This window comes from Lygodium microphyllum, chromosome 2 (genome assembly GCF_053477565.2).
Source record: "Lygodium microphyllum isolate KBCC chromosome 2, Lygodium_microphyllum_v1.1.10, whole genome shotgun sequence".
In the NCBI taxonomy this organism is placed as follows: Eukaryota; Viridiplantae; Streptophyta; class Polypodiopsida; order Schizaeales; family Lygodiaceae; genus Lygodium; species Lygodium microphyllum.
Window position 1 is genome coordinate 152,960,315 of NC_141136.1, and position 144,179 is coordinate 153,104,493.

Here is a 144,179-nt window from a genome sequence, read left to right on the forward strand (position 1 = left end):
TGATGCCTTCCATTGCGATCTGCTCTTCAGTGGTATCAACAAAGCGGCCTACATGGTTTGGTGGTTATGATTTATATTCAAGGAAATATTTTCACTGGAGGGACGCAAGAGATGTCTTGGCTATGGTACTTCAAAACATCAAACCTTCTAGGTGTGGAGAAACCAAATTAATTGGTGATGAGGGCGGCCTCTCTTCAATGATATTGGATGTGCGCTTGCTCTTCTGTTTTCTTTTTATAGTAACTGCACTACTAGTATTAATTTCCTATGAACCCATCATAGTCTCTTCATTAAGAGACAACAAAGTGCAATATACTCCTAAGAATGCAACTCATTTCACTTACCATGCCTCTGGATCCTTGTGTCTCTTGTGTTTGTTTTTTCCTTAAGTATTTTTGGCACAAAATTTTCTCATTGGAGGGGTATTCACCTTCTGGATAGTCAAGGAAAATAGGGCATCTTTGATATACCTCCTCGTCCCACTCTTGCTCTATCAGGTAATCCTCATACATGCAATGATCATCCTGCACATTTGCCCAGTCCTCACACTCTCCTAGCAGAGTTTGTATAGCCCTCCTCTCCATCTACATGTACATGAACCTGACTTGCAAAGTCACCATTACAAATCTTGAATGGATTGGCAAGATAGCAGCGCAAACATGCTATTAAAGAAGGACATTGTGAACTACCTGTGTAGAAGCCTCCATGTTGCCAACTTCGTTGACTTTTGTGACTCTATATCTTCATCTAGCTTGAAATCATGGAAGACAGTGCAAAACATTTGCTCTCTATGTTTTCCCTTTATCTCCTAGGTGTATTGGAAGAACAAATCGTGTTCCACTTGAATGTTATAGTAGTCCTCCTAACTGAAAAGCAATCTCTTTCCGCCATCTTGCAACATGGCCCAAAAGGTCTCTTGTCTTACCCAACTTCGAAACGGTGCATTTCCATGTGCTCAAATCAAAGATATGTCATTTAATACCATTTTGTCAAACTTATGATGCACATAATTTAGATGAACAAGAATAACCTACATTTAGGCATGCCCATCAACGTTTGAATTTTCCTGTCAAAACTCTCCATGGCCTTCAATATCCTTACTCGATCTAGCTTGTTTAGCTTTGAGGATGTCAATGTGTGTACTCTCTCCTCGTTCAATACACCCCGTATCTTAGAGCCCCACTCCAAGCATGAGATAATTCTGCATTGACAAAAACGTTGTTACTTTGGACCAATGTAGTATGAGTACATATAGATGGCAAGTACAAAGAGGTAGCAACTTACCGATACCACTTCTCTCTGAGGTTGGGTCGGTTTCTATTCAATCGGTCACACTACCATATCATACTCGTCCTGCACTTGGTAATTAGGAACAACATCATTACATTAGGAAAAAATGCATTATGAAAAACATTGTTAAGATAGCTTGAAGAACTACCTACCTTCCATATAACGTGGGCTAATGCAATCAATCGTGCCTTGTACCATGCAGGAATGGGCGCTGGGGCTTTCTATGCACTTGCACCCATGCCTTTGCCTCATCAGTTAGCTTGTCAAAAATAGTTGTGTGGTCAGCTTGCCCTAGCATCCTTGCTTCACAAACAAGGTTTGGATACGAGGTATGGACAACCCCCTTTTATGCAAGCCTGTGTACATTCTATATTAGGATCTTATGAATATGGTCCATTGCATACTTGTTTGTACAAGAAATAGCTGACAAAATCTCCCCCTCTGCTACACTTTTTACTTCCACAAGGCGACAATCAACGCACACATGTTGCCTCGTGTTATCTGGAAAGGCTATTGCAAATAGTCAAATATGTTAAGGATGATGTAAGAAACAAAGACATTGCAGAATGTTAAGGTCCTATGGTTTAGGGCCACTCACATGTGCATATCTCATTCATCCATGCTATGGGCCGATGGTTACCATCCCAAATATAAAACATGCAATTTGACAAAAAGACCCAATCGGTGCCACTGATTTCTACCTTGAAGTCCTCATGCTTCTTTAGCCAATGGGGGTCCCACTCAATTCTAATCATATCATCAACCTCCTTGCATTGGTGTCTTGGAGTCTCTAATGGCACTATGAATATACCCATCCCTCTAACATACCCATTGCTAAAAAAGGTTTCCAAGAGTTGCTTGTACCTCGATGTGACTTGTCTAATTGTAGGCATGGAAACCAAATGACATAATGGGATGGGTGGCAAAGGGGTGGATGTCTATATCTGAATGACACGATGAAGTAATTAATGTCCAATCAACGTAAAGAAATAAAAACCATAATCTAAATCATGTTGCCATCTCTTACAAGCACTCACCATTAACGTTTCCAACTGGTCTTCTATGCATGCTTACACAATATGTTTATCACGACTGACTGTGAGAGTGGTCTCGCCAATCGTTTCACCGACATCTGTCATGCGCTTCTTTTCAGTTCTTTGTGTTTGATTCTTATTGGGTTGATACAGCCATGCCCTTACTGTGCACTAACCGACTCGATGCTTTGATGGTCGTTGCTTTGCTCATCGTCAATCTCACTCTCCAATAGTATGAGCTTTCTCTTGCCCTTCCCTACCTGCATCTTTGAAGCGTGCCCACCTTTTCTTGATGTCACTCCTTCCCCACATGCAATTGCAACGGTTGCTTGTAGCTCGGCAAAAGTTAATGATTGTGTTTGTGTTACTCTTCCTCTCGCTCTTGGAGGGCGACTCCCCCCTTGTGATTGCATGTTGCCAGTGACAATAGCTTGTCCTCCTATTGTAGATCATAGTGGAAAGTCAGAGTCCTCGGGAGACTCGTCCGGGGTCATCACTCTCTTTCCTGCAAACAATGATCTGAAATACGATAAGAGGGGGAGATAGAGCAATCGTAACAAAAATCAAGAGAGGAGTTGCTTACAGTATGTTTAATTGGCCATTGCACATATGTGTTTTCCTCAATGTCAATTCAATATTGCCTTTGCCATGGGCCTTCACACCCCTCTGATGCACAATGGTGATAAAAACTCCCACTAGTCCAGAGAGTAAGCTTAGTGAGGGGAACGCTTGTCAAATTAAACCGTCTGCAATCCTTTTATCACCCTCGTAAAGGGTGACATAATTTTGTCTTTTGAAATCAAAGTTAGCCATGATAGAGGGGCTTAGGGTTACTTATATTGCTTAAAATTAACTATTAAGTATTTAATTAATTATTAACCAAATTCACTTACTAATCAATATATTGATTAATGAAGTAACTAATAAAAATTAAGTAATAGCTTTTTTGAACAAGTAACTTTAATAACTTTTTAAATTTAATTATTTAATAAGTAAGTAATTAATTAATAAAATAATTAACTAGTAAATTAATAACCTATTAATAATTAATTATCTAATTAAAAGCCAAGTAACTAATTAAGTAACCATTTAACCAATTAAAAATTTTAGTATTAACTAATAAATAATATTATATTTTATATTAGTTACTTAGTTAAATAATTAATTAATTAAAATTAATCATTAATAAATAAATAATGTATATATTAACTATTAATTAATTACTTAGTCAATAAAATTATATATTGATTGATTAGTTGAAATTAATAACTAATAATTAATAATTGATTATTAATTAATTAATTTAAAAGTACTTAAATATATTTAATTCATTATAAATTAGTTTTTAATAACCAATAAATATCTTTTATTCAAGTAGTAATTGCTAATGGTAATATTATGTATTTATTTTATTTTAAAATATTAAATAATTTTATCACATAGTTATTTAGTAATTAAAACTATTTATTACTCAATTAATTAATATTAATATTAATTAATTTTTTTATTGATTTAGTATAAATCAAATAATATTTAACAATATGCTATTCGTTCATTCATTGATTAGATAATTAGTGTATCAATCAAATTATATAACTTAAATTATTAATTAATTTCTTAATTGATAATAGTTAGCTTGTTTTTTAATTCATGTATCTCAACTAGCTTATTGATCAATTAGTTATTATAGTAATCAATTAGTATGAAGTAGACCATTGGTATATTAATAATACTTAACTTATTTATTAATTTATATATTAGTATTAATCATTTCATATAAATCAATGTATTGTATTAGTAATACTAATTAATCACTTAATGTAATTGTACATTAATACGTTAGTTGTATAGGATTTTTTTTGCAAGGAATGAAGAGAGAGTGCAAGTGCATGTGGATTAGGATCGTTCTGCCCACCAAGAAAGGGTTGCCGGCGTGCATGCATCTATCTTGGTTATTTGGGTTTAGGGTCCATGGTATGAGAGAGAGAGTGCATGTGGGCAAGGATGACTAATGAGAGAGAGTGCATGTGGATTGGGATCATTTTGTCGCCAAAGAAGGGGTCATTGTGACGACCGAATATTTGGTGTAAAAAAATATGACTAGCACCCCCCCTCCCTCCCCTTCTCACATCTCTCTCTTCATATGGCACATGTCTCTCTCTCTCTCTCTCTCTCTCTCTCTCTCTCTCTCTCTCTCTCTCTCTCTCTCTCTCTCTCTCTCTCTCTCTCTCTCTCTCTCTCTCTCTCTCTCTCTCTCTCTCTCTCTCTCTCTCTCTCTCTCTCTCTCTCTCTCTCTCTCTCTTGTATATGACATATACCCCCACACTAAGTCTTTCAATGACACCCATATCTAACATGAGTATTCGTACATGTGTAAATAGCTTTGGAGATGGATCCAACATCTAGTGCTACACCAAATACTGAGGTCCTCATATATGTATCGTCCCTCTCTGCCAAACCTATTATGCACTACACAAGTAGTCGATTCCTAATGTTGAAGAAGGAAGACATTTGCAATGGCAATGGCTACTGTGTTCTTGCTACACCCATGCAAATTGCCAAATATAAAGCATGCCGGTCCATTGTAACAATGACCATGAGGCTGTCTAGGTATATGTTCTGGATACCTTGGTCTTGCAAGACTATCTTATCAAACAAGGAAATGGGCCTACATTGCACCCTTCCCCCATCTTAGACCTCACCCAGAGCCCTTGTATCGTTGAGAAAACAAACAATCACCGTGGAAGCCTCACCACCCCCCTTGGACATTGAGAAAAACAAAACCATCCCTATCATGCTTGATGTGGAAGAGGAGGGGATGCGACAATCCTCTTATGCTGTAAGTGTGGTTTAGTACATAATGTTTTTAGGGGGCCGACACCGTGTCTTATGTCATTTTCTTTAGAATACAAGCATTATAGAGAGAGTAGAGGAGATCCTAGTTTTCTATGATGGCAACGTGGCATGCAAGCTTCCACCAATAACAAACAATATCCATCCAATGGAGGGTATGGAGCAAAAGTACGATGGCCATTGCTAGACAAAGCCCACGTCAACATCAATGGCATTCCTTAGTACTGTTTGCCAAAGCAAATGTATCAAAGAGACAGATTGTCCCAATAGAGATTGTACTGGCATGTCGTTTTTTAGCTCCCTAAATAAGGTGGCATGGACAGGTGCAAGATTCTTCATTCACTCCACTATCATTAAAGTGATTGCAGAGTCGCATGACATGGTTCTAGTACCGTATTGCAAGTAAATCGCACTAATCAAGTCCAAATACATGCCATGTGGGTAAACTCAGTACCACCATACCGACTGTTGGAATGTCACTTGCTGTTGGTCTCAATAGCCTTGGATGCTTCTATTGTAAGAACCCCCCATCCTACTCTCCAAGTGCGAGTGTGTAGTGTATTATGTGATGTTAACAAGGCCAATGTCAAGACTATTTATTCATCAAGACACACATAACCGTGAGATGCAAAGAGGCATATGTAGAGCTAATGTCAAAGAGGTGCGAAAGACCATAGAGAAAATGGTAAGAGACTTTAGTGAATATCGACCTTGATACCTGCAAATGACTGTGGCTAGAAGGCTACTGATGGGTGCCTTGGTTCGTGAGCAAGATGTCCCCATGTCCGACACTAAACTCTTGACGATACTCGAGGAACTCCAATCACTCATTCAGAGGAACATGTAGCATATTATTCCATTCACAACACATTTCAAAATATCTTTAAAGAGCCATGCATATAAAGATCAATATTTTGTGCATGTAAGTTCAAACACATGGTCCGTGCAGCACGCGCTAAGAGTGATCAGGGAATGGAATCTCATCTCTAAAGTTAAAGCAATATTGTGCATACAGATTTTTCCATGGTAGCCTATTTCCTAGGCAAGTTGTTGACAATGATAGTAGGTGCTTTATATTCAAAATGTCAACAACAGGGCCAATTTCAAGGGTTGACTTAGTGAATCGTATGCAAAGGAATGGCACTGGGGACCTACGCAATCGCTGGATATGCTTTGACCACATGCATCGCATTAATGATTGGACTACCATGGCAGCACATATGTATGACCCAAGGTAGTTTCTCTTACTTGATTCTACTGTTACAACATAAACTTAAGTAACATAATTCTCCTTACTCTCCCATTCCTTTCTTGTGTTTTTGTAGTGTACAAGAGTTGATGAATCTGGAAATATATGAGATGAAGGAAGAGGATACATATGCACAAGCTCTTTTTTGGACAAAGATGAATGAGGTGATGAATAAGTGTGGACACCGTCCTATTCATATGTTGAAGCTCCTGATTTGGGGTTTAAATCTATTTTTTCTCCATTTGGTGTTGAAAATAAGGAGCTTTATAAGGTGGTGAAGTAACAATGGTGGCTTTGACATATTGTAGTTAGTTTCCATTAAAGCTACTTTAACTTTATAGTTCATAGTTTAGTAGTTAGGTACAGTTGTTTGACATAAGCAATAGAAGTTTAAACTAAAAAAGCATATGCAAAAGTGTACATTTGGATCAAATTGGTGGCATCATGGTATAGCCAAGCTCAAATTAGCTATTTACTAAGGAAATTATGTTTTTGTAAAAACCTATGTGGATTCTAGTTGCTTGATAAGTTTTGGCATATTGTAGTTAGTTTCCATAAAGGCTACTTTAACTTTATAGTTCATAGTTTGTGCTGATTTTTGAGGATTCATGGAAAACAAGGTAGGTACCAATTGGAGGGCCATCCGCACAGTGTTCAATGGTGGTCTGGACAACGTAATGCAAGGAAGGGAGATATCTTACTTATTTCATTGGGAACAAAGTCTCCGAATACACACATCACAGTATGCGCATAAGAGTTTTCAAGATGAGCATAACCGCTTGTGCCACATGTGGAGGTGTGCAATCATGGAAGATGATGCAACAATGCAATATCGATTCATTCGGGCTTGGTGGGCCTCAAGGAAAGTTGCAGATTGCAATATATCAGCAGTAAATTGTTGGCTTAGTTGGTGGCATATCATATATCCACATTGGAGGCGGCACTTTGTCGAGGTAAGACTAGTTCGTAATAGTAGGATGTAACATGTGGTGCATTTGTTTTCTCATGCTCGATAGCTTCTCGTGCTGTATTTTTGTCCAAGTGGTGAAGGACATTGCTCATATGCCAACCACGAACTTGGCAGAGCCAATGCATACAAGTTGGTTGGCAGGGGAGGGACTAAAGGGATCTATTAGGTTGTACGATGCATGTATCATTGATTTGGCCAACACTCTACTACAAAGCACAAAACAACATGCATTCATTGGTGGAAAGTTCCATGGTGCAAGACCCAGTGCAAAGAAGCTTTTGAGTCAACTACAACAAGGAATTAGCCCCACACCTCAAGCAATGGTAAGGATGGTTGAGGAGGTGGCAAGAGAAATTGAATTGCATAAACGTCTCAATTTTTTAGGGGACAATGTGACTGTAGTAAGAAAGTGCAAGGTTGATGGGAAAGTAGGGCCCGAGAAAGCCAACACCTCTCACAAGCTTGAGTATGTGACCGAAAACATACCTAGAAGAAAGGGTACAAGAAAACTAAACTTTGAGGACCCTTTGCCTTCCGACCAATCAAGGGTAGTATCACCAAATTGTTTGGAGAAAATGGTGGTGGAGATAGTCCTTCATGACACTGTTTGAGCTATAAGAAGGATTCCAGCTTGCAGCTGTGTACAATGTCAAGGATGATTGGGAGCTAGAGAGGGAAAATGCAAAAAACCTATAAAAAATATGTCACATGGGATGCTTGCACCTTCATTTGGGGGACATCATGGAGTGATCTAGCTCAAGAGGAGAAGCTAGCAATCAACATGGAATGCGGTGCCAGCTCATGTGGTTTTGTAATGATAGTATGGACCATACATGGAACATTTGTTCTTCCATTCAACACGCATCGCCCAAGGTTCCACAAGTATGGCTAGTGGCACAAGGTACTAATTTGACCGCAAAAGAAATTCACATATTGGAGAGTGGTGGGTTTGTTTTACAAAAGGTGGCACAAGAGGCAAATGTTAATGAGGGGTCATGTAGATATTGAAGAGGTGTTTCACAGGCTACATGGAAAAGGATAGACTCAACATTGTCTCTTGATGCAACTGTGAAGGGCCACAAAGTGGTGAAGGCCTTGAAGCATGAGGTTTTCAAACTAGAGACAACTAAAGTGTCATGCATGAGTGTTATGATGTGCACATTGCAAAGGATTCAACATGTAATTGCCAAGATTTCATGGACTGTGCCGCAGAAGGAAAAGCGTATTTGGTATGCAAGTATCTATACTATGTGTACCTCTGACTGTTTGGGATGAATGCAAATGCCAATATGTTTATACACCAACCCACACTCACTGAAGAAAACTTACACATTGTATTTGGAAGCAAAAGAACTTTTCCAACACCACCTATATAGTGACCAGCAATTCAATGCTAACACTACCTCTCAGCACAACTGCATTTTATTTTGTTGAGAAGTCATTGTTATACAATCCATTTGGATAGCAAGCCTTTGCTGGACTTGCCTCTCTTAATTTCACAAGAAAAAGCATGTTTCCCAGAGTTAACACAATATAAATGTACATTTGGATTGCTTGTTGGGGAGAGGAGGGGGAGGGAGAGAGAGGGGGAGGGGAGGGAGCTATCAATGCATTGAAATTGAAGTTATAAAAACATCTAGTGGCTACACAAGCATTCACATTGTGTGTGTGTGTGTGTGTGGCCATAGTTGATTCAAATCTAGAGGAATGTAATAAAGTTATCAAAATATGTTCAGTGGGCATGTACAATGTGATTGAAGGCTTCAAAGAAGACGTGTTCCAAAGCAGGTGAAGGACCAGAAGTGCATGTGCAGACCAAGTATAAAATTGTCACTAAAAAGATAAAACTTTTTGCTCAACCTCTACCTTCTAATAGTAAAGAGAAAAATGAATCAAGCCTCTCAACAACCAAACCTATGAGATCCATAAAATTTGGACAGACATTTACACTAGATACTTTAAAGGAATTGAAGATTGGATGTGAGGGATTTCTTACACCAGAGGAGAAAAATTGCTTCCAAGAGATGCTATCAAAACATGGTAAGACCTTTGCTTTTCAATCGCATGAAATTGGATGTATGGATCCTAGTGTTGTTGCTCCAATGGTTATTTTCACTGTGCCTCATGTGCCTTGGAACTTGAGACCTATTCATATTCCTAAGGCTCACTTACCAAAGTTGATTGAGTTATTGAATGAAAATATCAAGATAGATATTTTGGAGCCCTCTTGGGCTCCATATTCAAACAGGTGGTTCACCGTGCCAAAGAAGAATGGAGCTTTGAGGTTTATACAGGATATGCAACTAATGAACAAAGTGACTATCAGGAATGTTGGTATAGGTCCAATTGTGGATGACTTTGCAGAAATTTTGTAGGAAGGGTGTTTTATTCTATGGGAGATCTCTACTCTGGATATGATCAATTTCAATTGGATGTGGATAGTAAGGATTTAACAACTATAAGGACACCATTGGGTTTAGTACAGATGTGTACCTTACCTCAAGGAGCAACCAACTCAGTTGTACATATGATGAATGGGATGAACAAAGTCCTTCATGACTTCATACCATAGGATGTGCCTATAAAAGGGTGCGAAGAAGGGGTCAAGGATGAGACAATGGATTTGAGAGGGTGTCACCAGTCTATTGTAGATCATATTTTTGATTGTGAGAAGATCTTATCTAGGTTAGAAGAGGTAAATCTTCCTCTTTCTAGGCCAAAGTCAGTTTTTGGAGTCAAGGAAGTTTAGATTATGGGACATATGTGTGGGCCTTATGATTGGAGGCCTTCTCTAATAAAGGTTAAATCCATTCAAAAAATGAAGGAGACTTGTACTTCCATAACTGAGGTGAGACAATTCTTGGGTGCATGTGTTTTCTATCTTATTTGGATTATACACTTTGTGAAAGGTGAGAAGGATCAAAGCTTGCTTGGAAGAGCTATGGCGGGAGAGCAAGAGAGAGAGAGACCAAATGGAAACTCCAACAGTCACAATGTGTGACCGGGCCTTCCTTTATTCAAACTATCACGAAAAGAATAAAGAATAAAGTGATGGTGACAGGCGCCCACCACCTATAGTGTGCAATGGTGGGTACTGTCAGTGTAGTAATACATGGGCGGCTAAGCAAAGGCGCCTTTACCCCCAACAACCTCCCATTTAAAGGCGAATCTGCCCTAGTGAGGAGTGAAAAGAAAAAAAAAGACAGTACAATGTACACATGTAAAATAGGATGAGGAAAAACATCATCTCATCCATCGCCCATCAATCTCCTTAGGAAGGCAAAGTGCTTAGTAGTGAGACTTTTCATGAGTAAATTTGCAAGATTTTTGTCAGTGAAGATCTTGACAAGATCAACAGACTTGTCCTCCATGACCCCACGTATGAAGTGATATCTTAGCTCAATGTGTTTCGTCTTCACATGGAAGACCAGGTTCTTAGCTAACTGAATAGCACTCATAGAATCCAAATGCAGCGTATGTATAGTATCAATCCCAAGGTCATGAACCAAACGGCCCAACCATATGGCCTCCTTGTAAGCCTTAGTGGTTGCAACATACTCGGCCTCAGTGGTAGAGAGAGTCGTACACTTTTGAACCATGGAAATCTGTAGAGGCGATAAACCACCAAGACCCACGAACCGCTTATTGTTTCAAGTGTTCCAAGCCGAGCATTAATGGCTACCTTTCATATAGCCAATGCGCTATCTATCTCTACAGGTGTAGTGAGCTTACCACCATGCCCGATTGAGTTGCCTCCTCTCCCGAGCACTCTCATAACTCCATGCTCCAAGCTCCATTGCCATGAGCAAGAGAAGAGAAGAGAAAAAGAGGGGAGAAGATGGAGAGCTTCTCCACCATGGTTCCTCATCCTCACACACTCACTCCCTCACACTCTCCCACCCTCTCTCAAGCAAGCAAGAAAAAGAAGAAGAAGAAGAAGAAGAGAGCTACTTTTGGCACACACAAGAATGAGCTTCTCATTCAATTTTCAACTTTATATACAAAACCCTAAATCCCTTTTGGGCGGTCATCCCCTTATCCCCTTTTTTACATGGCCGGCCATGGCCTAGGCCCTTTTTTCCATTATCCTCCTATCTTCCTAGGTTCCTTCCTACCGCCCGTCTACCTTTACAATTTGCACGGGAGCCTGGTGCTCTTAAAATAAATCATCGTGCACCTTGCGCTCTTTTACAAAAGTATTGACATGTGCTTTTTCTTGTGCACCTTTCTCCTTGATTTAGAACTTTTATGCACTTCTTGTGTTTCTAGATTCTTCTTGCACGCCTTCGTCTTCCGTTTCACTTTACCTTGGCCATGTCTTCCTTTTTAGATAAATCTAGTTTTTCCACCTTGTTTGTTTGAGGGTTAACAATATCCAATAGACAACAACTCCAACATAGGTAAATACATAGCCAGAAGTGGACTTCTTACTATCTGCATGTCCTGCATAATCGGAGTGTATGTACCCCACAACTCCAATATCATGGCTGCCATAGCAAATACATATATTTGTTGTGCCCTTTAGGTATCTCATGATACCCTTCACAGCATCCCAATTCTTCTTGCCAGGTGTAGCCATATAGCGTGCCACAACACCAACTGCAAAGGTAATATCTGGACGAGTGGCTATCATAGCATACATCAAACTGCCCACAGCTGATGCAGAAGGGATCTTGGCCATCTCGGCCCTTTGCTCATCTGTGTGTGAACAATCGGTGTGTGAGACCTTCACATAAGAAGGTAATGGACAGCCAGGCTTCATGTCCTGCATTCAAAAACGCTTAAGGACCTTATGAATGTACTCCATCTGTGAGAGGTAGAGTAGTCCTCCCTGATGCCTATCACACTCAATGCGCATACAAAGAATGTGAGAGGCTTGTCCCAAACCCTTCATCTCAAAGCTCTTCTTCAACTAATTTAAGAGCATCTAGCTTATCATGAGCTTTCCCTACTATCAGCATATCATCCACATAAAGTACCAAAATAAGCAATGAGCCATCACAGGCTTTCTTCATGTAAAGACACGGATCCATAGCACTTCTGCTTTAGCCCTGTGACTACATAAAGGCTCAAACTTATGATACCACTCCCTAGGTGTCTACTTCAAGCCATAAAGACTTTTCTTCAACTTGCACACTAGGTGCTCCCTACCAGGTTCTACAAAGCCCTTAGGCTTCTTTATGTAAATCTCATCATGCAAATCCCCATACAAGAATGCAATCTTGACATCCATCTGATACATGTCCAAGTCAAGCTGCATGACTAAGGCCAAAACCAAGCATAGGGTGGCCATCTTGACCACAAGAGAAAAGACTTCATCAAAGTCAACCCCATGCTTCTGTTTAAAACCCTTAGCAACAAGTTTTGCCTTATAAGCTGGTGTGGGGTGTCCGAGGGTACTTTTTAGCTTGTACACCCATTTGCATGGCAGAGTCTTCTTGTCAGTAGGCAAGGAAACCAAATCCCAAGTCATATTCTTATGCAATGAGTCTATCTCAGACTACATAGCCCTCTCCCAGGAGTGACTGTCACCCATGTGCATAGCTTCATCATAGGTAAGAGGCTTTCCTACATCTATAACCAAGACACAATGCATCGAGGGTTCAAATTGATCAGGTGGACGTCTAGCTCTAGTAGACCATCTCACTGCAGGCTTTGCTACATGTCTAACATCCTGTCCAACACATGGCCATGTGTACCAACTACTGCTGCATGCTATCCAATTGGTGGTGCAGGAGCACGTGGCTCCTCCTAGAATATAACCCTGTGTATCTCTACCACCTTCTTAGGCTGCCTATGCATCTTGTCTTCATGGAAGACTACATTATGGCTACAAATGACTTTTCGCACCTGCGGATCCCAAAGGTGGTAACCCATCTCTCCTGCATCTCCATAGCCAAGGAAAATGCATTTGACAATTTTAGAATCCAGCTTAGTACGCTTGTCCTTGGGCACATGGAAGAATGCCTCATATCCAAAGACACGTAGATGAACATAAGACGGAGGTTTCCTAGTACATATCTCTTCTGCAACCTCAAAATCCAAACCACTAGAAGGTGATCTATTTATGACATGCACATCTGTACTGATTGCCTCAGTCCAAAAGCTCTGTGGTAGGCTTACAGGGCTAAAAATACTGCGTACATGCTCCTAGATGGTTCTATTCATCCGCTTAGCCAAACCATTCTGGGGTGGGGTATAGGGGGCAATCAACTAATGCTTAATACCCCTCTTGTCACATAGCTGCTCAAAGGCACATGACACATATTCTCCCCCATTGTCATTCCTAAGGCATTTCAGCCTATGCCCAGTCTGGTTCTCAACCAATGCAAGCCATCTTTGAAACACAGCCAAGACATCAGACTTAAGCTTAATGGGGTAAGCCCAGACTTTACACGAAAAATTGTCAACGAACGTCACAAAATACTTTGCACCACCCATATACTGACAGGGCATGGGTCCATAGATATCCGAATGTACCAATACTAGGGGCTCACTCACGCGTATCCTACCAGACTTCTTATGTGTATTCCTAGTTTGTCTGCCATAAAGACAATGCTCACATGAATCAAAACATGCATAGTCAAGCGGCAGTAAGTACTGCAAACCAAAAAGCATTTTCATTCCCTTTGAGGACATATGGCCCAAACGGGCATGCTAAAGAGATACATGTGGATGGAACTCACTGACAAAACATGGTCAACAGAGGACCCATCAACTACAAGAGGATAGAGGCTGCCAGCCTTGGCACCTCTAGCAAACACAAGTCTGCCACGTGTGATCTTTTAGGCAAAATCCCCAAATGAAACATGAAACCCAGCATCATCAAGCTACCCTGCAGACATAAGACTACGTGTAAGCATAGGTACATGATGTACATCCTATAAAAAAAAAGTAATGCTAGTAGAGAACTGCAGTCGTACATCCCCAATGCCAACAATAGCAAGTGACTTGTCATCATCCAAGCAAACTGAACCAAAGACAGTGCGGTAGGAATAAAACCACTCATGACAGGGTGTAACATAAAATGAAGCACCAGAATCCAAAAGCTAGCACTACGCATACATAGAGTGAACCTCAGTCAACAGCATAGCATCACAAGAACTAGTTACAAATATGTACTCCCCATTGGAGTCATCAGTCTGCATGACATTTATCTCCTCGAATTTCACACTTCATTTCGCAAGCATAATGCTGCAATCAGAGGACTTTTCCTGTACTTTGTCTTTTCCCTTCTCTTTGCGCTTCTCATTGCGCAACTCATGATATTATGGGCGTATATGACCCTTCTTGCTGCAATGATGACATGTCATATTAGCATTTCTCCCATGAGATTTGCTGCCCAACTTACCACGCAACTTAGACCTAGACTTCTACGAGTCTCTGTCACATCCATACCCACGGTCATTCTTTCCATTACCATCTCTGCCTTTAACAGTCAAAGCATGCAACACACAAGAGGCATCCAAGTTCTTACGGTTGATCTCTTCCTACAAAAGAGCACTCTTTTCATCATGCAAGTTCAAAATAGTAGCAAGAGCACATAAGGCAGTGTAGAATACATCCCATGACTCACTCAAAGTCCCAAGCAAAAACAATGGAGTAACCTCATCATTAAAGGTAATGCCCTGCAAAGTCAAGTTCTTGAGAATAGCATGGAACTGGCTCAAATGAGTAGACATTTTCATATTCTCCTTCATGCGCAACTCCATAAGTTTTTTCAACCAATACATATGACTTGCTGGGCTTTTCTTGTCATAGAGGTTCTTAATTTTATCCCAAAGCTGCCAAGCACTCTGTGCTTCCTCAACCACATTGTAATGTATCTATTCAGTGAGAGACAAGATGGGACTTGCATAACTCATCAAGCTCATCCCATTCGTCATCATTCATAGTTTCAAGCTACTCACCATACATCCTTAGTGGCTTTATCTGCAATTTTTGCACCAATACCTACCAAACTTGGTTTTTTCAATAGGCATAATTCGTAACATCAAGCTTAATGATGTTGAAGATAGCACTATCAATGGAAGAAGATGCCATACTGCAGTCCAAAATGGTGCAGAAAACTCAAAACTGCTTGCTATAAACTGCTGTAAATATCCAAAATATCACCAAAACCAAGGCAAAATGACCACGAACTAAGAGCTAATGATGCTGCCCACCAAGTACCATCAAAAGTATATAAAAGCAGGATGATTCAGCATGAAAATTTCACATCAGTCCATACATAAATGCTTGCTATAATAAATTACAGCCAAGTACAATGAGAGCAAATTGTAGGCAAAATGAATGCACCAAGTCAACCATTGACTGTCAAAGCATAACCAACATCAAGCGGGCACAAATCAGCATGTGACAGTCATACGGACATCGAGCAAACACCCAAGCATGTCAAATGAATCCATCAGTAAGTTGGCACACCCCCTTTATGATAGGGCAAAGTGTACACAACACTGGCAAGACTTGACACAAATAGGTGTATGCTCAGGAAGTGCAATGCCTAAATCAGCCCAAGTACATATGTGAGGACCATGGCATATCAACCATGCAACATCCAAGTGAAGATCCTAGTCTCAAGTTTCCAAATGCTCAAGTAGCACAAACCACCTGCTCAATGTTTGTCAAGCGTATCAAGATGCTCCCGCTAGCACAAAAGCCGTAGATAGCAAGCAAAGAATCTCAACAAGGGCATATGATAGCACCAGTGCCAGAAGATCCAAGATCAATCATCAATAAGACCTGATGAGCACATAGGCCTTGTAGCATCCGTACATAGCATCCATAGACATCAAGTACATCCTTTGGCAAGCCAAGATATAGCCAAAGTAAGCTCCGGGTAATCAAATGTCAAGCCAAAGCAAGGCTCAGTAGCATCCAACTCCAAACAATGTAACAGGCATAAAGTAGTGGCATAGGCCAAGCATGTCAAGACCGATCAAACATAAGCAAAGTACATGCCATATCTACATTAAAGATGAAGGTGCAAATGGTATGCGAAGTGAGCTCAAGCTCAACCAATGATTTGAGAGCAAATCCAAGCTCTATGTCAATTCCCGAGAGTCATTGCACCAATGTATATATCCAAGACATAGCCGAATCCAACATGCATATCCAAACATAAGCAAATAAGCTTGAGCCTTGAATATTCCAGTAGCAAATAAATGTCAAAAACTGAGTAAACAATGGCTCAATCCAAGCTCAAAACCATGCACAAACCACATGCATACTTTCCCATATGTATAGGCACCAACTGGGAATAATCGAGCATCAAATGACTATGTAGCATGAGCATAAAGTGTAATGACAGAGGGCTACCCTGTTTTGGGCTGCCTGTGGACTGTGTAAAATAGTCAATGACTGAGCAAATTCAGCCCTAACAGCATCTCATATCATAGGCATACATTCCCCTAGAATTCGGGACCAACCGAGCAACCAATGTCAATGCTAACCAAGCATAAACATAAAGTGCTGATGTAACATTGTTTGTGACTGCCTGTGGACTATGGAAAATAGTCTTGGACCGAGGTAAATCAGTCCACAAATCAATGCCAATGATAACCACTAATGTGAGCATCAAGGGGGTATTCCCAAGTGTCAAATGAAGCATTTTCAAGCTGCCAATAAGTGCCAAGGGAGGACTGAAGGCAAAAAATGAATTTTTTGCAAGTCTTCAAGCTAGCCCAAATTGATCTGGGGCCTATGGATGGGCTAGGCAAAGTCAAGGCAAGGTTGGGGGAGTAGTCAAGGACCCTTGGAGCTCCCTCTTGAAGGGCAAAAGTCACCAGTAGAGAGTAGGCATCACAAGAAGCAAGAGGACATGGCTGCCCTACTTCACAAAACCTATGGACTGAAGTAAAATAACAAAAGAGAGCTCCAATACCTCTGAAGGAATGCCTTGAGGGTGCCCAAATGGGTTGAGTAGGTGCTTGGGAAGCCAAGGAGTGACGGGAGCGAGAGAGAGTCGCTATGGCTGCCGTGAAGGAGACCCAATGAGTGTAAGTAATTGATAGGAAGCTAAAGGAGTCACAAACCAAGTCAAAATACTTGAGCAACCATGCTCTGATACCAGTTGAAAGGTAAGAAGGATTGAAGCTTGCTTGGAAGAGCTATGGCAGGAGAGCAAGAGCAAGAAAGAGAGAGAGACCAAATGGGAACTCCAACAGTCACAATGTGTGACTGGTCCTTTCTTTATTCAAACTATCACTAAAAGAATAAAGAGTAAAGTAACGGTGATGGGCGTCCGCCACCTGTAGTGTGCAGAGGCAGGTATTGTCAATGTAGTAATACACGGATAACTATGCAAAGGCGCCTTTACCCCCAACACTTTGCACATGTAGCAAATGCACTCTATCAATTGTTGATGAAAAGTCAAAAGTTTCATTGGCATGAATCACATACAAAGGCAATGAGGCAATTGAAGCATCTATTGTTATCTACACCCACATTAAGGAAAGTAAATTATGAGTGTGAAAGGCCTATCATTGTTACAATGAATACTAGTCCAATAGGAATTGGGTGGGCTATTGGACAAGATGATGAAAAGGGAAATAGATATGATGTGCTGTTTGGAGCCAACATCTTAAGTCCTCAACAATGTAATTATCTACAGGTTAAGAGGGAATTATGGGGAGTGGACATTGCATTGATTCTGATAAAGAATACTTTATTGGTGCATCAATGGTTATCGAGATAGATTGTCTACCTTTGCTTGGGATGATCAGTAGTTGCTCAACTCCAAATATTGCTTTGTGTGCAATAGATTGCTTATATCAAGTCCTTGAACCTAGAGTTTTAGCATATTATAGGTAAAGATAATACAATTCTTTACAAATATATTATTGAGAGCCAGGTATGAGGATGAAGAAGACATGGTTGTTGAAGGAGACGATGTCGATACAAATTTCTACTCCACTTCTTATGTTCAACAATATCATTATTGTTGTGCATCTTCTCGTCGATCATTTTCAAAAGACATGTATAATGGTGAGTGGTTGCATATTGGCCACTACTTGAGCACTTTGACTAAATAGGAGGGATGGACTCATCAGGAGTTCAAGAGAATGTAAATAAAAACGTATGGATATTTCTTGAAGAATGGCCATCTATGGAAGCATCCAAAGCAAAGAAACATGACTCCACAGAGGGTAATATGTGATAAGGAGACTCTCAACAACAAATTATCAAAGAGTTTCATGAGTCTATGGGTTGGTCATTGAGGCGTGTGGACCACTTTTACGAAGATTAAAGAAAGATATTAGTGGAAAGGTATGTATAAAGATATGTTGTAGTTTGTAGAGACTTGTGCTACTTGCCAAAAGTATTCCAATGTGCGATATCATGATGGTCTACATCCTACCTATCTGTTAGTCATGCATTACAAATGGGTGGTTGACTCGGTGATTATGTCTATGGGACTTTGGCAAATGCGATACATTGTACTTGCCAGGGGAGATCTAACAAATCAAGTGGAAGGTTAGGCATTAAGAACAAAGGCTACAAGTGTGGTATGTATGGAAGATGCTATTTGCCACTATGGTTGTGTTGGAAATATAACTGCAAATCGAGGAGAGTTGGATGTAGAAGAAGCTAGGGAATTTTTCTTAAGGTTGGGCAAAAAGCTTGCTTTCACTTTGGCATAAAACCATAAAGGCAATGGCAAAAGTGAACATGGACACCTGCTATCATCAAAGCTTTAACTGAGGCATGCAGAGGTAAGATTCGAGAGTGGCCAAGGCTACTTCCATAAGCTTTAGGGTTGATCACACTACATATAGTATAGTGGTTGGATATATACATGATGTTGCTAAGTTGATGTATGGCCAAAAGCCTGTTATGCCTATTGAGGATGTTATTACAACTTGGAGTGTGCTACCTTGGGAGAATGATATGAACAAGGAGGACCTTCTTGATTTTGCAGATTCGATAGCTAGAAAGGAGACCTGAAGACATCAAGATTGTAACCATGTGTCTAAAAGATGCTAGGTTGAAGAATAAAGATAGGTTTGGTGAGAAACAATGCTTCATCCAAAACCCATTGAGAAAGGAGATTGGGTGTTAGCCTATGATAATAGTCTTGACACTCAATGTAGTACACTCAAATGGTTTCTAAGAGATGGTTTGGTCCTTATATTGTGAAGCATGTACATGATAAGGCAACATATTCTTTGTGTGAGCTAGATGGTACAAATTTGAAGATTCCTATTGCAGAAAAGAGGATCAAGAGTTTTAAGTGATGGAATGTAAGTGAACCAATTGAAGAACATATGCAAGATGAATAATAGATTTATGTTGATCAAGAGGATGATGAAGATGTAGGGATGGAAGATGAGCATATATGAACTAGATGAATATTAACTTTGTGGCACATACTGGAGGATGTGCAGGTTCAAAGGGGGTGGATGTCGTGCTGCTACGCAATCAGTGCAAAAAACCCTCAAGTGCATTATCATCCAGCTTTCTTATTAATCTAGAGAGTCAATGTCATATTAGTCACTAGTGTTAGTATCCATAGTATGGATGGTTTGAAATTACTGGATTTTTGGACAATTTTGCTCTATTTTTTTGTAAATATATTTAAAAAGTGTAGAAAACTTCTAGAATAGGGTATCATGCAAAAAAGTAAGTTTCTTTTTAGTTAGCTTTGGAGATCTTACGCAAAAAGCAAGGGCTCCCAAATTCACCTGTACACGATCGCAGCTTTTAGGTAGCAAACAACACTCCAGACAGGGAAGAGGGAGAAGGAGTGATCCAAGAGAATTTTGAGCAGGTGTCCTAGGGTTTTATCCCTCCTTTCCGAGCCAACAAAACTATCGGATGTGTTGTATGAGTAGCAAAGTAGAAGCTAGTGTTTGGTGTGAGTTTTTGGATATAACAGGGTGAAATAGGACACAATGAATGGGAAACTCATTGTAAACAAGTTTTCTTAATCAAGGATTGGTTTGGGAAACTTTGAGCCTCTGATCTCTTGCATGCGTGTTGTTTCATCTCTTGTTGGTCTCTACTCTATGTAATCTCTATCATCATCTTTGTTCTCATACAAGAATCTACCTAATCTCTTACTACTGTTAATCCTCGCTTAAGAATCTCTCTAACTTCATATATATCTATCCATCCATTACTACTCTTATTCACTCCCACAGCCAGAGACCCAATGTCTTCCCGGTATACACATAGATTATCTTGACAAAGTTTTTCCTCATCTTGTTGTACTTATGTACATTTGTATTTTGTTACGTTTTTCTTATTCTCTCCTCACTAGGGGCACATTCACCTTTAAGTGGGAGGTTGTTGGGGATAAAGGTGCTTGTGCCTAGTTGCCCATATATTACTACACTAACAATACCTGCACACATGTACTTTGAAGGTGGTGGACGTCCATCACTCTCACTTCATTCTTTATTCATTTAGTGATATTTGAATAAAGGGAAGACCAGTCACACATTATGATTGTTGGAGTTCCCACATATTGTGTCTTTCTCTCTCTTGCTCTTGCTCCTTCCACCATAGCTCTTGCTTTGCTTGCATGCTTCCATTTTGAGCTCTATAAAAATTTTTAATAGTATCAAACTGCATTGTCAAAGTAATTTTTTTACTTATTACATGTTTCACAATATTGAAAAGCCAACATAAGAAGATAATTTATCTCATTAACTTAGATGCGTGTGCATGTTATAATGGCATTGTGCTCCTTAGTAATCACGGAGCTTCTTTAATGAAGCCGCATGCACATTGATGAAGCCACGCTACAAATGTGGTTGCATCTAATTTAGTGTATGGGTCATTCAATAAATGTTGAAAGGATAATTAACCATATCAAGGTCATGGGTGTAGAAAGCTTGGGCCTATCCATGCCTAGAACATTTGCTTGAATATTACTTGCTAGGCTCTTAATAAGTATGTTCAAGCAACATATTTGCATCAAGAAATAGACTTTTCATTACTTTGTGTGGTAAGCTTGCTTGAAAATGGAAAGTAAAACTACAAATATGCATGCCATTGTAAGTTCTAGCACACATGTTTGTCTTGCTCTTTATAGATTGGCATATAACACAACATCACAGGTCTTAGGAGATTTGCATGGGTGTGTAATGAGCATTGCTTGTGGTATAGTGATAGACTTTTGCAAGGCTATCCTCACATCAGGCTTAAGAGATGCATATATTACGAGGCCATCTCAATCTTAGTTTGAGGAGTTAGCTAGAGAATTTGAGGCCTTGAGAGGTATCACTTATGTCATAGGAGGAGTTGATGGCTTATTTTTTCCTATCATTGCCCAAAAGGAAAACCATGAGGGTTACTTTAAATGTAAATGGTTCCAATCAATTATGTTGCAATTAACAATTTAGCAAATTGTTTTATATGGAACTATGATATAGGATGAGTTGGGTCAATCCATGACTCCTTAAACTTCACTAGAAGTGAAATAGGTCAAAGATGTGCCAAGAACGAGTTGGACAACTATTGTTTGGGAGGAGATTGTGCTCACTTAGCTCAATCATACATGTTGGTGCTATTCAAAGGATGCAAAGAAGGATTATCACACATGAAGTGTCATTAGAATTTTATACAATCTAGCACAAGAATGCTAGTGGAGCGAGCTTTTGGTATGTTGAAGGGAAGGTTTCACATATTATTGAAAAGATATGACATGGATCTACATCATGTGTTGGATCTCAATATCTTGTGTTACATAATATTTGCATATACCATGGTAACTCTTTTGACATGGAATGGGTATGTGAGACTGAGGCAAGCTTGCAAGCTGGTAGCTCAATGGAAGAGGATCAAAGAACATCAACAAACTCAATGGTTAATATACAAGTGGTTCATCCTATCCAAGCAAAACATATAATGGACTGAGCACAAAGAGGTGATGAAGGTGGTGGTGGAGCTTGAAGGATGGATTTTAGGCCCCGGAACATGCCTAAAAATAGGAGAAAAATATGGAAATGCGGGGGAAAATGCTCAACCACGAAGGCGGCAGCTCGAGCAAGCACGATTTTAAGCTTCAAGTACTTGACGGGCGCCCGTACGACACTCCGAGAATTTTCATAATTTTTCCGTACGCCCATGCCAGTCAGTGAAGCTGCAGGCCTGTCCGGAATGTTGAGACGAGCTCACAGAAATTTTCAGAATGCAGTTCGGAGTTCGCACGCGAGAGTTGGCCCGAAACCGGCCGGGGTGCCCAAGAGGGGGCCCAAAATTGAAATTTTAAAAGGTGCAAGTGGGGGGGGGTGACCTTTGGCACCCCCCCACAAAAAAAACGTGGATATGGAGGGGGGGCGGCGGCTGAAAACAGCCGCCGAAAAAACCGCGACCCCCCCCCCCCCCCCAATCGATTGCAGGGCTTACACATAAGCCATAGCTACAAGCCTCCAGGCCGGATCAAGATATCATGCCGATCAAATCGCCGGTCTCCGCTCCCGCAATGGTGGACTGGTTGAAGAGAGAGAAAATCAGTCTTTCTCTCTCCTCTCTCTCTCTCCTCTTGGCCCCCGTTCGTGCTTGAAGGAATAGGATGGAGATGGACGGCCGGATGGATGCCGATTCTTGACGGGATGAAAGAGCAATGCAAAACCGTTGTAGATTGCTGATTCCAAGCAGAATTCATGGCTGGAAATCAATCGTGGGACGTGCCAAATTTAATGAAAAAACCCGCAAGACACGGTAATAATTGTTTTTACAAAGAAAATGGTCTTTTGATGCAAATTTGGTTGATAAAAATGTGTTCATATGGATTGAGTTTTGAGTATGTCGTGCTTTGAGTTCTAGCTGTTCATCATTTAAAAATCTGGAAAACATGTGTGGGATAGCAGAAAATAGGGAACCGAGACACGAAAAACCATAAAAATGAAGGAAAACAAGGGTTTTGGGCATATAAATGGGAAAACCGTCGATACACATCAACTAATCTTTCAATTTTGTTGCAAATGAACTAAGGGCCACAGCCCACAAACTGGTTTTCATTTTCAGCAATTTAAAAAAATACAAGAAAATGGGGAAAAATGATAAAAACACCATGAAAAATAGGGGAAAAATACCTTTGGGGCTACGAAAAATACAGAAAAATAGGATTTATGTTTGTTGATGTATAGCAAGGCTGGGGCATGAAGTTATGCTTCAGTTCAGCCTTGTTTATATGTTTTAGTGTGTGTTTCCTTCCTTTCTCCACATAAAATGACAAGGACACCCTAAAAGAAATGAATGCAGTGATGCCCTATCAACGGGGAAGGGTAGAGTTGTGGAAAAAATGGTTAAATGCCGCTGAGCATGAGGAATAATTTGCTGATTTTATATGCATTGCATCTAGGACGGAATAATAATGATAAAAATTAAAACCTAGTAGCACGAAGATCACTTCGGTGCTAGGTGTTGCAGCGAAGCACAAAGCGGTTAGAAAGAAAAGCATGAAAGAGATGTTTTGCACTTGCACGCTGGTGGTTTTTAAAATGTTTGAGCACTAGGCATCCACCTCTTTGCATGATCATTTAGAGGAAATTAAAAGTATCAGAGTTAGCTCCTGGATATGCATAGCAATTGTTTTCAGTAGGCTTGTGACCCACCGTTGAGAGTGTGAGGTTCCTATGCTGTAGGCTAGTCGTGGGATCAAAAAGGGGAAATCAAGTGAGGGAATGGTACATTCCTGGATACGTTTATTTGGTACCTTGAGCGACGTTTGTGCGAAATGTTTAAATGTTGAGCGACGCATCGAGGGGCCAATCCCCAAGGTGTAGGAGAGTCACAAAGGGTTGACGGCATTCAGCCGTAGGAGGAACCCCATGTGTATGTGATTCGAGCCTTTTGGCTATGTGAAAGGGACTCCCTCTGAGGAGCAATATTGGGTTAGGATTAGTTGGACTACAACGTATTACAAATGCAATGTTTAGGGAGGCAGAGATTTTGATAGACGCTCCTGGCCGCGAGGCCGAGGGGTTGTCTTGTGCATAGTGACGAGGTCCGGTTAGTGCATGAGCCAGTGCCGGCCCGTTTTTAGGTCCATCAGTGGTGCGTCTGCCGGGAGCTGCTTAAAAGTGGCGGTTCTCGAATCCTGGTTTTCTAGGGACCAACTAGCAGTTTATGCCAAAGGATACTGAGATCGATCCGTTATTTATTGATAAGCATCGTCTAGCAGAAATCCAAAAGCAGGAAAGAGACGAGAGAGCTAGGCGACGTGCTGAAATCTTTAGGAGATATTCCCCTAAGCGTAGCGGTGCTGAACCCTTACGAGGGAGTGGATCTAGTGGTCTTAGGACCCCAAGCAATAAGTTAGGAGAAGGTGGAAGCTCTAGTGCTCCCCTTCCTGCCATAAGCCAATCCACGTCAATTGCGGGAGGTGTAACCCCACCGTTCCCTATTCCTAGTGCAAATCCAATCCCCGTCATGGCGCAGCCTATTGCAATTCCAGCAGGAACGACGGATTTGCCGGCTCTAGGTTACCCACTACCCATTTTTAATGGGTTAGTTGAGGAAGATGCGGAACTCCACATTAGGGAGTTTCAAAAGTTGATGTTTAACTGTCGCATTCAAGAAGAAGGACATTTAATGATGTTCTTCAACATGACTCTCAAAGGAAGAGCCGCTATATGGTATCATGGTTTAGAAGCCGGAACCATATTGAACATTGATGCATTTTATGGAGCTTTTCGAAGGGAGTTTGCCCCTGAAAGGGGTGGGCAATATTGGTTGCGTGTACTCAACGTGACCCGCCAAGATCCACACGAGGATATTCGTGCTTATGCGAAGAAGATAAAAGAGGTCTTCCGTAAGTTGGACACCTCTATCCCTATCCCCGCAGCTGCCCAATTGCAATATTTCCTACATGGTTTGGACTTTAATATCCAATTGCAGTTGAGTAGTGTCCCCTTGGGGGATATAGATACTGCCATTACACGAGCACAAGAGGTGGAATCCCGACTACAAGCAGCCTATGCTTCTCGAGGCAATTCGAATATGGGTTTAGTATTGGGAAACAATATGGCAATAGCCAATGGCAGTAGTGGCCAAGGGATAGCGATGGCTAACCCTAATGGGAGAGGGAACATGATGCAGAATGTCCCTTTATTACCAGCTCCCCCTAGCATGTCGATGCCTACGGGCAGTCAAATGGCTCCAAATGGTGGAGGCCAGGCGGTCAATTCTAATACCATGCCTGTGACTCAACAGCCTGTGCCTAATCGAATTGTTAGGCCGATGGAACGACATGGTAATGACCAAGGCTATGAGTCGAGTTCTTCCAATGTTCTTGGCGAGGTTAAGGACATGATGAAGCATTATACCGACATGATTACGGAGCAGTATCGACAAATAGCCGTTGATGTCAACTTCCTTAAAAAACAACAAAATTTAATAGGAAGAAGATACCCAGAGGAGGGTGCACCTTCGAGGTTTAGTTGCAAATGGTGTGGTGGGCAGCACTATCCAAGAAATTGCCCAAATGTTAAGTGCGACATTTGTGGAAAATCTGGCCATTTAGCAGCTACTTGCTGGAGTAAGATTAGTTCCCTCCAGCGAGGAAGTCGGCAACCAGGGCCTGTCAATCATCGTGCCCAAGGAAATGACTCCCAGCCAGAAAATGGGCCTAAACAAATACTTCAACGACCAAAGACTACGGTGGAAGAACTACCAAGTGGTAGTGGGGTTAGTTTGATTGAGGCTGTACGCGTTAATGATGCTGAAACCTCTAATCTACGAGCTGTCCTTACAAGAGGTAAAAAGGGTAGAGAAGCCGACATGGATAAGCCTGTCGACGGAAACCCTAAACAAGGCGACAAAGGAACGCAAGTTTTGGATCCTGCCCTAGAAGGGGGACCTTTGAAGCCCGTAGAGAGTAAAGCCGATAAGGAACCACCAAAGAAGAAGGTGAAAGTTAAGAAAGAGGCAATAAAGCCAGTGCAGCGACCTAAAGAGCGGATGGTTTGGCGTGAAAAGCGAGCTCTATCGAACTATCATGAATTCGATTTGGCGAGCTCTCTTTGCGAAGTCAAGCCGGATGTGAATCTTTTACAGCTTATTAAGCTTTCCCCAGGAGTACGCAAGGAATTTAGAAAGATTCTACGTACTGGGTATATTGTAGAACCTTTGGGTATTGCGCGAGTTGGTGATGACTGGTTCGAGCATGCTGAGAAGCATTGCCCAAGGGTTGCAGCCTATGTCGATGGGATATTAGTAGATTATGCCATTGTCGACACGGGATCATCTGTTAACATTATGAGTTCTGAACTGATGGAAAGGTTGGGTCTTGCGATTCAGAAAGATACTTCCACAATTCTCAGAATGGCAGATGACAGTTTGAGACAGCCGGAAGGCTGCATTACTAAGGTCCATGTCACTGTTGTAAATGTAGAATGCATGTTGGACTTTAGGGTGATTCGTTTTGCAGGGCGGCCAAGTTACCAAGTATTACTTGGACGACCTTGGATCTTGCAAGCGGATTGCCAAGTGGATATACCCGCCGGTCGATTGATATTCGGCAGAGGTGCCCAGTGTGTGGTGGTTGATGCTTATCCTGAGTCCCCGCAGAGTGAAAGAGCTCCTCTATCTTCTACAGAATTGGAGACATTAGAAGATTTATCTGGCAGTGAGACATCATCGAGTGATGAGTCCAAAGAGGGATCCACCACGGAGGACATCTATCAGATCACTTTGAACGAGTCGATAGAGGCCCAAGATCGTATAAGAGATGCAGATGTTACCGAGCTAGACCTTGGTACGCTTGATGATTCGCGGCCAATCAAATTAGGCTCTATGCTCAGCTCAGCAGAAAGGGAGGACTATGTGGCCTTGATCCAGGAATTCCGTGATATCTTTGCCTGGAGTTATGATGAGTTGAGAGGCATCCCTCCCAGTCTTGCTATTCATACAATTCCGTTGAAAGAGGGCAGTCGTCCTGTACGGCAGAAAGTAAGGCGTATGCCTTTCGAATTGAGGGACGGGCTGTTTGAGGAGTTAGAGAAGCTTCGAAAAGCGGGTCTGATTTTTCCTGTGCAACACACGGAATGGTGTTCGCCAATTGTGATTAGAAAGAAGAAGAATAATCAAATCCGTTTATGTGTAGATTTTAGGGAGCTGAATAAGCAGACAGTTAAGGACTACTACCCGTTGCCATTTATTGACCAGATTTTGGATCAATTAGCGGGTAGGGAGATATATTCGTTTATGGATTGCTTTGCAGGATACAACCAAATGGCAATTGCAGAAGAGGACAAGTTGAAAACAACTTTTATCACTGTATTTGGCACTTTTGCTTACCACGTGATGGCTTTTGGTTTATGCAATGCGCCTGGTTCGTGGCAACGAACAGCTGATAAGACATTCGGTGACATATCCCCTGAAGAGTTGAGGGTGTTTATTGATGACTTAGGGGCTGCCACCGTGAGAGAAAGGCAGTTGATCATTTTGAGAAAATGCTTTGAGCGCTGTAGACAATTTTGCATCGCCCTAAACCCACGGAAGTGTGCTTTTGGAGTACCTTATGGGCTATTGCTGGGTCATGTGGTCAGTTCGGTAGGAATTGCGACAGACCCCGAAAAGGTCAAAGTTATAATTGCCATGGGTCCACCACGCACTCCGAAAGAAGTTCATAGCTTTCTGTCTTCGGTTGGTTACTACCGTAGATTCATTAACGCCTTAGCAGAAAGAACGTTGCCACTTACAAATTTATTGTCCTTTAGCTGTTCGTTTGTATGGAGTGACCCTTGTAAGGTAGCATTCGAGGATGTGAAACAAGAGCTAGCAAGAGCGCCCGTTTTAAAAGCACCTAAAAGAGGTGAGGTGTTCTATATATTTTCAGCAGCCACCATGTATAGTATCAGCTGCTGTTTAGCCCAAATTTGGGAAGAGAAGTGGTACCACCCGATTGCTTTTGCTAGTCGGAAGCTGGGGGTATCCGAAATCAATTACACCTACATGGAGAAGCTGTGTCTAGCGATGGTCTTTGGGACCAAGAAATTCAGGCATTATATTCTCTATGAGAAAGTCGTGCTTTATACGAAGGCGGAGGGACTTCGATTGTTGCTGAATAAGCTACAGCCGCCTGATCGTCTGGCGAAGTGGTTGATCACTTTGCAGGAATTTGATTATGAAATCAAGAGTAAGCCGCCAAGGTTGCAAGGCATCGTGGAATGTCTAGTGGACTTTGGGGAGCCGAAAGAATCTGTGGCTGAAGGTAGTGACATGGAGATGATATTTAAAATAGATACGGCATCTATTCCCTCCTGGTATGCTGCAATAACGCATTATTTATCAACGGGAGAGGCGGGATCCGAACTATCTAAGGCTGAGAAAAGGAAAATTAAGCAGCAAGCGTTAAAGTTTGCCTTGATCGCAGGTACATTATATCGGCAAGGGGTTGATGACATCTATCGCCGATGTGTGATGCCTGACGAGGTGCCATTCATTTTGGAAGAGTGCCATGATTCTGCTTGCGGTGGCCATTTTGCTGGACGGCTTACAGCACAAAAGGCTTTAAGAGCAGGTTATTGGTGGCCTGCCATCTTCCAGGATGCGTTTGCGTATGTTAAGCGATGCGATATTTGCCAACGACATGATAGTCGAGAGAATAGGAAACGACCACTCACCCCTATTATGGCGATACTTCCATTTGAGAAGTGGGGAATAGACTTTGTGGGTCCTATTACTCCGTCATCGACTACGCAAAAGAGGTACATCATTGTAGCAACTGACTACTTCACAAAGTGGTCAGAAGCACGTGCAACAAGGAAAGATGATGCTAAAGAAACTGCTAGTTTCCTTTTAGAGCAAATAATATACCGGTTTGGTCCACCGAAAGAATTAGTGTCGGACCGCGGAACCCATTTCCTGAATAAGGTGATCAAAGGTTTGACAGAGTTGTGGAACATCAAGCATAACAAGACAACCCCATATAATCCGCAAGCCAATGGGCAAGTCGAAAGCACCAACAAGCAGCTTGTAGGCATCCTGTCCAAAATTGTGTCGGAAAAGAAACGGGATTGGGATAAAAAGTTATACGTGGCAGTGTGGGCCTATAATACGACCTTCAAACGAGCCACTGGCCATACCCCGTTCAAGTTAGTATATGGGGAGGAGTGTGTCTTGCCTTTAGAAATTGAGCTGCCGACTATTCGGTTTGCCATCAATCATTCTTTGAGCGATGAAGACGCTCTTTTTGAGCGCTTGACGACACTGGCACATTTAGATGAGCTTAAGTTGCAGAGCTTATTGCACCAAGAAGTGGCGAAGCGCCGAATGAAGAAGCTACATGACCTTAAAGCCAAGAAGTACACCTTCAAGAAAGGACAGCTTGTTCTGTATTATGACGCACGACGTGAATTATTCCCAGGCAAGCTAGAACCCAAATGGGATGGGCCCTATAAGATCGTTAGGATAGGAAAGAATAAATCTACAGTGTTGTTAGCTGACCTTGAGGGGATAGAATTTAAAAATAAGGTTAATCTTAATAAGATTAAACCTTATTACTTCTGATTGTACTAATGCTATGACTGCTTTGCAGGTCTAGGCAAGATTGATCAAACATCTGCAAGGAAATCGTGATAGAGTTTGATGGGTCGTCTGATCCCTTATTTAGAACACCCATATTTGGAACAGAGGTATCATCACGGAAAGCTCATTTGGTGGAACAAAGGATACAAGGTGATTGAGCAAGAAGGCGGGACATTTATTTGGGAAATCAAGGTCTTCTGCCATCACTGCCTACGAATTTTGACGAGTATCCCTGTTGAATTCAATGATGATGGAGGGATGGAGCCTACAGTCCACCCGTTGAATATGCTGAATTTCGATTACCATAATTACGCGTAGAGTCCAGGATGGCAGGATATGTAAACCCTTTATGGACGTACACCTTGTACTTTGATGGGGCGTCCAGGGGTGCATGCAAAAAAGGAAGTGTAGGAGTTGTCATCCGAGACCCCCGACGACGCATTGTCATGAAGTTAGCTGCTTATCTCAGGGCGAATTTCACTAATAATATGGCCGAATACAAAGCCCTGATCATGGGTTTGAATATTGCAAAAAAGGGTGGTATCCGCCAGTTGTTGGTAAAAGGGGACTCTCAGTTGGTTTTAAATCAACTCAATGGGACGTACATGGTACGGAACCCGATCCTTTGTATGTACCATCATACTGCCATAGCCCTGCTAGACGAATTCGATAGAGTGTCTTTTCAGCTGATTCCACGGAATTGGAATCAGTTTGCCGATTCATTGGCTAATCTTGCGTATGAAGAGGACCTCTTCTTTAATTGTGGCCCTTGTCCCGATATATCTATTGATGGTGAGACAGGACCTGGTCGTTTGTGGGGTATGCTTTCTGAACATGCCCTCTTTGGCAGACGATGGTTGATTTGGGTGATGCAGAGGGTAAGCGAGACTCATCTCCCTTTATTATCTGGGACCCATAGACTGATTCGACGACATGTGATGCGAACACCTCTTGCGATATACGCAGGAGGGATAGGTCATAATTTAATGCACCTAGTTTAGGGCTATGCGCCTTTGTTCCCCTGGGAATAGTATGCTTTGATGTCTATCATGGTTGTTTCCAGGAGGATGTTATGCATAGTATTGTTTGATTTCATTAGGCCAAGAGGGCCGATTCAGTTTTGTAGCAAAGTCATGTCTGATTTCATTAGGCCAAGAGGGCCATTTCCCTGTCTAGTGCGGGTGCGTTTAATTGGGTTTTTGTTTTAGTGTTGTGCTGGACAGGTTTTGCGGATTGTGGAATTTTGTGGAGCCTGGAGGAGCCTTTGCTGCGATGGAAGCTTCTTTTTGGGCCAATCCAGGTGATATTTCTCCTTTACGAGTACCTTTCTTTCCTGTTATATGTGTATTTGTACTTGTTGAGGGGATACTTTTTGTTGGGGACCGGTAACCAAGGCATGAAGTCCCAGGTTTAGGCTACGTATGTTTGAGGGAGGTCGGAGTAGCCATTGCCTCCTGTAAAGACATTGTTAGACATTGAAAGACCTGTTTTAGAAGGCAGCCCTAGTGGCTCTATTCTGCTAGCCTGCTAGGCAGCCGTTCTAGGAGTTCTTGTTAGTAGTGAGGCAGTTAGAGAAGCCTGCTAGAAGATAATAATAATGATGTCAAGAAATCCTGAACATCCTAAAAGATGAATATAAATGCGAAGGTGTGTAAAAAGGGGTTCTAACCCCTCTCTAAGAAATGAAAAGAAAAGAAATGAAAATATATAAGCAGTTGATCATTGCCTTGCGAAGGCCTGGTAGGTTCCTGGGGACGAGTCAGACCCGGGGCCGATACCTTGTCTTCCTAGGGGTGGCTTCTTGCTGGAAAAAATAATATCAAAACCAGGAAGGTTGGAGCGAAAATAAAAGTGAGCGTTAGAAAAGGATTCAGTGTCGCCTTGCGAGGGCTTGGTAGGTTCTTGGGTGCCGAGACAGGTCCTGAGGCCGATGCCCTGTTCTCCTTGGGTCACTACGCTCAGCTCCCTCCTTTTTACATGCCCAAGTATGTTCATCTCATAAAAACCCTAAAAGAAGAAATTGACTGAAAGAAAATATCCTTTGCTCAGGCTATAGGAGTCCTCGCCTTGTAGGAGCTCCTAGTTGTGTTGTCTTTAGTGGGTCAGTAGTTCAGACTACCATTTAGGGCAACCTCTTTGACAGTTCTTTTTAGTTTGGCTGTGTTGGAGCAGCTGGTTAGTGATTCACTTCGGATCTTCTGTTAAATGATGCTAGGCCTACTCCTTGTGGATGTCATGCCTTGGTTCTGTCTAGGGGTAGGGGGAGCATTGTGCTGAGTTTTATGATGATAATTGTTTTGTGTCAGTTTGATGCTTCTTTGGTTGTTTATGCGCAGATATGTTCGTGGGTTCGACGGACTGAGTCGTCCTATCCCGTGGTCGCCAATGAAGGATGGATTTTAGGCCCCGGAACATGCCTAAAAATAGGAGAAAAATATGAAAATGCGGGGGAAAATGCTCAACCACGAAGGCGGCAGCTCGAGCAAGCACGATTTTAAGCGTCAAGTACTTGACGGGCGCCCGTACGACACTCCGAGAATTTTCATAATTTTTCCGTACGCCCATGCCAGTCAGTGAAGCTGCAGGCCTGTCCGGAATGTTGAGACGAGCTCACAGAAATTTTCAGAACGCAGTTCGGAGTTCGCACGCGAGAGTTGGCCCGAAACCGGCCGGGGTGCCCAAGAGGGGGCCCAAAATTGAAATTTTAAAAGGTGCAAGTGGGGGGGGGGTGACCTTTGGCACCCCCCCACAAAAAAAACGTGGATATGGAGGGGGGGCGGCAGCTGAAAACAGCCGCCGAAAAAAACGCGACCCCCCCCCCCCCCCCCAATCGATTGCAGGGCTTACACATAAGCCATAGCTACAAGCCTCCAGGCCGGATCAAGATATCATGCCGATCAAATCGCCGGTCTCCGCTCCCGCAATGGTGGACTGGTTGAAGAGAGAGAAAATCAGTCTTTCTCTCTCCTCTCTCTCTCTCCTCTTGGCCCCCGTTCGTGCTTGAAGGAATAGGATGGAGATGGACGGCCGGATGGATGCCGATTCTTGACGGGATGAAAGAGCAATGCAAAACCGTTGTAGATTGCTGATTCCAAGCAGAATTCATGGCTGGAAATCAATCGTGGGACGTGCCAAATTTAATGAAAAAACCCGCAAGACACGGTAATAATTGTTTTTACAAAGAAAATGGTCTTTTGATGCAAATTTGGTTGATAAAAATGTGTTCATATGGATTGAGTTTTGAGTATGTCGTGCTTTGAGTTGGTTTCTAGCTGTTCATCATTTAAAAATCTGGAAAACATGTGTGGGATAGCAGAAAATAGGGAACCGAGACACGAAAAACCATAAAAATGAAGGAAAACAAGGGTTTTGGGCATATAAATGGGAAAACCGTCGATACACATCAACTAATCTTTCAATTTTGTTGCAAATGAACTAAGGGCCACAGCCCACAAACTGGTTTTCATTTTCAGCAATTTAAAAAAATACAAGAAAATGGGGAAAAATGATAAAAACACCATGAAAAATAGGGGAAAAATACCTTTGGGGCTACGAAAAATACAGAAAAATAGGATTTATGTTTGTTGATGTATAGCAAGGCTGGGGCATGAAGTTATGCTTCAGTTCAGCCTTGTTTATATGTTTTAGTGTGTGTTTCCTTCCTTTCTCCACATAAAATGACAAGGACACCCTAAAAGAAATGAATGCAGTGATGCCCTATCAACGGGGAAGGGTAGAGTTGTGGAAAAAATGGTTAAATGCCGCTGAGCATGAGGAATAATTTGCTGATTTTATATGCATTGCATCTAGGACGGAATAATAATGATAAAAATTAAAACCTAGTAGCACGAAGATCACTTCGGTGCTAGGTGTTGCAGCGAAGCACAAAGCGGTTAGAAAGAAAAGCATGAAAGAGATGTTTTGCACTTGCACGCTGGTGGTTTTTAAAATGTTTGAGCACTAGGCATCCACCTCTTTGCATGATCATTTAGAGGAAATTAAAAGTATCAGAGTTAGCTCCTGGATATGCATAGCAATTGTTTTCAGTAGGCCTGTGACCCACCGTTGAGAGTGTGAGGTTCCTATGCTGTAGGCTAGTCGTGGGATCAAAAAGGGGAAATCAAGTAAGGACAATGGTACATTCCTGGATACGTTTATTTGGTACCTTGAGTGACGTTTGTGCGAAATGTTTAAATGTTGAGCGACGCATCGAGGGGCCAATCCCCGAGGTGTAGGAGAGTCGCAGAGGGTTGACGGCATTCAGCCGTAGGAGGAACCCCATGTGTATGTGATTCGAGCCTTTTGGCTATGTGAAAGGGACTCCCTCTGAGGAGCAATATTGGGTTAGGATTAGTTGGACTACAACGTATTACAAATGCAATGTTTAGGGAGGCAGAGATTTTGATAGACGCTCCTGGCCGCGAGGCCGAGGGGTTGTCTTGTGCATAGTGACGAGGTCCGGTTAGTGCATGAGCCAGTGCCGGCCCGTTTTTAGGTCCATCAGTTAGGCCCCGGAACATGCCTAAAAATAGGAGAAAAATATGGAAATGTGGGGGAAAATGCTCAACCACGAAGGCGGCAGCTCGAGCAAGCACGATTTTAAGCGTCAAGTACTTGACGGGCGCCCGTACGACACTCCGAGAATTTTCATAATTTTTCCGTACGCCCATGCCAGTCAGTGAAGCTGCAGGCCTGTCCGGAATGTTGAGACGAGCTCACAGAAATTTTCAGAACGCAGTTCGGAGTTCGCACGCGAGAGTTGGCCCGAAACCGGCCGGGGTGCCCAAGAGGGGGCCCAAAATTGAAATTTTAAAAGGTGCAAGTGGGGGGGGGTGACCTTTGGCACCCCCCCACAAAAAAAACGTGGATATGGAGGGGGGGCGGCGGCTGAAAACAGCCGCCGAAAAAAACGCGACCCCCCCCCCCCCCCCCCCAATCGATTGCAGGGCTTACACATAAGCCATAGCTACAAGCCTCCAGGCCGGATCAAGATATCATGCCGATCAAATCGCCGGTCTCCGCTCCCGCAATGGTGGACTGGTTGAAGAGAGAGAAAATCAGTCTTTCTCTCTCCTCTCTCTCTCTCCTCTTGGCCCCCGTTCGTGCTTGAAGGAATAGGATGGAGATGGACGGCCGGATGGATGCCGATTCTTGACGGGATGAAAGAGCAATGCAAAACCGTTGTAGATTGCTGATTCCAAGCAGAATTCATGGCTGGAAATCAATCGTGGGACGTGCCAAATTTAATGAAAAAACCCGCAAGACACGGTAATAATTGTTTTTACAAAGAAAATGGTCTTTTGATGCAAATTTGGTTGATAAAAATGTGTTCATATGGATTGAGTTTTGAGTATGTCGTGCTTTGAGTTGGTTTCTAGCTGTTCATCATTTAAAAATTTGGAAAACATGTGTGGGATAGCAGAAAATAGGGAACCGAGACACGAAAAACCATAAAAATGAAGGAAAACAAGGGTTTTGGGCATATAAATGGGAAAACCGTCGATACACATCAACTAATCTTTCAATTTTGTTGCAAATGAACTAAGGGCCACAGCCCACAAACTGGTTTTCATTTTCAGCAATTTAAAAAAATACAAGAAAATGGGGAAAAATGATAAAAACACCATGAAAAATAGGGGAAAAATACCTTTGGGGCTACGAAAAATACAGAAAAATAGGATTTATGTTTGTTGATGTATAGCAAGGCTGGGGCATGAAGTTATGCTTCAGTTCAGCCTTGTTTATATGTTTTAGTGTGTGTTTCCTTCCTTTCTCCACATAAAATGACAAGGACACCCTAAAAGAAATGAATGCAGTGATGCCCTATCAACGGGGAAGGGTAGAGTTGTGGAAAAAATGGTTAAATGCCGCTGAGCATGAGGAATAATTTGCTGATTTTATATGCATTGCATCTAGGACGGAATAATAATGATAAAAATTAAAACCTAGTAGCACGAAGATCACTTCGGTGCTAGGTGTTGCAGCGAAGCACAAAGCGGTTAGAAAGAAAAGCATGAAAGAGATGTTTTGCACTTGCACGCTGGTGGTTTTTAAAATGTTTGAGCACTAGGCATCCACCTCTTTGCATGATCATTTAGAGGAAATTAAAAGTATCAGAGTTAGCTCCTGGATATGCATAGCAATTGTTTTCAGTAGGCCTGTGACCCACCGTTGAGAGTGTGAGGTTCCTATGCTGTAGGCTAGTCGTGGGATCAAAAAGGGGAAATCAAGTAAGGACAATGGTACATTCCTGGATACGTTTATTTGGTACCTTGAGTGATGTTTGTGCGAAATGTTTAAATGTTGAGCGACGCATCGAGGGGCCAATCCCCGAGGTGTAGGAGAGTCGCAGAGGGTTGACGGCATTCAGCCGTAGGAGGAACCCCATGTGTATGTGATTCGAGCCTTTTGGCTATGTGAAAGGGACTCCCTCTGAGGAGCAATATTGGGTTAGGATTAGTTGGACTACAACGTATTACAAACGCAATGTTTAGGGAGGCAGAGATTTTGATAGACGCTCCTGGCCGCGAGGCCGAGGGGTTGTCTTGCGCATAGTGATGAGGTCCGGCTAGTGTATGAGCCAGTGCCGGCCCGTTTTTAGGTCCATCAGAGCTGTACCAAATGACATTGGCTTTGGAGCAAATTGGTGCAACAACATTGTAAGATCAATGTATAGAGAATATGCAAGGAAAAAATCACAAGTATTTGGTGATAACATTTTGGAAACGGAGACATCACGATCTTCCACCTAAAAGAAAATGCATTACTTCGTGTATCTTTCCAATATGGTTTTTGATAGGCTGATGTACCCTCTCTTTTTTGATTAGTGTTATGATTAATCTTGCTTTTCAACCATCTTTGTAGTTTGAAATTTAACATGCGACTTAATCTTACTTTTTCAATTCTTCACAAATGGCACACTCTTGTCAAATAAAAAACCTTATTTCTTGAATCCTTCATCGCCATTGTGTGAATATAAGGGCAACTGAACGTTAAAAAAAGTCTCTTCCGCCTATGTCGAGTTAACTTAAGGCCGGCAGGAAAGATACTTTTGGATCATAGCCACCTAGAAATGCATTCCCCAACCATTAAATTTCGTTGCCATCGTGTGAACCCATCCTAAGTGAATTAGCCAGCTAGCTGGCGCTGTTTAAGGGGCGAGCACGCTTAGAGAAGAGCGCCACGCGGCGCCACCTCATTCACTCCACTTTTATGGACTAACAGCCTCTCCCGCAGCAATGCTCATGCGTTCTCCACCTGTTCAGTTGTGAACGATCAACGTAGTAGGGCGGGATTTCATATATTTTGTGGACTGACAGCCTCTACTGCGGCAATGCTCAACCTTTTCAGTTGTGAACGATCAACGTACTAGGGCGGCATTTCACACATTTTGTGATGGGTCGAGCGAGGACCAGCAGGCCTCCTGCTCGAACTCGGAAGGGGCGCCAGACTCAGCAGGAGCAGGAGCAAGCACAAGCCCAAGCCCAAGCAGCGATTCCATCACTGCAAGAAACACAAGCCACTTCATCGCAGCAGGAAACTCTACAAGCCCAAGAGGAAAGCCAAGCACAGCCAGTTCAAGAAGACACGCGAGTCGAACAAACCCCAAACAAGAAGACTGATGGATATGGTCTTCGCATGCAAGGAGACAGGCCAGGCCATTGTTCCAGCGTCCCACACAACGATGGTGATCGTCGAAGTGATGATGATGGTAATGACAAAAACGACGTTGGTAATGATGACGATTCTGAAGAGCAGCAGGAAGAGTCTATGCTTCAAACTGAGTATGAGAAGCAAAGAGAGCTTAGGATTAGAGAGAATCAGGCCAAGCTTGCCGCACTGTGCCTTCCATCTCTCGCCTCTTCTTTCCACAAGCCGGAGCTTGCTCAGAATGTCTCTAAAACACAGCGGGCGAACAGAATAAAGCAGTCCATAACTGAGAAAGTGGACGAGGATGATGATGATGATTACAGGCCAACTGACAGTAGTGGTGAGTCTGACATGTATGCCTCTGAGGAGGAGACATATCCCAATAATACTCAAGAGGTGATTTTTAACACTTTCTGTACAGGGGTCCTGAAATTCTCACAATCTTTATTTTGCTTTATCCAAGCACCATTTTGCAGCAAGGTTTTCATCCTAATCATAAGTTGGCTTATTAAAATGTTCCAATTTATGGAAATGTTGAGACTAGTGCTTATTTGACATCAAATCTCTTGATAAATATGTTGTTCTTTGTTTATCAGATCTACAAAAAGCATCGTGTTTCTATCAACATACAAGTATTAATGTAGAATACCCGACCCTTGGCTACAATGTCGTGATCACCTTTGGTAGTCAACACAATCCTATCAACATATCAGTATTAATGTAAGGTTACTCAATCCTTTGTAAGGTAAGCTGGTTACCTTTGCTAGTAGTTGATGGGATCCTAGCTTTCAATCCTAAGTAGCATTGTTTGTGTTCAAACATTGGGGATCCTTGGTTGTATCACATAGCAAAATGTGACATCCTCACTAGTCTCTACCCACGAGGATCTAACTTCTTGTTGGTTGGGTTCAATTAGGCTTGAGGTTATCTAGTCTCATGGAACATTGTACCCTTAGTGCCAATGGGTGTTCATACAAGATGATTGATTTTGCACTTGGTTCATAGAGAGCATGACAAGAGGGATAAAAGTCTCCCTCCTTGACTACTACTAGGCACGACCTTCCCTAGACTAAATTTGATCAAGCTTCTAGAGGCATTGCCCTAATTGTTTACTAGAAGCTACTCGATTTATTAGGTCCATCAATCTGTAGTAGAACCACAATTGTTGGGGTTGCAACCACCCACTTTTCACCCAATGCACCTAGCACAACTTTGGCTCTCTTAACATGACATTCTACCTTATTGTGAAACTTCAAAGGTGGCTTTCTTGATTAGCCCATTATACAAGGCTCATTACACGTTGCTTAGGGACAACATAAAGATAATTAGACATCTTTTTCAAGGAGCTTCTTTTTACTTACATTTGATTCCTTTATTTATATGCTCTTGATTGAGTTTAGAAACTATGCCTTTAAGTCACTGTGGAGTCTCGGAGTCTAGTCCACCTACGTCTAGAATTTGGTCTTCCAATGCTCTATGGCGTCAAGCACATGATGGTTCTAATCCCTATCCTTGGACCCTCTGCAGGGCACCATATCACTTGGAGGCTCCTTGTTTGGGGCATAAGGGACCAAATGCAATGCCATGTTGGCCTATTCATTTTTTGATCTTCCACCTATTCATTTTTTGATCTTCCACCATCTTTTCAAGTAGCTTTTATCATTTTTTTGCCTCCATGGCTAGTATGGCTAGTCGGTCTAGGGAGGTCCAACTACTCTAAACAACTCTATTTTTTTACTTAGCAATTTAAGCGCGATGCCAGCTTATTGGAATTCTTCTTAAAACTCCACAATATCAAGGTGCCAAATGACTATGTGCAATGCATCTCAAATAGTTCTTTTTGAAATGTGGATCTCATCATCTACTCTAGGTATGCTCATTATCCCCTTTGTTGACTTCTTTACTCCCTCTTATCTACATTTGAACTCCTAATGGAACAAATGCCTTTGCCCAACACTTATTGTCTCTTTCATCCTCCCTTATCCACTTCCTAAGGTCTATGCATGTATTATTCTATGATAGACAACATGTATACTCATTTCACTATAGTCTTTGTACAATTCATGCATTTTTTAGATTATACATGTGCCACTTTGCACTAGACAATGTATGCACTATTTAGACTATGTATGTAACATTAGGCTATACATGTATCATTAGACTATGCATGCATCATTTCCTTTAACTACTCATATTCGTTCCTATCATTTCAGATAATTTTCAAGTTGTGTCGAGCGTTGCTTATGAGTCTTGGGGGCCATTCTTCATGTATTTGTAAAGAAATGCCCTGACACAAAAACTAATGAAATGAATGAATTTGGATAGAATACAATACTGGACAGTGTCATAGACGGGCAATCGGATGCTGGAAATCTGCAAATGCAAGCAACGATGGTGATGTGGCAGCAGTATGGACCTTGTAGACAGCAAAACACAGGTTTGTGGTTGATGAGTAGGTAGGGCAGAGCAGGCTGCAGCAAAACATAGTAGTTTGGTGGTTGTGGATAGCTGGGCGGCAGTAGGGATAGGCTGTATTGCAACTCCACAAGGTGGAAAAATTGTAAACGAAGATATCTCAAACCACGTGAACAATTAGTCCAATGTGACATGCTAGGTGTAGTGGAATATTGATAAGCAAGCGTTAACTCTCAAACGAACAAGGTGGAAAATCCAGAAAATCTAAAGCAGAAGACAAGGCCAAGGCAAAAGCGGAATGGAGGATGAAGGTACGCCAAGAAAAATTGGGAAATACAAGAAGTGTGAAAAAGCCCTAAATCAATAAAGGAGCAGCACATAAGGAAAAGCACAAGTGAAAACTTTTGTAAAAGAGCGCAAGGTGTACTATGATTTATTTTAAGAGCGTCGGGCTTTGATCCGTGCAAATTGTAAAGGTAGATGGGCGGTAGGAAGGAAGCTAGGAAGATAAGAGAACAATGGGAAAAAGGGCCTAGGCCACGGCCGACCATGTAAAGAAGGGAATAAGGGGATGACTGTTCAAAAGGGATTTAGGGTTTTGTATATAAAGTTCAAAAAGTGAATGAAAGCTCATTCTTTGGTGTATGGTAAAGTGGACTCTTCTTTTTCTCTTCTTCTCTTCTCTTCTCTTGCTTGCTTGTGAGTGCTTGAGGAAGGGAGTGTGAGTGAGTGAGGGAGTGAGTGTGTGAGGGTGAGGAATCTTGGAGGTGAAGCCCTCCTCCATCTCCTCTCTTATTTTCTTCTTCTCTCTCGTCTCGTGCGTGGCTATGGAGGATGGAGCTTGAAGATGGAGGATTGAGGATGCTTGAGCTTGCATCAAGAATCGTGGAGTTATCGGAGTGCTTGAGAGAGGAGGCAACTCAATCGGGCATCAAGATAAGTTCACTACAATCGTAGAAAGGTATGGCACATTGGCTATGTGAGAGGTAGCCATTAGTGCTCGCTTGAAATGCTTGAACAATAAGCGGTCCATGGGTCTTGGCGGTTGAGCTTGTGCTTGCCTTTACATTTTGGTTTCGTTGTTGGGACAAACGTATTTAAGCTTGAGCGCTTGTGCGCTTCAAATCGAGCATCGAAGTAAGGGTTTTATCCCCAAACCGAAGCTTGAGATAGATAGGAAGTTTTGGGCTTTAATCCATGCTACAAGTAAGTATTTCTGGTTTTTGATGATTACTCTCAGCACCTTGCCCTCATTGTCATCTGGGATTAGTTGGGTAGGCAGGACCTTGATCACTACATCCAGGAGAAATCGATTCAGTACTTTGCTTTTGATTTTTGTCGCATTTGGAGTAGGATAGGAAGGAGAAATCAGAGTGGAAAGCTTGAAGTTCATTGCTATAAAACAATCCTAAACAGGGTAATAACAGGGAAAAAGGGGAAAAGAAGAGGGCTCAGCTGTCTTGGAGTTGTAGGTGGAGTGATTGGATGGACAGAGGTGCTGACCAGCTAGGGTTTAAGGTCCTAGGTGACTAGGGAAAACCTCATTTACAGTTCTAGCTTTGTGTGTGTGTGTGTGAGAGAGAGAGAGAGAGCTTGCATTGGTAGCTAGATCTTATCCGACACTCCTGTCAGAGTGCAGCGGTGCGGAAGCGTAGGACTGAGAGTGAGAGAACGCAGAGAGAGAAGGGAGAGAAAGAGACAGTGTACACTGAAGATCTGCTGTATAAAGAATGCTGAATACAAAGATATACACGGGCGCAGTGCGCTGGACTGCGTGTCTCCACCTCGACGATGCGACCTGCTGTCCACCTCGAAGTCTGTTGCAGTCTGCACTGTCTGCTGTCTGAAATCTGCGAACAGAGACAGAGATCTGCACGGCACCGGTCTGTAATCTGCGACAGAGAATGAATGCCAGACTGCTGAAAACGTCAGCAATAAATAGGCGAAAATCTGCCTAGGATGGGGCGCCAAAATAAGGCGCAGCCTGATAAAAATCAGCTGCAGGCAGTCGGACTGCCACGTGGCAGTCCGACTGCACAGTCCGACTGTGCAGCTGGACTGTGCAGCTGCTGCTTGCTGCTGCCTGCCTGAAAACAGGCTATGATCTCTGACACCCCCTCTCAGAGCCTGGACAGGGCAGAAGCCTGAGGGATCTGGAATGTTGCCGAAGTAGAGCCTGAGGAAGCGCCTTCGTAAACAAATCCGCAAGATTATCCTCCGTCTTGCAATACTCCACAGTGATGGTCTCATCTAGAAGCTTTTCTCGGATGAAGTGGTACTGGATCTCAATGTGCTTCGTCCGGGCATGAAAAACAGGATTCCTCGCCAAGGCAATGCAACTCTCATTGTCACATCGCAGCAATGTAGGACGAGTCTGGGGGCACCCAAGCTCCTCCAACAGTCTCCGAAGCCACACAACCTCGCATGTGGTGGAAGATGCGGCCCGATACTCCGCCTCAGTAGACGAAAGGGCTACCGTGGGCTGCTTCTTGCTACTCCATGAAATAACTCCTGCACCCAAAGTAAAGCAGTAACCTGTTGTAGACCGCCTGTGGTCCACGTCACCGGCCCAATCCGAGTCGCTCCAACCTGCAAGTACAAGATCTGACCCATCTGTCCCTGCGGGGTAATGAATCCCCAAATCAGACGTCCCCCTTAGATACCGAAGTATCCTCTGAGCAGCCTGCCAATGCACCGTCTTAGGTTCACTCATGAACCCTGCCAAGAGCCCAACAGCAAAACATAGATCAACCCTGGTGTTGAGAAGCCAAATCAAAGACCCTATCAACTGTCGATAACGGGAAGCTTCCGCCAAAGGAGAAGCTGAGTGGGAAGTGGCCTTCCAGTTCGGATCCATAGGAGTAGAAAGGGCCCGACAATCTTCCATCTCAAAAGACACCAAGAGCTCCTGAACATATCTCTGTTGGGAGAGAAAGATCCCCCTCTGAGACTGAAAAATCTCATGTCCTAAAAAGAAATGGAGTAGCCCCAAATCCGTCATCTCGAACGTCCGATGTAAAGCTGACTTTGTCTCTTGGACCTGCTGTGCATCATCACCTGTGACAATCAAATCATCAACATATAATACAAACAGCACACAACCATCCTCGGAAGTGTGAACATACAGCTGCGGATCGGCCTTGGACCGCCGATATCCCAACTGAGATTGGAGGAACGAATCAATCTTCTCGTTCCAAGCTCGCGGGGCCTGCTTGAGACCATACAGGGCCTTCTTCAACCTGTAGACTTTCCCATCTGAAGAACCAAAGCCAGGAGGCTGCTCAACGTAGATCTCCTCCTTCAAATCACCATTCAGGAAGGCCGACTTCACATCTAGCTGATAAACAGGCCATCTCCTATGGCCAGCCAAAGCAAGAACAGCTCTAATGGTTGCCATACGAGCTGTAGGGGCAAAGGTGTCATGACAGTCAATCCCTGGGCGCTAGGCAAAACCCTTAGCAACAAGGCGAGCCTTGTGCTTATCCAAAGTACCATCACTGAGATATTTGGTCTTAAAGACCCACTTGACTCCAATCACCTTCTTCTTCGGGGGGCGTGGCACAAGTGACCAAGTGCCATTCCTCTCAATAGCCTCCAACTCAGCTTCCATAGCTTTCTTCCATGGGGCGGACTGTAAAGCCTCCTTCACGGAGGTGGGCTCTCGATCCTGCATAACTCGGGACATCAAACAATAATTGGAGCACACAAGCTCCGAAGAATGCGCCTGGTGCCTCCGTGACCGCCGCGGACCATCCTGCGGTCCCCACTCCTCAGGAACCCCCTCAATCCCTGAATCACGGAGTGTGTCACGGGCCCAGCGAGGAGGAGGCCGAACCTCCCCTCGTCGTTCTCCATCAGTAGAAGACTCTGGAATGTCCACCAGTGGTAACTCCTCAGAAGGATCCGGTGGAACTGTAGACTCTGTGTCAGAAACAGAATCATAATCAAACGGCACAGGCTCCAGTGGAACTGTAGAAGGAGCCAAACTCTCCCCTGGATCTCCAAGAACGGGATGCTCCTCACCCGTTGAAGAAGCCGGAACCTCCACAAACCGCACATCACGGCTAGTATATACATCCCGCTTGACGGGATCATAGAGTCGGTAGCCTTGGGACTGGGAGCTGTAGCCAACAAATACCTGCTTGCGGGAAGCCGCTTCGAATTTGTCACGGTGAGCTTTGGGAATGTGAACATAGGCATCACACCCAAAGACCCGAAAGTAAGAAACATCTGGCTTCGTTCCAAAATACGCCTCAAATGGAGTCATCCCTTCCACGGCCGAAGTAGGAGATCGATTAAGGATGTGGACTGCAGTAGCCACAGCCTCGGCCCACAGAACCTGGGGGGTCTGTCGGTGCTCCATCATGGTGCGTGCCATCTCGATCACACTGCGGTTCTTCCGTTCGAGAATACAATTTTCTTGTGGAGTATTCGTATTGGCAAACTCCTGGTGAATTCCTCTATCTGCACAAAACCGAGCAAATTCATTAGAGACAAATTCACCTCCCTTGTCGGATCGCAAGGTCTTCAACTTCCGGCCTGATCGGTTCTCCTCAAAGAGAAGCCAATCCTTGAAGTGCGAGAAAGCTTCTGATTTTAGTGCCAAAAAGTAGGCCCATGTCATCCTGCTATAGTCATCCACGATCAGCATGAAGTACGAGCTCCCACGCAGGGACTCATTCCTCATAGGGCCACATAGATCCGTAGATACTAACTCCATCGGTGAAGTAGACCGCCGCGAAGCGGTATGGGGAATGGCATCCCTATGCTGCTTCCCCCTTATGCAGGAGACACATGGCTGCTGGCTCACCACTATATCCGGCAACCCTCGAACAAGCTGTCCCCGTGACGCCTTCCGAAGATAGTCATAGTTCAGGTGACCAAACCTAGCATGCCATAATTCAGACTGTGACTGTGAGGTAAGAAGAAGAGTAGAGAGGGCAGTGGAAGACTTCAGTTTGTAAATGCCGTTCTCCTCATATCCAGATGATAGAACCTTCCTCGATTCACGATCAAGGACTCGCACTGTAGAACTGTCAAACTCCACCAGAAGACCAAGGGAACAAATCTTATGGACTGAAAGGAGATGGTACCCCAATCCTGGTACATGCAAAACCTCTGAAGTATGGGTGCCACCTCGTCCATCCGGAATAAGCTGCATCTTACCTCGACCTGCAATAGAAACTGAAGAGCTGTCTCCAATGAGAACCTGCCCACGCGAAGGTCGCAGCTGGGCAACACCATCCGATGAAGGAGTCATGTGCCGTGAGGCACCACTATCAATAATCCACTCTCGAGATTGGGAAGCCGCCAACGCAGCATCAGAAGCATTCGGTGAAGCGTCCTCAATGACAACTAGATGTAGAAATGCAGCTGATGAGGGTGCAGCCACCGCTCCAGAATCCTTGGTGTCCTTCTTCTTGGTGTCCTTCGAGTCTTTGTCAGGGCAATCCTTCTTCCAGTGGCCAGTCTTTCCACAAATATGGCATGTGGAGTCTTTGTCCTTGTCCTTCTCCTTGTCCTTCTTGGACTTGTTATCCCCCTTCTTCTTCTTTTGGTCCTTCCCCTTCTTCTGAGAGGCTTGACCTGTCAATGCCTCCGTCTTGGAAGCATTCTGTCCCTTTAACTGTTCCTCTTGGTCCAAGACCATAGGAACTAACTCCTCCCACCGAAGAGTAGACTCGCGCCCCGAAGCAATAAGGGCAGAGTAAAATGTACCGAATCGTGGCGGCAACTGGGACAATAGTGTGATCGCCATGTCTTCGGAGGAGATCGGCTTCCCCGCATTCTGAACCTGCATCTGTAGCTGCCTTAGCTTGTTAATGTGTTCCCTTAGCGAAGAAGACTTATTGACGGACAAGGTCCGCATCTGTACCTCCAAAGAAACCCTCTTCATTAGGGTCATCCGATTGTACATTTGATCAAGCTCCAGCCATATCTCACGAGCCACTGTCAAGTGCTCGATGTGAGCGATCACGGCTGTAGTGCATGATAGAAAGAGAAAGGATCGAATCCTGGCATTCAGTTTGTCCCAATGAGACTGGGCCTTGGTCAACTCCGCACGAGCATCGGAAGAGAGTTTGGACTCATCTCTTACCGAGGGCCGGTCAATATCTTCCTGTACCAACTCCGCCAAATCATAGGACTCCAGAATGGCCAACATCATAACGCGCCAGATGCGGTAGTTGTCGCCGTCGAGCTTCTGATCTGTAGGAAGAGCCGGTAGGACAGGCACCTTCCGGTCCATAATCGCCTGGAACTCCAAGTCCATCTCTGTAGACATATTCACCTGCAATGCCTTCTCAAACGCAAAAGCAGCCCCCTCTGACTGAGTAGACTCAGCCTGCTAAGGCTCTTCAGCGTCCCGAAGCTTCTTCACCCGCCGGAGGCGATGAAAAAGCAAAACCTGCACTTTTAGGTTGAAAAACTCAAACTTTCTCCGCGACAAACAGCAGTAAACAGCAGCAAATCCACCACCTGTACTCCTTTCCTGTGCGGCCACACTCGTTTCAGCCTTGTTCCAAGGCGCAGCCCTCCTGTCTGCCCTTAAACGCAAAAAACGCAAATTTGTGTCGCGATGGAAACTCCTCTTCAGGTTGATTCTGCGCTCAGTCAGCCCTCAAACACTGCTCTGATACCATGTCAGAGTGCAGCGGTGCGGAAGCGTAGGACTGAGAGTGAGAGAACGCAGAGAGAGAAGGGAGAGAAAGAGACAGTGTACACTGAAGATCTGCTGTATAAAGAATGCTGAATACAAAGATATACACGGGCGCAGTGCGCTGGACTGCGTGTCTCCACCTCGACGATGCGACCTGCTGTCCACCTCGAAGTCTGCTGCAGTCTGCACTGTCTGCTGTCTGAAATCTGCGAACAGAGACAGAGATCTGCACGGCACCGGTCTGTAATCTGCGACAGAGAATGAATGCCAGACTGCTGAAAACGTCAGCAATAAATAGGCGAAAATCTGCCTAGGATGGGGCGCCAAAATAAGGCGCAGCCTGATAAAAATCAGCTGCAGGCAGTCGGACTGCAACGTGGCAGTCCGACTGCACAGTCCGACTGTGCAGCTGGACTGTGCAGCTGCTGCCTGCTGCTGCCTGCCTGAAAACAGGCTATGATCTCTGACAACTCCAACTTGCTCCCTCGGGAGGATTTGCATCCTTGGCATATGGCAATTGCCTCTGGGTCGTTGCCATGATTGGTGAAAAAAAAGAGAGAGAGCTTGCAAGTCCAGGCCTACGTCAGATCGACTGGAGCATATTGGGGCTTCCAGTGAGATCCAGGTATAGGATGCCCTTGGCCTACACTCCTTGATTCCTTGAAGCCTTTATAGGTGCTAGCGACGTTTAGGTAAGGATTTGGGGCAAAAATGTGATTGATACGCACTTCGACCGGCGGAATCAGACGCCTTCCACAGTGTCCGATTCCCAGAATCAGACCAAGCGACCCATGTCCGATTCCTAGAACCGGACTCGGACAAACCCACCTGGTCCAATCGGACACCCCTGTTTGATTTTGAAAATCGGACCAAATCCAAATCGGACAAACAACCTGTCTGATCGGACGCTCGACTCGTCTGAGCGCCGCAATCGGACACACCACTTCCGTCTGATCGGACACTCGACTGTCCGATCGCAGCAATCGGACGGACACTTTGAAATCGGACACCTATCTCATTGGACATCCGATCCCTACGATTGGACTCCCACAATCGGACCAACCAACTCGAGCTATCCGATCGGACACACACCTGTCCGATTGTGACAGTCGGATCCGACCCTGTCGTCCGATTTTCAAAATTGGACATTGGTATATCAGACACAACCTGAGAAAGAAAATTTGGGAATTTGATAAATCCCGACTAATGAGAAGCGCGACCCGCATCAGAAGAACCCACCAAGCACCTCACAGGTGGCTACAGATCTAGAAATTATGGTCGAACAGTCTAGAATGGTGTTTGGTGTTGTGGGCTAATTGTAAGATCCCAACTCGACCCTAAACGAGGCGAACAGGATAGCACAGCAGAAAACCCTAGAAGCCGGCTAGAACAGCTTGGAACCAAACACACGATTCTATCAAGCCAACCCGTAGACACGGACGCCGGAGCTGCACATGCCTTGTTTTCTCTCGCGCTCAGATTTCCATCACTCAAAGCACACTTGGAAAGAGCTAAAAGCATGATTTCGCATAGTGCACAGAAAAGAACATACACGCACACACGCATAGAGTGAGGGTAAGTTGAGCATTGGTTGTAATTAACAAGGAACTCACCCAGACTTAAGAACTTAAAGGAACCCACTAGTAAGAGAAGACCCAAAGGCATAGACGAGTGATCGAATCCCCAAAAGTAGGCCCAAGCGAAAACCATAGCCAAAAAGCTGGATGTAGCAAGAACATGTATTATCGTGAAAGTGGATCTGCTTGGCCTTATCAACATGATCGACAACTTGGCAAAATAGGAAGCTTTGGACATGGAAGAGGGCAGCTCAGGCCATAGAAGCAATGTAGAGCTAGACCTAGGCGATTTTCCTGAGGCCGTCCAATAGTTAGTGCGCAAATACGATGTTTAAACCCGCCTAGAACATCGTGGTAGATCTATAGAGGACGTCATAGCAGACCTTGAGGAAGAGAGGAAGCTGGCTCGAAGGGCTTTGCAAGGCCTAGCTGTGTACAACCATGACCAGTAAACTAGGAGCTTGTGCCAGAATTCGGAAATGCGAGAAATCCAAAGAATGCTAGCCCTAGTAGGCAAAAATTGATCGAAGAATGAGAGAGCACTAGAGGGAGACCTCACACTGACCGAGCTTTTGACGAAGTGACTGCTAGATAATATGGCAGCAAAGCAAAACGCTGTAGCATTAGCAATATCACTGCTAGCAAGACTAGGGGTTAATTAAGGCTCTAAGAGCCAAACGAAAATCCCTGTAGTGGCGAAGCAGCTAGACAAATACCAAGCAAACGACGATCTCTACAGTTTTGTGGAACAGTTTGAGCAGGTCTGCGAGGCCAACGGCCTTACCGATCCCGCTCAACGCTCCCAAGCTTTCGGACTGTGCTTAGGTGACAAGGGCCAGACTTGGTATACGAGTTTGGATGCTGCAGAGTGTGCCAATTTTAACGGCTTGAAAAATCTCTTCATTAAGAGATTTTTTGAACATGGGTACTCAGACAACCTGCTAGTGCGACTCATGAACGTCAAGTAGAGAGAGAGAGGATATTCGAGATTATGTGACCCACGTGAGGAGCCTCTTCAAGAGAATCCCAATGGGTGAAAGACCAACCAAAAGAGTGGTATCCATAGTATTCATCAGCGGAATACAAAGTGATGAGCTCCACAAAGCCTTGGCTGGCAACTCGAGCTTGCAGCGAGATGCATTGGCAAGGGTCTTTGAGGAAGCTATTAGAGTGGATGACCAGCTCAAGGAAAGGAGCTCCAGAGGTTCGAATCGAGAAGAATCCAATGCTAGGAGTTCCGAGAGGGCCTTAATGCTGAGTGTGAGAATAGGCCCAAGTGCATAGGACAAAGGGAAAGACACTGATTTGGGACAAGAGCTAGTAGAGATTAGGATGGACATAACCAAACTATAGGAGATGGTGAGATGACAAACGCGCCCACATATCCAATGCGTACATTGTGGCGGAAACCACTTGCCAGCCGAGTGCCAGGACCTAGGGCACGACCTTGCGCTAATTGTGGTAGGTTCCGCCATGATGCTATGCATTGTAGACTACCTCTGAGACTTCCATACTTACAGCCATACGGTCAATCCTACCTTGCGAATAGGTCACCAAACTTCTTTGAAAGGGGAGCCCCATTGGTCCTCTCGGCACCTAATGACGCTAAGCCGCCTATCCCTAGGATGGAAATAAATCTTACAAGTATCCCTAGACCACCTGGACTCTACGCGACCCACCCACCAAGTGATACCCCTGTCCACTATGTGGACGAGCCTAGTAGCGATGAGCCTTATGTAAACCCATACGTGTCGTACGCTGAGGAAGGTAACGTAGTCCTTATGGACTATCGACCAGTACCTATGATGGCATTAGGTAGAGGGAGAGGCAGAGGCCTAGAAGCACAAACCCAAGAGCCAATCGTATGTTGGACTTGCAGTCACCCAAGACACATTTTTTCGCGCTGCCTCGAGAGTAAGCAAGCAAATAGAGATAAGGCTGACATGAGATGCGTTGAGTATGGAATCACTCTTCTCTTTGTTGATTGCCCTAGGCGGAGACTATCCTCCAGTTCGGAAAATGAGCCATTGGTTCCGCTGGGGTTGTTCGGAGTTGAGACACTCGATGGGGAGGCCACGCCTATCGTATTACATGTCATGACCCATGCGCAGCCAGGGTCTAGCAACCTTGACGCAGTCTCAGTTGGAAAGAAGAGTCAAAGAAGAAGGAAGAAAAGACCAAATGCTAAGGTCACCCTCAAAACCGAAAGCGCCACGACACTACTGGTTGGGAGGAAAGTCATTGACGTAGAGGAAGAAACGTCAACCTCACGCACGGCTGAGAAGAAAAGTGCTAAGGGTGGGTAGTACCCCAACCCGAAGCGCCAACTCAAAGCCGTCAAGAAGGTGAAAGAGTGGGTGAAGGAGACTCAAGAGCACCTAAAGGACGCTGAATCCATACTAGAAGACAAGATCGATGATCTCTCCAGTATGAGCACTCCAATCTCTCTTCCACGACCAGGATCAAGGGAGGTGATGGCACCCCAAGCTGGGCCACCTGGACAAAGTCTAAACGCTTTGGGCCAGCAAACCAGTCAAGGCCATTGGCCAAGCATCGCAGACTTAGGAGAGAGGCAAGTAATCGACAACCTCCTCAATACGCTGGTGACTACCCCCGTAACTCTAGGCTTAGGCGACCTACTTAGGCATCATCCAACACTATGGCTAGGGCTGAGAACCAGTGGATTGAAGAACCAAATGAGCTAGCTACCCCAGACACGTACGAGCATGATGCAGAAACTCAAATACCGAGTTTGATGCTGCATTCCATGCCTAAATCCTTGCACGTCAATGCTTTTTGGGAAGGCATGAAAATGCATGCTGTATTGCCAGTCCTAGCTGAGGGGGATGTCACAAGAAAGGGAATTGTAGACACAAGGGCAGGAGTGAGTGTGCTAAGCCATGCGGTACTTCAAGCTTGGAGTAACCGGCTGGTCGAGGCTGCTAGGTTCAATGTCACACTGGCTAACGGAATGAAAGTAAAACCATTCAGAGTGTTGAAAAATTGGCTAGTGAAGAACGTGAGAATCTAATTCTTTGTTGACTTTATAGTCATGAAGGGAGTGGACTATGACATCTTGCTAGGCCGACCCTGGATGCGCAACGCGAGAGTCGTAGAAGATTGGGGCAATTGTCTCATCTTCTTAGGTAATGGAACAAAGGCTGTAAGAGTAGAGATGAACACTTGGAAAACCATGCTAGCTGATCTAGATGCCATCTCCACCATGTTGAAGAGCGATGGACAGATCGGTCCTTACCAAGTATATCCCGTGCCCTGAGGACGAGTGAGATTGGATGCATGTTCTTGCTACCATCGACCTATTGTTCTTAGACATTGAGGAGTACGAACAAGCCACAAGACAAATGGCAACCTCAAGGACACACCTTCAGTGCCAGTCTGCATAATGACTGGAAGTCTACGTGGAAGACCCAAGTCTGTTGCATTCCAAGCCCCGAACAATAGAAGAGAGCTCTTGGAGACCCTAGAATTCTTAACCCACAAGTTGGTTGGCAATCCGGCAACGAATCTTAAGCCACTCCAAGACCTCTTGGACAAGCCTAACTGGTGATGGTTCAAAGTGCATGATTTAAACTTAGGGTACAACTAGGCCTTAATCCTTGACCAACAAGAAGAGATGCATTAGAACCAGGAGAATGATGAGCAACCGGACAAAGACAGCTCTAACGACGAATATGAGGATTGTTGTTCCTTCAGTGACAAGAGCGAAGAAGAAATCGATACTCTAGAGTATGACACTGGGGGGCATATAATCGAACAAATACGAGTGGATCCCAGACCATGCAAGCAGAGTGCACTTAGGGTAGAGAAGGGGGTCAGACACAAGGATTGCGATTGAACTTGGTTGGAGCACATGGGTGCAATTGACTACGAGCAGGCATGCCTAGCCCAACCGAGTGACGCACCATTGCTGCGAACTGACTCATCTTTTGAGCTACGATCACCAGGAAAGAGCCCCTCTTCTAGTGAAGACGGAGAGTTCGATTTCGAATTGAAAATTAGTTCAGATAGTGATCCTGAAATACCTCGACCCCCCAAGACTAGATGCACCAAGGGGGACCTACCCGTCCACCTAAGATGCCAACGGTTAAGGGAAAAACGACGAAAGCTACCTAAAGAGACGTAGACGGAAGAACAACGAAAACTGCAAGACCTGTTGAAACGATTCACAAAGTTCAAGAAGGGGGATAGGGTGGTGATCTTGCTGGGAGCCAAACGACAAGGGCAAGTAAGCGAACCAATTGAGGGACCCGCCAAGGTCAAAGAGGTTAATTTAGCTAGGGAAGGGGAAACCCCATGACCTGTCTTTATATCCAATGACTTGGCAGAGCGAGATGAAGCAAGTATTGTTACTCTCTTGCAGGAGTATATAGCCGTCTTTGCTTGGTCCCTAGAAGAGCTCAAAGGGGTAGACCCGAGTGTAGTGACTCACAACATACCCATGACACCTGACGCTACGTTGGTCAAGCAGCGACCGTATCCCATGAATCCGAAGCACGCCCATGCTGTCAAAAGGAAAAAATCGACAAGCTAACATAAGCAAGATTCATCTATGAAATTAAACACAAGGACTGGGTTTTCCCCATAGTCATCGTGTTAAAGAAGAATGGAAAGATTAGAGTGTGTGTCAATTACAAGAAGGTGAACGTAGCCACAAAGAGAGATAATTACCCACTGCCGTACACCGAGCATATGCTAGAGAGAGTGGCTGGCAAGGAGGCCTACAGTTTCTTGGACGGCTTCTCTGGATACAATCAGGTGCAAGTACATCCTAACGATAGGTATAAGCCCGCATTCACTACTGAATGGGGAGTCTTTGTCTACATCGTCATGCCTTTTGGGTTGACTAACGCGCCAACCACCTTCCAACGATTGATGTGTACAATATTCAAAGACATGTTGAGGAATGAGTTAGAGGTCTTCGTAGACGACTTGTGTGTTCACTCTATTTGGCGAGAACACCTAGATAGTCTCCGAGCGGTTTTTGAAAGGTGTCGACTATACCGTCTCTCATTGAACCCTTTGAAGTGCTAGTTTTGGGTCAAACTTTTTGGAGTGTCAAACTTTTTGTACCATTGCCGTGGTGCTTGCTTCAGCCCATACAGGCTGCGTTTTAGCTTACACACCATCTGCTCTTTTCCAGGAACTACAAAGCCCTCAGGCTGTTTCATATGGATTTCCTCATTAATGTCACCATGCAAGAAAGCTGTTTTTACATCCATTTGATACAGCTGTAGGTCCAATACAGCAGTAAGAGCAAAAAGCACACAGAGTGGTCATCTTCACAATAGGTGAGAAGACCTCTTGGAAGTCAATCCCTTCCTTCTGTGCATACCCTTTGGCAACTAGTCTTGCCTTGTACTTGGGTTTTCGATCAACTGTCTTTACTTTGTACACCCATTTGTTTGGAAGGGGCTTCCTTCCCTTGGGCAATGACACAAGATCCCAAGTATCATTTGCATATAGAGATTTAATCTCTTCCTGCATAGCTAGCTCCCACTTATTGCTGAACTCACATGACTTGGCCTCTTTGTATGTAAGAGGCTCACCCTCATCTGTAAGCGTCACATAATGCAAGGAGGGGTCAAACTTATGTGGTCTCCTTCTTATGCGTGTAGACCTGCGTACCCAATGATCAACATTTTCAGGGATTGGGTCTACATTTGGAGGTATATTATTTTCAGCATTTATTAGCTGTTGTAAGCCATTTTCAGCATGCTGTTCATGCTGTACAACACCTTCATTTTCATTTCCAGTACTTGCATTTTCATAATCAACGAGCCTATCTTGTTGTCCATGACCTCCTTGTGCTCCTATTTGCTGTCCATCATCATCTGGCTCAAAAATAACCAGCTGATTATCAGTTTCAGCCTATGGTACAGCACCATGAGGCTCATTTTTTGAAGTAATAGGTGGCTGCAAACTCTGAAACTTCACCTTTTTCAGATCTTCATTAGAGGCTAAAGTGCCTTTCAGCAATATTGCCTCATTAAACACAACATTACGGCTGCAAATAATTTTCTTGGACTGAGGTAACCACACTCTGTAGCCAAATTCACCCTCATCACCATAGCCCATGAAAATGCCTTTGGTGGATTTTGGGTCAAGTTTGTTCCTCAGCTCATCCCTAACATGTACAAGAGCATCACAGCTAAATATGCGTAAATAGTCATATGAGGCTGATTTGCCAGACCAAACCTCCTTAGGGATGCCATTATTTAAGGACCTGTTTGGAGAGCGGTTGCAAATGTGAACCGTGGTTTTGAGTGCCTCTCCCCAAAATTCACGAGGGAGATTAGCAGTGGACAGCATGCACCGCACTCTTTCACATAAAGTCCTATTATATCTTTCAGCCACCCCATTTGAAGAAGGGCTGTAAGGGGTTGTAAGCTCCCTCTTAATACCATGCAAGTCACAAAAGGACTTGAATTCAGTCGATGTGAACTCTGTTAGAGATCATAGCCTGACCAGGTGCAGTCGGACAATTTCTGTCCATGTGCAGTTGGACTGCAGAGTCGGACTGCCACGTGGCACTCCGACCTGTCCTGTCAGTCGGCTGCATTTAAATGCAGCCGACAGGTCTTTTCTGGCGCCCTGTTTTTCTGGCTATAAATAGCCGAGGTTTTCAGCAGTCTCCTGCACTTCTCTGCTCGCAGATTACAGATTGGTGGCACGCGTAGATTCCGTCTCTGTTCGTAGATTTCAGACAGGAGACAGTGCAGACTGCAGCGGACTTCGAGGTGAACAGTAGGTTGCATCGTCGAGGTGGTGACACGCAGTCCAGCGCACTGCGCCCGTGTACATATTTGCATATCTTTGTATACAGCACACTTTATACAGCAGATCTTCATCTTCCACTGTCTCTCTCTCTTCTCTCTCTGCGTTCTCTCTCTCTCAGTCCTACGCTTCTGCACCGCTGCACTCTGACATGGTATCAGAGCAGTGTTGAAGGGCTGACTGAGCGCAGAACCAACCTGAAGAGGAGTTTCTATCGCGACACAAGGTTGCGTTTTCAGCGTTTGAGGGCAGGCAGGAGGGTTGCGCCTTGGGACAAGGCTGAAGCGAGTGTGGACGTGCAGGAAAGGAGTCCAGGTGGTGGATTTGTTGTTGTTTACTGCTGTTTGATGAGGAGGAAGTTTGAGTTTTCAGCTTTCAAGTGCAGGTTTTGCTTTTTCATCGCCTCCGGCGGCGGGTGAAGAAGTTTCAGGATGCGGAAGAGCCTTAGCAGGCTGAGTTTTCACAGTCAGAGGGGGTTGCTTTTGCATTTGTGAAGGCATTACAGGTGAAGATGTCTACGGAGATTGACTTGGAGTTCCAGACGATTATGGACCGGAAGGTGCCTGTCTTACCGGCTCTTCCCGCCGATCAAAAGCTCGATGGCGACAACTACCGCATCTGGCGCATCATGATGTTGGCCATCCTTGAGTCCTATGATTTGGCGGAGCTTGTATAGGAGGAGATTGACCGGCCCTTGGTAAGAGATGAGTCCAAACTCTCTTCCGATGCTCGTGCGAAGTTGGCCAAGGCTCAGTCTCATTGGGACAAACTGAATGCCAGGATTCGTTCCTTTCTTTTTCTATCTTGTACTACAGCCGTGATAGCTCACATCGAGCACTTGACGGTGGCTCGAGAGATTTGGCTGGAGCTTGATCAGATGTACAACTGGATGACCCTTATGAAGCGGGTTTCTTTGGAGGTTCAGATGCGGACCTTGTCCGTAAACAAGTCTTCTTCGCTACGGGAGCACATCAACAAGCTAAGACAGCTTCACATGCAGGTTCAGAATGCGGAGAAGCTGATTTCCTCCGAAGACATGGCGATCACACTCTTGTCCCAGTTGCCGCCACGATTCGGTACATTCTACTTTGCCCTTATTGCTTCGGGGCGGGAGTCTTCTCTTCAGTGGGAAGAGTTGGTTCCTATGGTCTTGGACCAAGAGGAACAACTAAAGGGACAGAATGCTTCCAAGTCGGAGGCACTGACAGGTCAAGCTTCTCAGAAGAAGGGGAAGGACCAAAAGAAGAAGAAGGGGGATAACAAGTCAAAGAAGGACAAGGACAAGGACAAAGAATCCACATGTCATATTTGTGGCAAGATTGGCGATTGGAAGAAGGATTGCCCTGACAAAGACAAGGACACCAACAAGGACACGAAGGATTCTGGAGCGGTGGCTGCACCCTCATCAGTTGCATTTCTTCATCTAGCTGTCATTGAGAACTCTTCACGGAATGCTTCTGATGCTGCGATGACGGCTCCCCAGGCTCGAGAGTGGATCGTTGATAGTGGTGTCTCCCGGCACATGACTCCTTCATCAGATGGTGTTGCCCAGTTGCGACCCTCGCGTGGGCAGATTCTCATTGGAGATAGCTCTTCCATGTCTATTGGAGGACAGGGTCAGATGCAGCTTATTCCAGATAGACGTGGTGGTACTCATATCTCAGAGGTCTTGCATGTACCAGGTTTAGGGTATCATCTCCTGTTAGCTCATAAGATTTGCTCCCTTGGACTTTTGGTGGAGTTTGACAGTAACTCGGTGCGAGTCCTTGATCGTGGTTCAAGGAAGGTTCTATCATCCGGATATGAGGAGAACAGCATCTATAAATTGAAGTCTTCCATCGCCCTCTGTACTCTTTTTCTTACCTCTCAGACACAGTCAGAGTTATAGCATGGTCGCTTTGGTCACCTCAACTATGATTATCTTCGGAGGGCGTCATGTGGACAGCTTGTTCGAGGGTTGCCGGATATAGTGGTGAGCCAGCAGCCATGTGTCTCCTACATTCGTGGGAAGCAATATAGGAATGCCATTCCCCAACAGTTTCGCGGCGGTCTACTTCACCGATGGAGCTTGTATCTACGGATCTATGTGGCCCTATGAGGAACGAGTCCCTGCGTGGGAGTTCCTACTTCATGCTGATCGTAGATGACTACAGCAGGATGACATGGGCCTATTTCTTAGCATTGAAGTCAGAAGCTTTCTCCCACTTCAAGGATTGGCTTCTCTTTGAGGAGAACTGATCAGGCCAGAAATTGAAGACCTTGCGATTCGACAAGGGTGGTGAATTTGTTTCTAATGAGTTTGCTCGTTTTTGTGCAGATAAAGGTATTCACCAGGACTTTGCTAATACCAACAATCCTCAAGAAAATGGCATTCATGAACGGAAAAACCGCAGTGTGATCGAGATGGCGTGCACCATGATGGAGCACCGATAGACCCCTCAGGTTCTATGGGTCGAGGCTGTGGCTACTGCAGTTCACATCCTTAATCAATCCCCCACTTCGGCCGTTGATGGGATGACACCTTTTGAGGCTTACTTTGGGACTAAGCCCGATGTTTCTTACTTTAGGGTCTTTGACTGTGATGCCTATGTTCACATTCCCAAGGCTCACCGTGATAAATTTGAAGCAGCTTCCCGAAGACAGGTATTTGTTGGCTATAGCTCCCAGTCCCAAGGCTATCGATTGTATGATCTCGTCAAGCGGGATGTGTACACTAGTCGAGATGTGCGGTTTGTGGAGGTTCCGACCATATCAACGGGTGAGGAGCATCCCGTTCTTGGAGATCCAGGGGAGAGTTGGGCTCCTGCTATAGTTCCATTGGAGCCCGTGCCTTGTGATTATGATTTTGTTTCTGACACAGAGTCTATTGTTCCACCGGTCCCCCCTGAGGAGTTACCACCGGTGGATCTTCCAGAGTCTTCAGCTGATGGAGAGAGACGAGGGGAGGTTCGGCCTTCTCCTCGATGGGCCCGTGACACACTCCGTGATTCAGGGATCGAGGGGGTTTCTGAGGAGTGGAGACCGCAGGATGGTCCGCGGTGGTCACGGAGGCACCAGGCACATTCTACGGAGCTTGTTTGCTCTAACTATTGTTTGATGACCCGTGTTATGCAGGATCGAGAGCCCACCTCCGTGAAGGAGGCTTTACAGTCCGCATCATGGAAGAAAGCTATGGAAGCCGAGTTAGAGGCTATTGAGAGGAATGGCACTTGGTCACTCGTGTCCCGCTCCCCGAATAAGAAGGTGATTGGCGTCAAATGGGTCTTCAAGACCAAATACCTTAGCGATGGTTCTTTGGATAAGCACAAGGCTCGCCTTGTTGCTAAAGGTTTTGCACAATGCCCAGGGATTGATTGTCATGATACTTTTGCCCCCACTGCTCGTATGGCGACCATTAGAGCTGTTCTTGCTTTGGCTGGCCATAGGAGATGGCCTGTTTACTAGTTGGATGTGAAGTCGGTCTTCCTCAATGGTGATTTGAAGGAGGAGATCTATGTTGAGCAGCCTCCTGGCTTTGGATCTTCAAATGGGAAAGTCTATAGGTTGAAGAAGGCCTTGTATGGCCTCAAGTAGGCTCCGCGTGCATGGAACGAGAAGATTGATTCGTTCCTTCAGTCTCAGTTGGGCTATCGGCGTTCTAAGGCCGATCCGCAGCTTTATGTTCACACTTCCGAGGATGGTTGTGTGCTTTTTGTGTTGTATGTTGATGATTTGATTGTCACAGGTGATCATGCACGGCAAGTCCAAGAGACGAAGTCAGCTTTACATCGGACGTTCGAGATGACGGACTTGGGTCTACTCCATTTCTTTTTGGGCCATGAGATTTATTAGTCTCAGAGAGGGATCTTCATCTCTCAGCAGAGATATGTACAGGAGCTCTTGGTTTCTTTTGCGATGGAGGATTGTCGGCCCCTTTCTACTCCTATGGATCCGAACTGGAAGGCCACTTCCCATTCAGCTTCTCCTATGGCGGATACTTCCCGCTATCGTCAGTTGATTGGATCATTGATTTGGCTTCTCAACACTCGTGTTGATCTTTGTTTTGCTGTTGGGCTCTTGGCAGGGTTTATGAGTGAACCTCAGACGGTGCATTGGCAGGCTGCTCAGAGGATACTTCGGTATTTGAGGGGGATGTCTGATTTAGGGATTCATTATCCTGCAGGGACAAATGGTTCAGATCTTGTACTTGCAGGTTGGAGCGACTCGGATTGGGCCGGTGATGTGGACCACAGGCGTTCTACTACAGGTTACTGTTTTACCTTGGGTGCAGGTGTTATCTCATGGAGTAGCAAGAAGCAGCCCACGGTAGCCCTTTCGTCTACTGAGGCAGAGTATTGGGCCGCGTCTTCCACCACATGTGAGGCTGTGTGGCTTTGGAGATTGTTGGAGGAGCTTGGCTGCCCCCAGACTCGTCCTACTTTGCTGCAATGTGACAATGAGAGTTGCATTGCCTTGGCACCGAATCTTGTTTTTCATGCCCGGACGAAGCACATAGAGATCCAGTACCACTTCATCAGAGAGAAGCTTCTGGATGAGACCATCACTGTGGAGTACTGCAAGACGGAGGACAATCTTGCAGATTTGTTTATGAAGGCACTTCCCTAGGCTCTACTTCGGAGACATTCCAGATCCCTTAGGCTTCTGCCCTGCCCAGGCTCTGAGAGGGGGTGTTAGAGATCACAGCCTGACCAGGTGCAGTTGGACAGTTTCTGTCCATGTGCAGTCGGACTGCCATGTGGCAGTCCGACCTGTTCTGTCAGTCGACAAGTCTTTTCTGGCGCCCTGTTTTTCTGGCTATAAATAGCCGAGGTTTTCAGCAGTCTCCTGCACTTCTCTGATCGCAGATTACAGACTGGTGGCACGCGCAGATTCCGTCTCTGTTCACAGATTTCAGACAGGAGACAGTGTAGACTGCAGCGGACTTCAGGGTGAACAGCAGGTTGCATCGTCGAGGTGGAGACATGCAGTCCAGCACACTGCGCCTGTGTACATATCTGCATATCTTTGTATACAGCACACTTTATACAGCAGATCTTCATCTTCCACTGTCTCTTTCTCTCTCTTCTCTCTCTGCATTCTCTCTCTCTCAGTCCACTTCCGCACCGCTGCACTCTGACAAACTCACCCCCATTATCAGTTCTCAAGCATTTCAACTTTCTACCTGTTTGAGTGGTCACAAATGCACGAAAAGTTTTAAAAACAACAAACAACTCACTTTTCTTTTTCAGCAAGTACACCCAAATCTTCTTGGAACAGTCATCAATAAAGGAGACAAAATATGCAGCACCATCCAACAATTTCACGGGCATACTACATATATCAGAATGCACTAAGTCCAAGACATTGGACTTACGAGAGACACCAGAATAAAATGAAATTTTTATTTGCTTTCCAAATTGACACTCATTACAAAAGTCAATTCAAGGCTTTATAGTGCAAACAATACAAAGTGCCCTTCTTGGTTCCTTTTCCAATTAGCATGGAACCCTTTTTCACTTTCTACAACCCACCACCAAACAGTGTGGTGTAGCCATGCAAGTCAAGCTGACCAACATATAGTAAACTCTTTTTAATGCCAGGCACATATCTGACATCTTTCAGCACAAGCTCTTGACCATTGTCTAAAGACAAGTGTATTGTGCCAATCCCATCAATGCTGCAGGCATGGTTATTTCCAAGATACACCTTTCCATAAGTGCCTGCATTGAACATAGCAAAACACTCCAAGCAAGGAGGCACCAGAGTCTACAATTCAAGTCTGAGTGACACCATCATCGATTGACAAGAGTGCATCAATCACATCAGCCTTGTTAATTTGCATATCTTGCATGTGACATACAAGTGCATCATAATCAACTGCACATAATACACCAACCTCTGTATCTGAAAGCTCCTCTATGACCACACTAGAGGCCACATTGGCCTTTTCTTTGCCTTTGGTTGTCTCTGATGCATCTGTCTTTTCTTCCTTTTTATCTCTTGCATTCTTCTTTCTCTCTTGTTCCTTCTTGTAATACATGCAATCAGGTTTCTTGTGGCCCTTCCGACCACAATGATAGCAAGTAATGTCACTCTTTTCCTTTCCTTTGCTCTTGCTCCTGTTTCTGTGTCCTGCATTTGCATTTTTCTTTTCAGCCCTGCCTCTTACATTATAAGTTGAGTTGCTGCCTTCTCCACTAGACATACATCTATTTTCTTCATTCAAGATACAACCCCTCACCCCATCATATGAGAGATTGGAGTTATTGCTGAGTGAAACCACCAAGGTCTCCCAAGAGTCAGGCAATGTCATGAACAAAAAGATCTCTCTCAACTTATCATCAAAGTCCAAATTTGCATCGTTGAGTTGATTTAGAATCCCTGTAAATGCACTCAAGTGCTCAGCTGTAGGCTTTGACTCATCCAGTTGCATATTCACCAACTTGCGCATTAAATGCACCTGATTAACAGGTGTGGTGATCTCATAAGTAGTTTTCAGCTTCTCCCATATTGCATAATTTGTATCTAAACCCTTAATGTCTGTCAGAATGTCATCAGTGACACCCATCTTTATGTAAGCCATAGCCTTTTTATTCACTTTGGCCCAATCTACATCAGACATTAGTGCGGGTTTATCTTCCTACAAAGCATCCTCACAATCCTTTAGGAACAAAATGCCCTGCATACGGTCTTTCCAAAGGTCAAAGCCATGACTATCAAACCGTTTGATTTCCATCAAACTCTTGATGTCTGAACTGGAAGAGGTTGCAGTCATTTTATCACGAACACAAGAGTAGATGCACTAAACTGTAGAAGCACAAGCTGAACATGCAAAATACACTGCTGTTCTTCTCAACCAAAAGTAAATCTCTGCTATTTTGTACACGAGCCAGCCACCACACGGGCAAAAAATACAGAAATTTACCAAATTCTATGCAAATCCCCAAAATTTCAAGTCCAAAATTGCATAAATGTCAGCCAATTTGACCCAGCTGAGCAAAACTTTACCAATACATGAAAAGCCCCAAATTTCTGGGATCCAATGTCAAGAAATTTTGCTAAAAAGAGCAAAATCCTGACTAATGTGGCAAAATCCCCAAATTAATTGAGGTCACTGCTCGCAATGTTTGTAAATTTTGACTCTAAAATCATTGATAGGCATGAATGATATCAAATGTGAGAAAAGGCCCAAATTTCTGGGCTCCAAAAATTCCCAAAACAAAAGACGGGGATGAGGAGGTCCGTTGACCTTGCGTGAGTGACTTCCCGCTGGCGTCCATTCCACGTGCGCCTGTCTCACACCCGTCAGTAGTTTGCCACGATGGTCCCCTTCATCACGATCGCCACACACGCTGAGACGTCCTGTATAGCCAGCTGGCATCACGTCGCCTCCTTGCTAGTCATGTTTGCTCGAGTCTTGCTCGTGTGCAGTAACAGGCACCTGGTCTACGCCTGCTGCCCAGTTGCGAGCAGTTGCCGCCTGGTCCACGCTCCCGTTGACCTGCCGTTGCCCAGCTATCATGTCTTCTGCTTGCTGTCAGCCCCGCCAACTAATCCCGTTAGGTCAGACCAAACATGTTAGGCAGTCCATGTTGTCAGCTTATTTGATCTCGAAAAGCGTGTACAACCTGTGCTCTGATACCAGTTGTTGGAAGAAGAGGAACACAGCTGAGAGAGATGGAGGTCGAGCACGAGTGAGCGAGAGAGAGTGTGACGGTTGAAGAGTGAGTGAGCAGAGTGAAAGTACTATTTGGTTAAGAGTGTACCAACAATGTGTTGGTACACAAAGAATAAAATGTATTTATACTTAGGGCATGTAAAGGGTGCATTCACATGTATAATGTGCGTGTACTATACATGGGGGGTTAAAACTGGGCTTTTATCCCAACACAAACATATAAGTATGCTTATCAAAGGGTTGACCAAGAGTATCCTTAGATAAGTGGATAGTGGGATTGTCTAAGTATAGTAGGATGTAGCTGACCCCCTCTGAAGTGATATAGACATATACATTTGGGTCATAAGGGGTAGAATGATATTCATGAGTTCCTTGTTCATCTTTTGGAACCAAGAGCGCTATGCTTGCTTTAGCCTATACAGAGCTTTTTGCAAACGAAAGACCTTCTCCTTCTAGTTAGCAGAAGGAGATTCAGGTAGGTCCTCCACATAGATTTCCTCCTTGAGATAACCATTTAGAAAGACACTTTTGATATCCATCTGATAGATTGATTGATTGTGCCATGTGGTGAGTGACAAGTGCGACCAACGGGCAGAATGATGTCAATTGTATTGTAGGGGCAAAGGTCTTTTCATAATCAAAACCTTGGTTCTATCGAAACCCTTGTATGACAAGGCGAGCCTTGTACTTGTCTAAAGTCTCATCACCTTTTAGCTTGGTCCTAAAAATCCACTTAGTCCCTGTGACTTTCTTGTGACTTAGATGATCCACAAAGGTCTAAGTCTCATTTTAGTCAATACTCTCGAGCTTCTTTTCCATGGCCACTTGCCATTGGGGGTATTGAGGAGTCTCTTGCTAACTTTCTAGCTTGAAATGTGATATGTAGTGTATGATAAACAGAGATGCGAATGCAACCTGAGGGGCACTAGGCAAATCTTCTAGGGCCCTCTTGAGTGGAATCTGATGAAAGGATCCTCGAATCTTGCATGGTCTATCGGTACTAGTGAGGTAACGAGTGTCGTGGAGAGGGGCTTAGGGGTTGAAGAATTTGCGAGAAGGCTAGGACCTGACAATAAAATTGGCTTAGATGACATTATCTCCGATGGTATATGCTATGGAAGCGTGGCTCGGAGTCTGGTGTAGAAGATTGCACAATATCCCTATCATAAAAAACGACATCTTTTGTAAGATCACCTTGTTTGTCTGAGGATCAAACAAATGATAGGCTTTCGCCTCAAAGGAGTATCTAACAAAAATAAGGAGATTGGCTTTGGGAGTGAGCTTTCTATCTTTATTATCATGAGTGTGCGTGTAAGCATAACCTCCGAAGACTCTAAAGTAGGAAACTACAAGCCAAGAGCCAAAGAATGCCTAATATGGGGCCACTTGAGAGACCACCGCAGTGGGGCACCGGGTGAAGATGTTCACCAAAGTGTTAATAACCTCGACCCAAAGGTGCTTAGGGAGCTCTATTGCGAATAGCATAGAGTGTGCCATGTTTATGATTATCCAGTTCCTACCCTCTACAACTCCGTTCTGAGAAGGGGAGTTGGTAGAGGTGAGCTGGTGAGAAATGCCGTGCTCCTGTACAAACTTGATGAACTTGTGGGAGATAAACTTACCACCACTATCACTTCTCATACATCCTATATGGTGACCGGTCTAGTTATGAATCAGCAACATCCATGATTAAAAAGAAGGTGAAGATGTTAGATTTATACTCTAAGAAGTATACCTACATGTATCTTGAGAAATCATCCACTATAAAAAAGAAGTATAGCACGCCATTTAAGGGGGCAATGGATATCGAACCACAAAGATCAACACGAATGAATCTTAGGGGTGTTTCAGCTTGATGCGGATTGTTGATGAGGGAATGGAGTATAGTGCTATTTTCCTAGTTGGCAAGCTTTGTAGACATCTCTAGATAGTTTCAGGGATGGAAGGCCCTCAACTATCTGTAGGCAAGGCAACTCAATGGAACAATGGAACTCTAAGCCCTCAGTGGTTGGCTTGGAAAGAAATCGAGTCATGTGGTAAAGGCCACTAGACTGTGCCTCACTGCAAGCAATCATCAAACTAGTTTGAGTGGAGGACCTCGACTATGGTCGTTGTAAAGAAGACCACTTGCTTTAACCGGCAAATCTACTAAATGGATAACAAGTTCACCCCAAGCTTGGAAATATATTAGACATCATCCAATGAAGCAAAATCAGGACCCTGGTCAGTGGTAAAACTATGCGACCGTGAGCCGAGGAGTTATTTCGGACTCAGACATGCTCGGCTACAATGGTTCAAGTGAGAAAAATGTCATGGATGGGGGTCATGTGATGTGTGGCTCTACTATCCACAATCCAAATAGGGGAAGAAGTGCTAGGTTGCAAAGCGTGGGCCTTTGCAGTCATCTCATTGGGAGATAACTGTGATGGCTAACTAGTGACAATGTGGGTCTAACTCTGCCACTGTCCCTGATTTTGGTTGCCACCACCTTGCCTCTTGTGCTATGGGTTGCTCAATTGAGGGGCAATGGTCTGAGTCTTTGGTTTTGATTGTGTGTCACTTGCCTTTGATCGACACTTGCTATCATAAGGGCCAACTTTTTGACAACATTGACAATACCTATTCTTCTTAGGTACATTTTGTCACGTGGGTTTGAGAGAAGATTGATTGGGAGGCTTCTTGTGACTCACTAGCTTGATTTTGGTTTTGATTTTATTTTTGACTTTGATTTTGATTTGAATTTTGGTTTTCTTTGCCTTCCCTTGCCGTCGCTTTTGAGATGTAGTGAGGGGCCCCTCTAAAGATAAAGGACTATGAAATTGATTGAAGAGCTGAGTGTAACATAGTAGTTGACACTCAAATTCATAGAAAGTGAGCATGGTAGGCTGTGAGATTAGGTGTATGTATTTTAGCTTTGTACACACCTATACTTAGCTGATTCTTTTCTCCTCTTAAGGCACATTGCCTTTAGGTGGGAGGTTGTTGGGAATAAAGGGCCATGGTGCCTTTTATATGTGCATGGGTGTGAACACACCCTTAGCACATTTGTACTTTCATATATATCTATCTAAAGCTAAAGAGGTACACTTGTCATTGTACCGAACAAGAAAGGTGTTGGGCTCACTCTTCTCTCTACATTGCTCTCTCTACTCTGTGTGTGTGTGTTATCCGTCATGTTTACTCTTAGCTTCACGTCAGGCTCCAACATGAAAATGGTGAAGAATTCCTATTGGAAGAGCAAGGATAGAAGTCACTGCCATGATAGCATCAAGAGAGATGTTGCATGATTCGCCGTGGGAGGGAAAGCCTCCATGTTGGTACAAGAGCAAAAATCCATGTAGATGGAACTATGAAAGGAATGGTGTGCATCTCTTGTCTCGAGAGTAGAAAGGATTGGTGCAAGCTTGCATGTTAGCTCTACATTGAAATACAAAACCTTGCAAAAGAGATCAAAATCTGCAAGCACAGATGTGAGTAGTGAGATACTCCAAAAAACAATTTTGAAAATAAAAGAAAGCAAAGCTAAGTGCAATGCAATGAGTATGTAAGTATGTAGTGGAAGTCTAAAAAGAGAAAGGCTAAGTACGTGGCCACCATTGCATACGGTGAGGTGGGAAAGTGGTTTTAGAAGATGCAATGGATGTCCTAGGAATGGATATGTAAAGTGTAATAGGTGACTCACCAGCAGACCAATCAGCTAATCCTTCAGGAGTAGTGAAGGAGATAGACTGTTGAGATTGTTTGCGTGCCATATATCTAGTAGCCGTTGGGGCGGATGGTGCATCAACGGGAGGTGTAGCCCTAGTGGATTGGCCAGCTAGAGTGGAGACAGTTGCAGTAGTCTGTTGTGTTTTTTCAAGAGGAACACCTCGAGCCTTGGTACGACACTCCTTGTCCACATAGCCCGACCTCTAGTAGTGTATGAAAGATCTATTTTTGTAAGGAATTTGTTGCCAAAGGGGTCGTGTTTTTTTATTTCGGTCGAAGGAAGTGGTGTCACCCTTGTTTTGGCTTGCCTTCGCATCTTGCGAGTTCTTGCCACCGTTGGTTTTCCCTTTCGAAGAAGAGGCAACCAACCCTCGCTCCTCTGAATGAATGTGTGTGGAGAACTTCTAGTGAAGTTGATCATGTAGCCTCGCACCCGGGGAGGTTAGTTAAATATATGTATGTATCATGTGGGTTCAACGAAAGGGATTTTTAATATACAATTTTTACACATTTTTTATATACAAAAGGGTCCCATATAAAGGGGTTACTTACAGATTGAATAGAAAAGAGTTATGTTTTATTAAGGGATAATTCATAGATAAGGATATTTATAAATAGGCCTTGAACGCACGTGATATAGAGGATATATATATAGTGAATTACGTGGGGCCTCGCGTAACACAAGAGTTGACACTTAGGCAACTTGTTTAAGAAGAACATGACTTGATTGCCATCTGCCTTTGGGGAGCTAGTAGTAGCAAACTCGGTGAGTAACTGCCGATATTTGGCCAACTTGGCTTTCAATTCATCTCCATTCGTAATGGAAAACTCTTGAAGCTTAAAATGGAAATTGATACGTTGAGTATGATCTTGCATTGCGGTCAATGAGATGACTCCAATGCTTAGATGCGAGGGAAAAATGCTGTAATTGAGAGTGGAACTCAGGAAGCAACCCTTGCATTAACTCAACATTGGTTGTAGCATTGCAGACTCTCCATTTACGGATGTGATCAGGGTGAGCTAATTGAGGATTTGACATAGGCTCGATACCTTTTGAAAAGATCAGAGAGTATCTTGTTAACATTGACGTTTATGTTCTTGATGTTGACCACTCACTTTATGTGAGAAAGGGAGATGTAGGCTTAGTTATCATAGTCATCTATGTGGATGACTTGATTATTATAAGTGACAGTGACAATGGGATTGCTGAAGTTAAGGACTTTTTAAAGATGAAGTTTGAGATGAAAGATTTAGGTGAGCTAAGGTACTTTCTTGGTGTTGAGGTGATTAGATATGATGATGGTATATGGTTGTCCCAAAGGCAGTATGGCTTGGATATGTTATCTAAGTATGGTATGATAGCATGTAAGCCTATTTTAGAGCCGTTGGAGCAAAATGTAAAGTTGAGTGTTGATGTTGGGGATGAGATAGAAGACCCTTCTATGTTCAGGAAGGTAGTAGGAAGTTTGATTTACATAACTATTAAAAGGCCAAACTTGAGCTACGTTGTTGGCCTTGTTAGTCAGTTTATGCAGATGCCTAGAAAGCTTCACTTAGATGCAATTAGATGCACGTTGAGGTATGTAAAGTTTACTTTGCATTATGAACTTTTTTATAAGGCAGGTAAGGATATACAAGTGTTTGGATACGTAGATGCAAATTAGGCTAGTAGCATGTTTGACAAAAGATCTACCAGCAGATTCATGTTTTTCCTTGGTAGTGCAGCAATCACATGGAGCAGCAAAAAACAATCCACAGTTGCTTTATCGAGTAGAGAGATTGAGTATAGAGGTGTAGCTATGGCATCATGTGAGGTGGTATGACTGCAAAAGTTAGTAGGTGACTTGGATGTGCAGGGAGATGGATAAAACACACTGAGGCGCATTATCACTTTGTGAGAGGGAAGGTACTTGCAGGAGAGATTGACTTGGTATATAACAGCACATAGGATTAGACAACTGACATTTTTACAAAGGCATTGGGTGCAGAGAAGCTTCGAAAATTTCGAAGCTTACTCGGAGTTGCAGAGATATAGTTAAGCTTGAGAGGGAGTGTTAAGATGGCAAGCTCAACAATGAGGACATTGATAATGGACTACCTGGCTAGGTGGGTCCGCATGTCAATACTTAGCATGTTGGTGGTTAGTATGATTCTCACATGGACACTGACTTATTATATTTAGTTTGTTGCACCTACCTGCAACTTGCATAGTTATAGTGCTACTTGATTAGTATAATGAGTTATGTAGTAGTGTTTGACTTAGTAGGCTACTTTCCTTTATGTTGTATCTTATCTATACTTTGTGTACATTGTCTTGTGTATGAGAGAAGAAGAAAAAACTGGCGAGATAATGTTTTGGCCTCCATCTCTCTTCTTGTGTCCTTGAGTGAGCTTCCTTTTGTGTCTATAGTATTTTTGGTGCAGTAGCTGAAGTTTCCCCACCACATGATTTGTGACACGAAGAGGTCTGAACAACGCTTGAAATGTTCCCCTAGAATCCAACTTGCACACGAGACACGACACAAGCCACATTCAGGAACATAAGGGACTAGACATCAAAATCACCCCCTAGCCATAGAGCCAAACGAGCTCACCCACGAGCTTGGGAGCTAGCATCACTTCGGGTCATGACTACATCCCAAGGGTTAGCGGCCCATACCACCAATCCACACCCATAGTAGCAAAGAAACACGTTTCTTTTACGAAACGTTTCTTAAAACATTTCTAACAGTAAAAAACGTTGGGTTTTTTTAAAAAAAAAAAAGGGAGGACCCAAAAACATGGGTTTTTTGGCAAAAATTACTAGGCAATGTTAAACACGATCATGATGATGAGTAATGACTCTCGAGGACTCAAGATTTTGGATGATAGACTTACTTTTTTGGGATTTTGTTTAGTTATTGGACTTTGTCAATCTAGTATCTAGATTCTACTCTTGTCTTGAGAGTTGATTATTATATGACTTTAGTGTCATTTATGAGTTATTTATGATATATTATGATTCGTTCTGGATTTTGAGATTTTGTTAGTTTGTTTTGGAATGAGAATCACGATGTTGCAACTGGACTTGGTCCATAGTGTACATGAGCTATTTACATATTTATTTCACTTTTCTTTTTGTGATATGTATGAATCATAATGTGTGAGGTTTTGTTAGAGATTAGTGATCATAGCCTGCACAGTCGGACCAGCAGCTGCACAGTCGGACTGTGCAGTTGGACTGCCACGGACTGCCACGTGGCAGTCCGACTGTCTGCAGCCCAGTCGGCTGCATTTAATGCAGCCGACTTATTCCAGGCTGCGCCCTATTTTCTGGCGCCCCAGTTCGTGGCAGTTTTCGACTATTTATAGTCGACATTTCCAGCAGTCTGGCCACTCTTCTCTGTCGCAGATTACAGACCGGTGCCGTGCAGTTTTCTGTCTCTGTTCACAGATTTCAGACAGCAGACAGTGCAGACTGCAGCAGACTTCGAGGTGGACAGCAGGTCGCATCGTCGAGGTGGAGACACGCAGTCCAGCGCACTGCGCCCGTGTATATCTTTGTATTCAGCATTCTTTATACAACAGATCTTCATTGTCCACTGTCTCTTTCTCTCCCTTCTCTCTCTGCGTTCTCTCTCTCTCAGTCCTACGCTTCCGCACCGCTGCACTCTGACATGGTATCAGAGCAGTGTTTGAGGGCTGACTGAGCGCAGAATCAACCTGAAGTGGAGTTTCCGTCGCGACACAAATTTGCGTTTTTTGCGTTTTTTGCGTTTAAGGGCAGACAAGAGGGCTGCGCCTTGGAACAAGGCTGAAACGAGTGTGGGTGCACAGGAAAGGAGTACAGGTGGTGGATTTGCTGCTGTTTACTGCTGTTTGACACGGAGGAAGTTTGAGTTTTCAACCTAAAAGTGCAGGTTTTGCTTTTTCATCGCCTCCGGCGGGTGAAGAAGCTTTGGGACGCGGAAGAGCCTTAGCAGGCTGAGTTTACCCAGTCAGAGGGGGCTGCTTTTGCGTTTGAGAAGGCATTGCAGGTGAAGATGTCTACAGAGATGGATCTGGAGTTCCAAGCGATTATGGACCGGAAGGTGCCTGTCTTACCGGCTCTTCCTACAGATCAGAAGCTCGACGGCGACAACTACCGCATTTGGTGTGTTATAATGTTGGCCATCCTTGAGTCCTATGATTTGGCGGAGTTGGTACAGGAGGATATTGACCGGCCTTCGGTAAGAGATGAGTCCAAACTCTCTTCCGATGCTCGTACGGAGTTGGCCAGGGCCCAGTCTCATTGGGACAAACTGAATGCCAGGATTCGATCCTTTCTCTTTCTATCATGCACTACAGCCGTGATCGCTCACATCGAGCACTTGACGGTGGCTCGTGAGATATGGCTGGAGCTTGATCAAATGTACAATCGGATGACCCTGATGAAGAGGGTTTCTTTGGAGGTACAGATGCGAACCTTGTCCGTAAATAAGTCTTCTTCGCTAAGGGAACACATTAACAAGCTAAGGCAGCTACAGATGCAGGTTCAGAATGCGGGGAAGCCGATTTCCTCCGAAGACATGGCGATCACACTATTGTCCCAGTTGCCGCCACGATTCGGTACATTTTACTCTGCCCTTATTGCTTGGGGGCGAGAGTCTACTCTTCGCTGGGAAGAGTTGGTTCCTATGGTCTTGGACCAAGAGGAACAGTTAAAGGGACAGAATGCTTCCAAGACGGAGGCATTGACAGATCAAGCCTCTCAGAAGAAGGGGAAGGACCAAAAGAAGAAGAAGGGGGATAACAAGTCCAAGAAGGACAAGGACAAAGACTCCACATGTCATATTTGTGGAAAGACTGGCCATTGGAAGAAGGATTGCCCTGACAAAGACACGAAGGACACCAAGAAGAAGGATACCACAGATTCTGGAGCGGTGGCTGCACCCTCATCAGCTGCATTTCTACATCTAGTTGTCATTGAGGACGCTTCACCGAATGCTTCTGATGCTGCGATGACGGCTCCCCAAGCTCGAGAGTGGATTGTTGATAGTGGTGCCTCACGGCACATGACTCCTTCATCAGATGGTATTGCCCAGCTGCGACCTTCGCGTGGGCAGGTTCTCATTGGCGACAGCTCTTCAGTTTCTGTTGCAGGTCGGGGTAAGATGCAGCTTATTCCGGATGGATGAGGTGGCACCCATATCTCAGAGGTTTTGCATGTACCAGGATTAGGGTACCATCTCCTTTCAGTTCATAAGATTTGTTCCCTTGGTCTTTTGGTGGAGTTTTACAGTTCTACTGTGCGAGTCCTTGATCGTGGATCGAGGAAGGTTCTCTCATCCGGATATGAGGAGAATGGCATTTACAAACTGAAGTCTTCCACTGCCCTCTCTACTCTTCTTCTTACCTCACAGTCATAGTCTGAGTTATGGCATGCTCGGTTTGGTCACCTGAACTATGACTATCTTCGGAGGGCGTCACGTAGACAGCTTGTTCGAGGGTTGCCGGATATAGTGGTGAGCCAGCAGCCATGTGTCTCCTGCATACGGGGGAAGCAGCATAGAGATGCCATTCCCCACACCACTTCGCGGCGGTCTACTTCACCGATGGAGCTAGTATCTACGGATCTATGTGGCCCTATGAGGAATGAGTCCCTGCATGGGAGCTCGTACTTCATGTTGATCGTGGATGACTACAGCAGGATGACATGGGCCTATTTTTTGGCACTAAAGTCAGAAGCTTTCTCGCACTTCAAGGATTGGCTTCTCTTTGAGGAGAACCGATCAGGCCGGAAGTTGAAGACCTTGCGATCCGACAAGGGAGGTGAATTTGTGTCTAATGAATTTGCTCGGTTTTGTGCAGATAGAGGAATTCACCAGGAGTTTGCCAATACCGATACTCCTCAAGAAAATGGTATTCTAGAACGGAAGATTCGCAGTGTGATCGAGATGGCGCGCACCATGATGGAGCACCGACAGACCCCTCAGGTTCTGTGGGCCGAGGCTGTAGCTACTGCAGTCCACATTCTTAATCGATCCCCTACTTCGGCCGTGGAAGGGATGACTCCATTTGAGGCTTATTTTGGGACAAAGCCAGATGTTTCTTACTTTCGAGTCTTTGGGTGTGATGCCTATGTTCTCATTCCCAAGGCTCACCGTGATAAATTTGAAGCGGCTTTCCGAAAACAGGAATTTGTTGGCTACAGCTCCCAGTCCCAAGGCTACTGACTGTATGATCCCGTCAAGCGGGATGTGTACACTAGCTGTGATGTGCGGTTTGTGGAGGTTCCGGCTACTTCAACAGGTGAGGAGCATCCCGTTCTTGGAGATCCAGGGGAGAGTTGGGCTCCTTCTACAGTTCCACTGGAGCCCATGCCTTTTGATTATGATTCTGTTTCTGACACAGAGTCTACTGTTCCACCGGACACCTCTGAGGAGTTACCACCGGTGGATATTCCAGAGTCTTCTGCTGATGGAGAACGACGAGGGGAGGTTCGGCCTCCTCCTCGCTGGGCCCGTGACACACTCCGTGATTCAGGGATTGAGGGGGTTCCTGAGGAGTGGGGACCGCAGGATGGTTCACGGTGGTCACGGAGGCACCAGGCGCATTCTTCGGAGCTTGTTTGCTCCAATTATTGTTTGATGTCCCGTGTTATGCAGGATCGAGAGCCTACCTTCGTGAAGGAGGCTTTACAGTCCGCCCCATGGAAGAAAGCTATGGAAGCTGAGTTGGAGGCTATTGAGAGGAATGGCACTTGGTCACTTGTGCCACGCCCCCCGAAGAAGAAGGTGATTGGGGTCAAGTGTTTGTTAGAGATCAGTGATCATAGCCTGCACAGTCGGACCAGCAGTTGCACAGTCGGATTGTGCAGTCGGACTGCCACGTGGCAGTCCGACTGTCTGCAGCCCAGTCGGCTGCATTTAATGCAGCCGACTTATTCCAGGCTGCGCCCTATTTTCTGGCGCCCCAATTCGTGGCAGTTTTCGACTATTTATAGTCGACATTTCCAGCAGTCTGGCCACTCTTCTCTGTCGCAGATTACAGACCGGTGCCGTGCAGTTTTCTGTCTCTATTCACAGATTTCAGACAGCAGACAGTGCAGACTGCAGCAGACTTCGAGGTCGACAGCAGGTCGCATCCTCGAGGTGGAGACACGCAGTCCAGCGCACTGCGCCCGTGTATATCTTTGTATTCAGCATTCTTTATACAGCAGATCTCCATTGTCCACTGTCTCTTTCTCTCCCTTCTCTCTCTGCGTTCTCTCTCTCTCAGTCCCACGCTTCCGCACCGCTGCACTTTGACATGGTATCAGAGCAGTGTTTGAGGGCTGACTGAGCGCAGAATCAACCTGAAGTGGAGTTTCCATTGCGACACAAATTTGCGTTTTTTGCGTTTAAGGGCAGACAAGAGGGCTGCGCCTTGGAACAAGGCTGAAACAAGTGTGGGCGCACAGGAAAGGAGTACAGGTGGTGGATTTGCTGCTGTTTACTGCTGTTTGACACGGAGGAAGTTTGAGTTTTCAACCTAAAAGTGCAGGTTTTGCCTTTTCATCGCCTCCGGCGGGTGAAGAAGCTTTGGGACGCGGAAGAGCCTTAGCAGGCTGAGTTTACCCAGTCAGAGGGGGCTGCTTTTGCGTTTTAGAAGGCATTGCAGGTGAAGATGTCTACAGAGATGGATCTGGAGTTCCAGGCGATTATGGACCGGAAGGTGCCTGTCTTACCGGCTCTTCCTACAGATCAGAAGCTCGACGGCGACAACTACCGCATTTGGCGCGTTATGATGTTGGCCATCCTTGAGTCCTATGATTTGGCGGAGTTGGTACAGGAGGATATTGACCGGCCTTCGGTAAGAGATGAGTCCAAACTCTCTTCCGATGCTCGTACGGAGTTGGCCAGGGCCCAGTCTCATTGGGACAAACTGAATGTCAGGATTCGATCCTTTCTCTCTCTATCATGCACTACAGCCGTGATCGCTCACATCGAGCACTTGACGGTGGCTCGTGAGATATGGCTGGAGCTTGATCAAATGTACAATCGGATGACCCTGATGAAGAGGGTTTCTTTGGAGGTACAGATGCGGACCTTGTCCGTAAATAAGTCTTCTTCGCTAAGGGAACACATTAACAAGCTAAGGTAGCTACAGATGCAGGTTCAGAATGCGGGGAAGCCGATTTCCTCCGAAGACATGGCGATCACACTATTGTCCCAGTTGCCGCCACGATTCGGTACATTTTACTCTGCCCTTATTGCTTGGGGGCGAGAGTCTACTCTTCGCTGGGAAGAGTTGGTTCCTATGGTCTTGGACCAAGAGAAACAGTTAAAGGGACAGACAGAATGCTTCCAAGACGGAGGCGTTGACAGGTCAAGCCTCTCAGAAGAAGGGGAAGGACCAAAAGAAGAAGAAGGGGGATAACAAGTCCAAGAAGGACAAGGACAAGGACAAGGACAAAGACTCCACATGTCATATTTGTGGAAAGACTGGCCATTGGAAGAAGGATTTCCCTGACAAAGACACGAAGGACACCAAGAAGAAGGATACCACGGATTCTGGAGCGGTGGCTGCACCCTCATCAGCTGCATTTCTACATCTAGTTGTCATTGAGGATGCTTCACCGAATGCTTCTGATGCTGCGATGACGGCTCCCCAAGCTCGAGAGTGGATTGTTGATAGTGGTGCCTCACGGCACATGACTCCTTCATCAGATGGTGTTGCCCAGCTGCGACCTTCGCGTGGGCAGGTTCTCATTGGCGACAGCTCTTCAGTTTCTGTTGCAGGTCGGGGTAAGATGCAGCTTATTCCGGATGGACGAGGTGGCACCCATACCTCAGAGGTTTTGCATGTACCAGGATTAGGGTACCATCTCCTTTCAGTTCATAAGATTTGCTCCCTTGGTCTTTTGGTGGAGTTTGACAGTTCTACTGTGCGAGTCCTTGATCGTGGATCGAGGAAGGTTCTCTCATCCGGATATGAGGAGAACGGCATTTACAAACTGAAGTCTTTCACTGCCCTCTCTACTCTTCTTCTTACCTCACAGTCACAGTCTGAGTTATGGCATGCTCGGTTTGGTCACCTGAACTATGACTATCTTCGGAGGGCGTCACGTAGACAGCTTGTTCGAGGGTTGCCGGATATAGTGGTGAGCTAGCAGCCATGTGTCTCCTGCATACGGGGGAAGCAGCATAGAGATGCCATTCCCCACACCGCTTCGCGGCGGTCTACTTCACCGATGGAGCTAGTATCTACGGATCTATGTGGCCCTCTGAGGAATGAGTCCCTGCGTGGGAGCTCGTACTTCATGTTGATCATGGATGACTACAACAGGATGACATGGGCCTATTTTTTGGCAGTAAAGTCAGAAGCTTTCTCGCACTTCAAGGATTGGCTTCTCTTTGAGGAGAACCGATCAGGCCGGAAGTTGAAGACCTTGCGATCCGACAAGGGAGGTGAATTTGTGTCTAATGAATTTGCTCGGTTTTGTGCAGATAGAGGAATTCACCAGGAGTTTGCCAATACCAATACTCCTCAAGAAAATGGTATTCTAGAACGGAAGAACCGCAGTGTGATCGAGATGGCGCGCACCATGATGGAGCACCGACAGACCCCTCAGGTTCTGTGGGCTGAGGCTGTGGCTACTGCAGTCCACATTCTTAATCGATCCCCTACTTCGGCCGTGGAAGGGATGACTCCATTTGAGGCTTATTTTGGGACGAAGCCAGATGTTTCTTACTTTCGAGTCTTTGGGTGTGATGCCTATGTTCACATTCCCAAGGCTCACCGTGATAAATTTGAAGCGGCTTCCCGAAACCAGGTATTTGTTGGCTACAGCTCCCAGTCCCAAGGCTACCGACTGTATGATCCCGTCAAGCGGGATGTGTACACTAGCCGTGATGTGCGGTTTGTGGAGGTTCCGGCTACTTCAACGGGTGAGGAGCATCCCGTTCTTGGAGATCCAGGGGAGAGTTGGGCTCCTTCTACAGCCCCACTGGAGCCCGTGCCTTTTGATTATGATTCTGTTTCTGACACAGAGTCTACTGTTCCACCGGACACCTCTGAGGAGTTACCACCGGTGGATATTCCAGAGTCTTCTGCTGATGGAGAACGACGAGGGGAGGTTCGGCCTCCTCCTCGCTGGGCCCGTGACACACTCCGTGATTGAGGGATCGAGGGGGTTCCTGAGGAGTGGGGACCGCAGGATGGTCCGCGGCAGTCACGGAGGCACCAGGCGCATTCTTCGGAGCTTGTTTGCTCCAATTATTGTTTGATGTCCCGTGTTATGCAGGATCGAGAGCCCATCTCCGTGAAGGAGGCTTTACAGTCCGCCCCATGGAAGAAAGCTATGGAAGCTGAGTTGGAGGCTATTGAGAGGAATGGCACTTGGTCACTTGTGCCACGCCCCCTGAAGAAGAAGGTGATTGGGGTCAAGTGGGTCTTCAAGACCAAATATCTCAGTGATGGTACTTTGGATAAGCACAAGGCTCACCTTGTTGCTAAGGGTTTTGCCCAACGCCCAGGGATTGACTGTCATGACACCTTTGCCCCCACAGCTCGCATGGCAACCATTAGAGCTGTTCTTGCTTTGGCTGGCCATAGGAGATGGCCTGTTTATCAGTTGGATGTGAAGTCAGCCTTCCTGAATGGTGATTTGAAGGAGGAGATCTACGTTGAGCAGCCTCCTGGCTTTGGTTCTTCAGATGGGCAAGTCTACAGGTTGAAGAAGACCCTGTATGGCCTCAAGCAGGCCCCGCGAGCTTGGATTGAGAAGATTGATTCGTTCCTCCAGTCTCAGTTGGGATATCGGCGGTCCAAGGCCGATCCGCAGCTGTATGTTCACACTTCCGAGGATGGTTGTGTGCTGTTTATATTATATGTTGATGATTTGATTGTCACAGGTGATGATGCACAACAGGTCCAGGAGACAAAGTCAGCTTTACATCGGACGTTCGAGATGACGGATTTGGGGCTACTCCATTTTTTTTTAGGCCATGAGATTTATCAGTCTCAGAGGGGGATCTTTCTCTCCCAACAGAGATATGTACAGGAGCTCTTGGTGTCTTTTGAGATGGAAGATTGTCGGGCCCTCTCTACTCCTATGGATCCGAACTGGAAGGCCACTTCCCATTCAGCTTCTCCTTTGGCGGATGCGTCCCGCTATCGACAGTTGATAGGGTCCTTGATTTGGCTTCTCAACACTAGGGTTGATCTATGTTTTGCTGTTGGGCTCTTGGCAGGGTTCATGAGTGAACCTAAGACGGTGCATTGGCAGGCTGCTCAGAGGATACTTTGGTATCTGAGGGGGACGTCTGATTTGGGGATTCATTACCCCGCAGGGACAGATAGGTCAGATCTTGTACTTGCAGGTTGGAGCGACTCGGATTGGGCCGGTGACGTGGACCACAGGCGGTCTACAACAGGTTACTGCTTTACTTTGGGTGTAGGTGTTATTTCATGGAGTAGCAAGAAGCAGCCCACAGTAGCCCTTTCGTCTACTGAGGCGGAGTATCGGGCCGCGTCTTCCACCACATGCGAGGTTGTGTGGCTTCGGAGATTGTTGGAGGAGCTTGGGTGCCCCCAGACTCGTCCTACATTGCTGCGATGTGACAATGAGAGTTGCATTGCCTTGGCAAGGAACCCTGTTTTTCATGCCCGGACGAAGCACATTGAGATTCAGTACCACTTCATCTGAGAAAAGCTTCTGGATGAGACCATCACTGTGGAGTATTGCAAGACGGAGGACAATCTTGTGGATTTGTTTACGAAGGCGCTTCCTCAGGCTCTACTTCGGCAACATTCCAGATCCCTCAGGCTTCTGCCCTGTCCAGGCTCTGAGAGGGGGTGTTAGAGATCAGTGATCATAGCCTGCACAGTCGGACCAGCAGTCCGACTGTCTGCAGCCCAGTCGGCTGCATTTAATGGAGCCGACTTATTCCAGGCTGCGCCCTATTTTCTGGCGCCCCAGTTCGTGGCAGTTTTCGACTATTTATAGTCGACATTTCCAGCAGTCTGGCCACTCTTCTCTGTCGCAGATTACAGACCGGTGCCGTGCAGTTTTCTGTCTCTATTCACAGATTTCAGACAGCAGACAGTGCAGACTGCAGCAGACTTCGAGGTGGACAGCAGGTCGCATCGTCGAGGTGGAGACACGCAGTCCAGCGCACTGCGCCCGTGTATATCTTTGTATTCAGCATTCTTTATACAGCAGATCTTCATTGTCCACTGTCTCTTTCTCTCCCTTCTCTCTCTGCGTTCTCTCTCTCTCAGTCCTACGCTTCCGCACCGCTGCACTCTGACAGTTTGAACCATAGTATAGCTTGTCTAAAGACTAACTTTGACATAGGTCAATAATGGATTATGGATATGTAAAATATTATTTTCAATTGACCCTCATGTATTATCACTCAAGCTCGATTGGCCTTTCTTTGTTTAAGAGAGAGTTCCATAGAGGTTTAAAACCTCTTTTCCTAGTTAAAACTACTAAAGAATCCCTATATAAAAAACCCTGTGTTTCTTATTTTATTCCCTCTTGAAAGAAACTTGCAAAACATGTTTCTAATGTCTCGTTTCTAATGGTTTTTGATGTTTCTAGTTGCTATGCCCACACCATCCTGGTCTAAAGATGTGTCGGCCAACGGGCCAAGAGTCCTAGAGTGGTGATCACACAATGATGTACACGGTAGGGCCTTGAGTCCTACAAATAGGACTCAGCTGCCCTAGCCCCGAAGTGTACTTAGTGCATTTGCAATAAGTCACTTCATGACCAAAGTGACTAGTGCTTCTAGCACCCATTCAGATGTCCAAGGATTCACACTAAGTCACTTCATGACCAATGACCACAGTGACCGATGCTACTAGCGCCCATCCGGATGTCTGAGGATGTAATCACGCTGCTCAGAAAAGGCGTCCGAGCAACTACCAAATGTCCTCTCCTTTGGTTGGGTATGTTACAGTTGTATGAGTTGGAGAGGGTGGAACTGGCAGCTTGCATATGAGGGGTTCAAAGGTCTGCTCTAGTCACATCAACATGTATTTATTTGCCATGTGTCAAGTGGGACCTAGCGTGCTGCCTATAAGTAGGCCCCAAACATGGAAATTGCTTGACTAAGAACTTGGAGAGAACAAATATTGCCTGATCAGAAATTGGCTGAGCTGAAATGGATGTGCCCACATGTGGGAAAAATGATACTTGAATGTGGCACATGGTGCCAAATATGGAGTTGGACATTGACTCTCAGCAACTACCACTTGCTTTGAGCGTTCACCCATGTTCCGGCCTCTTCTGCAGTTGCCCTTTCTCTACCATATCATGTGCTTCATTGTCTCACATTCCACACTTATGTAGAGGTATTCATGTTTTCTTATGTTTCATGTATTTGATCATTCATTTGTTTGTGCACTTTGGGTCATCTGTCTTCACATGCATGACCTTGGCCTTCTTGAATGCAGTCGTATGCTCATACTGATCAGTGAAAGTAAAGTGATTGTGAAGCCATGAGCTGCTGAAGATTACATCCACATGCTCTAGTGGTGCAACATGTACACTGCCATCTACGCCAACACTCCATGCTGAACTTTAGTTATGAAGAAAATAGTGCTGATTTGTTGGCTTTGAGTGTTCTGTCACTGGATAGCAAAATTGTACTCACATAATTGACTGGGGACATTCCATGCATGTTGTTTATTAGAGACATTTCCATCTACAAACAATTTCTATATATCTTCCTAGAACTTCCTTTGTGTGCTTTTTTATTGAGCTTTGTGTGTAGCTTTAATTTGTTTTTATAGCAACATTTTGTTTCAAGAACAAGCAAGAAAATGTATTTGAAAAAATATGGCTCATTTCAGTGCCAAAGTTGGTCAATCTAGATCTTAGTCTTTAGATGTGGTCTTTTCATGGTAAGGGATTGTGATCTCTTATGATTTTATTTTTCTGGTTTGTAGTTTGTGATCTTCCAAATGCTTGTTTTACAGGATGCATGTGAGGAAGATGAAGACCTACAGCAGGTGTGCTCTCTGTGTGTGTGTTGCGGTTTCTTCCCCCCCCCTCCCCAAAAAAAAAAAAAAAACAAAACAAAAAAAGGAAACCTGAAAACAAAAACAAAAGAAGCAAAGAAACCAAAAAACACCTAAACAGGGGGTTTACATGCACAGAGCACAGATGTGCAAAACTCAATCTGATTCACTTATCCTTAAAAGGCAACCATTTTGTTTAATCTTTCTGCATTACATTATAACACAAGTGCTGGACCTTGAAAAACAACAATACTGGAAACATGTGAGGTTGAAATAAGTGCGCCTTAAATGAATCGAAAAGACTGCATATGCAAAAGAGTAGAATAGGCCCTAGGACCTTGAAAAACATCAGTAGTGGAAATGTGAGGCTGAAGCAAAGATGCAATGTGCTTATAAGGCACACCTCAAATGAATGGAAGTAACTGTATATGCAAAAGAGTAGAATAGACTGCTGAAATCAATCTGAAACATGTCCTTAGTTTATGGCCTGAGCATGACAGTGGTGATGAAAACATCCATTTTTTTACTTTTCGCTGCTAGTTCAACTTTAAGCAGTTGGGTCGATTGCATGCGGCTTTTTTGACTAACCTGTGTGCTGATCCTACTGAACAAGCTGCTCCGATTGTTGGCAGCACAAGAGGCTCATGATCAACTTGTGCAGCTAGCATATAATACATGTATGATGGGTGGAATGACCAATGTGCGAATGTTATGTACAAGGTGCCACTCAGAAACATAAGTGGATGGACTAAAATGGTCTGATAAATGGCGCCTGACCCAAAATATGGGCGTGCCAAAAATGGAGCTAGACAAATTCTCAACACTACATCCTAAGGAAGCATAATGAGAGCCCAAATGTGCTCAAGGCAAACTGGAAAATGAAACGTGTTAAATGGATGGTGTAGAACAGAGATCCTGTACTCAACAGTGGAAAGTTGAGAAAAAGGAGATGAATCCCTAAATGAGAAGATAACTCCAAAGCAAGTCATGAAACTGGAGTGGGAGTTAGAGGGCATGGCATATGCACCCTGTTTTCATAAGGTTTCACTGATGCTGTCTCAGTACTGAAGAAACTCTGTGCTGATCTTGGGATCTGGGCCTCAAACTTTGGATCTAGCAACAACTCAAACTAGAATTGCACCCTTGATCATGTTGAACTCGACCATAAAAAGATAGTCCAGTATTTTGTAAATCCTCAGAAAAGATGGAGCAGTAAGAGTCCTCTTGAATGGTTTAAAAATTAACCATCTCAAAGTCTAGAACCTGTGAAAAAAACATGAAGATGTGGTCTAGAAATGTGGTAAGGCCCATACGCAACTAGGATGTCCCACTCAAGGACCTAGAAATAGGTGGCTCCATTTGGGACTAATTGGCACCCTTTGGTCAAAAGGTCTTCCTACGAGCGTGAAATGCCCTTTGATGTCTTGTCCCCTTTAAGGGCTTGAAAAGCATCCTATGAAAATGAGATGCCCCTTAGGCATTCATGTTGGATTTCACTCACGCCTACGCTCACAGAGGAGTGTCGGTGATTAGGAGGAAAACTGGGGCATTTTTTACTCTCCGTATAAGAGGTTATTTTCCCCAGACTTATTCTCTTTTTTCGTATGTGCCCTTAGTGCAGAAAGGATATCCATATGAAGGATTAGTGTTGGTAGAAGCACCTCCATTTGCACCCTTTCAAGGATGCGTCTGACACTACGAAGGCCTCTACCTATATAACACCAGCAATAGAGTCCATGTTTGCCACTCTTCTTAGTTTAGAGCGGGAGCTTGCTTTTGCATCTTTAGAGCTGAAGTCTTGGTGGATAGTGGTGTCATTAGCCATATGGCTACTCCTCAAGAGTAGTTGTAGGCATGCTTAGGACAAAAGGGGATCAATCACAATTGGTGATACATCTTTAGTATTGACTATTCGTGGTATGGGCACCATGTCTCTATTACTAGGCCATCAAGGCCAAAGGCACCTCATTTGTATTACTAGGCCATCAAGGTTGGAGGTTAGTTTTCAAGGTCCTTTATGTCTTAAATTGATGTTTAATCTTCTTTTTGCTATGTTATTGCACGATTGGAAAGTGGTTTCATATTCACTAGCCATAAGTGTGCATTGAGGATGAGTATGCATTTCTGACGTATGCATCAAAGCATGTATTGAAGGGTCAAGCATAGACCATATGCATAATTATTGTCACAAATCATGCCATTGTAGATCAATGTCAATCAAATGCCAACCAAGACGGAGCTTGATCGAAGCTCAAAAGGCATTTCGGAGCAATACAAGACATGTGCCAACCTCCGTATATATCCGTGTAGTCATATGAGTCACCCGGGAAGTGCTCGAACCAATAGGCAGAGCATACACTGACCAAATAGGCTTCAACCTTGGTTAGTACAGCAATAAATTCATTGTCAAAACTGAGTAAATCAGTCCTCAAATGAAGCTCAAAGCCACCTCAAATCATGGGCATATGATATATCAATGTACTAGCATCAATGGTACACATCAATAGTGCATATAGAACACCTGAATCATAGCCAGAAGCAATATGCATATAAAATCCCTATTAAAAGAGGTTCAGCCCTGTTGTATACAGCAGTGAATACACTGTCAAACCATGCTATTTCAGTACCGAAATTAGCTCCAAATCCAACCCATAACATGGGCATAGCATTCCCATACACTAGGATAATGCTTGGCAGTTATGAAAAAGGATGTGGAATCTTTATGATCAGTAAAGTCCTACATCACATATGTATTGATTGAAACAACTTATAAATCTTCACATAAAGAAAAACTAGTGTGTCTACACATTTGAATGAATTTCATTCAATTTTCAGCCAATTGACTTCGTATGGCATTGAGTTCAAGGATAACCTACCTTCCTTATTCTTGCTTGTGACATTTTTTGAGTCATGGGACACTTTTCGCACAACCATGTGTACTAATATGCCTAAGGATGGCTTGAAACTCTAAGATGTTAATGGTACTTTACTCATAAAGGAGATAAACCAAAAGAATATGGATGTAGTCTGCACTTTTTCATGCATTGATAATAAAGACAGACATGATAATAAGAGCGGTAATGACCACTACGGTAGAGACTCATAGTGGTTTTAGTCTCATGAGTAGTCTTAGAGGAGTAAGTCCCATGGTTGTAAGTCCTCTTGATATGTAATTACTAGGAAGTAGGGTTATATTCAGCCATCGTTCCACAAGATATGCAATGATAAGCACAACGAGAAAGGCGATGTTACACTCTTTTAGTCTATTGCATTGGGTGTCGTGCTTCACTCTCTACACTGTCTACTGCACTCTTAGTTGAGCTTCGATCCTCTCAGCCTCTTACATTTGGTATTAGAGCTGAGTTCAGCTCACCTTGAGCTCACATGCTGTCAGCTCCCGCCCTGAACGGGAGCCTTCTTTTGCAATTAGCCTCTGGCTTGCACCCACCTACTCCGCCCCCAGCACCTGTAGAGCGCCGCCCTAGTGCTCCTCCTAGTGCTTGCCCGTAGTGCTGCCTACTGTGCCACCTTCAGCCTCTCCTATGCCTGCTTGGAATCTTGTCCGCCCGCCTGCCACCTTTTGCGACCAGGACGTCCTCCCCTGTGCTCATTGCCGCCGCCGCCTGTCTTAGCAGCCCGTCGCCTCCACCCTCGTCTGTGTTGCGACTGTAGCCTATGAGCGTTGCTACTCCGCCAATCGGACACCTTCGGTTCTTGCGTCCCTGGCCCATTCCTACCCTCCACGTCAAATTGAGGGTACAAGGATATTTTTAATCAAATTTTTATTTCAAATCTTACTTGCAGGAAAAGGATTGTGCTTGGGCAACATATCTTTGCATTTACAAGTATTTGTGACACATTTCACGCAGAGATTTTGAGAAGTTTTGGGGCTTTTGCTTCTACAATGTTGCTAAGCATTGAATGCACCTTGGACTACGTGCATTACAAATAGTTTTGATAGAGTGTACTTCAGTTTGCTAATTGCAGCAAGCTATTTGCTGTAATTTCTAGAAATTTTGGGATTTCTAGGTTGGTCCAACTTGGACATTGCTCTTTTGCTTCTTTTGGCATTGATTATCATGGCAAGTCAGGGAGGTGATATATTTACCGATGTATCCAAGGAGGTCAGATTGGATGGTAACAACTATTCACTTTGGTTCTTCATGATGAAGAATGTGCTGATTGTAAAAAATCTTTGGGACTATGTAAGTTGAGAAGAAGTTAGGCCCGGAGTTGTGGCTCGTGCTACTACTCCAGGAGGACGTGGACAACAGGCACCTTAGCCTGTTCAATCTGCTTCACTTCAGCCACTTCCCCAAAGATCAGTAGCTCAAAAAGCATGGGATACACGGGATGCACATGCTTTGTCGCTGATTGCATTGGCAGTTCAATTGGTCTATCATCCCTCACATTCGGTCTGCAGCTTCTTGACGAGAAGCTTGGTTAACTTTGGAGTAGATGTTTGCTGGTAAGAATGAGATTCGCATCTCTTTCCGAGCTTGAGACATTGAAGATGGATGAGGGTGATTCTATGCAGGATCACTTGAACAAAATTCAAGACTTGCGTGAGCAGCTTATGAATGTCGATGAGTACTACTCAAATGCACATCTGATATCTACTACATTGAACTCCTTACCACCCTTATACTTGGCTTTTAATACAGCCCTAAACCTCATGAGGATTGCTCCACAACCGATTACTTCTCTTCAACTAGTCAGTTTGCTTCTAAAGAAGAAGCAAATAAGAAGAAACAATGGTGTGGATGTCATAGTCTTTGAACAGGCTTTATGACATGATAGAAGGGCAAGGGCAGCCAAGTAAAGAATGCTTTGTAGAGCTTTGGAACTTTAGGCACTTCACAAGGTAATAAAAAACAAGGAGGCACGCAAGCCATGAAGGGCAAATGCCATTATTGCAAGAAGCCAGGCCACTACATCATTGAGTGTAGAAAGTGTATCACCAAGGAGAGGAAAAAGAAGTTGGGGATGCCAGTTTCTGATGCTCCTTTCACTGTTATTGAGTCAGTGTCCTTTGTTGTAGACAGGGACGATTGCTTTTATACATGTAATTATGACTCTTCTTGGCCTGATAGAGCATTTAGCTCTACTGAGGATGCAAGCACTTAGTTTTTTGACAGTGGTGCTTCTAGGGACATCACATCTCGCAGAGATTTATTTGCTTTTGTTGGTGCAACTCCAGTTGGCAAGTCTGTACAGTGTGCCAACAATGCATCATAGCCTGTTAGAGGTATTGGGAAGATTGTGCTTGCAGCCATCGATGGCTCTATTTTCCGCCTATAGGATGCTTTGTTTGTGCTAGGTATAAAGAAGAAATTGCTCTCTATTTCTTCTTTGGCACAATGTGGATTGTAGGTTACCTTTGATGATGACAGATGCATGGTGAGAGATAAGGAACACATGGCTTTAGTCTTGACTGGTACACTATGTCATGGATATATGAGCTGGATGCTCTTTTAGTTGATCAGTTGGCGTACATAGCGTCCACTCTTACTCCTATTGTAGGGAAAGGTTAGGCACGGAGATCGAGGCAGACAAACCTTACGTGCAGTGAGAGAGATAGAGAGAGTGCGAGTGAGCAGAGTAGAGAGCGAACACGTTTTTTGGTACAATGATGAGTGTACTACTTTAGGTTTTTAGATAGATATATGTATGAAAGTACAATGTGCTAAGGGTGTGTTCACAACCGTGCACATATAAAAGGCACGATGGCCCTTTATTTCCAACAACCTCCCACCTAAAGGCAATGTGTCTTAAGAGGAGAAAAGAATCAGTTAAGTCTAGGTATGTACAAACCTGAAATAAATATATCTATCCAACTCCCATCATCTGTCGGCAATTAGCAAACCGCTCTGCTGGAAGACTCTTCGAGAGAAGGTCTGCAGGATTATCATCTGTATGCACTTTGATAAGCTCAATGCTCTTGCTGTCAAGTACATCTCTAATGAAGTGGTACTTCACCTGTATGTGCTTTGTCTTTGCATGAGAGACAGGATTCCGTGCTAGCATGATAGCACTCTGACTATCATAATGGAGAACAGGTAACTCTGTGATGCTAAGCTCTCCCACCAGACGCGAAAGCCATAAAGCCTCCTTGCATGCCTTAGTGGTCGCTACATATTCTGTCTGTGTAGTAGACAATGCAACACACTTTTGTAGCCTGGAGATCCAAGAGACTGCTCCTCCTGTGAAAGTAAACACATACCCAGAAGTGGACTTCCTGCAGTCCGTATAACCAGCATAGTCTACATCCGTAAAGCCAACAACAGATACCTTTTGCTTTTCAAAGTAGATGCACAACTCCTTTGTGCCTTTGAGGTATCTCATAATACCTTTCACTGCATCCCAATGCATTTTGCCAGGGGTTGCCATGTATCTGCTAACCACTTCCACTGCCTCTAATGAAGTGGTACTTCACCTGTATGTGCTTTGTCTTTGCATGAGAGATAGGATTCCGTGCTAGCATGATAGCACTCTGACTATCACAATGGAGAACAGGTAACTCTGTGATCCTAAGCTCTCCCACCGGATGTGAAAGCCATAAAGCCTCCTTGCATGCCTCAGTGGCAGCTACATACTCTGCCTCTGTAGTAGACAATGCAACACACTTTTGTAGCCTGGAGATCCAAGAGACTGCTCCTCCTGTGAAAGTAAACACATACCCAGAAGTGGACTTCCTACAATCCGTATGACCAGCATAGTCTACATTCGTAAAGCCAACAACAGATGCCTTTTGCTTTTCAAAGTAGATGCACAACTCCTTTGTGCCTTTGAGGTATCTCATAATACCTTTCACTACATCCCAATGCTTTTTGCTAGGGGTTGCCATGTATTTGCTAACCACTCCCACTGCAAAAGCAATGTTAGGACGTGTAGCAACCATAGCATACATCAAACTGCCAATAGCTGAAGCATATGGTATCTTGGCCATTTCAGCCTTCTCATCATCAGATGTAGGGATGTCCTCTACACTAAGTTTCACATATGGAGGCAATGGAACCCCAATTGTTTTCCCCTCCTCCATATTGAAACACTGCAAAACTTTGGAGATATACTCCTGCTGAGATAGATAGAGTAAGCTTTTCGATCTATCTTTGAGTATTCGTATGCCAAGAATGTGATTTGCATCACCAAGATCCTTCATGTCAAAGCTGCCACGAAGACTTTGCTTTAGTGAATCCAAGGCATGAGTATCCCTACCAGCAATCAGCATGTCATCTACATACAAAACCAAGATAATCAGGTTGTCATCTGCTGCCTTCTTGGTGTACAAGCAGTGATCCACTTGACTTCTATGAAAGCCTTGGAACTGCATGAATGTATCAAACTTATGATACCATTCTCTTGGTGCTTGTTTCAGCCCATACAAACTCCTTTTGAGTTTACATACCATTTTTTTCTTCCCTTGTTCAACAAACCCTTTAGGCTGCTACATATATATGTCTTCATGCAGATCACTATGTAAAAACGCAGTCTTTACATCCGTCTGTATGAGCTCCATATCCTCAACTGCAACCAAGCCCAAAATGGTTCTCAATGTAGTCATCTTGACTATAGGAGAGAAAATCTTATCAAAGTTAGTTCCATGCTCCTGCTTGTACCCCTTTGCAACCAATCTTGCTTTGTACTTTGGTGAGGAACCAGAAGTGACCTTCATTTTATAAACCCATTTGCATGCAAGGGGTTTTTGCCCTTTTAGGCAACTGTACTAAGTCCCAAGTGCCATTTTTTTCAAGAGATTCCATCTCTGACAGCATGGTTTTATACCATTTCTTGCTGTCCTATCTGTCCATTGCTTCCTTGAAGCAAGATGGTTCACCACAGTCTGTCAACATGACATACTAAGCCACATTAATTGCACCAGGAACAAATCTGTCAGGTTGTCTAGTAGCCCTAGACGATCTCCTAACCCAATGGTCATTGTTTGCTGGCTGTTCTTGCAAATTTCCATTTTCAGCATGCTGTCCTGGCATTTCAGCCTGCAAATCAGCATTAACGGCTTGCTGTCCTGGCTGTTCCTGCACAAGTAATGGCTCATTTTCATGGGCAATAGCTGGTTGATCATTTCCAGTATCATTTCTTGCATTTACAGGTTCATTTACAGCAGGTATTTGCTGCTGTACAGCGGGCACATTTTGCTGTCCAAAAGGTATTTCTTCACGGAATACAACCCTACGGACCTCCTCAGTCTTTTTGGGCTGTTTGTGCATGTGATCTTCCCGGAAGATAACGTCATTGCTGCGTACTATTTTCCTTTTCTCGGGATCCCATAATTTATATCCCATTTCACCCTCGTCACCATATCCTAGGAAAATGCGTTTACAGGACTTTGGCTCAAGTTTGCCATGTTTTTCTTTACGAATGTGCACAAAAGCCTCGCAGCCAAACACTTTCAGATGAGCATATGAAGGTGGCTTACCCGACCATGCTTCTTGGGGAACCCCCCCCCCCCCCCTCGACCCAAAAAAAAAGACTTGTTTGATGACTGATTAATCAAGTGAACGGCTGTCATATCAGCCTCTGCCCAGAAACCATGGGGTAATGCAGCATGAGACAGCATTGTACGGACCTTATCCTGTATGGTCTGATTCATACGCTCTGCAACTCCATTTTGGGATGGATTATGAGGGGCAGTGAGCTTCCTCTTTATCCCTTTGCTGTCACAAAATGCCTGAAAGGCTTTGGGTACATATTTCCTACCATTGTCAGAGCGAAGACACTTAAGTGTCTTATCTGTCTGATTTTCAGCCAATGCTAAGAATTTTATAAACTTGTCAAGCACTTCATCTTTGCTACAAATAGGGTAAACCCATACTTTCCGTGTAGCATCATCGACAAAGGTGGAAAAATATTTATTTCCCCCTAAAGATAATCCTGGCATTTGACATAATCCGAATGTATTAACTCTAGAGGAGAAGATTTCAAAGAAAGAGACTTTTTGTGAGAAGTCTGTGCATGTTTGCCGTAAATACAATGATCACAATGCTCAAAATCAGCATAACGAAGACAAGGCAAGTAACCCAAACGAGAAAGCACTTTCATTCTAGTTTGACTCATGTGTCCTAACCGGCCATGCCACAAAGAAACACTTGGCTGCTCGGTCACGGCAACAACATGGTCACACACACTAGATACATGAAGTGGATACAACGTATCACTCTTGCAACCTCTGGCAATAACCCTAGATCCCTTATAGATCTTCCATTTTCCATCACCAAGGTGGTATGAAAACCATTATCATCTAGTTGCCCTGTGCTAATCAAGCTCTTCTTGAGCTGAGGTATATGCCGTACATGCTGAAGTGTAAAGACAGAGCCATGCTGAAACTGTAAGTGCACACTGCCAATACCTGCAATCTCACATGCATAGTTGTCCCCAAGATGGACAACACCATGTCGACCCCCTATATAGGCGGAAAACCACTCACGATAAAGGGTGACATGAAAGGAAGCACCTGAATCAAGAATCCAGTTATGCATGTCATCATCTGTATCTGCAAGTAGAGCATGTGCACCAAAATGTGAAGAGACAAAGAGTGCATCACTCCCACTGTTACTGTCATGAGTGACTACATTCACCTTTTCAATTTTTACATTGCTCTTCTTAGGCTGACTGTCCTTCTTCTCTTCCTTGCAATCATTTGTCTTCTTGCCTTTTCCTTTCTCTTTCTTCCATTTGTAGCAGTCACGTTTGAAGTGACCCTTCTTGCCACAATGATGGCATTCTACATCTTTGCCACGTGATTTACTGCGTCCCTTGCCATCATATTTGCCCTTTTGCTGTGATCTGTCCCTAGTATGCAAAGCATTGGAAGACCTACTGGATACATTGTTCTGCCGATTCATCTCTTCCATAGGTAGAGCACTCTCTACATCAGCATCCAAAGGGATCACATTAGAATTACTCATAGTAGTCCTGAATGTATCCCAACTCTCTAATAGAGTGCAAAGCAAGAAAGTAGCCTTAAATTCCTCATCAATCATGAACTTCAAGGCAACCAGCTGGCTGAAAATGGAGTTAAACTCACTCAAGTGAGTAGACATTGCTGTACCTTCTTTCATACGCAAATCCATAAGCTTTTTCAGCCAATACACTTTACTTGCAGCACTTTTCTGTGCATACAGTTCTTCCAGTCTAGTCCATATAGCATATGCAGAATCCAAACCTTCAATGTTGAAGAGCAAAGCATCAGAAATCGATAGCTCTATGGTTGAGCGTGCAAGCTTATTCAACTCATCCCAATCATCCTGATCCATGTCCGCGGGCTTTGCCACTTTTGTTTTGATCGGCTTTGCCTACTTCTTTTGCAACAGGATATTGTAGCACTGTTTTTGCCAAACTGCAAAATTATGTGTGCCTTTAAGCTTCTTTATGTGCATCAAATTACTGCTGTCATTATTGCCAGCCATGATTTTCAGCCCAAATGTGACAAAAAAAAAACAGCAAATGCAGGCCCAAACTGTCACCCAAGTGACCAAGGTACAAATAGGTACCAATCAGCAATAAATGACCACGCAGAAGTACAGATTTCAGATCTGTAATTAAGTTTTCAGAAGCACCAAACCAAGTGCTACAGCATTATCCAACTGATTACAGCTGTTCCAAAGGGCATGTGCATCACATTACATGAGAAATCCCAAAATTTCAGCTGCAATTTCTGTTGTACATGTACCCACGGGCATAAAATTTGACACGAATGGTCAAAAGCCCCAAAATTTTGTGCTCAAGGCGTCAAACACACATCTGCATTTCCTTTGTCATGCATAGGACTGTCCAATTTTGCCAAAATAAAGCAATTTCAGCAAGACCCCCAAATTTTACGAAGTGTTGATGTCCAAATCGCGTGGAATTCAACTTGCATGTACATGAAATGACCAAATGTTGCACAAAATTTGCCCAAATCGCAAAAGTTTCAAATTGCATGGGTCCAATGTGCCTCAATGTTGAGAAATTGGGTCAATTTCAGCCCAATTTGTGCATGTACATGAAAAACCCCAAATGTCGGGGATAAAATGTCACAAATTCCTACAAATTTTGAGACAAATTTTCTTGTCCTATATAAATTTCCCAAATCTGGGCAAAGCCCCAAATTTCTGATCCGATTTTGCACAGACTGAGATCTTGTGCTTACGTGCGCGAAACCCTATCAGTGGGTGAAAGAAATTTCAAAAAAAAGATTGAATTTTTGAAAAAATCTAATGGATCAACGGACCCGTCAGTCGTGTGCTATGACGCCTACCTGTTTGCCGTGACGCGTTGGTCGCCGTGCCCGTCTTGCAGTCGCCGTCAGCAGTTGTAGTCGTCGTGTACAGGTCGCTCGTCGCCCTCTGAACCATGCACCGTCTGTCGTCAGCACTGCCATGTTACCATGCCTGCTCCCTGTTCTGATTGCTGCCCGTTAGCCCCCTCCGTGAGTCTCGCTACTGTCTGTCTAACGCCTGCTACTGCTCGTCAACTACTGCATGGAGTGGCGATTGCTGCGAGGCTTGACGACTATCGCTCACGTCAAATGCTGCCTGTCGTGACCTGTCCGTTGACTCTCCTGCTCGACTTTGACTACCCACGATGCCTGTAGCTCACGACTTGCTCGTCTGTCCTGTTCGAACTCTGAGAGGCACGAACGCCTCAACCGTAGCTCTGATACCAGTTTGTAGGGAAAGGTTAGGTATGGAGATCGAGGTAGACAGACCTTACGCACAGTGAGAAAGACAGAGAGAGTGCGAGTGAGCAGAGTAGAGAGTGAACACGTTTTTCGGTACAATGACGAGTGTACCACTTTAGGTTTTTAGATAGATATATGTATGAAAGTACAATGTGCTAAGGGTGTGTTCACACCCGTGTACATATAAAAGGCACGATGGCCCTTTATTCCCAACACTTGCTATGTTATAGGTGGAGGTATGGCATGCTCTCATGGGGCATATGAACTATGGTAGCTTGATGCTCTTACAGTGTACACAAATGCTAGATGGATTACCTCTTTTGGAGAGACCTCCTGAGCACTTGCGAAGGATGTATTTTGGGGAAAATCCATTGGTTTTCGTTTCCTCGTGATATTGCTTTTAGAGCCACAACCAGGTTACAGTTAGTACACTCAGATATATGTGGCCCTATGCAGACAAAGTCATTGGGCGGATATAACTATTTTGTGACTTTTATTGATGACTTTACTCGCTTCTACTGGGTCTATTCTTGAGTGAAAAAGTCAGAAGTGTATGATGCATTTTTGGCTTTTGTAGCACTTTTTGAAAACCAATCTGGTTGTAAAGTAAAAATTCTCCGTTCGGACCGAGGGGGGGAATATATGTTCTTTATACTAAACTCTTTTTTGAGATAGAAGTGCATTGTTCATTAGTTCACTACTGCTTATACTCCATAGCAAAATGGAGTTGCAGGAGAGGAAGAATCCGGTACTCATGGAGATGCCAAGATGAGCTTGCCACTCAGTTTTTGGATGGAAGTCATTATGTGTGCTTGCCATGTTTTGAACAGATGCCCTACCAAAGTATTAAAGAATGTTATGCCTTTTGAGACTTGGAACAGCTGGAAATCTTCTGTTGGGCGCTTTTGTACCTTTGGGTGTCTTGTATATGCACACATTTTCTAGGTACTTAGAAAAAAGTTGGATAACAAGGCTATTAAATGCATTTTTGTGGGATATAGTAGTGAGAGCAAAGGCTACAGACTATATGATCCTGTCTCTAAAAAAGTATTTGTCAGTAGGGATGTACTCTTTGATGAAAAATCAGAATTATCCCTTGCTGGTTTTGACACATATCAGGCTGCCTGTGATGTATTTGAAGGGCTTCTGCCCATTTCATTTGGTGATTCAGCTGGAGTTTCAGCAAGTGAACTTAATGTTCAGCCAGCTGCTCCATTGGGAAATGCAGAAAATCAGCCATTGGCTGATCTGAATATTCAGCCAAGTGCTGAATCTGAAATTCAGCAAGAGCTTGTGCATAGTTAGAAGGCAAGACAAATGCCTAGATGGTATTTACAGACTATGAAGGATAGTCATTTGGATGCTCCCATGGCTGGTCGTACTAGAAGGAAAGCTCGCATGCATGATACTGCACATACCATGGAGTTTGTTATGGCAACAAGTACAGTTGATGATGAGGAGCTTGAATGTTTTGAGGATGCACAATATAGTGTGTATTGGATGGTAGCAATGCAAGCTGAATTTGATTCTATCATTAAGAATCAAACATGGGATTTAGTGTCTTTGCCCACTGGAACAAAAGGGGTCTACAAGCTAAAAAGGAATGCAAATGGATCCATTGACAAATATAAGGCAAGGCTTGTAGCTAAGGGCTATGCACAGAAGAAAGGCATTGACTATGAGGAGACATTCGCTTCTATCTCCCGCATGACTACCATCAAGTCTATGGTTGCTTTGGCTGCCCATTTTGGATGGATTGTACATCAGTTAGATATTAAAACTACATTTTTACATGGGGAACTTCATGAAGAAATATATGTACAGTAGCCCATTGGTTTTGCAGTTAAGGGATCCGAACACTTGGTTTGCAGCTGAAAAAGCCTTTATATGGCTTGAAACAAGCTCCTAGAGCTTGGTATGCAAAGATTGATACTTTTTTACTTAGCCAAGGGTTTATAAATAGCTCATCTGAGTCTACCCTTTACGTATGTAAAGAGGAGGGATCCATGCTGATCATTTGTCTATATGTTGATGACCTTTTGCTTATAGGGACACATGTTGATCATATTTCAGCATTTACACAAAATTTGCAGCAAGCTTTTGAGATGTTAGACTTGGGGTCTTTACATTATTACTTGGGCATTCAGTTCATACATGATGCTAGAGGTATTGGTTTATCACAATCAAGATACATTGGTAAACTCCTTGAGAGGTTTGGCTTATAGGATTGCAAGCTAGTCTGCACACCAATGGAACTTGGACTGAAGCTGTCATTGTATAATGACAGTGATTTGTTTGATATACATACATATGCTTCGGCATTTGGATGCCTTATTTACCTATGCAACACTAGGTCGGACATACAGTTTGTAGTTTCAGCCCTAAGCAGATATATGCATCAGCCACGCATGTCACATTGGCAAGCTGTTAAGCGTGTCTTTCGTTACTTGCAGGGTACTAGATCTCTTGGATTTCTCTATACCAAGGGAGGATCACTGCACTTACATGCTTACAGTGATTTTGATTGGGTTGGTGATTATGATTCACATCACTCCACTAGTGGCAATTGTTTCTTTCTTGGCTCATCTTGCATATCTTGGCTTAGCAAGAAACAATCCACTGTTGCCACTATCTATTATGGAGCTTACTCCTTTGTTCGTTGGCAGTCAGAGTGCCATTGTAGTGGCACAGAACCCAGTGTTTCATGCACACACGAAACACATTGAGATACATTATCACTTGGTCAAAGAGAGGCTACATGCAGGTGATATCAGCATTGTCTGTTGTCCTACCACCAGTAATGTGGCAGACATCTTCACCAAAGCTCTTCCTCGTGACAAATTTGAAGCATTTCGCAATGCTTTAAATTTGATCTTCTTTGGTGGTGCATGATCCTTGTATTTTTGATCACTCTTCACTCCAAGGGGGTTTGTTGGGATTCACTTATGTCTACGCTCATAGAGGAGTGTCGGTAATCAGGACACGGGGGCATTTTTTACTCTTTGTACGAGAGGTTTTTTCCCCCAAACTTATTCTAAATTACACTCTTTTAGTCTATTGCATTGGGTGTTGTGCTTCACTCTCTACACTATCTACTGTACTCTCAGCTGAGCTTCAATCCTCTCAGCCTCTCACAATTCATTCACCCCCTGTGAAAACAAAAAGTTGTAATGTTTAATTACATGCTTTTGCATCCTGTTGTCAAATAGTGAGCAAAGTAACCTTGTCTAAGAGGCTGCTTGGCAACGCCGTTTGATATGTGATTATCATAAAGGGGATTACCATTTGCCAAAATATGACCAACATAGAACTACGGAACATGAAGCAATCATGGCTTCCTTATATTAGCCTACCATTTTATTGTGTCAGTTTTTCATCTCCTGGTTGTGAGCTCCGTCAAAGTTTGATGGAGACATTAGAGCTTTGACTATCATTTCCACTTAGATTAGTGCGCATTTCCTTTGTTATTGTGCATTTCTTGGTTTTCCTAAGCACTTGTTAGCCTGTGTAGGCTGTGATCAGCCCTAGCAGGCTGTGATTTGTTTTTCAAGCCCCCCTATCAGTCTTTTAGTGCCTACCACATCAGCATGGTCACCCGGTTTCGATGCAGCCAACTGCATTTATTGCAGCAGTTGGGTTTGCTGCATTTTCTGCTATATATAGTAGATGGGCTGGCTTGGGCAGATTTTCTTTTCTCTTTGAGTTCGTGTTCCTCTTACATTGCGCATTCTCACATTGGTATCATCGCCCAAGTGAAGATGTGGAGGTTTCCTTAAGAGAAGACCACCCTACTGTTGAAAACACATATTTTCAGGCTGCTATTTGTTGCAGAAAACACAGATTTTTTGTGGTTTACATGTGCTTTAGAAAAAGGTGGGACCTCTATAATTGTTTTTTTATAGGTATAGTTGATTATTGTCCATGTTTGGGCTCTTCTACAGCCAAACATAGCAGATTTGGAGCCAAACTACCTTCTGAGATATACAACAAAGTGCACCTTACTCAGCCTCCATAGAAGATAAGGCCATGGTAGGTTGCTTCTTGCTACTCCATGAGATAGCTCCCAAGCCAAGGGAAAAAGAAAAATGTGTAGTGGAGCACCTAGACTCCACATCACTTGTCTGCCTCCATCCAACAAGAGTAACCTCCTCTCCATACATGGTCCTGTAGAATTGAGTCCCATGTAAGTGGCGCAACACGTGCAAAGTAGCTCGCTAGTGTGAATAGGAGTCTTCATGAAAGAAGACAACAATGCCACCGCAAAAGAGATGTCAGACCTAGTATGGATAAGCTAGATTGGTGATCCAACAAGGCACTTGAAACCAGCCTTCCTCCTCGCATAGGGTGGTAAATAACCTGATTAAGCACTATTTACAGTAATTAACAAATTCACAAAACTGAAATGCACACTTTACCATATAATCTTAGACATTGGACACCTTGTTGGCTCCAAAACTGGCGCCCCTTTCGATATTTATTCAACTTAATTGAAGAAGAAGTGGATGCACAATGGGATTCTTCCAATCCCTTTCAGTATTCCAACTCCCCTTGCTGTTCAAAGTCTTCAATTTGATTTGCCCCTTGATTCAAGCAGTCAATTGTGTTAGAATTTGCCGATTCTATGGGCAACGCCCAATGTAATTTGTGTGGTGTGGACACTTATTAAAGTGTCAATGTAAGGTGTGTACATCTAGTGTCTTAGAAACTTAAAGTAGTGACACTAGGCTCTAGAGTAAAATAAGCCTAACTCTAGTTAGTTGGTGGAAGGTTGGTTAGGTCAACCCTTGACCTAAACATAAGTTGTACTTTCACTCCATCTTTTCATTCTAGCAAGTACACTCTTCTCTTTTTGCTTCAGCTCACTCTCTTGCTGTCATTGTCCCTCTCTCCATAGCTGGCTGCCATTTTCCAACATTTGGTATTAGAGCAGCTCGTATGTGAGGATTCCGTTCAGCCATTGTCAGCCGGTGCCTTCTCGCCCAAGGTGCTGCTACTGCCAGCTTGGTTCTCAGCTCGAGGAAGAGTTTTCAGCTGTTGTGAGGTGCTGCTGAAGTGGAGGAGGAGCTGTAGCTTAGTCATTTGCTCCAGATCTGTCCAGCTCAGCCATCAGCTCCAAATCTGTCCATTTGCTCCAGATCTGTCCAGCTTAGTCATTGGCTCCAAATCTACTGTTTTCAGCTTGTGCGCAGCCTTGCACGCAATCCAATGCAACCCTGCATGCAGCCCGAGGAACTGCTGTTTTGCAAGAGCTGCTGTTGTTTTCAGCTCTGCCCACCATTTTCTCAGCTTTGTCTGCCATTTTCTCAGTCCTGCATGCCAATTTCTGCAAACCCTAAAAAGTGCAAAAACTCTAATTTTCAGATTTGGGGTTTTCTCGAAATTTCTAGAATTTCCAATCTATTTCAGCCATCTCTTCTCGAATCTCAGCTCATGCTGCCCAAAAATTTGGGGCTTTTGCTAATTTTTACTCTCGGAGTTCAAATTGACAACCAACTTGAAGAAATTTCTCAATTTCTTAGACATTCCCACCAAAAGTTTGGGGCTTTTGCCCGATTGGAGGCCCTTTGCACAAATTGTTACCAAACTTGTAGACATTGTGCAATTTCTTTCACATTGGCTCAAGAAAATTTGGGGCTTTTCAGTTTTTTTGGATCCGGCACGCATCATGAGGCAGATTTCAGTCGTTGTTCACTGTTGACACGTATCCCGAGGCAACATTTCTACAAAAATTTCAGGTGTAAGGTACAAATTTTTTCAATGTCTTTGAAATTTTAGAAAGAAATTTGGGGCTTTTGCTCGACACACACTCCAAGGAAAGCAGTAAGCAGTACAACAGCATTTAATTGCTGTTACAATCAGATTGGGCAGAGAATTTTGAAAAAATTCAGTAAATTTTGGTAAGAATCAGCATTAAGTTGCTATTTGTACTTTTGTGGACACACATTTCGAGGCGGATGTGGTACAATAGTATAGTGCTGTAATTTACTGATTGAGTGCTGATTTGGGTGGCATGGTGCACACTTTGACATTTGAGTGACAATTTGACACTTGTTTCTTAATCCTGTGGGGGATTTTGGTACTCTGAGGAGTATACTCTATACTTTAGCATTAAAGTATTTAATTGCCGACTTTGTCTATCATTGACAGCATGGCATGTCGGGAGAATAATGATCAGAGCAACATCCTTGGTGTCCTCACTCAGGAGGACAAACTTGATGGCTCAAACTACCCACTGTGGAGTTTTATGGTTTGTAACCTTCTTGTGGCGAAGGACTTGTGGGACTATGTTACAGGTGATTTGCAACGAGCAGGAGGTCTTGCACCTCAGACACCTTAGTGTAACGCTCGAGGATAGGTTGTTAGTGCTACTGGTGGTGGTATTGGTGCTGCTATTGCTGTTGCCCCTCCTCTCTCTCCTATCGAGGATCAAAGGAAATGAGACTCAAAAGATGCACATGCACTTTCTTTGATTGCCTTGTCAGTGAAAAGGGTAATTATTCCGCACATTCGGTCTTGAAAGACCTCGAAATTAGCATAGGATGTACTTAAGCGTATGTTTGCAGCACGCAATGAGGCCAGGATATCCTATCTCCGCAGAGAGTTGGCCAATGTGACCATGGATGAAGGTGATAGCATGACAGAGCACCTTACTCACATACATGATTTGTGTAAGCAGCTACTTAATGTTGATGAGGTCATTCAGGATGCTGAATTGGTAAACATCACATTGAACTCTCTTCCAGAGTCATATCTTGGTTTCCACACCTCTTTGATGTTGTCTTTGGGGAGGGGGCAGCAGCCCCTTACATTTGTGGAGTTCAAAGGCCTCTTGCTGCAAGAGGAACAGACTTGGAAGAATGTGGCATTGCGTTCAGGTGATGTGGCTATGCTTTCCAAGTTCAAAGGCAAAGGAAAAGTCCAGCAAAATGTAAAAAATCAGCAAAAGGGTGATGCTGGACAACCATCAAATAAGGTTGTCCAAGACACAGAAAAGACTAAAAAGAAGGGGAAATGCCATTATTGCAAGAAGCCCGGTTACTATGTTGATGAATGTAGAAAGAGATTGGCCAAAGAGAAGAAAAAGAACTCCGGTTTGACTGTCCAAGAAATATCAGCCAGCAAATCTATTGATGATGATACTTCAGCCAACTTTGTAGAGGAGAACTATGCATTTCTCACATACAGTTACGATTCTTCAATGGCTGATTCAGCATTTAATGCTGTTGAAACCCAACAAACATGGTATTTTGACAATGGGGCGTCAAAGCACATCACTTCCAGAACAAAGGATGGTGCAGTGCGTGCTATTTGAAAAATGCAGCTTCTTCACTCTGATGTTTGTGGTTCCATGAGGACACGTGTACTTGGAGGTCATCAGTACTTTGTTACATTTATTGATGACTACTCTCGGTATATATGGGTGTATGGGCTGAAGGCAAAATCCGATGTGTTCATGCATTTCAAACATCTTGTTGCAAAGCTTGAAGTTGAAAGTGACTTAAAAGTGCAGACACTTTGCACAGATAGAGGGGAGGAGTACATGTCTCGTGCTTTTGAGACATATTTGCTTGATCGTGGCATTACGCATCAAGCCACAGTTAGAATGACTCCTTAGCAAAATGGTGTTACTGAAAGGAAGAATCGGACTCTTATGGAGATGACTCATTGTATGCTAAAAAGCAAGGGGCTACCTTATAAATTTTGGCTAGAAGGCCTTCAATGTGCAAATCATGTGTTGAATCGTGCAATCCCTAAGGCATTGAAGACGATCACACCATTTGAAGCTTGGCATGGCAAGAAACCTAAAGTAGACTACTTTCGGTGTTTGCATAGCCTATGCACAGGTTCCGAAAGAGCTTCATGGGAAGCTTAATGACAAGGATGTAAAATGCATATTTATTGGCTACAGTTCGGAGAGCAAGGGCTATCACTTGTATGACCCACACACGAAGAAAATCTTTGTCAGTAGGGATGTCCTATTTGCTGAAAATGCTGCATTTTCATATGATGAGTTTCAAATGCCAGCCACCCATGACATTGGTGATGTCTTTGAGGGTCTTTTGCCACTTAATTTGGAGTCTATGCCTGCTGTAAATGGCAGGACATACTTAATATAGTAAACTGTTGTTGCACCATATGCTCCCGAACAGCAAGGTATTGATGATGGTTTGCTACATGCAGTGGTACATCATGAAAGAGCTGCTGTAAATGCAGCCAAAATGGTCCCAAGATGGCTGTTACAGACTCTCCAAGAGAGTAAAATGGATGCTTCTATACCTCAACGCACTAGAAGGTTGCCAAAAATGCAGCAAATGATGTAGGAGGGGCACATTTGATTGATTTTACGGAAGTAGATGATTGTGATGGGCATGTGTTTATGAGCTCACTATTGGATGATGATGAGATTACTTCCTTGGACGAAGCTTAGCAAGATGTACATTGGATGCAGGCCATGCACGATGAGTTAGACTCTATTGCCACTAACTCTACATGGGATCTTGTGGATTTACCACTTGGTAAGAAGGCCATTGGTACAAATGCAAGGCTGATGGTATAATTGATAGGTACAAAGCACAGTTGGTAGCAAAAGGCTATGCACAGAAGAAGGGCATAGATTATGAAGAAACTTTTGCTCCTACATCCCGTATGAGTACGGTGAGATGTGTGATTGCTATGGCTGCAAATTATGGTTGGAAAATACATCAGTTGGACATTAAGATAGCATTTTTGAATGGGGATCTACATGAGGATGTTTATGTGTCACAACCTCCAGGGTTTGTGGTTAAGGGGAAAGAGCACATGGTATGCAAGCTGCATAAAGCTCTTTATGGTCTCAAACATGCTCCTCGTGCATGGTACTCCAAAATTGATGCTTATTTGGCTAGCAAAGGGTTCAAAAATAGTCCAACTGCTCCCATTCTATACATTAAGAATGAGGGGAGGGGGAAACTTGTTGATTATCATTTTTTATGTAGATGACATGCTGCTCGTTAGACTTACAGAAGAAAAAATTGCAGATTTTAAGTTTGAATTAAAACATGCATTTGCTAGTCAGATATGGGCTGCCTATACTATTATTTGGGGGTTCAATTCACCCAAAATCAGCATGGTATTATCGTGTCACAGTTACTATATGTGAATAAGCTGGTACATAGGTTTAGTATGCAAGATTGCAAACCTAGTGCACTCCATGGAGCTAGGCTTAAAGCTGTCTATGCATGATGGTGAAGAGATGTTTGATGCTGCAATTTATAGCCAGGCTGTTGGGTGTCTTATTTATATTTGCAACACACGCCCTAACATTCAGTATGTAATATCTTAGGTGAGCAGGTATATGCATAGCCCACGGACTGGCTGATCTACATTTACCATTGGAGGATCCTACACCCATTCTTTCTGATAGTCACCATGCTATTGCAGTAGTACGAAATCGTGTATTTCATACTCGCATGAAACACATAGAGGTGCATTACTATTATGTCAGAGAGAGATGCTATGCAGGAGAGATCAGCTTGATGTATGTACCCACAAAAAAAAAAGTTATAGACATTTTCACCAAGGCACTACCATGCGAGAAGTTTGGGGCTTTTCGAAAGTCCTTAAACTTGTTACCCTGTGGTGATTGATCATCCTTGTACTTCATCACATTGGCATTGCAGGGGGGTGTTAGAATTTGCCGATTCTATGGGCAGCGCCCAATGTAATTTGTGTGTTGTGGACACTTATTAAAGTGTCAATGTAAGGTGTGCACACCTAGTGTCTTAGAAACTTAAAGTAGTGGCACTAGGCTCTAGAGTAAAATAAACCTAACTCTAGTTAGATGGTGGAAGGTTGGTTAGGTTAACCCTTGACCTAAACATATGTTGAACTTTCACTCTATCTTTTCATTCTAGCAAGTACACTCTTCTCTTTTTGCTTTATCTCACTCTCTTGCTGTTATTGTCTCTCCTTTCTCTCTCTCTCTCTCTCTCTCTCTCTCCATAGCTGGCTGCCATTTTTCAACAAGTTGGTCTTCACCCGCTTTGATGGAGATGGAAAATTTTCCAAATTCATTGATTTGTCTGTTTCTCCACCTAAATCTGACTAAAAACAGCTTCAGTCCTATTGAATCCAAGTCTTGGAGCTTTCAATTTTTGGCACGCTTCTCGAGGTTGTTGCTAAACCCTAATTTCTGCTGTAGATTAGGGTTTACAGCAGAGAAATCTGAAATTTCTCAGCCTTTGGTGATCTCAATGGTATAATCTTCGGAGCAAGGCTATAGAAAGGTTGGGAGATGTGAGAGAATGCTGAGGAGAGAGAAAATTCAGACTTTCTTTGCGAAGAGCTGAAGAAAATCTGTCATTTACTACTGCTGCCCTATCTCAACAGCTTATAGATGCAAAGTACTGAAGAAAATCAGTCATTTATTGTTGCTACGGTGTCTCAACAGCCTGTAGATGCTGTCACTTGCTGTTGATTGGTCTTCTGTTGCCCTTGGCTACCTCAGAAGGTCCTCCAATGGCTGGAAATCAGACCAGCAGTATCTCCTTCCTCTCTCTTGCTGGCTGAATACACTGAAATGCCTCTCTCGAGCCTCTAAAGACGTTTTTCAGACTTGCATGGGCATTTTTGACAAGTGGCAACCTTTTCAAATGGTTTTTTCAGCATTATCCATAATTAAACATTAATGTTCAGTCTTTAATTACTGAAAATTAATCTAATAATTATTTTTGTGTCTTGAAAAATAATATGACTGGCCAATAATTAAATTGGCTAGGCAACTTCCATTCTTGAGTGTCTCTACGCCATCTTTGACCAACAGATTGGCATTAAGTACCATCAAACACCACTTCTCTAGTGTCACCAGCTGACACTTATGGCCAAATAAATGATGTAGACCAACAACTGGCACCAGATGCCACCAAATACCTATGTTGCATAACTTATAGTAACTTTTGCCTTTGACATCTCGTGATTTCCTCGGGTCTTGGGCTCGTAAATTTACTTTAATCCCAATTATACCTCATATGTGCAACATTCACTTAACAATGTGATTAGAAATTAATCCACATGTTAAGTGAGGTTTCAAAAATACATGTCCTCATGACAACACTTGTACCTGGTAGCATTAGAAAGGGGGTCTCCAATAGAAACCAACTTGGACTTACGACTCATGTGGGGCAAGAAATAGGTTGACACTCAGCCATACCAAACTTTGAAAGAAGCTTGGAGATGTACCTATGCTAGAGATGAAAATGCCTTGTGCAATTTGATTGATCTCCAAACCAAGGAAGAAGTGAAGGATCTTGAGGGTTGTCATGTTAAACTCCTGTACTAAGATCTAATGAGTTTGATCTACCTCTTGTGAGTCACTCCCCGTGATAATCAAGTCATCCATATACAAGATGACTAAAACATACGCATCACCCACAACCTTATAATAAAGGTTGGAATCGTGATCTGATTGATGGAACCCACTTTGTAGGAAGAATCGATCAATCCTTTGGTATCGAGATCTAAGAGCTTGTTTTCGACAATAGAGAGCCTTCCGCAATTTGTAAGCATGATCCTTCTTCCCATGCATAAGAAAACTAGGAGACTGTAAAACATAAATCTCCTCCTCAAGGATGTCATTCTAGAAGACAAACTTCATGTCCATTTGAAAGACGGGCTGGGGATGATGAACTGCTAGAGCCAAAATGGCCCGAATAGTAGACATATGGATTGTAGGTGTGAAAGTCTCATAAAAATCCAAACTTGCATGTTGTGCAGAACCCTTGGTAACAAGCCTATGTCTAAGAAGCCATTAGCCAAATACTTGGTCTTAAAGACACACTTCACACCAATCACCTTTTGCTTTCATGGATGTGGAACCAACTCCCAAGTCTGATTATATTATGCTAGATTGCATTGAGCTCCCTTTGCATAGCATGGTGCCAAACATCCTGTTCAAGAACCTCATCAATTGTAGTAGGTTCATGATCTTGAAGAATCCATGATGTAAGATTTTAGTTCACATAGAGTGAACTATGTCGTTGGACCTACATATTGGTTGATCGACATGGGCCTGAAGGGGTCGCAGGAAAGTGAGTAACACTTGCATGCTCCATGAACCATTGATATGATCGAGATATGGTGATGGGCTCATCATGGTGCAGCTCAAGTCCCCTAGAAGACACTTAAGGGGATGGGAAAGGAGTAGAAATACTCGATGGAGGAGTAGAAGGAGCTGTCAAGGGTGGAAGAGGAGTAGAAAGGGGAATGGAGGGGGAGGAGTTGAGGACAAAGGTATGCTAATAGGTAATTGAGAAGGAAGGAGTGGAGCTAATGGTGGGGGGTGGGGGGTTAGTCGATGATGAAGAACCACTTGCACAAGAAGCACCATCAATGGGATTGTTAGAGGCTAAAGTCTCGTCAAATCTAACATCCATGCTCCCATCAATCTTTCGTGTTGACGGGTCGTAGAGCTTGTATCCTTTCGTGGTTGTCTTGTAATCCACGAAGATAAGCTTCTTTGACTTTGAGTGAAATTTGTTGTCGTGTTTCTTCTTGTCCACATGAACATAAGCATCACACCCAAAGATGCGAAAATGGGACAGAAAATGATTGTTCCCAAAGAAAGCCTCATAGGGAGTCATGTCCTTTAGCTTTAATGCGGAAGTTGGAGACTTATTGCAAATATTTACCGTTGTAGCAATCCCCTCATACCAAAGGTAGACTCCAATGCTCCAATATCTACCAAGCAATCTCAAGCATGGTATGATTGGCACACTCCACCACACTATTCTTTGACAGTGAGCTCAGATGGAATACTCCACTTGAATGCCATGATCCTTGCAAAACTTAGAAAAAATGTTAGAGCAAAACTCATTGTTGTAGTCAGCTCATACATTGGAAACCTTGAAAGCTATTTGCATTTCAACAAATGCCTTTGACTTGTAGAAGTTGGACTATGCCTTAATCTTGTGCTCTAAGAAGTACAATCACAAATATTTGTTGAAATCATCAACAATCAGAATCAAATACTTGGCCTTCCCAAGGGAGGCTATGCCCATAAATCGGCGTGGACCAATTATAGTGGTGCAGTAGCCCTTGGAGAGGCAACATGTGGATGAGGCTACCTATGTTGCTCGTTTTATAAGTAGCTAGGGCACAAGGTATGAATAGGAGGAAAATTTGGGAGACCCTTGACTAACTTCTTATGAGAAGCTTTACGTATGTAGTCGAAGTTTAGGTGCCCATAACGAGCATGCCAAAGTAGCCCAAGCTCATGAGAAGTCCATGTAGCAAGGGTAGTGAGCTTATAAAGCCCTCTTTCTTGAGTACTTGTCCAAAGAATAGAACTTGTAGAAGAGTCCTCAACAATCACATCATGCTAGATAAAGATCACACAACTACCTAGTTGTGTCAGAGCATGGACAGAAAGAAGGTTAAAACCCAAATTTGGAATATAAAGGACTTTGGCCATTAAAAGCTGATAATTGGGCAAGAGGGCCTGAAGCCAATCTTGACAATAGGTCATATGGAAACTGGCTCCCATTGTCAACGAGCCATGGCTTCTCCTTAGTGGAGCAAGTAAGTGTGGTATGCACCACCTCAAATAGATGTACAAAAAAAACTAGTAGTAGCAAGGGTAGCATTTGAATCCTTTGAATCATCCTTTGGCTTCAAATGGGGGTATTTCTGCTAGCACTTCTCCTCAAGATGAGTGCCCTTTCCATAGTGTGGACACTTGGCCTTAGACTTCTTCTCATCTTGTTTCTTCTTGTTATTTTCCTTCTTATTTTCCCTTCCTATACTTGTAATAAAAGCTTTAGTAGAGCTGGATCCACCGGCTCCTATCTCTTTAAGATGCTCGTCATGCTCCAAGACAAACGAGGCTAACTCCTTCCAAAGAAGAGTCTCATGTACTCTCAATGTTAAAAGACTGGTGTAGAAGACATTGTACTTAGGAGATGGCAATCGGGTAAGAAGATCAATGGCCATATCCTTTGAAGATATTGTCGGTCTAAGGGATGCAAGCTCATCCCTCATATCCCAGTTTGTTGATGTGGTCTTTCATGGAAGTAGAGGAATCAACAGAAACATGCAGAGTTTATTCTCCTTGGTGATACGGTGATCAAATGCCTTCTGATGGTAGAGAGAAGAAAGCTTTGTCTACACTTTTGCCACCATCTTTAACGTGTGTACATGAACAAGGATAGAATCCTAAAAGGCTCATAAAGAGAAAGTACATGGTTCAAGAGTTGAGTCTATCCCAAAGGGCTGCATGATCCATCAATGAACCAATAGTGGGATCCTCCACGGATCAAGGAATAGGTGTAGTGATAAAAACCCAAAGATCAAAGGTATCAAGAATACACTTCACTTTGCATGACCAAAGGGAGTAGTTTGATCCATCCAAACAGTCTTTTTTGGGTAGAGAAGGAAGAATGGGCACCTATACAGAAGGTGCCATCATAGGGATCCTAGGGCTAAAAGGACGGCCCCTATGAGAGACATGAAGAGAGAGGGGGGTGATGGTTGTGCCGATCTATGTGATGTGAAGAAATACCCTAATGCAGAAACATAAACTAAAGTGTATGACAAAGCATAAACTCAGAAGAACACAATTATGGTTAGGGTAACATAGAGAATTTGAATGAATAACTAAACATTGAATACACAATGCTCATGCAACAAAAAAACCGTGCAAGAATGACACCTATACCCTCGAGGATTGAGGTAGAGATGCTAAGCTAGAGAGAGTGTCGTACTCATGACAGATCTCGAAACACAAGAAGGCAGCCTTTGAGAGTCAAACACGAGCAAAGGAAGCCAAGGAGGCTCGATTTGATGTAGATAGGTAGTGGATGAGAGAGAAAATTGTAAATGCAGCCTCTAGGAGCAGGGTGGCAAGCAGGAGAGCAATAGGGAGTGATAAATGCGGGGAATAGAGTCAAATGCAATGAGTTGGTATCAAACACAGCCTTCTAGAGGAGTTGCTTGCTAATGCTGATGACGTGTTAGTAGCAAATGCAGAGTGATGCTGCCAGGCTGTAAATGCAAGTGTTCGAAGATGGGCGATAGTTGGCTATAGCTAGCGACAACTTCTGGGGGTGTTCACTTCACCACAAAGACAGGGCTGGAAATAGGCGCCTAATGCATGTAGACAACGAGTGGCAACTTTGATTGAGATATTCTCTACGAGCGGGGTGTAAGCAGCAAAGGTAGAGGGCTTGAAACTTGCAAAAACGAGATTAAGGCTGAATGGAGGGTAGTTAGCCTATTTATAGAAAGTTTTGGGACCTCGTACCTTGGATCGTTTTACAACTCTCTCAAACTACATACCAATTTAGGGATTTAAATAATTAAGCATTTTTGGGGCTGTTTAAGAGGCTAATTCAGCATGTGGTGCTTATTTTAACTCAACACCCTCTCTTAGACCAAAAAATTGAGTAAAAATAGAAGCCCAACCTGAAAATTTTTTAGTGTTTTTGTTTGATATTTATTATTATTATTATTAAAAGATTGTTTGATAATCATTGTTTCAAAAAAAGGAAGGTAGCTGATTAAGTAACGGATGGGAGACAAGTAGCCAATCCCAAAGGATTTCATAAAATAAACAGGCTATCCCTACCACTACTGGGTGTCGATCACAAAGTAATAGGCTAATGGAATGTGCAACCAATATAGGGGGTATGTGGAAAGGACGTGTGAAAAGCAAGGTAGCAAAATTGAGTAAGCAAGGGAGAGTGCCATGTGCAATGCCGCGAATATGGTGGATCTAGAGTCGACCCGTGAGCGACTATCACTCCTTATGCATCTTGCACGATGACCAGTTTGGTTATGTACTAGGAGTACCCAAGCAGGAAATATGTGAAAGCATCAAACTTATACTTAAGAAAGTACACCCACATGAAGGAGAATGATTATCCATGATAAAAAAGTACAATGTATTGTTCAAGGTGGGGGTGGATGTCAGATCACAAAGATTAACATGAATCAATGTGAGAGGTATCTTAGCTCTATGTGTAGACTACTGAGGAAATGGGATATGGTATTGTTTCCCAAGTTGACAGGCTTTACAAATATTCCGCGATAGCGTTAGGTGGGGAAGGCCATTAATCATCTGTTGAGGCGACAACTCATAAAGAGAGTCATATTCGAGATGACTTAAGAAAAATGCCAAAGATGCTCAGTGCTCCTAGGCTTCCATGTAGTATCTAAAGCGTGGAAGCAGTGGGACTTAGGGCCCTCAGTTGTTGGCTCGAAAAGAAACTATGTCATGGGGTACAAGCTACTAGAATGTGCCTCACCGCGAGCAATCACTAAACCAATTTGAGAGTCAAGGACCTCGACTGTGGTTGCTATGAAGAAGATTGCTTGACCCAATTGGCAAAGTTGTTGAATGGATAACAAGTTCATCCCAAGCTAGGGGACATAGTATACATTGTCCAACATAGCATGATCCGGGCCTTGGTCAGTGGAAAAATTGATGCGACTGTGAGTCTGAATCGTGACCAAGGAGTTGTTTCCAACTTGGATGTGCTTGGCTGCAAGGACTCCAAAGAGGAAAATGTTTGTGATGGGGGTCATGTGATGGGTAGCGCCACTGTCCACAATCCGAGTAGTTGAGATACTCGGTTGGACGAGTGGGCCTTTGTAGTTACCTTGTTAGGAGGCAACTCGCAGATGTGGATAATACTCGCATCCTCAAATGTCTCTATGGAGATGATGTGGGCCTTTGCAGACCAGTCAAATAAGCCCTCTGGTATTGAAAATGTTGTTGATTGTTATGGTTAACCAATGGTAGTGTGGGTTTGGCCTTGCCATTGTCCCTATTGAGGGTTGCTACTACCTTGCCTTCCTTGTTGGGGGTTGCTAGACTGAGGGGTGAGGGTCTGATTCTTAGCTTTTAGTGCTGTGCCTCTTATCTTTAATCAACAATCGTTGTCAAAGTGGCCAACCTTTTGACAATGCTGACAATATTGATTTTTCCTCAGTACATTTTGGCACCTAGGTTTTAGAGATGATAGGAAGTTTTCTTGGGGGTTTTGATTTGATTCGAATTTTGATTTTGTTTACCCTTTCCTTGCTGCCCCTTTTGGGAAGAAGCAATAGAGTCCCTCCTGTAAAGGTAAATCTATGAAATTGATCGAACAATCGAGTGTAACATAGTAGCTAACACTCAAATTCATAGAATGTGGGCATGGTGGGCTTTGAGATCACTTGTAGCACAAAATGAAAGTATTTCCTTGGTAGCTTGTTTAGAAACATTGTGACTTGATGGTTCAAGGACTTACGAGTCCTTGTGGTAGAGAACTTGATGAGAAGGCGTCGATACTTGGCCACCTTGACTTTCAAGTCATTCTGATCAATGATTTTAAAGTTTTGGATCTCATGATCCAAATTGATGTGACGATCCTATCTCAAGCTGCATAGCTTGTTTAGAAACAATGTGACTTGATGGTTCAAGGACTTACGAGTCCCTGTGGTAGAGAACTCGATGAGAAGGTGTCGATACTCGGCCAACTTGACTTTCAAGTCATTCCGATCAATGATTTTAAAGTTTTGGAGCTCATGATCCAAATTGATGTGGTGGGTCCTATCTCAAGCTGCATAGTGGTCAGCAATCAAGTGTGCCCAACGCTTGGATGCTAAGTCAAAATGTTGAAGCTGTGAATGAAATTCAGGTAATAGACCTTGTATTAGCTCAACAATAGTAGAGGCATTGCTAGCCTTCCATGAGATGAGAACCTCGTATGGAACAAGTGCGGGATTAGGTTGGGGTTCCAACCTCTACACAAGATCCCATAGATTCTAGGAGTGAAGGACATGTCTTATCAGGCTCAACCAAGTAGTAAAAAGTTCGATCCGCTAAAACGAGTCTTACCATTAAAGGCATGTTTGGTTGGTGAGGGTAAAGAACCATAAGGTGTTGGATAAGTGGAATAGGAAGGAGGTGGTTGAAGGGCATAAATGGGAGGGGAAGCTGGGTAGGTAGGACTAGGTTGATAGTATCTAATGGGTGCTGATTGATGCAGAGGCACTAGAACATGAATGTTTGCATAAATTGCCGGTGAAGGTGGAGGCACCCAGACATGTAAGCTCTATCTAGTAGATGACCGAGGCACAATAAAATGACCAAAAGGCCCACTAGGTAATACCATGGAGGCAAACTGTGGTACTAATTGATCTACACTTGGGTGGTCATTGGGTGGCTTGCCCAAGCCGTGAAAAACCTGAAAATGTAGGGATGGAAGGATGAACCTCCATCATGGGGACACCACCCGACTGAGGAAAAGACGAGGTCCTAAAAGGCGTGCCTATTGTTGAAGGATCCCGTGGTGTGATGTGAGAAGACGTGTGGTGCACTTGTGGAGACCTGAAAGGAAGGTACAGTGGGACTAATGGGTGGGATGCATGGGAGATTAAATGGATATCTCATTTGAGTTGTGGGAAAAGTGTTAGGTTCCTTTTGTCCATTAAATGCAAATGAAGAAGTAGATAAATCACCAAAATCATATTGATCATGAGATGTAAGAACTGAAGGAAAAGATGAAGAAGGAGAACTCACCATAGATTCTTGCAATTTTTGTTTACCTTTTCTTGAGTGCAATTTAAAATACCTATCCTCTTTCAGGGCTAATGTTTCAATACTTGGTGTAGATAGTTTCTTCATCATGAGCATCTCCTATATCTGGTGGAAAAGAGGGGGTAAAATCAAAATATTGAGAAGTATCATGCGTACCTAACATGGGAGTGAATGAAGGTGGAGTAGAAAATGGCTTGTACTCCATGCCAGTTTCCACGTGAGGGTGATTTGTCCTCCTTTGTGGAACTTCCGTCCTTGCAAAATCATTAGATCGATGCACCGAACCTAAAGGGAAAAACTTAGATTTACCTAAATTTGTTATTGACCTCGATACATGAGAATGAGGTCATATTCAGCTCGTGAAATCTCATATGGTTTGTGGACTCCATGGTAGTTCGAAGACTCTCCGGCCCATGTCGGACGGAGGAGCAAGTTGTGAAGCCCACTTTGTCGTGTGTCTTGATGTGCTAGGCTTTGGAGTTTCATGATGATGTGGTGAAGATGTGTTCGAAGTTATCTTGCCCTGTTGTTCTTGCTTCTTACAAAGAGCTTCTTGATCAAAGACCGAGGTTTTGTGGAAGAGAACCTTGCTCTAATATCATGTGAAGAAATATCCTAATGTAGAAACATAAACTAAAGCGTAGGATAAAGCATAAACTCAGAACATAGTTAGGGTTTGGGTAACATAGAGACAATGAACATAGAGAATTTGAATGAATGACTAAATGTTGAATATACAATGCTCATGTAGCAAACAAACCGTGCAGGAATGAGAATTGTACCCATAACTCTCATGTCTCGACGAGGACCGATACAGAGGTGCTGAGTAGGAGAGTGTATCGTACTCCTAATGGATCTTGAAATGTAGCAAAGGCAGTCAAATACCGGGAAACTTAGCCAAGGAGGCCGAATCTGATGGAGACAGGCAATGTATGAGAGAGAAAACTGCAAACGCAGCCTCCAAGAGCAAGGCCACATGTAGGAGAGCATCGGGGAGTAATAAACATAGGGAACATAGTCAAACGTAGCCTTCTTGAGGAGTTGCCTGCTGAAGGGGATGACGTGTGAGCAGCAAATGCAGAGTGTGATGCTGCCAGGCTGGAAACAAAAGTATTGGAAGATGGGTGACAGTTGACGATAGCTTTTGGAGGTGTTCGTTGCAAAGACAGGGCTGGAAACAGGCTCCTAATGCATGTACACAGCAAGGGGCAACTCCAAGTGAGATGTCCTTCGCAAGCGGGGTGTGGGCAACAAATCTAGAGGGCTTGAAACCTTCAAAAACGAGATTAAGGCCGAATGGAGGGCAGCCGCCCTATTTATAGAAAGTTTCGGGACCTCATACCATGCACTGTTTTAAAACTCTCTTGAATCATGCATCAATTTAGGGATTTAATTAATCAAGCATTTTTGGGGCTGTTGAAGAGGCTAATTCAGCATGTAGTGCTTATTTTAGCTCAACATGTGACCTATCAAGAGAGGGTTCCTATTCAAAATGGGGCTTATACCTCCAATCTTCACGATGATCACATCGCATCTCAGAGAAAGTATGAATAGACTCCTCATTTGAGTCATCAAAGTCTTCGAACTGGTAATATTCCATATCTCTAGACTTGCACCATCGCTTGTTGACGGAGATTGGCTTTCTACAGATAGGACCCACATGGCTGCACATGGATAACTAGAGTGCCTTAGCTTTGGCAAAGGACCCTATGTTTCATGCTCACACAAAGCACGTCAAGGTTCAGTACCACTTTGTATGGGAGCGGATCGTGGATTCTGAGTTAGTGGTGGCCTATTATCTCACAGCAGACAATGCGGTAGATCTCTTCACGCAGCCTCTTCCTTAGGGTTTTATGCTTCATCATATGAGATTGTTGGGTTTCCACGATCTAACAGGGGGTGTTAGCCTGCCTTTTTATTTTTTCAATCTGCCATCTCTTGGTTGTGAGCTCTGTCAGAGTTTGAAGGAGATATTGGAGCTTTGATTGTTATTTCCACTTAGATTAGTGTGCATTTCCTTTGTCAGTGTGGATTTCTTGGTTTTTCCAGGCACCTGTCAGCCTGTGCAGCCTTGCAAGCTGTGATCAGCCCTGGCAGGCTGGAATTTGATTTTCCAGCTCCCTGTTGGCATTTAATGCTTGCCACGTCAGCATGGTTTTGATGCAGCTGACTGCATTTATTGCAGCAGTCGGCCAGTTTGCTGCATTTTCTGCTATGTATAGCAGATGGGCTGGCTGGGGCAGGTCATTCTTCTCTCTCTTTGTTCGTGTTCCTCTTACGTTGCACATTCTCACACCTCAAACATGAGATCAACCTCCAGATGGTGTGACCACAAATATTCAAAGTTGAAAGGAAATCAAAATGATCTATAGCCGCATCCATACCTACAATGCATGTGACAATGTAGCTAAAGCCCCCATAGAAAGAATGCCATTACTGTTACATCCTTGGACATAGGATCGATGCCAACAAAATTGGTCACTTTATGACCCAAGGCTGTGACCAATGATGCTGGTGCCTATCCAGATGTCCAATGGTACCAATGAAATGTTCCCCTGGGATCCAATTTGCACACAAGACACAACACAAGCCATGCACCTCAGTCACCTGCATTTTGCAATATTTGCTGCTGCCCTGCTGGTCATGAACATCCTGGTGCTGCATGGCTGCCTCGCACACCTCCCATACACTCTCGGACTGCTGTGCTTGTCTGTTCTCTTTGCCATTATAGTTGCTTGGGCTGCCTTCATCAGTTCTGAGACATCGAATTTCAGTAGTTTTCTACCTTTGGGATCCATTCCGGAGTGCAACACTCTCCTTCAGCTTCCCTTAGCCCGCTCCCACAAGAGACAATGATGGTTGAACAGGCCTCCAGTCCCTGAGCATCCATTGTATCACACCCTAGCATCCTCAGTTTGACAATTGAGTCCCAGTCACTCATTCTCTCTCTCTCTCTCTCTCTCTCTCTCTCTCTCCACGTGTTTTCTTTCTTGAGTTCATTTTTGAGTCATATTTGTGCGATGTAAAATTTTCATTCTCTGCAAACCCTAGCATATCCTTATATGGTCCCTTTCCATCCAAAATGACAATAGTCAGCTGCTCTGATGCTTGAATTGGTGGCATTTAAGGCAATGGGTGGGCTGCCATGATTATATTATCCTAATAAGTTATTTAGTCCACTCCCACAATCTTGAATGAGTGAGATTTTGTGGAGTATTCATTGTGTCATTGCATTTGTGAAGGAAGCAAATATCATAGTGCTGAAGAGGCATCTAAGGGCCTTCACCGAGGGGCACTATTCCATTACATTTCCCAAGGAAGTTGTTTGTTTTGGAAACCAAGGTATGTCATGGTGCAGATCAAATTGCTTATACTGAAACTGCAGCAAGGGATGATGTATATATTACCCTTCCTGAGCAAAATTGGATATAGAGAGAGGTGCACCTTGACCTTTAGAATACTTGCCTCAGTCACAGCTTCTATGAAGGCAAGTTCTAAAGTGATGGAGACAGAGACAGAGACAGAGAAGAGAGGACAGCAGGAAGAAAGAACACAATGATGGAGGCAGAATGATCCAAGGGTATGACCCCTGGCTGGAATACTGAAAATGAGAACTAGTGGGGTAGCCTTTATACTTAAGCAGAACTGGTCCGACTGCTGATCAAGTTTAAATCAGGTTGGACCAGCTGGACAACAAAAGGAAAAACTTTGCCCATACAGAGAACAAAAATTACCTCAAGTGCTCCTTGATGCTTATATGAGGAAGAGGAGTATCATTAGGAACCAAGTGCTCCATGTTGAAACTGCTCCACCAAGCTATATTATATGTGGTGTCAACCCAAGTATCTACTTGGGAAAAATGTTGATTTGCCCCCTGGCTCCATGTTAAAACTACTCTACCAAGCTATAATATATGTGGTGTCATCCCAAGTACACTTGGGGAAATGTTGATCGGCCTCATGGCTGTGTCAAAAGAGGTGAGATGCACTGATTGAGTCAGAAATTGTGTTCACGAGTGTACGGGGAATCAGGTATGGGAGGGAGCAGGAGACAAAGAAAGGCGTTGGGAAACAGGCATGCGAGGGCAAAGAAGATGAAGGCAAGGAGATGAAGAGGCTAACAAGGCTGGCGAGGAGGCATGGCACCAGGCTGCATGGTGGCGGCATCTGTGGAGAGCAGCATAACGGGAGCTTTAAATACTTGATATCATTCCATTGCTGTCTTGTTGGCTGCCTGTTTTTTAAAAAAACTTTTCTATCATCTGGTACTGGTTGACTATTTGTCAGAATAGTGGATTTGAGGAACAGGGGATTTGAGGAGTAGGAGACATACAGATGCCATAGTAGCTGTTCAATGAGGACTCTTGCTTGCAGTCTACATCACTGTCCTGTTTTGTGTCAGAATAGTGGATTTGAGGAACAGGGGGAAATACAGATGCCAAAGCAATTCTGTAACACCATCCTGCTTCAACCTTGTTTGCCTATGTTATCTTGCTTTGATGTGAGGGAGATTTGGACACTATCCAGCTATGAGATACTTGATGCTAGGGGTGTAATAGTATACTTAGATCTCATTAATGAACTCTTCACATGGAAGTAGGTGGAATTGTATGCTAGTTTTTTGGGTTACAAGCATGAATGTACTCTTAACATAATCGCAAAAAATAAAAATTTGTATAACGTATCCAATGTTCATGTCAGATCTTTTGATACGAGACAACTTTCTGCTGTTCCTCTCTTTTTAGGCTTTGACATTATCTTTGGAGGATCATCCATCAGAAAAGGTTGTCTCCGAAGATGGAATGCGAAAATCTTCTAGAGCTAAGCGAAGACCAGTTGGATCAAGGGAGAAATCAAGGATGCGGCTGAAAAAGGTCTGCAAATACTTTTTACTTGTTTTTCTAAGTGAAGTCTTGCCTGTATGTGTGGTTGTAAGATACTTTTAATCTTGGCAGGGTAGAAGAGAACAATTTCAACCTAGCAATGATGAAATAGTCTCAATTTTCTCTTTCATCGACGGTGAGTGCCTGTTTCCGACACTTTCATGGAAGCATGTGTCCTGTGTGATCTTGTGCCTATTGTTGTAGAAATTTGTCGTTCTGTAGTTGCACCATAGGTGTTACTTTTGAGATGTATTGTAGACTTTTGCTTTGCATAAGGGTGCTCTGAGAGACGATTTTTATTGTAGAATAGAGAATCATTAGTATCTGCTGATCTGCTGTCAGACATCTAGGTTTTTTACCAATGATTTGAGGCTTTATATGTTGCAGTTGTAAATCTGATTGCACTACTAATAGTAAGCAGTTGATTGTGTGTTTTGCTTGAATGTTAGATCAAGGAAATGGCAGGTTTTCTGTAGCAGAGCTGGAATGTGTGGCACGCTTGCATGATTTCACTTAGAAGTGTACTTTCCCACTTGTATGCTTATCTGCTGTCAGACATTTAGGTTTTGACTGATGATTTGAGGCCTTAATGTTTTGCTTGAATTTTTAGAGCAAGGAAATGGCAAGTTTTCTGTTACAGAGCTGGAACGTGTGGCACGCTTGCACGATTTCACTTGGACCAAGCAGGAATTATTCGACATGATAGATGTTTTTGATTGCAACAAAGATGGACAGGTAATATACATAAATCAAAGGTTGAGACTAATACACAGCATACCTATAAGTCTGATGCCCTTGTTGTGCTGGTGTAGCTGGATTTCACGGAGTTTCAAGGTATATTTGCCCGTGCCAACGAGTGCTGAAATCTCAAACAGAGATATCGATCCTCACTATATTTAACTGCGTGCAGCTTTGCTATACATCACGGGCAATATGTTAAGGATTTTGATCTTTTGTATACAAGTCCAAATATTACCACATTTCAGTACTCAAATCAACAGCTGCAAGTGGGTCACTATCGTTACTAAGGCAACATGTTTTTCCAAGTGAGTCGAATCAGTATATGTTCTGTTTTAGACTCTGATATAAGTGCCAAAATCAAGATGTCAATCTTTGCCAGTAAGGTGCATTTTTTATTTCAGGATTTGTGAGAATAATTTATCTATATTTTCCATCGGGATAAGCTTTCCATTTAATTTGAAAGCTTTGATGTACCTTCTGAACTTTGGGGCAACAAAGCTACATTTGAAGGAACATTGATGCCAGTTGAAAAGCTCAATATCAGAAACTTTCAAGTTGTATGCAAACATTTGAAGGAACATTGATGCCAGTTGAAAAGCTCAGTATCAGAAACTTTCAAGTTGTATGCAAGCATTCCATACCTAGGTACATGAGTTTTTATCCTGTGTTTTATCATGTGAATTGTAGAATTTATCATTGAGTACTGCAAATATTTTGAATCCTGGAGCTAGCATTGGTCTGTGCGCATTTCTCCTGAATGTTTTGTGTTCATAGCTGTGGTTTGTTACAGCCTCGTCCTATATTTAACTCCTCACATGGTCCCGAGGCGCTTCACTAGTGTATAATGTGGTGGACTATTGTGTGTAGCATTCTGTAGCCATCACTTGGCAATTATCAAACCCTATGAGCTGGTTTGACTTTAGATCCATGATGGATGAGATGACACCGAGCGGTTTGGCTCATATGTTTCATCTACACGGGAGACACTCTTGTATGATGGGTCAAGCGTGGGAACCCATGGCACACATTGAACTTCTACAAGGCTAAGTGTAACACACACACACAGATTATGATGGACGTTGACTCCATGGTGGGGTATCCATGGTGTGTTTGTTGGCATGGTCCTATGGACTGTGATGTTGAGTAGAGGGATTTTCAGGGAGCAGCTGTGGTAAGGGACATGTTGGACATTCGAAGGATCTTCTTTGGTGGCTGAGTCGTAGCACGATATCATTGTATGTTTCATTTTATTGACCACCAATGATTTGTGAGGGGCTGTAGCCTGTTAGCGTAGTACATATTATGTGTATACTCGGCCTGCTATTGCCTTGTACATGAGATGTGATGTGTGGGGTGTGTCTGTATGTTTACCCCTTCTTGGCTATCGATTCCAAAACAAAACAAGCTTCTTGGTCCCATAGAAATAAATAAATAAATAAAGTAAATATTTAAGAGGTATCTATATATAAATAATAAATAAATACACGAGAGAGAGAGAGAGAGAGAGAGAGATTTGTGTTACATTACCCAAATGCTACCTTTGGGATTCAACAATGAGCTTTTGGTTTTTTTGTGTCTATACATTCTTGTACGTATATATATGCTCCATTCTTTGTACTTTTAATGAATGATAAATTATAATGTTCCAAAACAAAAACAAGCTTCTTGGTCCCATAGAAATAAATAAATAAAGTAAATATTTACGAGGTATCTATATATAAATAATAAATAAATGAGAGAGAGAGAGAGAGAGAGAGAGAGAGAGAGAGATTTGTGTTACATTACCCAAAATGCTACCTTTGGGATTCAACAACGAGCCTTTGGTTTTTTTGTGTATCTATACATTCTTGTATGTATATATATGCTCCATTCTTTTTACTTTTAATGAATGATAAATTACAATGTTCCAAAACAAAAACAAGCTTCTTGGTCCCGAAAGTAAAGGTATTCGCTCAAACTTGCGTTATAGGAATGTCTTGATTGCAATCAATGGATCATTGAGAACACAGTAATTGCTCTCGATTCAATACAAGAAAATGTTGTAGTATTCCAATGGGATTTGCGTGCTCCCTTGTTTGGTGTAATATTTGTCAAGAGAGAGGAGAGTTGCAAAGGTAAATTCTAGAAGGATGAAGATAAGTTTAAGTAGCTTGATGTTCGATCCTCAATTCACAACTCTCTTCTTCTTCAATCCTTCACTCTCTTTCTCTAGCTATCTCTCACTCTTCCCTATGCTAACTCCCTTCTCTCTCTCTCTCTCTCTCTCTCTCTCTCTCTATTCTCTACTTATATATATGTGTGTGTGTGTGTGTGTGTGTGTGTATGTATGTATGTATAACTCTCTCTCTTCAATCTACTATATCTCTCCCATTCTCTCTCCCTATTCCCTTACACTCTTCCTTTCTCTTCTCACTCTCTCCCTCTCTATCTTACTCTCTCTCTCTTACTATCTTAGCTCTATTTCCCTCTCCATCTCACTATCTTACCTCTTTTCTCCCCTGTCATTCTCTCACACTCCCGCTATCATACCCCCCCTTTGTGTGTGTGTGTGTGCATGTGCGTGCCATGCTCATAGAGTAATAATGATGAATAATGAGTAGCCTAGGCCTTAGAGCATGAGGCTCTATGTAGCCTTATGCTTACTCCACTACAACACGCTTTTCAAAATATGTGTTCCTGTTTTTCATATAAACTAACTAATTAGAATTGATTGATATGATCACAATATTTGAGGATGTAAGCATTACTTTGGGTTGACAATGGTGATGAATTTGTGTGGCCCAATGAGGGTAATCACAATGCTCGATTGATGAATATGGTGATGCGTGAGATGACGACGACTATGAAAGCTTTATCAAAGATTTTTTAATTTTTATGCTTTTACTAGGGTTATTACATCCTCTCTGCCTTAGATGGATTGAGATATCATCATCTTAAGAGGAATTGGGGTTATTGTTTTTTGATTGTAAGTTGTATCATAGGACCTATGGGTTGGGACCCACTATGCTTTCACTATGCTACAAACACTCAAACTTGAAACTGACACTATGAATTCAAATATAGGTTTATTACAATGTATTATGGTTGAAGTTTTTAGAATAGTAGGACCCATTACAAGTATAAAGCTAATTACATCTTACAAAGATGTTTTTAGGGCTTCTACCCATATTCAAAGGGTATAAGGGCTCTAGGTCTTGCTCGTTATCTAGTTCTTAGAGTATACCAAATGCTGAACTTGTACGACTTTACTGCTTTATTGGTTTCTCATCTTCTTGATCCAATTCAGGACAATCAACTTGGTATACCCTAGCTCATTACATTGAAAATATCAGCAAGTGGGGCATCTCCTCTGGATGTGCCCTAACTCTCCACACTTGTTGCATTTCTTTCCATGGCTCTTTGGACCATTAGAATCTTCCTTGGAGTACATTGAGAGGTAATTATCTTTGAGACATTTGCCTCTATTGGAGCCGATCAAAGCTTTTGCTTTGAGGAGAGTATCTTGAAGATCCATAGGTTGCATAGCTTCCAATTGAGTGTCCAAGGGAGGATTTAGGCATGATAAAAACTTAGCTATCTATTGAGTAATATCCATTGGTGGATTGTACTTTTTGAGAGTCATAAGTTGGTACTTATACACTTCCAAGCTCAACCATAGTTGGCAAGTATGGATGGGCACTTGTTGCTAAACAACAATATATGACTGATATGCATTTGGTCATGAACTCAGCCATACAATGTCTTAATATGCTAATTTTTTTTAATTCTTGATGGAATGGGCTATTTAGGTTGTATATTTGGGGAAATCAAATCCTCACGTGTATGATTCTATTAAAAACTTACAATGCTCATGTGTTTTTTAACTTAATGACCAACACCTTAATGGAATTTATGTTACATTTTCCAATGAATTTTATGTCATTTAAATTGAAGATTATATGTAATACTAATTTAATCTAAAATTAATACCATGTAACTATGTTTTTTAACTAAAGATTATATCTAGTATCAAGTTAACACAAATACGATATCATGTAATTTCACTTTTAGGTTGAAGATAGAATTGAGGAGCTTCTCTTCTCTCTCTCTCTTCTTCGTGTGTGTGTGTGTGTGCGCCTCTCTCTCTCTCTCCTCTCTCTCTCTCTCTCTCACGTGCTTTAACTTAATGACCAATGACTTAATGCAATTTATGGCACATTTGCATGCAGTTTCTTTTTAAGCTAAATATTATATGCAATACCAATATAATTTAAAATCAATATCATGCAATTGCATTTTTTAAAAGAAGATAGAATTGAGGAGTCTTCTCTCTCTCTAAATGAAATCTCGATAATTATAATGATGAAAAATTAACATCTTTATATTCATTATCTTGGACTTGTTAGTCTAATAGTCACAGTGAATTATGTCTAAGTGCATTAAAACAATTAATAGTTTTGAATATGTTTTGTAAGTTTTAACAAATTATTTTTGTGTGTATGTGTTTGTTGATTGTGATTGTGAGTTTTAATTTTTTTTTGTAGGGTGTTAAGCCTTTGCCACAAGTTTATACACAAGTGATCTAACTAGACTTGGTTAAGACTTTACTATGATGCTCATACATTTGTTTTTCTTTCTTGTAGATAGTCAATGATTCACAAAGGTGGGCTTTAATGTTACCAAAGTACTCCACATTTTCTTGACAGAAGCAATCTCATATAGCACAGATGAACAAATAGAGCATAACAAGAGCAATGAGGTTGTACTTTGTCAACTTCTATAATTGGGCATGCTCTATCATGCGCATTGTGCTCTAACAATAAGGATGGGGTATCCCCATCTAGTCCACTGATGCACTCTGAGACCCTAAAAAAACCTAGATCTTTTGCCACACTATTTAAGGTTTGTGAGATGCTTGGAGACCTTAGGAAGCTAACATTGATAGCTATAGTGAAGGAGAAGTCGGCCTTATGAAACACAAACTGGAGAGAGGAGGTAGCATACTCAAAGAGGGTGAAGGACTTTGCCATTGTCCTTGGAGTTTTGGATAAATTTTAAAGGGAAAAATGTGGCATTGACCTTGCAAAGGCACAACAAACTCTTGTGGAGCTCAACCCAATCCTAGCCCACCCTTTGTGAAGAGCTCCAATTTTTTGTAAATAACTTGGCAACTTTCATAGTCTCTATGAGTCCAATGGTGCCTTGTAACGAATGCTATTTTTTTGGTAAAGCAATACTAGGTGAATAAAACTTAGCAACTTCATTATTGTTATGAGTCTAACTGTACATCATAAAATTTTGAATCTATTGACTTTATTATGTAATTTGTATCTCTATGAATTTGTAGTCATATTTGGGACTTTGTTTATTAGGACTAGTAAGTCATACATGCTAAGTTATGCATATTGTGTGTTAGTAGCCTCTTTATCTTCCTATCTCATTTCCAAATAGTGAATACATTTATCTCTTAATGACATCAAACGGTTGAGGGTGATGATAATGAAGAGAGGACATAGAACGAGCATGCTCGAAAGGTATACAAGTGCTTGAAAAGTTTGGTGGTGGCATTAGATAAAAGAGAGGCTCTCAAGCGACTCTTGCAATGTGTTGATCCGACTCATATGTAGCTAAACGGAGTTTACAAGGTGGTGGCCACTAACATGGTCAAGATAGTGTGGCCATAAAATTGGGCAAGTTCCTCCATGAGGCTATCAAGGAGAATGTTGAGTGCATAGCCCTCGATGTCTTTGGCAAACCTCTTCACAATGTTGACTCCCCCTTATATCTAGCAAGATGTTGTACATGCACTTTGTGATGGGACACACACACACGCGCACGCGCACGCACACGCACACACACACACACGGTTTGCAATTAATAGTGTAAGGTGTAACACTAATATTGCAAGTGAGAGAAGAGGCCTTGAAGAACAAGTTGACCCAAAGAGAGATGGATTTTTAGCAAGTTTTGCAATCCCAAATACCACCACAAGTACGTGCATGCATTGAGGAGCAGATTGAGGTGCTCATACATACTAGTGAATGTATGGAGCACCGTGTGGTGGAGGGTGCACTTCTCAAGGGGTGTTATTGCAGGACCACTCCATGTGCACTATACTCCATCCCCACACCATCATGTGGATTGTAGATGCCCCCACATCCTCGAGCAATATTTGTATAGGCTTCTTCAAGTAGTTTGACAAGGAAACAGGCTCATACTTTTTATTGTACAAGTATCACATGCACCTTTCTTGTCTAGTCCAACATATGATTATGTCTAATAAGTGACTCATTTGCAATGCTCTATTTCTTGAAGCCTTGTACAATATATTTAGAATGCCTTATATACAACCTCAAGAGGACGAATAAGAGAACACTCTAGTGCTATTCAAAACTTGTTTGCTTAACATCTAGATGAGGATTGCAATGCAATCTCATTTGTATATACAATAAATGACAAGAAATGGCAAATGTAATACAAGTGATTGATTCATTGTTTCCTTTCAACTTTCAAAATGTATCAATTGTGGATACAATGAAGGCTTCTTTCACTCTACAAGTTAAGTGTGACATTGCAAATCAATTAAGTATCCCAAATGTTCAAGCTTATGAATTTGCATGGGTCAATCATTGACAATGCTTAAAGTTTTTTTGCATCAAGGTTATTAGATATGTGAAGCTTGAAGGCTAATCCATTATTGTATCATGCTATAGCAACTTAGTGAATATTGCTTGGGAACAAGTCATCTTACGGGAAACACACTTCCCAATGTCTACATTTGCTACCTCTATGTTCATCTAGATCTCAATGTCCTTTGTGATGGTGTGACTCTCACCCTCAAAATAGTTGACCCCATTTATAGATTGATATCTCTATCTTAGCATTGTCACAATTATATATCCATAGAGGCGTATCCTCCTCAAAGTTGTTGCTCCCAAGAAACCATAAGATCTTGCCATTGCAATATATGTATACCAAATTCTTGATTCTATCTTCCAAGAGTCTCTTTTGAATAGTGTTCTGCACATATTTATATGTATTTGATTCTTTCATCCATGCATGTTCATGAGATTGAGAGGTTGGCTATGGAGGATGGTATCTTAGAGCGCTCATGATGTGTACGTGAGAGAGAGAATATGTGTGTTGATAGAGAAGATATATCATTACAATGTGGGATAGAGTCTCTTTCATAGGCTAATATAGTTTTCTTTTGCTTACATCATAGGTGACTCAATAGTCACATGGGGTTTGACCAATCTTTATATTGATTTGAGCTGCCATCATGTGATGGAGGTTACCACTAATCTCTTGTTGTTGGAGGGTTCAACATACTTGTGGTGGTTGACACTTGGACTACTACTAGATCATACCACCTTTGCTAAAAACAAAGTCTTTTTGAAAATTTGGGAAATGTCATGTAGGGTCTCATGGTGGATGAGAAGAAAAGAGATACTAAGAAATTTTTTAAGGTGAGGTCACAACTCTCTTTCTCACATGGCTATTACTCAATCAATGTGGTAGGTACAGATAAAAGACAAGAGAATGGGTGAACAACTCTCTTTTCTCAACTCTCTTTCTCACACGGCTATTACTCAATCAATGTGGTAGGTACAGATAAAAGACATTTTTTAAGGTGAGGTCCCAACTCTCTTTCTCACATGGCTATTACTCAATCAATGTGGTAGGTACAGATAAAAGACAAGAGAACGGGTGAACAAGATAAAAGAGGAGAGAGGGGGTGAAGAAGAGAAAAGAAGAGAGAGTGGGTGAAGAAGACAAAGAGTAGGTTGCTAGCACATTATGCCAATATACACACAAAGAGGGGTCACAAATGTAGACAAATATCCCCTACATTCATAGTCCATCACTTCCATACTAGTTGCTCCTTGGCCATCTCTTGCATAGAGATAATAGAGAATGGTTAATCTGAATCTAGAGATCTCCTTGATACATTCTTTGTGTGTTGCCTCATCTTTCACATAGAACATGTTGATCACAATGTAGAAATATGCAATCACCTCATTGTTGCTTCACAAATCTAGGCCTTAATACTCAAGATCTAATAGGTTTTAGTAACGCCTTTCTTTGCGATGCCTTGAAAGGTTCTTGCCATGGCTTTGCAATTGAGTCATTAATCTTGTTAGGGGACTCCAAACTCTATTGTATTGTCCACCATGTCATCCATACTTTTTCCATGTTTCCCACCCTTTCATCAATGCTACATATATCATACATGACACATATCATTTCATGGTATGCATCGAATACATGCTTTCACCACTTGCCTTTGTTTAGAGAATGAGAATGCAACACAGTAGTATTTTCCCTCACTCACACTTTTTGCTTAGTCTTCAAGTCATACATGTCCATGCATGAGATGGCTCCATCACAACACCCTTACATCGAAGCAAGGACTCTAGAATCTAAAAGTGGATACAAAATGATGTGTCTATAGGAAGCTTTAGCATGCATGACATCCAAGCTCAATAAATTTCAAGCACTTAATCTCTCTTGAGAATAATCTTGATAACTTTCTTGCAATCATTAATCATACTAGCAAAAGGTGTATCCTCCTATTTGTACCAATTTTTCAGCACTATTGAGTGAGTAGGTGTTGCACATTGCGGATAATCTATGGATAATGATCTTGAACAACTCTAATATCATTTTTATAATTCTTTGCATTGTCCATAACCAATTGCATGACATGGTAATGCCTTATCTCTTCAATGGTTTTACATAAGATCTATGCAATCATTTTCCTTAATTTGATCTTCTTGTGGTATATATGTCTTTTATGATTGTCTCTCCCCTTGGTGAAACTAGCATGATGTTTATTAATGGTTGTAACTGACCAATCATTTGATACAATGGTACATCTAGCCATATCCAACTTTCATAGAACAATCCTCTCTCAACCCACTCTTTCATCTCTAAGTGAAACTTATCGCGAATATCATGCTGTATTGTGATAGATGGAGGCTCAAAATCTTCAATCTTCCTGCATGCGTTTTTCTAGTGATCATTATCCTCGATTGTCATTACATGGCTTGAAAAAAAGATAGCATTAGCTAAGGTCATTTGTGCTCCTTCTAAAAGTGTTGCACAAAAACTCTCATGGAGAGAGATTTGATAGACACTCACTTTGTTCTTAGATCAAAAACTTCCCCATTGTGCCAAACTTGAACCTCTATAGAGTTAGAAGCAAGGGGTGTCTGTGATTGAGAGGTATTTGCCTAGTTGACAATGCCATTATGCGAGTTGAACATCTCAACCTTAGTGCATGACAGTTAAATGGCTTTGACTGCTTGTTTGATAGCTGGGTACTAATAAATATGCATGAATTGCTTCACACTACCAAAAAGGAAGTGATCCCTAATGCAAGGCACACCATTAGACTCCATGATGTGGTAGAAATTACACTCCCAATGCATATATCCACCTAATAAGTTTTTGAAAAATTGCCACTCTATCTACGATGACTTCTTTTTATAGTTGGGACCCAACTTTGCATTATTTGATTAGATGAAGAAGCATTGATCATCTTTGAAATCTTAAGAACCAAAGCCCTCAAATCCTCAGATATTGCAATGTAGATGGAGCTAACAAGTGATCAATGATGATTGATGTGCAATGCTACTAGTCACATAAAATGATCATAATAGTACAAAATGGACAAACAAGCAATATACCAATTTATGGAGCAATTATTTAAAACCACAAATATACAAAATAAAGTGCAATTGAAAATCAAAATAAACACACTCGCATGTGAATGATATCATTATATTATTTCAACAACTATATACATAGACTACTCATTTTTGCATTGAAGTGAAAATTTGGAATCAATCAATGGTTTGTAGATGTAATGTGAATGAACATCTAATACATGTGACATGAAAGGTTGTGAAATACACAAGTAAGTAAACATGTAATAATAATTTGAAGACTGATAGCTTCTACACCTTACAAACATGTAGTAACACATGCATGTGTGATGTGTACACATTCTTATATTGCAACTTGTAAAAGAAACTATATTTGTATGCATAGAAGCTTTGAATATAATGTAATGAAAGGCCAAAAAATGTTCCAAAAAAAGTTGAAATTAAATGAAACTTGCAAGCAATAAGCACATCATTGAAGAGTCAAAGTGTTCTTTTATGGAGGATGAAGTAGAATACTTGGGTCATATAGTTGGTGAGAGTGGGATTAGAGGAGGATTAGAGTGGGGACCCAAAGAAAGTGCAACATGTCAAAAATTAGCCTAACCTTACTAATTCTATATCTTTGAGAGGATTCCTTGGATTATCATCTTTCTATTAGCAATTTATTAGAAAGTATATGCATGTTATGACTCCATCAATCAATTGGTTGGAAAAAGAGGCATTATTTTTAGACTCTATAGTGGATAAAAGCTTCAATGAACTGAAGTGACTCCTAATTTCAGTAGCTATCTTGGTATGTCCGGATTTCTCTAAAGAATTCACTATATATGCAAGGGCAAGTGGAAGAGGTATAGGTGTTGTTTTATACCAAGATTATGGAGTCATTGCCTATGAAAGTATGAGAAGGAGCACAACTTCATGTGTATGAGTAAGAGATGCTTGCAATCTCTATACAAAGAATGGAACTTGGCTCATCAAAAGTTTCTTATAACTTCCGCTCAATGCATGGGATACTCTTAGGTTTTTGTCTCATAAGAGAGTTCTTTATCTAAGAAGGATGTACTCCCCAAGAGATTCACTCAAAAGCTCGAAGAGTGACAAATGTAGCTTGAATCCTCTGTCTATATAGGATTACACAAAGCCTAGAGAATTGACCAACATAGCCAATTCTACCATATTAACATTAAATTTAACATTATAAATGTAAAATCTAGAGTTAAAAATATGTTATTATTACAAGATCACAAAAACTAGATATTATGAGTCAAGGTCAACCACCAGGAGTGCTAAAAGACTAGCTTATCAAGATCATAGAAGCTAACTTCACAAAGTAAACTTTGTGGACCTCATAAAGGGTGTAGATTATGACTTATTTTTGGGCCACTGCTAGATGTGGGATACTTGACTTGAAGGGGATTGGGGGCTAATGGATCGATCTTCTTGGGCAATAGACATGATGATCCATAGGGTTGGCATTGACTACATAGAATTAGTTGTAATAGGTGCAAGAACAGTCATAACCCCTAAGTGTCATATTAGGCACTGCTCTAAGGATTGAGAGTGTTTGGCCTCTTGTTGCATAAGCACTTTGGATTCTTGACACCACGCCTTCTACATTTGTAATGGCCATGTCTAAATCTAAACGATTTGCATTATTGAGATGACATTAGAGAAAACATTGACTCAAAAAGAGCTTGGCAAGAAATTTATTAAGAAACCTTAAACTTGGATCCATGGTCATCATTGCATGGAGAGATGGAAAAATATGCATGTAGACTTGGATGCTATCTCTAGCATATTTCGGGGGACACCGATTGTGCAAATGTGATTAGGCCTCTTAAACAAGTACATCCCATGCCTAGAGGGTAGGTAGGATTGAATGCATATATCAACTACTATATACTTGCTATTTATAGAAGGAAATTAATACAATAAGATCCATGAATGGATGAGCTAGCAAGGTGGAGAAGGACTAGTTGCATACATGGCTTAGCTTAGCATAGTTGGATTGATGGTGCATGCCCTTATGATGAACCTAAAAGCATCTCAAACCATTGCTAAGGAGTTTGATGTTCCCGCTACTCATTGGGAGTTAAGGAAAATCCTCACTTAGTTGCAATGGTGCTTTAAGGATGCAAAGCCAACTTGCTAATCTTTGAGGAGTTCAACAACAAGAGTAGAAGTGAATGAAGATGCACCATGTGTTATTTGATCATCACGATAGCCTAATGGTGTCAATTATAGAGTAGGGAAAGCATGAGAAGAATGATTCTAGTGACATCGAGGAGGAATTCTCTGAAGATGATAGTGGGGATGATGAAGACAACAAATTAAGAGACTACAACTCAACAAAAAAAAAATAGAGTAGATCCTAAATAGAAGAAGGTGGAAGGACTGCAAGAGGAAAGTTCGAACTAGAATGGTTAGAATTCTTAGAGGTCCTTGACCATGAATGAATAGGGTACAAGCCCATGGACCTAGGCCCCATTCTCAAAGTTCTTTGCAACAGTGGGAGAGAATGACAATAATGAAGATGCTGCACAAGAGTCTAGTTCAATAAACTTAGAGTTTGAACCCATCACTGTTCAATCCCTGGTGCATGCATGCACACAATTAACACACATTATGTTGTAATTAAAATACACTCTATCTATCATGATTGATTTTCATTCTTGATTATGGGATTCTAGGTGCTTGTTTGTCTACATAGCATCATGAAGCTATTGGTTGCATGTGTGCATAGGTCATGTTGAATTTTTTTTGTAGGACTGCAGTTTGGTTATTGGATGTTCTATTGAGTCTTTTATCCTTTTTGGTCCTTTTTTTTTCTTCTTAGTCTTGATCGTTTCATTTTTACAAGATCCCTTGTACTTTTATGTTTTGTTGAGTCCTTTATCATTTTTGATCATTTTTGTTTTTCTTCTCAGTCTCGATCATTTCATTTTTACAATATCCCTTGTGCTTTTATGTTGTTTGTATGTGTGATTCTGTTTTTGTGTGGTTTGAATGGGAACCAAGTTTGTGGTTCTTGGTTTCTATCCATGATTATTCTCTTTAGCTAGATGCTGATTGTGTCTGCCTTGCAAGCATATGAAACTTTGTGGCCTTACAATTCTCTCTCCCCTACCAAAATCAACAAAGGCCTTTCCTTACTTTTGATTGTCAAGTGCCTAGTTCTACTCACTTGTTGTCTATTGAGCATATTGATGCCACTCTACAAAAGGAGAGATGAAATACCTTGTTACTAGTCATGTCCCTAGTAGTTCACGAGTATTTATAACTATCGTTTTTGATTATCTTCAAAAGCAGATTTATTTGTCCCTTTGGGATCAATTTATGTCTAGATGAACCTAACCAAAGTGTTTGTCCAAGGATTTGTTTACTTATTCTCTCCATATTTTGGATGGCACTATGTTTAGTTGGGCCTTATTCCTCTTCAAAAGATGGATAAGCAGTTTTAGAAAGTTCAAGTCAACAATATTTCTTATGAGGCATTCAGTGTATCATTACTTTTTCACCTCCTCTAGGTGGAGTCCCTATTCCACATCTTTCTCCTCTATCATCACAACCTCCACATATAATTACTTTCCTTGTGACACATGATACCTCTCATGATGATGATCCTCCATTATTGGTCATTTGTCAAGAGCACTTTCATTCATAGGGTCCTTCCCATCCTTCTCCTATTCCTTCTCTCACATAGGCCCCTCCTGTATCTATTAGTTCCCTTCCCTTCTTCCTTTCTTGTACTGATATTTTTTTTTAGTACAGTAGGGAGGGTAGTTAGATCCTTATATTCCTTCATCTTTACATACCTGATAGTTGGATCTATGCTCTTACACATGGTTTCCATTGTCCAAGATATGTTAGAGATGACAACCACTTCCTTTTGAATGATATTGATTATTTTTTGAAAGCTCATAATGATTCTTAGTAGAAGTATGAGGATCTATGATGTTCTAATAGGTTCTATTGAGGTTCTAATTGGTTATGATACCTTCTGTTTAGCTTCTATTTTGTTCTGATTTTCTTCTGTATGAAGTATGGATTGATGATTGATGAAGGTTGAGATCTTTTGAAAGCTTATTGAATAGTTTTTGATAGTTCGGGATAGTTTTAGTATGAGTTATGAGGTTTTGATTTTCTTTAATGACCTTCTGTAACTCTCTGTTGATCTTTTATAGACCTTCTGTAGAGCCTCTGTTCTATTTCTGTTCTATTTTGTTCTATTCTGTAGATCTTCTATAAGTGTTCTGTGCAATATAGGTGTGACTTTGGGATGTTGTTTCAACCTTGGGAAAGTATGAATCTAAGTTTAAAAGAGCTAAAACAAATGGAAGAAGTAGTTGCTAAAAGACTCAAGTGCAGACTGAAGTGACAGAGACAGAAGCGAGATATGAAGGGTTACTGTAGTGGCTCTGGTGCCTCTTCGACATAGACATACCTCTTGGGAAGTGCATCCATGACCTAAGAAGAATTATTGAGAGTGATTATTGAATATTGTAGTAAGGAGATGATGTACTATTGATTGAGAGAGAAAGAGAGAGTCAGAGATAGTCAATTATATCAAAATAATGTATCTATCTATGAGAGATTGAGAGAGAGAACTATGAAGATGAATCATATGTGATAGTATTTCCATTCAAAAATGGTGTATTCTTTTGTGTTTCTTGTTCTATTGATGGATTATGTGAAGATGTTGAAGATTATGGTTGATTTTATCAAATGAGTGGGAGATATCTACTATGATGCTGTGTGAAGATTTGTTATTTTCCTTGTTGTGGTTCTCAAAAGAATGAAATAAAAGCTTGTTGATGTTACAAGATAGATTTTATTGCAATAGAAACCCCTTTTCCTTGGTGTTTCTCTTGGAGCTCCATGTTTTTGGTGTGTAGCAGGGGAAACTTGCCATCAACAAGTATCAGAAGAGGCTGAAAATGAAGGAAATGGCATTGCCAAGAAGAGGAGAATTCAATGGATGCTTACAAAGTTCATTCTTCGACTGAAGAGTTAGAGATTCTTATTGCCAAAGCCACTTTCTAGAAGAATTTCATCCCACAATGTCGGAAACATATTGCTATCATGATGTAGGATCTATGTGGTGGGATATTTCCTCTTCCTGTTGAAGCAACAAAGACGTGCATCTTGGTGGCAAATTGTTTGGGAACAAAGTGAAGAGTAGAAACGGAGAGAATGACTATCCATGGAAGATTTGGCATTCATTGAGAAGTTTCCAGACATCATCAAGTAGGAGATCGTGAAGAAGCTTTAGGAGTCGTGGTCAGTGAGAAGGTTCACGAAAACAAGAAAGAAAAGAGTTGGAATTTGTTCATGGATGTTCAACAGCAAGATACGTGGGATGCTTGGTGTTATGACAATTGTCCAATTAGCAACCCATTGGAAATTGGTAGATAGAGTGTTCCTTATAACATACACTGTTGAAACCCTCAGAAGCTAACATTATTATAATGATGGCACAACAATGATCCTAAGAAGAATGAGTTTTGATACTTTCAGAAGGGAATATCTCCCCCTCTGTAGTGGTTTGAAAGCTGAATTTAGAGAAGTTGAAAAGAAGGAAGTAGAAGAAATGTTGGCCAGAGAGTCCTCTAGAGAGTGAAGCCCTTCTGATTCTATTCTATTGAGTACAGACTAACTGATTGGAGCCAACCCCTTGATGAATGACGCAATCAAGAGGCAAGCGCTAGAACGAGTCCAGAGGTACGTGAGAAGAGAGAACGCAAGAATCAAGGTTGAGAATGAGCTTGCAGCAAAAACCTTCTTTGATGCCCTAAAAGCACTCTTCACAAAAATCCCCATGGTGACTCAAGGTCCCCTTCCTAGTCAGATTCGTCCTGGAAATATTGATGACATGCCATCAAATGTAGTCCCATCGCCAATTTTTAAGGGAGAGTACAATGACGACCCCGATCTTCATGTAGCAGAGTTTATGGTAGCATGTGTGGCTAACAATGCCAAAACACCTGAGCATTGGCTAGCAATCTTCCTCGCCACTTTCAAAGGCGCGGCGTTTCAATGGTATGAGAGACAAGCAGTAGGAACTTTTGGCACATGGGACGGCCTTCCTCAGTAAATTCAGGCGTGAAGGTTTTGAAGAGAGGATGTAAGAGGAGTTCATGAATCTAAGTCAGTCCTCTGGAGAAAGAGTAGAAGCTTATGTCTCGTGAATGGAATCCATCTTGAAGAGATGGACCAACCATCATTTGGATGAAGGCATCGAGAAAGGAGTGTTCCTCAGAGGCCTACAACCAAAAGTTTGCAAGTTGTGAAAGGTGTAAGACTATATGATGAAGTTGAAGCAAGGCTATCAACAATGACTCTAGGAAGAGGAGTCTTATCTTCTCCCATGCTAGGAATGGTATATCCACCAAATGCAGTCCCAGGGACAGTTCCCTACCCTTATCCCTAGATGCAAATAGTGCCGTAGTACAATGCACCTAATCCACAATGGCCACAGATAACAATGCCTCAAATGATGGTTCAACCACAATAGCAGTGGTCTCAAATAGTTATCCCAATGGGCAACTCAACAATAGTGGAACCCTACCAATTAAAATCAACGACCCCAAGTTTCAAGAGGAGCTCTGAATCACAACCAAAATAGAGGACCCTCTAGATCAATTCAACCCACGTATGCAGTAATTACAGAAGCTTCCCAAAACCCTACTACAAGTACATTAGGAGGTGAAAATATGAAGGACTACCTATCCAACACAGTTGTAAGTATTAAGAAAGAGCTTATGGACGTGATTACAGAACAACTACAGATGCTGAAGGTGATTACCGCTAATATATCCACTTCAGTGGGAGGTGGGACAGATGTGATGTGTTCTAATACATGGTACGGAAAGTGTCATCAACAAGCGGGACATTTAGCCACTGAATGTACCCAAAAACCAACCCTTCATGGAGCCTTATGTTCAGACTGATTGAGGAAGAACCATATAGAGGATATCTACTCTCTGAAAGAGATGCACGAACGAAGAAAGAAAGATGAAGATGCAAGATTCAACTTGCTAGAATAAAAAATGACAATGCAGGACATTGGACCAAAGCCTAGGGAGGTTGGTCCTAATTTTGGTCCAAGGAGGTTTCCCTCTCAAAGTTATAGAGGGCAACATTCTAGAGGTGGTCAGAGATTAGAGGTGGAATGTTACAGATGTGGAGAAAAGGGTCATACCTCACCAAATTGTCCAAACCCTAGAAGAATTGTGGATTACAAGTTCTTATGCAGTCGATGCAAAGGAGAAGGCCACACTGCAAAAGATTGTGCAAGTCCAGCCCTGTGAAATCTACTTTTGATACTCAATAGAAGACCCAAGGACATGCTTTCAATTTGGTGGAATTGAAAGTGGCAGCAATAATGTGAGCAAAGAAAGGAGAATCTGTAGTTACAAAAGAGAATGCTCGTTCTGCGAAGAGTGTGAAATTCAACCTCCCTCGAGAAAAGTAGAACAATGGAATCCAGAGTGAGGAAGTACAGAGCACTACAGAGTCCCAGAGAGCAACAGAGAAAGTTGCAGAGACATGTTCAATGGTCCAGGAAATAGAGGATGTGGAAGTCCCTCCTCATGAAGAAGAAGCGTAGATTTTGCCGCTCCTAGAAGAAAAAGGGAAGATAAAAGTGGGCGTGGCCCCATTTCACAGTCGATTGGAAAAGCCTGTGGATCCTATAAAAGAGTATGATTTGATCAAAGGCCTAGACACCTTTAAACCGAACCTAACATTTTGATAATTGCTGATGTAGTCTCCCAGTTGCGGAAAAAGATTCAAAAGCATCTTGACAAGAAGACGTGGACTAAGAATTGCTCCCCCAATAACAACAAAGTCCAACAGAGCCTCCGAACCTGTGAAGGAAGTGGATATAGATAAAGCCTTCCTAGATCTTGGAGCCCCAAAGATTAGTGTATGGATAGAAGGGTGCTTTATTTCAGATGCATTGATTGATGGAGGCTCATCAATAAACATAATGACGAATGTGACAATGAAGGATCTAGGTTTGAAAAAGAATTCAACCTATATAGTGGCTTATCAGATTGGCAGACCAAAGCAGAATCAAACTGTTGGGCATCCTCCCATACGTAAAAATGACCATTGTAGGAAGAGACTATTGGCTGACATATTTGGTGGTCAAATCAAATTCTTATGGGACCTCACACCCTCTGTTATTGGAAAGAACTTGGCTTTTCAAAGTAAGAGCCAGGACGGATTGGTTGAAAGGAACCCTAACCCTAGGCAGAGAACCCAATAAAGTGGTGTTGAAATTGTATGGATTGCAAAAAGGCAATGGATCCACATCCATCGAAGTCATAACAGACTCCTCCAATGAAGTAACAGATGGTACATCAGGAGACGAAGAGGTTGTTAAACAGATCATTCCCAAGAAAATAGAGGCACAGTCCCTAAGAGTGGGCACTATAAGCCAACTACCGAGAGAAGTAAAGCCTTTGTCCATGGGAGAGTATCTCCTGCCTCAACTCGAATTGACTTCTAAAATCACCTCTGACAGTGAAATAGAAGCATGGATGAACTGTTCTCCCTGTTGCATGGTAGTCGCAGTGGTAGTCGTAGAGACAGAAGCAGAGTCAGAGACAGAGACAAAGCCAGAGACAGAGGCAGAAGTGGAAGCAGAAGCAGACACAGAGATGGAGGACCTGCTCTTCTCCTACAGAGCCTCTACAGAAGTAGAGACAGAGCCTCCATAGGAAGAGAATGAAAATGATGAGGAAGAAAAAGAAGCAGGTTATGGAAGTGCAATTGAAGAAGTTCCTCTGATAGCGGACGATCTTGTTGATGTCCCTACAGAGATCTCAGAGGTCGAGGATCTCGAGGTGTTGGATGGAATGACCATGGTTCCATTTGGGTTGACCAATAGATCACAAAGCATGCAAAATCTGCATAAGCAATGGATCAAAGGGATAAAAATTAAGTTCACCAGTGGCTCGTGTTGCCCTAACCATTCATTTTGGAGAAAAGATGATAATCATGCCCCTTATCAACAGAAGCCAGAGCCATCAGAGCCACGACTTATAGAAGGTCCATGCTATGTGACATTCCTGGACGCATCCTCTGAAGATGAATCCCTAAGTCCAGAAGAAATCACCACTCACACAGAAGCAAACAAAGCTCTGATACCCTTCCAGCAATCCCAACAAACAAATGAGTCATCTGTTTAGAAGGAGGACACTGGTTCTAGTGAAACATCAAATAATGACACTAATCCCTTAAAGGAGTTAAACCTCTATTCAGAAGCAATCCATGGGACTTTGATCTGTGAAGAGGAAGGTGAAAGGCAATTGACGTTTCTGGATGCTTATAGTACTGAACGTCACCTGAAAGTGGGTCTAAATCTTCTAGAAGAAGAACTAGTGATCCTGCGAAACCTACTAAAGGAGAACTTAGACATGTTTGCTTTATCGTACAAAGACCTAAAGGGGATTGACCCCACAGTATACCAACACCACATCAATCTAGAGCCTAATGCCAAACCGATGAGACAGAGACAGAGGAATATGAATCGCAATTATTTTGCTTTGGTGAAGGCCGAATTATTGAAGCTTCTAGAAGCTGAGTTCATTTATCTAGTGGCTAATAGTGAATGGGTTTCACCCATTGTGGTCGTACCCAAGAAGAATGGAAAACTTCGAATATGTGTGGACTTTTGAAAGCTGAACTCGAAGATGAAGAAAGGTCACTTTCCTATCCCCTTCATAAACCAACTATTGGACACAGTGGCATGTCATGAGTTGTATTCCCTCTTGGATGGATTCAACGGATATAACTAAGTCCAAATCACAGAAGAGGACCAATCCAAAGCAACCTTCACAATAGAATGGGGAACCTATGCTTGCAGAGTGATGCCGTTTGGGCTCTGTAATGCTCCTGCTACCTTCCAACAAGTAATGATGGTTGCCTTCCAGAACCATCTACATGATTTCATTGAGGTGTATCTCGATGACTTCTATGTCTATAGCCTAATTCATGAGCATTGGGGACACCTAGAGCAATGTTTTAAAAGATGCTGAGAGTATGGGATCTCTCTCAATTCTGACAAATGTGTCTTTGGCATCTCATCAGGAGTTCTTCTAGGCCGTATTGTCTCTGCACAAGGGATTGCAACAGACTCGTCAAAGATTGAGAAGATTTCCACCTTGACAACACTAACAAACCTCAAGCAGTTGAGAGGATTTCTTGGCCATGTGGGCTACTACAGAAGATTTATTGCATATTTTGCAACCAAGGCAGTCCCCCTGTACAAGCTCCTAAGGAAAGATGTGAATTTCCTTTTGACTAATGACTGCGAAGAAGCCTTTAATACCCTGAAACAGTGTCTCATCAAAGCACCTATCTTGCAGTCTCCTTACTGGATGAAGGAGTTCCATGTGCACACAGATGCATCAATTGAAGGGCTAGGTGCTATCTTATGTCGAAAGGGCCCCTCTAAATTAGATCAACCAATCTATTATGCAAGTTGGAAAGTAACCGACCGAGAGTGGAACTACAATGTGACATAGCTTGAGTGCTTAGCAATGGTGTTTGTATTGGAGAAGTTGCGATACTATCTAATGTGGAGACAGTTCAAGTTCTGGACCATGAAGCCCTGTTCTTCTTGATGAACAAAGTAGATGTCAAAGGATGAATCATGAGATGGTTTCTCCTATTCCAAGAGTTTGATTTTGAAGTGGTCACTAAGCCTTGTTGTTCCCATGTCCTAGCTGACCATTTGTCACGGATCCCTCAAAATGTAGAAGAGGAACAAGATGATCCAGACCTTCCTAATGCTTCCTTGTTTCTAGTCGAAACAGTTACTCCATGTTATGGAGACATAGCCAACCTCTTGGGAACTCAAGAGTATCCCCCTGGCTTCTCGAGCCGTGAGAAAAAGAAGCTTCTATTGGAATCAACCCCCTACACCTTGCTAGGCAGTGCATTGTACAAGAAAGGCAAAGATGAAGTGTTGCAAGATGTGTTGCAGGAGACGAGATCGGGATTATTCTTAAGGCTTGTCATTACAAGCCATGTGGTGGACACTTTGCAGGAGAAGCAATAGCCAGGAAGGCTCTATTAGCAGGATATTGGTGGCTGACCCTCCACAAGGATGCATATGACCAGGAAATGGGAAAACCCACCAAAACAAGTGCCATGCCACTGCAACCTATCCTTCCCCTTAATTGTTCAAGAAGCAGGGGGATTGATTTCATGGGTCCCATTGATCTTCCCACCACACGGAAGTAGAACATATACATTTTGGTATATATGGATTATGTCACCAAGTGGTGTGAAGCTAAAGTTCTAAAGCAGAACAATGATAATAGTGTAGCCCTATTCATGTATGAAAACATCATCACCCATTTTGGTAGTCCCCTAGAGCTGGTAAGTAACATAGATACTCATTTCCCTAACAAGGTCATGGAAGAGTTGACAGAACTGTATACGATCTGCCATCGCAAGTCCACCCCCTACTATCCCATAGCCAATGGCCAAATTGAAGTCACCAATCGTATGCTCTGCTCGATCGTAAGAAGGACGATTGTCGCACATCGTCGCGATTGGGATGATTGACTTACAGAGGCCCTATGGACATACAGAACCTCTTATAAGGCAGTTACATGACAAACTCCTTTCCAGTTGGTATATGGCACGAAAGCCGTCTTCCCTGTTGAGTTGGAGTTTTCCTCTTTGCGAGTGGCAGTTAGAGAAAGTCTGGGAGATGATGAGTCCCTCCAGCACCGCCTACTTTGGAATGTTTGGATGAGATTAGGCGGATGGCCCTACAGTGCATGGAAACCACTCAAGTGTGGCTCAAGGCCTATCATGATAGCTTCATCAAGCACAAGGAGTTCAAAGAAGGTGATCTTGTCCTAGCCTATGGTTTGCAATTTGGCAAGTTTCTTGGCAAGCTACAACAACGTTGGATGGGTCCCTATAAGGTTGTTACTTTCAATCCTAATGGTTGTGTTCAAGTGCAGGCCATTGATGTCTCTAAGGATTCCTTTCTGATTAATGGATATCACTTGAAGAAGTACTTTCCTCCTTGGGGATCTTGACAATCATAGTTGACCTACCCTTTCCCTTTTGGGCGTCGCACTGTCCTTCTCTTCGTGCTCCTGAGAGCCCTTATGATCTTCCTCATGAGGCAGTCTCGTTTTGCTAGCCCCTCCCAGACACCTCCCATCCTTACTCTGTTTTCCTCTTGTTTGATCCAGTAGTGGTGATGAGGATGGTCTTGCTACATGGTATTTCTACAATTCTCTTTATTTTTTAAAAGAAAAGAAAAGAAAAGAAAAAAACAAACAAACTGCTATGGGAGAAAAGGAAGCAATTCCCTGTCATAGCAGGCCTTGTTTCAAGACAAGGTGGTAAACACCCCTGGACGGGAAGCTGGTTGTGGAAAATGTGGCAATACCTCGTAGTCCAGAACAATTGAGTCACTAGTCGAACCTTTTTAGACTCAATTTTCCAGAGCCACCTCCCTTGGTGCGTTGGATTAGCAGTCACATTCGAAGGATTGACCCTAAAACAAAGTACGTTTTCCAAAAACAACATGCTCTAGAGATAAAATCAAGTTCCAATCTATTGGCTACCTCCCTGGGTATGCCTCTTCATCAACAAATGCAACGATCTTCATCGACAACCCCTTGAGTGATGTGAGTTTTCATCCTACCCAGATGGGGATGCGAGTATGGTCTGCCCTCTATATCTATTAGTGAGCTTGAGATAGAGGGTGGGGTGGGTGACCAGTCCTTTCCCTTCAATTCAACTGAGATTCAACTGAGAGGTGTGATGTGTGAATGGAGTGTTGCATGCATGGGATGGGCCTCTCAATGCACAAAGCACGATCTGTTCCCGTGCATTGCACTATAAGGCTCCCTGGCCTTCCTTCTTGCACTATATGCCAGCATAGGGTGGGATGCACAGTTGTACTATCAAATGTGCACAAGGCATAATTTTTTGTTTCACAAGTGAATGTGAGGCTTACATCAATGGGTGTAAGGAATGGGCTGCCCTCCTATATTCTCCAACAGAGCGTGAGACAGAGGGTGGGCTGAGTGTGACTGGTGTTTCTCCTCAATTAATTCCGAGAGGTGAGGTTGAGGGACGTTACGACAATTGGAGTTAGGTATGTTTCCGTTTCCCTCTGCACATATAGGACGGGTCTCTACCACCATCACAAGCCACACCACCCTATTTTGTACACTACATGATAAAGCTTCCTGACCTTCCTGCTTGTATCTATGCTAGATGGATGGAACACACGAATGCACCATCAATTGTGCACATTGGCATACTCCCTCCTAATTAATTTCCCCTTGTTTAATTCTAAACCAGCCATGAGTTATGGGATTTCATGCTCATTCATTGAGCGATGGGCATCATGGGGTGAGCAACTGTTTTATCATCCTCTTGAGTGCTTGTGAGTGGAGAGTTCTATTCTTCATCATTGACATTTGAATCGACAGACTCTACTGACAAAGCTACCTCCCTGGGTGCTGTTGCATGGTCCTTGCCATGTTGGACATGTTCTGTATTGCGCCCTAGTCCCTCCTTCCGCCCGACGACAGCTTTAATCTTCCTACATCAACAACGACGGTTCCCTTCAACTATCTACGAAATGGGCCAAGTGTTTTTAACCCTACCTCCTTTTGTTTACCAGTGTTAGTCATGTCTTAAGTGTGGGAACGTTGAAGTCCACTCTGTTGTCAGGTCCTAGGTCCTTGTTGATTAGTTAACCCTGTCGGATAAGGTCTTAACTTTGGGGATGTGTCCGTGCATGTTTAATGTTCATCCCCACTGCATATGTCATTTCCCAATCATGTGTGTTTACCATGTACTAGTTCTGCCTTGATGGGGTCCCTTCCTCACCCAACTATCCTTGTATCCCCTGTCGTCGAGGCCGTTTCCCTTGTGGTTGCTGTTCGTGCGTAGAATTTTCATTTTCTGTGTGAACATACCCTACGTTCACCAAACTCCTGATCCCACCTTATAGCCATGTTTGTCCCTTCGAATGCCACACTTTTCCTTTTTACATCCCCCGGTTCCGGCTTACTGTTTTTGCGTTATGAATTCTTGTAGCAATTCTCGCAACTTGGATGTTTTTTCATGTGAATGCTCCTCTATTGTTTCAAAACAGTGATATGACATACCAGTCCTATCCTATGCCTTCCCCTTGACATTTTTCCTTTTACCCATTTATTATTGCGTTGTACGATTTTTCCGTAATTAGTTTTTGTGTGGTTTGGTATCTTTTTTGTGTACTTTTTTATCATTTTTCCATGTGAGCATGCCCTATTCTCTTTGGAATTCAATTAGGACTAGATAGCCTTGTCTAGCCACCCTTTCTGCATAATTGTCCTTTTTCCTTTGCCTTGTTTCGACCTCTCGATTTTTTGTTATTAAATTTTATTGGTGTTTTTGAGCTCCATTTTATTGTTTTTTCCATGTGAATGCCTCCTAACCCCATTAGAATTGAGTTTTAATGTGACATCCCTGAAGATCATCTATGTCATGCCATTTTTCCTTTTGATTACCTCCATTTCGGTGCACGAATCATTCAATATTAATTTTTGAATACCTTTTCGGGCATATTTTTTGGGTTTTTCCCATGTGAACGAGTCTTATCTCCGTCGGAACTGTGTTCTAACATGATAGACCTATTCGGCATGAATTTTCTCACAATTTTCCTTTTTCCCACGTTTCATTTTGGCAAACGAATTTTTTGTTATTAATTGTCATATGTGTTTTCAGGCCCGATTTTTGTGTTTTTCCCATGTGAATGGCCTGAATTGTTCTTGGACACCCCGTTCCCCTTTTCCATTATCTTCCCCTCAAGTTCTACCATCGTTTTCCTTTCTACCGCATTGCGTTTCGACTCACGGTTTGCATGTTATTAAATTTTCTTTGTTTTGTTGTGTCTCCGCGCGCCTCGCCTTGCACGTGAATGCGCATGTTTTTGCTTTTACACGCCTCGTGATGCCCTCGTGGCGTCCCCGTGGCGTCTGTGACTTCCCCATCGCTCTCCCAACTCCCGTTGCTTTCCGCCCTACAAATTTTTTTACCTCATCCTGCACATAAGCGCGTTACGAGGGGTTTTTTTAAATTTTCACTTTATTATATTATCATTATTATTTAAACAAAATAAAAAATACCCCCACCCTAACGGTTTCTCCCCCTCCCTTTCTCCCCTCTCTCTCTCTTCTTCTTTCTCTCTCCCCGACCCCTCCCTCTCTCTCCCCTCTTTCCCTGCTCTTTCTTCTTCTCCTACCATCTCCTCCCCTCCTGCCATATCCCCTTCTTTCCCTCCTCCTTTCCTTCCCTTCTTCTTCTCCCTCCCTTCCACCTCTGCTTCCCCTCTCCTCCCCTCCTCCTCCTTTTCCTCTCCTCCTCTTTTTTCTCCCTTCCTCCTCCCCTCCTCCTTTGTTCTCCCTCCCTTCTCCTCCACCATTCCTATGTCCTCCTTCTCCTCTCCTAGTCCACCTCGGGGCCGCCCCTCGTCACCGCCCAGTCGCCTCCCGACCGCCCCTTGTTGCCACCTCGCCTTCTCCCAGCCTCCACCTCGCCTTCCCTTAGCCTCCCACCTGCCAACCCGTACACCCCGCCCGCCATAACTGTCCCCTGCCAACCCGTACACCCCGCCCGCCATAACTGTCCCCTGCCAACCCGCCATTCCCTCCCTTCCCCCGTGCCCACCATAATCTCCCCCACCCTCCATTTTTGGCCCCACACCCCCCATTTTTGGCCTCCCTGCCATTTTTGGCCCCACACCCCCCATTTTGCCCCCCCGCCATTTTTGGCCCCACACTCGCCATTTTTGGGCCCCACCCCCCATTTTTGGTCCCCCATCCCCCATCTTTGGCCCCGCCGCCATTTTTGCCCCAGCCCCTATTTTAGTCCCCCTCCTTTTCTAACCCCCCTGCCCACCCTCCCTTTTTCCACACTCGCCTTCCCCCTCGCCTACCCATCCCCTCCCATTACCCCCTAACCCTACATTCCCACTAAACCCCGACCCTTCCTCTCTGTTTCACATGCCCCCCTTCCCCCCTTCGCACCACACTCCCCCGCAGGCCCCCTATTCCGTGGGCCCTCTTTCTACAGGTGTGGGTTTCTTTGGTTGCTGTTCGCGTGTGCCGGATCCTGGCTGATTTTTTGGGTGCTGGTCGTTGCTGGTCACGTGCCGCACATGCGTGTAGTTCATGGCTTGTTCGTACGTGTGCTATTCCAGCGCTTGTTCTCACGTACGAGGATGGATGTCTCCTTTCGATCGTGCCGCGGAGCGGTTGTTCATAAGCACCTGTTGTCGGGTTCCTCGCTGTCCCTCCTTTAATACACCGAAACCTAAATATAATTAAAAATTTGGAAAATTCAATAAAAAATTATTTAAATTAAGAAAAATACTAAAAATAAAAATAAAATCCAAAAAATTCAAGGAAATTTCCAACAATTTTTTTGCATGATTTTTCCTAAATGTAAGCCTATAAAAAATGTAAAAAATCATTGTGGGCAATTAAATATTTGGAACACTTCCTTTAAATGCTTTAGAAATTGCAACAATTTTCCAAAAATTACTATTTAAATTCCCAAAAAATCCAAAAAATTCTTTTCAATATTTTCAATGTTTGGGATTGCTATTTGGGGTTTTTTACAAATTACCAATTGCTAAAAGAACAATCGAATTAAAAAAAAAACACTTCAAACCAAACAAAATAAAACAAAACCAACCCACAAAAACCACCAACAACCAAATTCATTTTAGGAAAAACCAACATACATAAATCCAAACACACCACCAATTAAAAAAAATACAAATCCACATGCTTGTAAACTTTAAAAAAAAAATCAAGTACAAAACACACACACACAACTAAATGGCCGAAAATCCTAACCCATGACTCATTAAGTTGTTTTCTAATCCCACTTCCCCAACGTGCCTAACACTATCCATAATAAAAAAATCCAAAACCAAAAGCAAAGAACAAAAACAACCAAAACTCACATAAAAAGAAAACAAAATCATAAACCTTACTGACACATCAATCGCTGATACATTCAATCAACATGTAACATGCTGCATCCATTTGCCATGTGTCCTGCTCTTTTGTTGTTGTGTATCATGCTATTCACATTTTGTTTTTTCCATCTTTGACAGGAGGTTGATTATTATCTAGTCGCCTACTATGGTCATTCGTGGAGTTGTTTTCCGACTTGCCTTGACGAGGACTTTCGCTTCAGACCTTGACTGAGTTGGATAGGTAGTCCGTCATATTTTCACCTCCTGATGTACTTGTAGTAGGGTTTTGGGAAGCTTCTGTAATTACTGCATATGTGGGTTAGGTTGATCCAGAGGGTCCACTATTCTGGTTCTGATTAAGAGCTCCTCTTGAGACTTGGGATTGTTCATTCCAATTGGTAGGGTTCCACTGTTGTTCAGTCACCATTGGGAGAACTGTTTGAGACCACTGCCGTTGTGGTTAAACCATCATTTGACACATTGTTGTCTACGACCACTGTGGATTAGGCACATTGTATTGTGGCATTGTTTGCATCTGGGGATAGGGGTAGGGAACTGTCCCTAGGACTGCATTTGGTGGGTATACCATTCCTGGCATGGGAGGAGGTAAGCCTCCTCTTCCTAGAGTCATTGTTGACAACCTTGCTTAAACTTCATCATATAGTCTTGCACTTTCCACTGTAGCTTGCAAGTTGACTGGCCTTCTCAATTCCATGAACTTACAAACTTTTGGTTGTAGGCCTATGAGGAACACTCCTTTCTAGATGCCTTCATCCAAATGATGGTTGGTCCATCTCTTCAGGATGGATTCCATTCGCGAGACATAAGCTTCTACTCTTTCTCCAGAGGACTGACTTAGGTTCATAAACTCCTCTCGCATCCGCTCTTCAAAACCTTTATGCCACAATTTAGTGAGAAAGGCCAACTTCAGGTCGTCTCATGTGCCAAAAGTTCTTGCTGCTTGTCTCTCATACCATTGAAATGCCGCGCCCTTGAAAGTGGCGGGGAAGATTGCTAACCAATGCTCAAGGTTTCTAGCATTGTTAGCCACACATGCTACCATAAACTCTGCTACATGAAGATCAGGGTCTTCATTGTGCTCTCCCTTAAAATTTGGCAATGGGACTACATTTGTTGGCATGTCATCAATATTTCCAGGACGAATCTGACTAGGAAGGGAACCTTGAGTTGGCATTGGCACTTCTGTAAAGAGTGCTTTTAGGTCGTCAAAGGAGACTTCTGCTACAAGCTCGTTCTTAGCCTTGATTTTTGTCTTCTCTTTTCTCACGTACCTCTAGACTCGTTCTAGCACTTGCCTCTTGATTGCGTCAT

General features: G+C 43.1%; 1 protein-coding gene across 1 annotated transcript; it reads left to right on the forward strand.

The window, feature by feature from the left end:
• Positions 1–37,068: 37,068 nt before the first annotated feature.
• Positions 37,069–117,082, forward strand: LOC148040482 (uncharacterized). The gene is made up of 8 exons (XM_087699687.1): positions 37,069–37,924; positions 80,271–80,303; positions 115,293–115,421; positions 115,503–115,566; positions 116,041–116,165; positions 116,243–116,264; positions 116,341–116,476; positions 116,573–117,082. Exons 1-8 carry the CDS (start codon positions 37,274–37,276, stop codon positions 116,688–116,690), a joined length of 1,278 nt encoding a protein of 425 aa, XP_087555813.1. The 5' UTR covers positions 37,069–37,273; the 3' UTR covers positions 116,691–117,082.
• The last annotated feature ends 27,097 nt before the right edge of the window (positions 117,083–144,179 follow it).

Bases quoted from the DNA above. Each gene is read 5' to 3' on its own strand.
- LOC148040482 (XM_087699687.1), top strand. From the start codon at position 37,274: ATGGGTCGAGCGAGGACCAGCAGGCCTCCTGCTCGAACTCGGAAGGGG. The intron at 115,567-116,040 runs GTGAGTGCCTGT...TTGAATTTTTAG, and splicing joins AATTTTCTCTTTCATCGACG to AGCAAGGAAATGGCAAGTTT. The intron at 116,265-116,340 runs GTATATTTGCCC...AACTGCGTGCAG, and splicing joins GGATTTCACGGAGTTTCAAG to CTTTGCTATACATCACGGGC.